The sequence below is a fragment of the Nyctereutes procyonoides genome, unplaced genomic scaffold (assembly GCF_905146905.1).
Source record: "Nyctereutes procyonoides isolate TBG_1078 unplaced genomic scaffold, NYPRO_anot_genome, whole genome shotgun sequence".
Classification (NCBI taxonomy): Eukaryota; Metazoa; Chordata; class Mammalia; order Carnivora; family Canidae; genus Nyctereutes; species Nyctereutes procyonoides.
Genome location: NW_026575044.1, coordinates 30,678,423 through 30,822,601, shown reverse-complemented (window position 1 = coordinate 30,822,601; position 144,179 = coordinate 30,678,423). Strand labels below are relative to the sequence as shown.

At 40.4% G+C, this 144,179-nt stretch overlaps 2 protein-coding genes across 3 annotated transcripts; one reads left to right on the top strand and one right to left on the bottom strand.

Moving 5' to 3' along the window:
- Positions 1–12,763: 12,763 nt before the first annotated feature.
- On the top strand, positions 12,764–19,503 carry TTR (transthyretin). The gene is made up of 4 exons (XM_055323546.1): positions 12,764–12,879; positions 14,034–14,164; positions 15,988–16,123; positions 19,239–19,503. The coding sequence occupies exons 1-4, from the start codon at positions 12,811–12,813 to the stop codon at positions 19,344–19,346; spliced, it is 444 nt and encodes a 147-aa protein (XP_055179521.1). The 5' UTR covers positions 12,764–12,810; the 3' UTR covers positions 19,347–19,503.
- Positions 19,504–41,764: 22,261 nt separating this feature from the next.
- On the bottom strand, positions 41,765–109,943 carry B4GALT6 (beta-1,4-galactosyltransferase 6). Of its 2 annotated transcripts, none has more exons than XM_055324286.1 (10): positions 109,830–109,943; positions 108,464–108,704; positions 86,829–86,945; positions 80,240–80,353; positions 62,245–62,393; positions 56,359–56,475; positions 49,558–49,745; positions 46,211–46,333; positions 45,833–45,934; positions 41,765–45,223 (listed from the first exon to the last, which is right to left on the bottom strand). In XM_055324286.1, exons 1-10 carry the CDS (start codon positions 109,941–109,943, stop codon positions 45,076–45,078), a joined length of 1,413 nt encoding a protein of 470 aa, XP_055180261.1. In that variant the 3' UTR covers positions 41,765–45,075. The 2 variants fall into 2 exon arrangements, with proteins under 2 accessions (XP_055180261.1, XP_055180262.1); XM_055324287.1 differs by having other exon boundaries at positions 62,245–62,369.
- Positions 109,944–144,179: the final 34,236 nt, after the last annotated feature.

Sequence of the window (144,179 nt, the reverse complement as noted above, 5' to 3'; positions counted from 1 at the left end):
CCTAGGCTTCCTTGATTCACGATGTCCACAAACTATCTGGAGTGATAGCCATCCAGCATAACGAGCCCCACTGAACTAAGTGGACACTACTTGAATGCCCTGATAACTACTTACATGTCTAGATGTGTTGTTATCCAAGAAGCAACTACCAAGTTAATTAACCTTCCAAGTTCTGACAGGACTTCTATAATTTATGATGGCAGTGATTGCATTCAGGGTAAAAATGAGACAGGTTTAAAAGAGTTGTCATATAGTGGTTCCTTCATCAGCCACAGCTGACTTATCTTCATCAGGACTTTGGGGCAGGTCTCAGAACTAAACAGTAGGAAGAAGGCCAACTGGAGTTATCCGTGACTCAAATAAAACTATGGATAGATTCATTTTGTTTTTTTATGCAGACATTTGTCCCAACGGAAGAATTATAGTGTTGGCATGAATATGCATTAAAAGAATAGAAGTTGAGTTGTGTTCCAAGGGAATTGTATTGACTATACAGGCAGCTAATGACATGGTTTACTTCTCTAGAAGAATCAGCACTCATTTTCAGAGTGACCTTGTAGTTTAAACTCTTTAAATTGAGAACACAATGGACAAGCTTCTCTGCTGAATTCATAAGTAACTAAAACACAAAGACAAGCAGCACTAAGCCACCATCTGGGAAATTCTTTTGCCTGTTGGAATCTGGGTTGATCATTGTTCATGCACCAGTCTCCCTAAGTTACTAATATCTGCAAATAGCTCCTTCTATATAGGTTAAGAGACTCTGACTCAGGGATGCCTGAGTGGCTCAGCAGTTGAGCGTCTGCCTTTGGCTCAGGGCATGATTCTGGAGTCCCAAGATCAAGTTCCACATCGGGATCCCTGTGTGGAGCCTGCTTCCATGCATGGAGCCTGCTTCTCCTCCCTCTGACATCTGCCTATGTCTCTGCCTCTCTCTGTGTGTCTCTTGTGGATAAATAAATAAAATCTAAAAGAGAGAGAGAGAGAGACTCTGACTCAATAGAACCCATATGTCACAGATTCTTTGCTTAACCTCTCTCAACACAGAACTTTGGCTAAGAGGTTCTTATTTGCCCCCATGGACACCTGGCCAAATGCATTTGTTTCTGAACAAGGTTGGAGGTCATTAAAGGTAGGAGGCACCTGGTCACTGGCCAGCCTTGCCCTTTTAATATACCTAGCTAGCCCTGAAGCTCTGCCCCATTAGCTGACACCATGAGAATTTGTGTTGTTGTCTTTGTGGGTGTGCAAAGAGCCGTAGAGTACTACATCTCCAATTTGTGATCAACTGACTCAAAAAAATGTATCTTATAAAGAAAAAAAACCTGAAGTCTAGAAAAGTTAAGTAACTTCACCAAGGCTACCCACCTAGAGGGTGGCAGATCTGCTAAAGGAACCAGACTCTGGACTCCAAGGCTCAACCTCACTTCTGAACATGAGTTATAACCAACTTCAGGACACATCATAACTACCTGGAGATCTTGTGAAACCAGATGGTTGGGCACCCGCACCCCCAGAGTTTCATATTCAGAATGTTCGGGGTGATTCTCTAAAATTTACATTTTAGTAAGTTCCCAGGGAATGCTGCCACTCTTGGTCTGGGGCCACATGATTTTAGGAAACACTGGGTGCCTGGGTGGCTCAGTTGGTTAAGTGTCTGATCTCAGGGTGTTGGGATCCAGCCTTGAGTCGGGCTTTCTGCTCAGCGACGAGTCTGCTTCTCCCTCTCTGTGATTTCTCTCACTTTTGCCCTCCATCAAATAAATAAATAAAATTAAAAAGAAAAAGAAAAAAAGATCTAGGGTGTGTGGTAGGGAAGAAGTTGCTCCTCTGACCCCAAAGACACAAAAGATTTATCTAACAACTCAGAATAAAGCAGTTTATTCCAGTTTCCCAATCTGCTCTGAGCTAAGTAAAAAGTGAAGTGAAACCATCTTCTAGAGTGCATGCTCTCGAAGCAATCCAATGTCAAGGGAGCAGCCCATCAGGCTGAACCACAGCAAAGGAGTTTTGGAGTTGAGTCTGTCATCAAAGATGCAGAAATGAATCCTCAGGCAAATACAGAAGCCAGATAGAGAGGTCTGTGGAAAATCACTGGGGTGGAGATGGGCCCAGGTGAGCAGGCTGGGAAAAAAAGGTGCAAGAAGAAACTCAGGAGCTCAGACAGTCCAGCTCAGGCTGGCCCTTGGAACCAAGATCATGGACAAATGGCAGTTAGATTGTTTAGCCAAGATCAAAAATGCCAAATGTCAGCTATAGAAGGCAAGCAAGTGTTGATTCACTGAGAAAAGAAGCAAAACCTAGCGGCAATTGGAAGTGCTCTCGTCCATTTATGGAATCATTCGACAAGTGTTTATTGGGTATTTCCTGTGAGCCAGGTCCTGCATGAGAGCCTGCAGATGCAAAAAGTAAGGGGGCATTGCCTCTTCTTTCAAGGCACTATTGTTTCCGGCAAGAGAAACTAAGTACCAACAAGTCTGACAAATGTGTAAATGTTTAAGAGAGGTAGAAAGCACTTCAAGGAGAGGAGTAAACTTCTGCCTGGGAAAAACCTCTGTTTCAGGGTTTTGTTGCTTTTATCACTGACGAATGTTAGTTGACTGTGGAGTTCCAGCCTCGAACCTCTCACTGTTGTTAATGGTGATCCGTGACCTCCAAATGCTGGAATCCAACCCGAATGCTCATGATTCTGAATCTCCAGCACCAGGCTGATTCCTGCCTCCACTCTCCGCACAAGCTCCGTCTCCCAGGTTATTCCCAACTACTAACTGGACAAGGGCGCCTGGCTCTCAACCCTTTAAACTTGATGTGCCCCCAACTAGATTCACCTTCTTTCATATTTCTAGCTGTAATAGTGGATAATTTGATCATCTAAATAACCTCCCAAGCTAAAGTCCTCCAGTCGTCCTTGGTTCTTCCTTCTCACTCACTTTCCACACCTGATGGCACCAGAATCTCTTAATTTTACCTTCATAACTGTCTTTCATTTTGGCTTTTCTCTCTGTGACAGTGGCCTTCATCAGCACTTCGCTAGGCTCCCAAAGCTCCCTCTTCTCAGAAAACTTCTGCCTCAAGCCTCACCCTCCACACAGGGTTTCTTTCATATACTAAAAACCCTCTGGGAGCTTTGTTTGTCCCGTCAGGCAGTTAGCAGTCTGAAGGAGAATGGTCAAAGAGGGAGTAGAAGGGCACAGGTTGACAGGTCACAGGAACTGCAGTGTTCAGCCGATGCTTGAAGAACCACAGCAATACATAAAGGTGGAGAAGAGCTAAGCCTTGGCTATCTCTGAATGCCACACAAAGGATATTCAACTCTATTTGGCTGGCCATGGGGAGTGAGAGAAAGCTTTTGAAGAGAAATGTGATGTAATCAGAGGGATGCATTAAGAAAATTAGTTTGGCAGGAGCTTATAGAAAAGATTCTGTGGAAAATGGATGAGCAGTGATGTTGCTGCAGAGCCATCTGAACAGGGTTGACCTTGAACTGTCTCTGCCCTCTGCCTTTAGATGTGCAAAGGCTCTTGGTCCAGAAATAAGACCTTCAGTTTACTACACTGGTATTCTTATTCACTGCCTTTTGTCTTTCCGTCAGAGAGACACTCTCTAATCTTAAGTTATCTCTCCATCTTCCTCAACTCCCTGTCACTCTGGCATCCCCCTGCTTCACTCTGTTGAACACTGTCCCTTCCTTCTAAACCAGTGACACTACACAGCCCGATTACTATGGTAACATTGGAGAAGGTCAGTTCTCCACGTGAAACCCAGCTGGCCTTCTCCCTCAGGGGCATTACCTGGGTGAATCTGTCAATTCACATGGGCCAGCCAATGTCCAAAGTCAACTCTGGACATTCCAAACCACTGTTTCATCTAAAATCTCAGAGATGGACTTTTGGTGACCAAGCTCACAAACGCTGAAGCATAAATAAACATTCAGTGTAGTAATATTCCATAACAAACCCAACAGTCACCCAGTTTGGGAGGTCTTCATAGCACTCTTCTTTACCTTAGGGAGAGTCCTGTCCATAAAACTACAAATCTTCAATCCAAACAGCCAACAATAGTTTCCTTCCACTACTAACCAATCTTGGGAATGACTGCCATTCTCTTTCTCTATGTAAGCTAGTAAACTCCATTAGATTGCAGCCCAGGGTTGCTGAGCTGGGGCTCATTCTGTCTCTTTGCCTGGGTTCGTAACCACATTGTGCATAAAAGTTAAAATAAAAAATTAGAGGATTACAAAGGAAGTCAATGGCATTGAAATGATACTCCTGACCAGTGGCCAGTGAGCTTTCAAACAGCCCTCCTAGGGGCCGTGAGCTCCCTAACATCATGAGGCAGAGGGCTCCAGGCTCACTATAATCGAACATCTTGGGGGACCTGGGTGGCCTTTAAAGTTGCTTATAATTCAGTTATTAGGAAAATATATTTGCCCTTTTGATGAGAAACAGCATCATTATAAAGATTTTCAAAAATTATTATGTAGGTTTATGTTCTTGCTTATAAGTAAAACTCAAACTTCTCAAGAAAGCATTGAAGAGCTTGCACAATCTAACTCTGAATTGCTTTTCTGGCTCATCTCCTTAGGCTTACATAATCCACAATCCATACAGTAGACACTATCTTCCTCTTCATTCTCAGGCCATACCTGATACTCTTCCACTTGTGCACTTTTGCTCACCCTGGTTTCCACGTCCCTTTGTCCTAACAACTCAGTGCTCAGACCAGCTCCTTCATCCTTCACAAATTAGGCTCCAAGGGCCCAATAAAAACAGAAATAGCAATGAGAAATATAACCAAACACTTATAGCCACGTCTCAATATGTCATGGCTGAAACTCCCAACCCATGTGTAACAGGTGGAGTATACAGGATACATAGGAATGGTCTCCTCTACCCTTGGAGTTGACAGATAGGGCTTGGGGAGCTAGGTTCACTAGGCTCATCACCTCCAAATGGAGCAGACTTTTCCATTTACCCTAAATGCTGTTCTTGGCAGGAGTGGAAAATTGGGTGAAGCACAGCATCCAGAATACTCTTCAGTCCAGACTTTATCAGATTCCAGGCTCCGAAGTTCCTCCTAACCCCTCCTAACCTGCTTGCTCTGTTGTCTCCATTACTGTTCCATTGCCTCATTCCTGCTCTTAGTCTCTCTGTCTAGCCCTTTAAAACTGATGCTTCCAACAAACTCTATGCTTGGTTCCTAACCCTGGATTTCAGATTTTCCTCTGTTCCATGTATTAGTAACTTCTCCTTCTGCCCTGTCCAGTTGAGGTTCTCAAATGCTTCCTTACTTGTAGGGGCCAGGAATCACACATACTGCTCCTTTTCTCTGACTTAGATTGTATTTATCTTAGATGATAAGCTTAAATCTCACTTCTTACAGAAGCTTTCCGTGAGCCTGAAAATGACTTCCTCCTTCTCTGAATAATTACCTACTTCATCAGCTATTTCCCATTGAATGACAAATATATTTTCTTAATAATTAAATTATAAGCAACTTTGAGGGAGTGCCTAGGTGGTTCAGTTAAGCATCTGACTTCAGCTCAGGTCGTGATCTCAGGGTTCTGGGATCCAGCCCTGGGTTACTCCCCACTCAGCGGGGAGTCTGTTTCTCAGCCCCTCCCCCTCCACCGACTATCTCTCTCTGTCTCTCTCAAATTAATAAATAAATAAAATCTTGCAAAAATTTAAAAATAAAAATAATTAAATTACAAGCAACTTTGAAACATGTGTTTCTTGATATTTCTCATGGTGATGGCTAGCACATGGCACACATGCAAAAGATGCCCAACAGTTGCTTGTTTTTTATTCAGTTTATGAACACAAAATATCCCTATATTAGTCATATTTCCAAAATTGAAAGATATATACAAGTCACCAAAATATGGATCCTGACCCATGGATCCTGGATGATGGCTTTAAGCTGATTCTAAGCTGAGATGGGCAAAGACGTAAAATCAATTGACTACGTCTTTTTTAATTCCACCTGGTACAATTGACTCAAACCCCAGGGCAGTCTCTTGGTGAACTGAGCTACGCCATCAGGCAATCACAAAGACATGTTTGGAGAAGAAAGTAATCTGTTCCCTACTACCTTTCCAGCAGGCCATGCCCCAGTTTTTGCTTATCTTTCACAGGATATGGCCACATAGGCCCGTCCAGGTGGCATGTAACCTCAGGTCTGTTTTGCCACACCAGCTTCATGAAAGCTACAGAGGAAAACAGACAAACACAAAGAAAACCTGCCAGCTAGATAAGGACCTGGAATCTCCTCTCCTATCTATACCTCTCTCCGTCATAGGTGGAGCTTGGGTGAACTCTGAGTGGCTCTAGAAACCAAAACTCTAGCTCCATCTAATAACTACTTATGGATAAAATGCTTAACAAACATGTGATTGCTGAGACAGATGTGGACGTGGATCCAAGCATGGGTGTCTTGACTTTGAATCATCTGCGCTACTAACAACATGTAAATTAAAATCCCCCAGATAGAGATGGGGTCTTGGTGTGGGGCCACAGCTGCTATGTTTGCTGATGTAGTCCCCAAAGATGGCAGCCTGCAGGATGAGAGCTGTGGAAGAGTCTTATACTGGAGACTTCCCAATCATTTTTCCTAACTAGGCTAGGCAGTAAGATTCAACCATGAAACTAAAATTACAATTCATAAAAAATAAACTATGGTCTAATGAACATATCCCAGCTACAGTTTGCCTTTACCTGCATGACTGTCCACATGGACAATGAAATAAGGGAAGACAGAAGAAAAGGCTTTTTAGTGTTTGTTCAGCAAATCCCTGAGGAAAGACATGCCAGATGAGGTGGACACAAGCATTATGAGCACAAGAAAAACATACTCAATGGCGAAGAAAGGAAAGTTTTCCAGGCTTGTCAGTAGTTTAGAAAAAATGTTTTCAAAAAATTAGTCAAGTTCCTTTGCAGTAATTCCTTGCTTATTCAGCAACCTTCTGACTATTAATTAAATTGGTATTATGGTTTTAAAATGAGTCTTTTATGATTTGTTTACCTTTAATCAAACCCACAGGGCTTATTCATCTTGAGAGGAGCTAACAGAATTGAATTCTCCACGCTGCAAAGATCCAGGGCCGCCCACCCCCACCCCTTCCCTTGAGACCCAGTCCAAGTACTTGGCCAGCCAACTCTCCACTAGACCTAATCAGCTTACTTGCAATAATATTAATAAGCATTTCAGGATTAACAGACCACTGGCTAGCTGTTCACATGCACCTTCAGAAACTAAAGAAGAAAAAAAAGAGTTAACCGATTGTACTTCAAAAATATTAATAAATAAGTTTGCTCATTATAAGGGAGAGAGCAGAAGAATCTTAAATTAAGAGCAGGCCTGAGTTGCTTAATAACCACTGCATATTCTTTTTTTTTTTTTAAGATTTTATTTATTTATTCATAAGAGACACAGAGAGACAGAGAGATAGGCAGAGGGAGAATCACAGGTTCCCCACGGGGATCCTGATGCTGAACTCGATCCCAGGACCCTGGGATCACACCCGGAGCCAAAGGTAGACACTCAACCACTGAGCCACCCAGGTGCCCACCACTGCATATTCTGTAAGAAGAGGAAGAATGTTATCATCAAATTAGTGTATTTTACCTCAATTAAACATCTATGTTATAGTCCCATGGTCAGAATGTGAGGAAAAACAATATTTGGCTAAGAAAAGACAGATCTGCAGCATAAATGTTTCAATAACGCACCTTCTGTTTTCTGGCAGTGGATCCTTATTGCTGCTAATATTTGCCCTAGAGCCTGGTTTCTTAGGACTCCAGGAATGTGGTGACCTTTGACCTTAATTCATCGCACTTGATGGATCCCATGCCCCATCTTTCTAGAAGAGCTTTTACACACTCAAATAAACCTGGGAAAGGCAGGCCTTCTTATCTTACAGCATCTGTGTTTATCCATGTGACTCTCAGTCATCAGCATAGATTGCCTCTCAGGCAGGAAATATTGAACCTTTCTTGCCTTTGTCATTGTTCTTTTTTTTTTAAATTTATTTATTTATTTATGATAGTCACAGAGAGAGAGAGAGAGAGGAAGAGACACAGACAGAGGGAGAAGCAGACTCCATGCACCGGGAGCCCAATGTGGGATTTGATCCCGGGTCTCCAGGATGGCGCCCTGGGCCAAAGGCAGACGCTAAACTGCTGCGCCACCCAGGGATCCCCTTTGTCATTGTTCGGTACAAGTGTCCCTTTGACCAAGAATGCCTTTCCACTCCTTTTCTCTTCTTCCTACTTGATCTTCTCTCACCTAAAGAGTGCTGTAAGTTTCTTCCCTTGAACTCTCTTAAGTTAACTTTAGACTATCTGCATTTGATCTTTAGGTGTCGGCAAAAAATTTTCTCTTCTTTTTCTGTTAAAAATAACCTCTATCTCTGTAAATTTATCGAAGATTCAACAATCAAGTGCAGGATGTTCCTTGCCTTGTACTCTGAATGACTCCACTTTCTGTCCACCTCCTTGTCTTGTTCATATTCAAATTTTATTAATGATTTCCAGATCAATGACTGCTTGGAAGGCAAGCAAGTCAAAGTGGCCAAGAACAAGGCTTGGAGGGCACACTAATGCAGTGAATTAAAGGATCAACTCAATAGGATGGAGGGGGGATGAGATGATAATGATAAGACATAAATATAGTTTCCCATATTTAGGTTAAAATTTATAAATGATAACCACCTGAGATAGCATCTCATACCTGTTAGAATGATGATCATCAAAAAGAAAAGACATACTGTTAGTCAGAATGTGGAGAAAAGAGAACCCTTGTTCACTGTTGGTGGAATGTAAATTGGTTCAGTACTATAGGAAATAGTATGGAGGTTTCGCAAAAATTTAAAAATAGAATTACCATATGATCCAGCAATTCCATTTCTGCATACATAGCTGAAGGATATGGAAATAGGATATCAAAGAAGTATCTGCATTCCCATGTTCATTGCAAGGTTGATATGTAAATACATTGGATTATTATTCAGCCATGAGAAAGGAGATCCTGCCGTTTATGACAACATAGATTGAACTTGAGGGCATTATGCCAAGTGAAATAAGCCAGACAGAGAAAGACAAACACTAAGTTATATCACCTATATGTGGAATCTAAATAAAAAAGGAAAGAAAAAAAAGTCAAACTCAGAAACAGAATGTAGAAAAGTGGTTGCCAGGGCTAGGAGGTGGGAGACGTAAGATGTTGATAAAAGTACAAATTTCAGCTATAAGATGAATAAAGTATAAGGACTTAATGTAAAACATGGGACTTTTGTTGGTAACAGTATATATAGAACTGAAATTTGATAAAATAGTGGAACTTAAATGTTCTCACACATAAAAAGGATAAAGGGCACCTAGGTGACTCAGTCAGTTAAGCATCTGACTTTGGCTCAGGTCATGATCTCTGGGTCTTGGGGTCAACCCCCACATTAATCCCCATGTCAAGCCCCACATCCCACTCCATGCTCAGCAGGGAATCTGTTTCTCCCTCTCCCTTTACCCTTCCCCCGTGCACCCTCTCTCTCCCTCAAATAAATAAATAAAATCTTTTTTTAAAAAAGATAAATATGTGAGGAGATGGATGTATGAATTAACTAGATGGTGGGAAATGCTTCCACAATGATGTATGTATCAAATCACCACAGTATACATTTTAAATACCTTAAATTTTTCAAGTATACCTCCATAAAACTGAAAGAAACAAATAAAATAGCATTTATAAATGATAAAAGCATAGGGCAATGAATAATATATGGTTATTTAAGATCACAGGGACCAACAGGTCACAATGGATAGTGTTATGATGAGGGGGGGCAGTCATAGCTACTAAGGTACAAATGCTCTCAGGGTACACCATTGACAGTATAATGCCTTTGCCAAGGGAAATAATGGTCTCGATGTCCTGTGTGTTGGCCTGATCCCATCTGGGTCATGTGTTCCCATCAGAGCATCCCATTTGAAGAGAAACAGTGTCCCATGGGAATATGTCAGAGGAGAAGTTCTGGGTGATAAGGTTCCAGAAACGGTGTCTGAAGATGAATTATTCGAAGAAGTGAATGTCTGTTTGGCAAAATAAAAGACAGAAACAAACAAACAAAAAAAATCCAGCTGTCATTCACTATCTAAATGGCTATTGGAAGACCAGCAATGGCTAATCTAAGTTTCTAGGAGGCCAGGCAGGAACATAGATGAGACAAAGGAGGGCATGTATAAGGAAACAAGCTTGAGCCTCATAGTGCCACTAGAAATGTCACCTAGCTTCAGAGCTGGAGGGATGCCTAGTGAGTTGTGACATCTGAGAGTGAGAGCCCACTGTCATGTGTGAATGTAGGCCTAGAACTGCCATCTTTTCTGATTTTTCAAGAGAAGCCAGAAACCCAAATTTTTATGCAACGTGTCTCAACTTTTATTTTTAGCAACTATTTCAGAATATTTAAAGAAACATTCCACAGCCCATACATTCCATATCTATGAGCTGGTGGCAGCCTGGGAGTGCCAGTTCATAATGTCCGCAGAAGACATTTCTAGGTTTCAACAGAATGTACTGCTAAAATGGAAGATTGACTTGGGATATGAGAGAATTTTCAAATATTTACATAATCAGAACACAGGCTTCCCATCGAAGTTCTGAGCAATGGGAACAAGTCAAGAAAAAATTGGATGACAATTATAAGAAATGTTAGAGAAATGGTTTTCTCCATAATAGAGATGTTGAGCCAAATTATTATAACTATCCTTGACACCAGAGCAGTGGTTTGCAGTTTACAAAGAGCCTTTATATCATCTCATATTAGAAGTAACTAGAGGGACGCCTGGGTGCCTCAGTGGTTGAGTGCCTGCCTTTGGCTCAGGCCTTGATCCTGGGGTTCTGGGATCGAGTCCTGTATCAGCCTCCCCACAGAGAGCCTGCTTCTCCCTCTGCCTGTGTCTCTGCCTCTCTCTGTGTCTCATGAATAAATAAATAAAACTTTTTTGAAAAAAGTAACTAGGAAGGCCCTTTGAAGCAAAATAGTAGATATTTCTATTTTACAAATGCGTAAACTGACTATCTGAGGTATTAAATAACTCAGAGGAGGTCATCCTGGAAACGGAGCAGCAGAAGTAGGAATTGGGTGATTGCAGCTATCTATCTCCAAACTCAAAATTATTTCCAATGCCACTTCAGAGGCAGACCCTAAAGCTCTAAGATTCCAATTCTAGCTATGATCAGAAATGGATTTGCTCATTGTTGTTTCCTGTGATTCCCTCACCCTCCCCAAGTCTTCTGCACATTTCCATATTCCTGGGATGCCTCCCTGTCCTTCCACTGCTCCCTGAAAGCCTTTGTCCTTCACAATCACTTGTTGGCTTTCTTTCAGCCTGATTCTGTCAGCGACAGGAATGCTCTCCTAGCCCTTACTGCTCCAAACTGGTCTTATCCTTGACATGTACTTGTCCCAAGTTTTTGTCTATCTTCTGCATGTCTCTGTAAGGACAAACTTGTTTTGATTAATCTATGAACAAGGCTACATATATGCACGTGCTCATACAGTCGAGTTGATGCTTGATCAGTGAATCATCAAAGAGTGATCATTTCTGGGCATGTATGTTGGGAAGAGGGAGGGAATCCACTGTCAATCATAACTTCTAGTTCTCACAGTCATCTCTACTTCTAGAAATTTGGATTATGATTCTTTTTTTAAAAAAAATAAGCTCTAAGCCCAACATGAGGCCCAAACTCACAACCTTAAGACCAACAGTTGCAAGCTCTATTGAGTCAGCCAGGTGCCCTGGATTATGATTCATGAGATTTAAAAGCCAGGTGAGCAGGCTTGTTTCTGCACATCAATGCAGGAGAAGCAGTAAAGAATATCTAGTTCTCTTGGTGCCTGGGTAGCTCAGTAGGTTAAGTAACCGACTCTTGGTTTTAGATCGGGTCATGATTTCAGGGTCATGGGATCGAGGCTGGTGTTGGGCTCCACGCTCAGTGCAAGTCTCCTTGAGATTCTCTCTCCCTCTCCCTGTGCCCCTTTTGCTTGTGCTGTCTCTCTCTCTAAAATAAACAAATATTTTTTTTTCCAAAAAAAGAATATCTGGTTCTCTGTATTTCAGGTTCTTTAATGCCAGCTTGAAATACATTATTATTTCATGGGTTGAGATGAGCCTTGTGTGGGAAGAACACAAAAATGGTGGAGAAATTGCTGTGTAAGCAAGGCTTCCAGATGACTTAGTTTGGCTAAAACATAGGCTTTTTAAAATATAAAGCACTGTCAAGTGTTCCTTTTGTGGACTCCTGGACGGACACACATCAAGTGCAGTGATGTTCTCTAATGCCCTGTATTTAGCCACGTGAGGCCAAATGTCATTCTGTGTGAAATAAACTATTACAACTTGTATCCAGCATCTAAAATGAAAGACAAAATGTACAGAAAATGAAAAAACACGCAGAGAAATCAGTAAGGGAGAAAATATATAGAGATATACCCCAAGAATGCTGCTGCCTCCAGCCAAGCAGGGAGAAGAATATTTGTGTTTGGTCTTGTTTGTTTTGTCTTGGCAATCTAGCGGGTCGATGACCTGTTAAGAATAAGAATATTTCATAGAGCTAATGTTCCTACTCTCTAATCTCTCTAGGCAAGGTTCATATTTGTGTGAGTTACTTATTCTCTCTTTGTTGACTAAGTCAATAATCAGAATCAGCAGGTTTGGAGTTAGCTTGGCAGGGATCAGCCCCATGGCTTGGGAGAAGGGAGTATAAAAGCCCCACAGAGGGGGCGGCTGCCACAGAGGCCCTGGTGTTCTTGGCAGGATGGCTTCTCATCGTCTGCTCCTCCTCTGCCTCGCTGGACTGGTACTTGTGTCTGAGGCCGGCCCTGCGGTGAGTGTTTGATTCTGTGAAGTCCTTTTGTATGATCCTTATGTACACTAGTTGAAGTGGAAGTGACTTCTTTTGGCTCCGCCAGCTGGCTTTTGTTGCTAGGACAAGGGTACCCAGCATCAACTCTTAAATCTCATTGATGCAAACCTCAGACTGAATCAAGTTCTGCAGAGCTCACTGAACTGAGGCTTGGACCCTGGGTGCTCCCTGCTCTTGCTTTGGTGCCCTGGCTTTACAGTGCCTGGCTCCTCCACTCCATTCCCTCAGCGAGATGGTAGACATAAAGGTGTGATATTCATGATGCCACCGATATTATGTTTTCAGAAATGCATCCTTTCATAAAGCTTGTTTCTTTTCAGCTAATCTAAAGGTATTGATTGATTGATTTTTGCAAGGCTTGGCAGACACTGTTCTAATCAAATACCTAATTCTTAAGTCCTCTAAAAGAATTAACTCACACTATAAAATGGCCCATGAAACAACCTGACTTTATTTTGCAGCCAGTGAGAGGGAATTACTACAGCAACAGCCGACTAGAATGCTCTCGGGGAAAAACTAACTATTTGGTCCTATGGCACATTATACCTTTTCAGTAATTCCACTCAAATAGTGAGGCTTAACAAAGCAACTCTTCTCAAAGGGCCTACTTTCTCCCTTAAAATTCATTATACACGTCCCCGGTCAATTGTAGCGTGTCTGGAGACAGAAATCAGCTTTGCTGTGGAAGCAATCATGTCTGGTTACACTGAGAAGGGGAGCTCATTAACTATCAACACTTGCATTGCTGGAAACAGAATTGGCATGTACTTTTTACCTTGTTCCAGATTTCTAGCACCATAAAGAATAGATCCTTTTAGGGGCACCTGGATAGCTCAGTTGGTTAAGCATCTGCCTTCGGCTCGGGTCATGGTCCTGAGGTCTTGCGATCAAGTCCCACATCGGGCTCCCTGCTCCACGGGAAGCCTGCTTCTCCCTCTCCCTCTGCCTGCCCCTCCCCAAGTTGTGCTCTCTCTCCCTCTGTCAAATAAATAAATAAAATCTGAATTTTTTTTTAAAAATGAAAAGAATAAAGAAAGAATTTTAAAAAATGAAAAGAATAGATCCTTTCCCTCTTATCACTTTGTTGACCTCTTTCTGGCCTTCTCTATGCCCAGGGCACTAGTGGACCTAAGTGTCCTCTGATGGTCAAAGTTCTAGACGCTGTCCGAGGCAGCCCTGCTGTCAATGTGGCCGTGAAAGTGTTCAAAAAGACTGCTGATGAGACCTGGGAACCCTTCGCCTCCGGGTAAGCTGCCCAACAAATCCGGACATGGGGTCTCATTCTAACTGCTCATTCTCCTGCCACTTATTAGAGAGAGTGGCTCACATCATTCACTGAAGAATCTTCAACTAAGTAGACTGGAAATGCAGGCAGGGGTCAAGTAGGTGGTGCAGAGGATGCCATCTTCTTGCTTTGCCTCACTTCTCTGGAAGTGCCCAGAATGGACAGCCAGCCAGTACCTCCTCATACTCTAATAGTGCTTCCCCTGCCTTCTTGGGTCACAGACCACTTTAAGAAGGTAATGAAAACTATGGTCTCCATGCCCAGAAAAATCACACACACACACACACACACACACACACACGCATATAATTTCAGGAGTGTCACACATTCTCTGGTGCCCTCGCATAACCCTCAAGCTGAGCGTCCTTGGCTTGGAATTTTAGGCAAGATGTACAACTTGTGCCACTTTATTAATGGCAAGAAAGGAATTGAGGGACAGGTCAACAAGGCACCTGTCTGTAGTTTATCTGGATCATCCAGAATCCAGCACTTTCGTCCAACAAGCACTTGTGGAGCACCTACTCTGTGCCAGGTTGGAGGCTGTTGCACTCCATAACAAAAGGACACAGACAAGAAAGTCACATAAGCAAAGCATGGCCACAGACCCATCACCCAATATCAGGTGCGACAATGCCTTCCCATCAGCCATTTCACAATTTTCAGAATGTTTTGCCCCCTCCCTTAGCAAGAATTTCAAAGAAAATGCACATTAGGGAACCGAAACCAACTAACTGGGGAAAAAAAATGAGCAGCCAAGAGACCCTCAGCTCCAAACAATACTGCTAAGTGTTGATGTCTCCAGGAAGGACAATGTCTGTGGGTTTTAATTGAATCCCAAGAACCACATTATGATTCTTTACCCATCGCCAGGAAGACCATTTTCGTTAGTGTGGTTTCAATTGCGTTTTTATTTGTGAATTCATTTATGTTTATCTAAAATGCCAAGCACAATGTGTAAAGTACTTAAGAGAATATTCTAAGCAAGAGATAGAATGAACACCCAGAAGTATTGAGATGTTCATGTGAATCTTTTTTTTTCTTCTGACAAAGAGAGAGAGAGAGAAATTAAATATTTTCTTCCTAGAAAAGAAGAAAGGTGGAAAGGCAATGATCTGAGTTAGTAAAGACAACTACTATTTGTCAGCTTTTGAGGTCTAATGGACAGCAGTTTTTAATGTCAACAATGGAATACAAGTTGCCTAGCTATTTTTTTTAAAGGAGTTGCCTCATATTTCTTGTTAGTAAAGTGTTACCAAAGAGATGAAATATATAAATAATAATCTCAGAAACAGGTTCCTGGTTATACTTTGGGGCTCCCCCTGTGAGTACAAGTGATACTGCCTCTGAAAGACACCCTCACATCAGGGGGGAAAGGAGTCAGACCCTGGTGCCAGAGGGACTGAGAGGCCAAGCGGCTTGTGGCCACTTCCGAGGCCTAGTAATGAACCTTCACCCAAAAGCCAACCCTGGACTGCAGTGACTATTTTTGAAGTCAAACATTATACCTGTACCCCTCATCCTAAGAAAAATGTACAACGAGCTTTTTGAAACATTTCTGACAAATTTCCTGTCTGTTGGTTTCAGTTACTAGGATTTCACCTTCCCTTCCCTCTTCCTTTCCTGAATATGTGAATATGTATATTTATATGTATATTCCCCCCACATATACACACTGCATATATATGTCGTGTGTGTGTGCGCGTGCGTGTGCGTGTGTGGTGTTACCTTGCCGTGGCATTCAGTCCCCCAATGCCTAACTTAACCTGCAATTTTGTACCTTCTAGGAAAACCAGTGAATTTGGAGAGCTCCATGGGCTCACGACTGTTGAGAAATTTGTAGAAGGGGTATACAAAGTGGAATTAGACACCAAGTCCTACTGGAAGTCACTTGGCATTTCCCCGTTCCATGAATATGCAGAGGTGAGAGAGTAGAGACACTTGAGTTGCTTTTATTATTTTTGTTTTGTTTTTTGTTTTGTTTTGTTGTTAATCCCAGGCAGTGGTCAGTCTGCACATCACACACGCCATGGAAATGTCATAAGGATGGCACTGAACTAGCACAGACTCTCTTCTGTTTCTAGAGTCAGAAATCTGTAACACTCTGAAAAGCAGAGTTTATTTCTAAGTGTGGTGGAAATTCATTGAGTAACATGACTTGTATTTACATGATGCTCCTTATTATCTTCTTTACTTCCACTGACTAGGAATATTTACTTGCTGAAGAACTGTTAATATGTTGTATGACTAGCAGCCCTCCAGACCCTAACTAGGGTGTTACGGAATGGAACATAGAGGCGCCATTTTACTTCTCTAAAATCTGAAAAAAACCACTTCACTCCAAAACACATCTGGCTCCCAGACATTTGGAGAAGTGATTTGGGGTGATGCATATACAGACAGCAAATTCAAAATAATAACAGTAACACAACAGATAACACTGGTTGAGCCTACACCACGTGCTAGACTGCTGTCTTTTCTAGACTTAACGTCCCCAGTCTTCCTCCACAGCCCACTGGGATGGGTCCTCATTTTATCATCCTCCTTATACGGGAGAAGAATTTGAAGCACCAAACAGTGAAATAACTTACCCAAAGTCACAGGCTAGTAAAGGGAGGAGTAGAAATAATTACCAACAGGGCCCAGGCTGGGCTTAGACTCAGGTGTGTTTCAACTTTCCTCTTGTAAGAAGTCAGGCCAAAAATAATCTTAATAAAGCCACATTTGTAACCCTTGGTTCACACTTTATTTTTTACTTATGAGGTAGTAGGAACCTCCAAGTTATACACAGGTCCAATCGCAGTGTCTTCTCCTTGTCTGTAGTTCCTTAAGTCATTTAAAACAGATGGCTGTCATGGAAATAGAATCCAGACATGCTGGTCAGAGTTAATGATCATATAATCGCATCAAAAATAGCTCAGCATGGCAGGGAACCATCCTCTCTGGCTTAGGCATGCATGAGACTTTCAATTGATCAAATGGTTCTTTTGGTAGACAGTGTTGCCAGAAAAACATAGGGGCCTGTTTGACTTCTGAGGCTCACAAGTCATCCAGGGAGAGGGCGCGCTCCCCATCTACCAAGAGGCTCGCTTTTGGCTGCTCCTCCTCAATGAGGCAGCAAGACAAACAGCCTAGTTGAGATTGTGCAGGGCTTGGAGGCGCCTACCATAACACATCCACCCCTAGAGGCTCAGCCTCGGCCATAGATCCAGGATCAGCCTCCTTGGAACCCTTGTCTTCCCTGGTCTCAGGCTAATGAGAAGATCATACCATCCAGGCCGTGTTGCTCCTATTCATTAAATATTTGCTTCCTTGTCTGTTACTTACTTAGTATTTGCTCAACTAACATCTTGAAAATAAAAGCTTTCTATGTGTCCAACACTCCACTAAATGCTAGAAATTCCTAAGTGAAAACATGCTTCCACCCTGGAGGTAGAAGGGGAGGCACTGATGTCAGACCTCTTAGGTGGGACTGTCAGCCCAATGGATATGGGGAGTGAGAGAGAGAGAGCAGATGCACAAGAGTGAGTCCCACTGTCTCAGCTCAACGGCTTGTGCTGGCAGGTTCAGTCATGAGTTCCTCCCTGCCAGCTTTTTCCCATCAAGACTTCCCAGGCAAGTGCTCTCCTTCTGTATTAGCCAACTCCTCCTTTGCCAGTGACCCTGGTGGCCCTGTTATACTTACTGAGGGAGCTGGGAAGTTTCCTGTGAAACTAGTAGTCCTCTTAACAGGATTTCAAGCAAAGATTATGCCATATACAATTTTGAGGAAGAATCAAGTGGGGCTGGAGGCCAATGTCAATATTAGACAGGAGAAGCTTTCCCTGGACGATTCTAAACACTTGGCCTTTAGCTTTTTCTCCTTCAGAGATTCTTAGGTGATTCTTACCTACTCTTGCCCTAATGTTATTTTTCTTTTCAGTATGATTCAATCAGATCTTTTTTTTCTCCAGTCTCCAAACAACCAAGGTTTCCTTTTTCCATATTAGAAACAAAATGTATTTATCCAGGATGTGTCCAAAGCTAAATCCAAGGCCTGGATACAAAAGAAGTGAAAATTAAAGACCTCCTCACTGTCCCCCATCTCTCTCCTGAACCAGGTTCATCCCTACTTGTCTCACTCTGGCACCTGGACTATCCCAGTGCCTAGGTCTCAGAAAGTCTACTAAACCTGCCTGATGATTAACTGGAACAACACTTTGGTCAACAATTTGTCCAAATAGAAAGCTCGAATGAGCTCCAATCCATGTATGTCTATTTCAAAATTCCCACACAATCTTCCACACTCTGCTATTTTAACTAGAGCCTTACAGCACCTTTACCCCATATTTCATAGCTTGTTATACACATAAAAATACTTATTCTTCATGTTAAAAAATGCAAAGGAATAGAGAGAGAAAAATCTCTGGGTTTGGAGACAGGAGCCTTAACTTCTAACCTTGCTCTGTCCTATACAAACTTGTCCCAAACATGAACTCAGAGGTCTGGTTTACTTATCTATAAAATGGGAAGAATATTCCCTTTCAGTTCTACAATTCTAGGTCTCCGGTGTCGGATGGGAATAGCAGTCACCATTCTTCGGTGTTTGGGTCACTGGACACCAGTTACTACCTCTTCTTCTTTTTCTAAAACCAAGAAAATGGACAAGAGCGTTTAGGTTCTCTATGATTTCCCTCAGTTGGGCTAGGGCCACCCTGGTTTCTAGTGTGAATTTGTAAAAAAAGAAAGAAAGAAAGAAAGAAAGAAAGAAAGAAAGAAAGAAAGAAAGAAAGAAAGAAAGAAAAAGAAAGAGAGAGAAAGAGAGAGAGAGAGACCTGATATAGGTGTAGTAAAGAAATCTTGTACGAAGGGTTGTGCCAGGCACCCATGGAGTCTTACCAGCATATTTGGATTTTTGCCTTTTGTTCAAACTGTTCCAGAGATAGAAATCATAAAATAAAATGGGTTAAATTGGCATGGGACTTCCAGTGGTCTCTCTTTCAGTGACTCACATTTTTTGGCTCTTTGCGAAATGGACCCTGTCTGTGCTCTCTCTTAGGTGGTGTTCACAGCCAATGACTCTGGCCTCCGCCACTACACCATCGCTGCCCTGCTCAGCCCCTACTCCTACTCCACGACAGCCCTTGTCAGCAACCCCAAAGAATGAAGGACTCCTCCTTTGGTGGATTTGAAGGAGAAAGGACAGGATTTTGTGTAACCAGTAGTATTCCATTTTTATTAAAGCAGTGTTTTCACTTTATAAGCTATCCTAGAAACTCGGGCAGAGATAATAAAACATTCCTATTAAAGCACTTCCCACTTCATTTGAACTTGCTTTTTTATTTCCTGGTTGTCCTTTCAAAAAAAATCAAATTTTATTTTTTTATTATTATTTTTTAATAAGTACTTTTTAATTTATTTATTCAGAGAGAGAGAGAGAGACTGAGAGGCAGAGACACAGGCAGAGGGAGAAGCGGGCTCCATGCAGGGAGCCTGAAGCGGGACTCGATCCTGGGTCTCCAGGATCAGACCCTGGGCTGCAGGCGGCGCTAAACCACTGTGCCACCGGGGCTGCCCAAAAAATCAAATTTTAGAGAGAAGGTAGGGAACTCAAAAAAGTCTCTGGCTGAATTCTGGGGGAAGTCTCAATTCCCAGTGTCTTTCCAGATAAGCACGTATTTAACATGGTCTGCAGCCATTAAAAACACACACTCTGAAAAAGAGAAAGCTTTAGTTTCCTCTAACCTTCAGTGAATAGCAAAAGACGAATGCTGAGGACCCACTTCTTTATTCTGTGCATTCCTTTTAAGTGCTTTGCTGATTTCAAGAGCAGCTCAGTTGTACAGGGACAGACCTGTAGTGACTTGAGGCCTCTAATCTGGTTCTGACCAACCACACACCATAGCCAGCTGAACAAAAGATGTAATCAGAGAACCCTCCCACCCCCATTCCCATAGACTCACCCAAAATCCCCACACTGGGAAACCGCTACATGCCAAGTTCTATTTTAGGTGCCCTGAACATAAAGAATGAGATCTAGTGCCTGCATTTACAGAGCTCACAGTCTTTTGAGAAGATGACGATGTCAACATGATTTCACAGAGGCTAGGGTACAAGGCTCAGCGAGGGGAGGAACGAGGGCGTAGCAAACAGCCGGGAGAAGTCAGACAAGGACTCTGAATAAATTTTGCTTCTCAATCTTGGCGGTTTACCAGCTAGAAAAGGGAGGAGTTATTCTAGATGGAGAGAGCAGAGATTGCAAGGCCCAGACACAGTGAAACAACGTGGTAAATTGAGGGAACAGATGGAGCTTGAGGATGTTGATGGGTAGGAGGTATTAAGGTGGGCTAGGTTGTGCTGCCATAATAACAATCCCAATCTCCGGGGTTTAACAAAACCACAGTTTATTTCTCACTTGCACCAAGTCTGATGCTGGAGTTCTTTACTGACTTCCAGGGTGGCTTTCCTCCAAATGGTGACTCAGGGCCCTAGTTTGTCTATTTTGTGGCCTCAAGGGACACCTGGTCAGCAGACTGAAAGAAGGAGAGAAAATATGGTCTTTATCCCCTCCATGCTGAAGTGACATGCGTGATTCCAACTGACATTTATGTGGCTAGAATTTGTTGCATGGTCTCATTTAAATGCACTGAGCGATCGAGTTCCTGGCTGGGAGTCATTTCCCAGAATGACTGCATTCTGGAGAAAAGCACTCATCTGTGGGGTCAAGAACCATCTCTGCCACAGTAAGGTTAGGAATAGAAGGAAAGAAGGCTGGAGTGAACGCAGTCTTTCTACGCCACCTGCTAAAAGCTGCAAATTCATCTTCTAGACCATAGAGACCCATACTAGGAAACTTATCACCAGGTTCCCATGTGGCTGGGGCAGAGAGTTCCTCTGGGGCACAATCTCCAACCAGGATTCCTCAGGACAACCTTGATCTGATGCAAGGTTTAGGCCTAAACATACCTAAGCAGCTATTCCATTTTCTGCCAAATTCAAATCTAAAACCTTGCCACACTCTAGCTGGCTGTGTAGAAGGAGGAAGAAATTTGAAGAAAATGGAATGTGGTTTTGGACTTTTTAACAAATGTATTAAGCTTTGCCTCAAATCTATGTGGTAAAAATCAATGCCTCTCATTCTATTAATGAGGTTAGCAAGTCCTTTTGCCACGTATATTAGGCTAATCCACATCAAATTGGCATTTTTATAGATTAAATGGTCAAATATTGGCAATTTCGTAAGATTCAATCTAATACTTACAATGATTGTATTGGTCACTGACCTGCCTATTAATAAAATGCTACATTTCAATTTGGCCGCTTTTAAATAGCTATGGATTTTTATAGCCCAAGCAGATTGAAAATATGAATCTTCCATATATATATATACATCTGAATTGAATTTAACTTTTTAACGTTCCTGCCTCTTTTCTTCTTGGCATCAACAAATTGAATCTTGTCCATTGAAATCAACTCAATTTGACTTCCTGTTTAACACTCAGCCTTCTTCTTCCTTTCTGAATGTCATCTATCTTCTGGAAGCTATGTAGCATCTTGGCAGAAAGTGGAATGTGTTGTCTGGTCCCTGACAGTTCTCTGTCCATGCCGCCTCCACTAAAATGATACTTTGCTTCTTTGCTCTTCGTTATGTGTTAGTATCTTGGCTTATGCCTTTCATGGCCACTAATGTTATGGGTTGAATTGTGTCTCCTAAAAAGATACATTGAAGTCCTAACACACAATACCTCTGAATGCGACCTTATTTGGAAATAAAGTCTGTAGATGTAATTAGTAGAGATGAAGTCATTGGGTTGGACCCTAAGCCAATAGGACCGGTGTCCTTATAAGAGGAAAATTCAGACTCAGGTACACAGAATGAAGGCCAGGTGGTGACAGAGGCAGAAAGAATGGAGTGACAACCAGCTGTGAGCCAAAGACACCAAGGATTGATAGTCATCAACAGAAGTCTTCTCCCCTACAAGTTTTGGAAGGAGTATGGCCCAGCTGAAACCTTGATTTTGGATTTATAACTCCAGAACCGTGAAACAATAAATTTCTGTTATTTTGAGCTACCCACCTGTGGTACTTTGTTACTACCACCCTGGAAAACTAATAACCAAGCCTCCTATGGGATTCTTTTATCAATTAATCAATCAATTAATATAAACCCAAATTTTATCCTGGTTTGTATTCATTGAAATATGCCATTTTTAAAAAAGATTTTATTTATTTATTCATGAGAGACACACACACACAGAGAGAGAGAGAGGCAGAGACACAGGCAGAGGGAGAAGCAGACCCCATGCAGGGAGCCTGACGTGGGACTCGATCCCGAGTCTCCAGGATCACACCCAGGGCTGAAGGCGGTGCTAAACCGCTGAGCCACCCGGGCTGCCCTGAAATATGCCATTTTGAAAGTCAAAAATTACACCTAATATTTATTTAGATTTCTTTTTCTCTTTTGTGATGCTGAACATATTGTTTTGTGTTTATTGACCATTTGAACCTCTTGTGAATTGCATGTCCACATCGTTTACCATATTATGCAGGGGGTCTGTTTATTCAAAATTAATTTATGAAAGCTCTGTGTATAACAAAGATATGACAAGTTGTATTTGAAAAGTAGATGTGACAGACAGACAGAAGAATAGTTACCTAAGTTGTAGAAAACCACATCAGCTAAGATACCTTGTTGGAAGTTGGTGCGATAATTGCAAAGAGAAGGGTGGGAACTGGGTTGTCACAAGCAGAGATAAAAAAATCACAGAGGGATAATTGGATGGGTAAGTTCAGGTTATAGAATCACTGAATGCTAGGTTTTGGGAGATAAGAAAGCTGAGCTACAAAAGGTTAAGTAATTTGCCCAAAGCCATGCAGAGAGCTTTGGAAAGCCCTGAACGGCAGAGAAACATTTGCCACAGTAGTCCATGGGTTCCTGGTTAATTCAGTGATGAGCTGCTCATCCAAACCCTTGAAATAGCAATGAATGTGAATAAGAAAATCCTGCCAAAATTCCACAAAAGCAACAACATATGTGCTTCTAACATATCAACCTTGGTGGCCTCCCATCAGCCCTATTCTCTTTCCCATAAAATACCCAAGAGATTAGAGTATCTTAATTAATTCCATTCATGGCCTTTCCCACTAATTAGAAACACACACATCTCTTACTTTCCTAAAACTAAAAGGATCTTCATCATATTGTATCAATTTCCCAATAACCTCAGGAATAAGGATGTGACCAAATATTTCACCCTAGGATGGATAAATTAGAGGAGGAGCACCATGTTGATTAACTCCATGTCAACTTGGTTAGACTATGGTACCCAGTTTTTGATCAAACACCACTCTAGATGTTTCTGTGAAGGGATTTTTTGACATAATTAACATTTTTTTCCTCCTAGCTTTATTGGGATATAATTGACATATAACGTTGTATAAGTTTAAATGTAAAATACGATGATTTGATAAATATATATACTGTGAAAAGATTACCACAATAAGATTAGTTAACACATTCATCACTTCACAGGGTTACCTTTTGTGTGCTTGTGTGTTTTAAGATTTACTCTCTTAATGACTTTCAAGTATATGATACAGTGTTGTTAACTACAGTTATCATGCTGTACATTATACCCTAGAACTTACTCATAACCGGAAGTTTGTACACTTGGTCTACCTCAGACATAATTAACATTTAAATCAGTGGTCTTCAAGTATAGCAGATTGTGCTCCATAATGTGGGTAGGCCTCATCCAACCAATCAGTGGATCGTCTTACAAAAAAGACTAAGACTCCCAGAGAAAGAAGGAATTCTTTCTGCTGACTGCCTTTAGGTGCATGATGGCAACATCAGCCCTTCCCTAGATCTCTAGCCTGCAGGCCTGCCCTGCAAATTTCAGACTTGCCAGCTCCCACAGTCACAGAAGCCAATTCCTTAAAATGAATTATTCTCTCTCTAAATATATATCTATATTTAAATATAAATATCTTTGAATTTTATATTAAATATAAATTTATTAAATTTATACTTATATAATTTTATTTATATTTATATTTCTCTGGAGAACCCTGAATTAATACAGGGTTCTACTATCTGTAATACTAATACTACCATTTATCCTTTGAAAAGCCTATGTGTGGTACTAAGGAGGTCTTGTAGGGTCTGGACTAGGGGAATGACATGATAGAGGTTGAGTTTAAGAAAACAAAGCTTGTGGGATTGGTTAGTGTCCAACTCTTGATTTCGTCTCAGGTAGTGATCTCAGGGTCGTGATTTCAGGGTCATGAGATTGAGCCCCATTTGGGGCTCTGTCCTCAGCGGACAGTCAGCTAGAGATTCTCTCTCTCCCTCTCTGCTCCTCCCACCTCTTACAAGCATGCACTTGCACACTCTTTCTCACATCAATAAATAACTCCATTTTTTTTTTTTAAGTGGGAGCCTAGGTGGTTCAGTTGGTTATATATCTGCCTTCAGCTCAGGTCATGATCTCAGGGTCCTGGGATCGAGCCACCATTGGATCCCCACTCAGAGGGGAGTCTGCTTCTCCTTCTCCCTCTGCCCCTCCCTTTCCACTGCTTGTGAACTCTCTCTGTCTTTCTCTATCTCTCTCTCAAATAATAAATAAATAGAAAACAGGAATTTTATGAGCTGATTATCAAACAGTGCATTAAATTATATTAAAATAAAGGCAATAAATACTCAAATCTTATTACTTTCTAATCATCTTTTATCTATGCCCTTGATGTTATTTGTGTCTGGGGCATCTTCATGGTGGATATAGTATACTACGCTACTATGTTTCCCTTCCCAGCTCCCCATTCAGTGACACCTCACTGGCAGCTTTAAATTGGCCATGGTGGGATTATTTACGCCATAGAAGTTGGCAAACACTACAAATCTGGGCTGACTTTTTTCTCTGAGGAGTCCGTTGTTAAATATATATCATCAAACATACATACACACATGATGTGTGTGTATCACTTTATTGATTTTATGTTTTTGTATATGGAAATAAATTATTGATTCAAGTATTAGGAAGTCTACGTAAGCCAGAGGGATATTTTCATTCAGCTCCCCTTTAAGGCACTGGGTACTTTTCAATCCATCTCATAATTTCTTTCCAAACAAAACAAATGAAACCCATTTATCAAGTATATATTTTATAATCTAATATTCATTCCTTCCTCCGAATTTCCACATGGACCACACTAACCCAAATCACACTAATCCAGAACTCAAACCTTTATTTCTACAAATGAATTGGGCTGGTTCCCCTGCTTCTGCTTTCAGTCAGTCCCATGAGGCTCATTCTACAAGCTTTGTTTTCTATTTATTTATTATTTGAGAGAGAGATAGAGAAAGACAGAGAGAGTTCACAAGCAGTGGAAAGGCTGAAGCCTGGAGACTCAAGACCAGCCACTCAGCCCTTTGAGGGGCATAAGAGAAAAAGACTATTCTTCTCATGGTTTCTGATATAAACAGAGAAAAGAAACAGAACACCCCATGTATATTTGCTCAACATGTGTGTGTATCTCTTGGGCATCCTCTCCTCCTTGGGGCATGGTTGGGGATTGATGTAGCCTGAGGAGAAGAAGAGGAGGATCAGAGAAGAGATGACGAATGAATGAATTCCTCCAGTGGGAAGGAGAGCCGTGGAGAGGAGCCCAATGAGGTCAGTGTTGCTGGTGAGCAAAGGCCAGAGCAGGGAGGCCAACATGATGGACATTGGATGGCCTGTGAGACTCCTTCTATGCCACCCCAAACAATCTTCAGTGAAAAAGAGCATAGAGGTTCCCCTTATCCCAAATGCAGGGTTTTAAGCAGAGAAGTGGCATGATTAAATTAGGATGCCAGATAACCGTTTCTTATTTAAGAAAAAAAGTCTAGGGGTGCCTGGGTGGCTCAGTCGGTTAAGCATCTGCTTTTGGCTCAGGTCATGATCCCAGGGCCTGGGATCCAGCCCCACATCAGACTCCCTGTTCCGTAGGGGACCTGCTTCTCCTTCTCCCTCCACTCCCCCTGTTTGTGCTCATGCTCTGTCAAGGAAATAAATAAAATCTTAAAAAAAAAAAGAAAGAAAAACAAGAAAAAAAGTCTATGCCCTGTTGCATGTGTGCTTTTTAAATACCAGTAGTTAGCATACAGTGTCACATGAGTTTCAGGTGTATGATAACAGTGATTCAACACTTCTAGAGCTGAGCTGTATGCTCCTCACAGTAAGGGTCCTCTTAATTCCCAGCACCTATTTCACCCATCCTCCTACCTACCTCCCCTCTGGTAACCATCTGATTATTCTCTATAGTTAGGGGCCTGTTGTTTTTTTGTCTCTTTTTTTGTTTGTTTCTGTTTCTTATATGCTACAGATGATTGAAATCATATGATATTTGTCACTCACTTATTTCACTTAGCATTATAACCCTCTAGGTCCATCTAATGTTGTTGCAAATGGCAAGATATCACTCTTTTGTACAGCTAAATAATATTCCATTGTGGAGAGAGAGAGAGAGAATGTACTTCTCCTTTATCTATTCATCTATCAGTGGACACTTGGGCTGCTTCCATAATTGGCTATTGTAAATAATTCTGCAATAAACATAGGGGTGTATATATCTTTTAAAATTAGTGTTTTCATATTCTTTGGGTAAATACTCAGTAGTGGAATTACTGGATCATATGGTAATTCTATTTGTAATTTTTTGAGGAACCTCTATACTGTTTTCCACAGTGGCTGCACCAGTTTGCATTCCCACCTATAGTGCATGAGGGTTCCTTTATTTCCACATCTCTGCCAAAATTTGTTTCTTGAGTTTTTTATTTTGGCCATTCTAACAGGTATAAGTGATATTGTGGTTTTGATTTGCATTTCCCTGATGATGAATGATGTTGAGCATCTTTTCATGGAGGTCTTGGCCATCTGCAGGTCTACTCTGGAGAAGTGTCTGTTCATGTCTTCTGCCCATCTTTTAATTAAAGTATTTGTGGTTTTTTTTGAGGTGTATACTTTCTTCATATATTTTAGATAATAATCCTTTATCAGATATGTCATTTGAAAATATCTTTTTCCATTCTGTGGGTTGTCTTTTAGTTTTGTTGATTGTTTCTTCTGCCGTCCAGAAACTTTTATTTTGATGTAATCTCAACAGTTTATTTTTGCTTTTGTTCCCCTTGCCTCAGGAGATGTATCTAGAAAAATGTTGCTATGTATGCCATTGTTTTAACTTCTCATCTTGAACTAGTTTTAGCCTCAGAGAAGAAAAGTTTAAAGTAGTACATAGAGCTCCTTATCCAAATTCTAATGCTAACATTGTACATGATCTTAGTATAATTATCAAAACTGGGAAAACAGCATTGATATAAGGCTTGTTAGTGGCATCCAACCCATAACAGTTTCTAAGTCTTTTCTTGCTGTATTAGATTCCTGGGGCTGCTATAAAAGAGTACCATAAACCAGGTGACTTAAAACAACAGAAATTTATTGCCTCACAGTTCTGGGGGTTAGAAGTCCAAAATCAGGACATTGGCAGGGCCACATTCTTTCTAAAATCTGTAGGATAGGATCCTTCCTTGCCTTTCCCTAGCTTCTGGTGACTTACTGGTAATCTTTGGGGTCCTTTGTAGCTCTCTCTCTCCAGTCTCTGCCTCTGTCTTCATATGGCTTTCTTCTTATTGGATTAGTGGGTACCCTACACAGGAGTAATCTCAGCTCTTTAAAAACTTATATAATTTTCGTTGTGGTAAAAATTATGTTATATAATTCTATAAAATTATATTATAAAATTATTTTATATAATTTTTACCATCTTGAGGTGTGTGGATGGCTCAGTTGATTCAGCATCCAACTCTTGACTTTGGCTCACATCATGATCTTGGGGTCCTGGGATGGAGCCCCATGTTGGACTCCCTGCTTAGCAAGAGTCTGCTTGTCTTCCCCTCCTCTGTCCCCCACGAAACAAATAAATTTTTTTAAAAATTTACCATCTTAACTATTTTTTAGTATGCAATTCAACCTTGTTCTGAAACACATCTCCAGAACTTTTTCATCTTGCAAATATGAAACTCTATACCAACTAAACAATAACTTCCCTTCCCCCCCTCAACACAGCAACCCCCTGGCAACCACCATTCTACTTTCTGTGTCTATAAATGTGACTACTGTAGATCCTTATATAAGTGGAATCATAACAATATTTGTCTTTTTGTGACAAATCTGACCTCATCCTAACTAATTACATATGTGATAACCTTATGTCCAAATAAAGTCACATTCTGAAGTAATGGAGATTAGGACTTAACCGTATCTTCTGAGGGGAAGCAAAATTCAACCCACAACATTTGCCTTTCATGACATGGATACTTTTGAAGAGTACTGATCAGTTATTTTGTATGATGATTCTCAATTTGGATTTGCCCGACATATTCTCATGATCTGAATGAGATTATGCATTTTAGTTAAGAATACCACAGAAGTGATATCTTGCTCTGCATCACATCTAAGAGTTTATGTTGTCAATATGACCTATACCATGTCCCATTTTTGATAAACAAAAAGTCTGATGCAATGTGCTGGTGAGGGTGGAAGAGGTAATGTCATGGCTGCATGAAACAGGAATGAGAGGGGAAGAACCTTGGAATCTGGAAAAACATACTTGATGTTGTTATAGCTTTATAGGCTGGTGATAATCAAGAATAAGATTTGGCCAGAAACGGAGAGAAGAAAATGGAGTCAATACTCTTCAGCCAAAATCCACCAGGAGCACATTTATGTAGTTGAACCACTTGGGTTTATTACTCTTTCTGGCAAGAAAGAACACACACCATGGGGAGCCATAGAGTGTTGGAAAGAATCTATTATAGGATTTGGGCTTTAATAGGGTAATTTGAGAAAGCTCCTAAGGAAGTGGGACTTCATCTAGATTGGATGCTGTTGCAAGTGAGGCCAATTCTATGGGCGGCTCAAAGGTTTATCTGTAGGGAGAGCAGATCAGAGAAGAGAAAGAACTGGAATTGGTAATAAAGCAGACGCAGTTAATCCTTTCAATAGAGGGGAGATACGGTGTTTTGTGGGTTTCATGGTGATTTTGGTTTTTGTCTTACTTTGTCATGGTCTCAGAGCAACCCCAATGATGTTGATGTTCTGTGGCATTGTCACATGCAACGGAACAACACTGCCCTATTGTGAGCATCAAACTAGCTTGTGATACTACTGAGGCCAGTTCCTGGATGCATGGGCTACTTCCCCAGCAGCTCCCCGCTTTACCCCAATGTCCCTAGAGCTATTTAGAAGAGAAAATCAGCAGGTTGCAATGCTGGCTTTGTTGTGGGAATGGGGAAAATTAGAGGAGCGGTGAGGTTTCAGGCACACGGATCATGGCTAGCAGATTGAGTGGATGAGCCTGCAACCGAGCTCAGGAATCAGGGCAGAAGAGCAGATCTGTCGGCAGAGATTGTGAATTCAATTTCAAGCAGGCCCAGCTGGAAGTAACCAAGCCTCTTGTTAATGTGATGCCTTGGGAGTTGGCATTGGATGCACACACACAGGCAGGAAACAAAAATCACCAATATTAAAATAGCTCCTGTGACATTCGGATAGCACCTGTCAAACAGGGACATTTAGGGAGGGTATTTATGCCTTAGACGGCATTTTGCCCGCAGAGGCAGCACTTCCCAGGAATTCTGTATGGCATCCAAACCCTCAGTCGTGCAGCCGTTCCTTCTTTCTACACAGTTCAGAGAACACCCACCCCTTAGCCCCAGGACTTCTTATTGCCTTTCAAAGTGGAAATAAGCCTCCAATCAATCCGTTTCCCAGTCCCCCATTCACTGTGGGTTGGACCTGCCTCCGTTCATTTCCAGCCCGGGCGGATGGTAATTCATCTTTGGCAATCAATGCAAATGCTGAAGGTCCGTCTGGAACCATCGGGGCTAGCGAGGGGCCGGGGCTACCTGCAGCCCGTGTGAATAAACGCCGGAGACGGTGCCTCCTGCAGGCAGCGGCCCCACGCGCTGGGAGGCCCGACTTGCGAAGGTGGGTGCAAAGCCTGCCTTGGAAGGCAGTGGTGGGCTCAGGGAGGGGAGCCCCAGGAAGCTGTGCATGGCCTGAGCTGAGCTGAATGAACACTGCTTGACAGCCGCCCCCCCCCCGCCCCCCAAAAGCCTTTGGGGGAAATACATGGGGATGGATTTCAAAGTATCTGCAGAACAGTGTCCTGCACTAGTCAGTGCTCAGTATATATTTGCTGCAGGAATAAGTGACAGGCTTGACTCCGAGCTGGCAAACAGTTCTCCTGCAAGCCCTTGCCAGGTCTTCGGGTTTTACCAGGGTGTTTTCTCCTCTCGTATAGACATGTGAGAAATGGCACCATGACCTACCAGTCTCCAAGAGATGGACACTGAATGACCACCAGCTCCTGGGAGTAACCTAGCTCAAATACTGAGCGCCAAGGTTCTGCATCCTTGAACTGATTTCAAGAACTTAGTCACTGAGAAAGTTTAAAAATAGAAAATAGTCTATTTAAAGTGCTCCTAGGGCTAGGGGCAAAAGAACAAAAAGGTCCTTTCATTCCAATGACAACTAAAGGCTATTACTGAGTGGATTTTGCTTCAGCGTCTTGAAAGGCAGAGACCCACTGCCATCCCAGGCCACCTCACATACAGGTTTCAGGGGGTGGGAGCCCCACATTGTGGGGGGTCAGGGCCCTGCCCAGGGAATGAGCCTGACCGGAGCTCCACCTCATGACCCTGAGATCAGGACCTGAGCCAAAATCAAGAGTCAGGGTCCTGCATGAGAATTTGGCATCTTAGCAGGAGTCAGGGCCCTTCCTGCCTGGGGTTCCTCTGTACCGAGGCAAATACACAAGAAAATCCATGAAAGCTCTATCATGAACATTCCATCCATTCTGCTTCCTTTGAAGAGCAGTGGAAATGCTCCAGGAGAAGGGAGTGGGAGCAAGGGATTTATCTGTCTAAATCAGTATCAAGAGTCAGACACTTAACTGACTGAGCCACTCCGGCATTCCTGTATTTTTAATGTGCATTGTCTATTCCCTTTAAAAATATGTCTAGTAGTCTGAAAGGTCTGACTTTTTAATTCATTTAGGCACATGCATTAGCGTATTGTCACTGTAACAAATTACCACACGTTCAGTGGCTTGAAACAACCCAAATTTATTCTCTTACACTTCCAGAAGCCAGAAATCTAAAATCAAAGTGTCGGCAGAGCTGTGCTCCTTTTGGATGCTTGGCCTCAAGGAGTGGTTCTCCTTGCCTTTTTAAGCTTCTAGAGGCCACTTGCATCCTTGGCTCATGCCCCTTCTTATAAGGATCCTTGTGATTATGTTGGGTCACCCAAATGATCCAGGATCATTTCTTCATCTCAAAATCCTTCATTTAATCACATCTGCAACATTCCTTGCACAGATTCTAGAAATTAGCAGGTGGATATCTCGGAGCATGGGCGGCGGGGGTGGGGGTTGCTTTATTCAATCTATGACAGCACACCTGGATTGGGAATTCCACACATGTGTGTTGTGCACCTGTACCAGGCGTTGGAGCCAGAGGATGAATTAAGACAAAAAGCCTGTTTTCAGGGAACTCATGTTATTAGCAACAGAGAGGGGCATGAAAGAACAGGGAGAAAAAGAGAAGGAGGAAGGGAAAGAAGGGAGGAAGCAAAGGAGGGGGGGAGAAAGAAGAGAGAGGGAAGGAAAGAAAGTCAGCACTGACATAAAAAGATTTAAATGCTGTAACAGCATAATGGAGCAACTTGCCCTGATTCCTGGGGGCCCAGAGGCCACTCAGAGTGGGGAACAACCGAGCTGGTCCCTAGAAGCTAAATAGGAAGCAGCAGGAAAATGAGCAGGAGGCTTCTGTGGCTTCTTGATGGTTCCTGAGGAGGAGGCTGATGTGCAGGGGGCAGAGGTTCGAGAGAACATTACTCATCAGAGAAAGGCACAGTGGCTTGGTTTACTTAGAGGCCGGCTATTTCGCATGGAGTAGCAGAGATGGAAGGGCCTCTGTTAGGGAGTTAGGAACCCATGGGGTAAGGGGAAGCTAGTGTCAAGGTAAAGACAGGCAGCCACCTGATCCGACCAGTGCCTTAAACCCAGGCTCGTGGCCGGGATGGACTGAGTGACGGGAGCCCACAATTGTCCGGTGGAGGAACGGTGAATTCCACTTACTTTTCTTTTTGTTTCCATTGGTATCTAATACAATAAATAGGAAGGAAAAGAAACAAACTAGGTGATGTTAAAGTCGCTTCCTGATCTCAAGTTCTGCGGGTTCATGATTCCTATTCAGTTTGTTCTCCCAATGGGACAGGTAATTACAATCTTTAGCTACGAGCCCTAGTGAGAAATTACATTTACTCCCAGGAAATGACTTAGGAAAGAAGTTTTTAGGTAAGTAGCTACTAAAAAGTGTTATTTAAAAATGACTCAATTATTTTCCCCCAGTGTAGACTCCTAGGCCTTTGGATATTTCCTTACAAGAGCACACACTCTAAAAGCAACGCCATAGCCCTTCTAACTTAGAAGCAACAAAACTTTGCCTCAGACTGCCGACACAGAGACACATTGCTGGATTTTTTCTTTCTTAATTTTAATAAATTGCTGGACCTTAAGTTTGTAGTCTAGAGTCAGGAACTAATTTCTGGAAAGGTTTTCATAAGTTCTGCAAATTTCTGGGGTTTATAAAATTTCTCATCCACTGCTTCGTATTTCACTTCCTTAGATCCTCAAATTCCCTTTAACCACTTCTCCTTTCTGATTTATCTAGAAGAGGCAGCACTTAACTTTTTCTCTTTGGCCACTGAATCTCTTTCCTGTGGCTTCTTGATGGGTCCCTACTTTTACTCCTTGAGGGTGGTTGTGAGGAGCAGTAATGAGGTATGACGTGAAACAGTATCTGGCCCATCGTAAATATGTAGTATGTGAAATAGTTACCTACATGAACTGTGTATAAACCAAGCACATTATCCTATGAAAGAGTCAACAACTTGTCAAGATACTGGTCTTATTAAATAGGCTGTCATAATGGGGCAGCTGGGTGGCTCAGTCTGTTGTGTCCAAATCTTGGTTTTGGCTCAGGTCATGATCTTGGGGTCATGGGATCGAGCCCTGTGTCAGGCTCCATGCTCAGCGGATTCTCCTTGATATTCTCTGCCTCCCTTTCCCTCTGCCTCTAGATTAAAGTGACAAGGACTGATGAGGGTCAGATAACTAGGGGATTGATCCAGAATATCCATAGCTCCTGAAATCTAGCTCAAACTGAAGCTGTACCCCTAGAGATTCTACATTCTGTTGTCTTAGGAAAAAGTTGTTTGAGGGGCACCTGGGTGGCTCAGTGGTTGAGTGTCTGCCTTTGTCTCAGGTCATGATCCCTGGGTCCTGGGATCGAGTCCCACATCAGGCTCCCCACAGGGAGCCTCCTTCTCCCTCTGCCTGTGTCTTTGCCTCTCTCCTTCTGTCTCTCATGAATAAATAAATAAAATCTTTAAAAAAAGTCATTTGAAATAAACTGAATCCATACTCCAAGGGCTATAACTAAAAAAGGTCACTTAGCAAGTATTTATTGAACTCCTGTTAGGAGTGCCAGGTAAAGATGAAAAAAGAAATGGTTCTTGTCTTCAAAGACATCTCACTCTGAGAGGGGCTATTTTTATGTAGGTTTGAATGCCCTTGATTATGAATAGCTTGTCACTTACCTTTGATTGAGGTAATCAGGATTGATTTTAATGAGGTCAAAAACCTTTCTAAAAGAGAAATGAAGTGTCTCAACAAGGGGTTCTTTTAAGAAACACAAACTCGGTTTAGCTAACTTGAATGACAGAGGATTTATTTAAGGATTCCTATGTATCTCACAGAACACAAATGGAATGGACACAGCTGGGCCTCACCGGGGACTGGGTCTGGAAAGCCACCTGCAGCTAAAGCAACTACTTTTTCAATCTCTCTATTTCTGGGTTGCATGATTCCCAATATAAGTAAGTTTTCTTCCTTCTCTCTGCAGACCCACTTCTCTGCTCATTTAACCACATGGAAGGAAATTTGGCCTCGATCTCCACCCCAATTTAATTGCCTCAGTCCCTGTGTCTCTTCAGATTTCTGAGAATCTAGTTAGTCTGGTTTGCGTATTGTGCTTTCTCTGAGCAAGGCTCTACCCTTCGTCCAGGGAGCAGTGGCCAGGAAAGCTAGAGGGCTCTCCGTGGAACTCCTCCTTCCAGGAGGTGGGTAAGGCAGGTTCTCTGGCCAAGGACCACCGGCAGAGCTGCTAAGCCCCCTGAAAGGGCTACAAAAGAGAAGTTATTACATTTGTCACATTAACAATACAAAGTACACTGTCTACAAAAACGAAAAATGCACAGTAAAGATGGGAAGAATGGGAAGAGCCTGTATAACATTGAAACATGGTATTAGGGATCCCTGGGTGGTGCAGCGGTTTGGCGCCTGCCTTTGGCCCAGGGCCTGTTCCTGGAGACCCCGGGATCGAGTCCCACGTCGAGCTCCCGGTGCATGGAGCCTGCTTCTCCCTCTGCCTGTGTCTCTGCCTCTCTCTCTGTATGTGTGTGACTATCATAAATAATAAAAAAAGAAAGAAACATGGTATTAGTGACACTTATATAATGCGGCAGTGATCAAACAAGAATTGTTTTCTTTCTACTTGCTAAGGTTAATCATTAGCTAATGAAGAACAAAATCACTAAACAACATTTGTTCTGCTTTGCCCAAATACATTTTTAAATTTGTCTTGTTGAAAATCGATTTTAGGGTTTGCTTTAAATTCAATTTTTTGACTTTGTAAAAACATTGACACAATTCCAGTGTCAATAGATTTCCTGACTATGTAAAATCACACTTAAAGAATCAGTCTCGGACACCTGGGTGGCTCAGTGGTTGAGCATCTGCCTTCTGCTCCGGTCATGATCCTGGGGTCCTGGGATCGAGTCCCAAATAGGGTTCCCCGTGGGCAGCCTGCTTCTCCCTCTGCCTGTGTCTCAGCCTCTCTCTGTGTGTCTCTCATGAATAAGTAAACAAAATCTTTTAAAAAAATTAAGAGTCAGTCTCACTGCCAGCCCTGTGGGCTTCACCCTACCCCGCCCCTCCCCTACATAGACCACCATTTCTATTATTCTGCCATTGACTCTTGTAAAAAAGAAGCAAACACACACATACACTTTTAGTTTCCCTCCTTTCAATCACAAAAGGTAGCCTTTTATATAGTTGTGAACCTTATCTTTTTTCCCACAGGCCACTATTAGCCTGGAAACCAGTACAATCAGAACATAGAATCTATGCTCCCACTTTCATGTGGCTGCAAGTGCTTCAGTGTGTGGGTGATTAGTCAACCTGTTCCCTCTGCTTAGTTTCAATCTTTTGCTCTTCTAAATTACACCTCCACGAATAAACTCGTATACATGTTGTTTCATATCTGTAGAAATGTGTCTTTAGAATAAATGCCTTGAAAAAGATTTCTGGGGCAAAGGATAAATGCGTTAGTAATTTTTTTGGATATTTCTGAATTCTCCTCCACACGGGTTGTGACATTTTCCATCCTATGTATGAGAGCACTTGGCTCGCCACAGCCTCACCGATCACATCGGTGAGACTTCTGGATTTTTGCCAATCTGATAGGTCAGAATTGGTACGTCCAGGTAATTTGCATTTGCATCTCTCTCCCTGTGAGTAGAGGCGATCATCTTTCACGGAGGGCACTTTACCTCTTTCGTGATAAAATTTTTAACTCTAAGGCCCTTGGAGACTCACGTGCAGTTGTAAGAAACGATACAGAGAGATGCTGTTCCCTTTCCCAGTCCTTCACGCAGTTATAATGCCATGTCACAGCTACCATACCGACGAGGTCAAGATACAGAAAACAGTTCCTGACCTTTTGTTGTAGGTGACATTTCTCTGAGCCCAGAGAAATGCGGGTAAATGCACTCCATTCACTTCTCCCATTAATCACCAAACGACGATGAAACCCCACCAGTGGACTGAAAGGTGCCATAAAAGAAGCCAACTCCCAGGGGACCTGGGGACTTGATGAGACACAACCCAGGTGTGAGTTCTGGGAATTTCTTTCCTGCTTCCTCAGTATGGCAGCCTGAGTGCTAGAGGTACCTGCAGCCAGAAATACTGAGAGCAGACTCCCCTGCCCCCCGCACCAAAGCCTGTTGTCCTCTGTAGCCTGAGAGCCTAGAAGAGTGCAAGCCATCAGGCAGAGAGCTTTCCACCATACCAGTCCATTCTCCAGAAGGCACTCCAGAAAAGCCAGGGCCCTCTCCACCCGCAAGCCGCAACCCTGTCCCCCACACCCTCCACCTTCACCCTCTCCGCAGTGGAGGGGATGCTCTCCCTCAGAGCCTGTGGATGCAACTCTTTGGGAACTCCCTGCTTCTACCGGACTCGTCTGAGACTTTGTCCATTCCTCTATTGGGTTTCCAAGTAGGTTATAAAATATTTAGAGGCAAAAGGGTGGCCTCCATGAGAAGCCTTTGGCAAGCATTTCTTTGCTTGACTCTAGCCTACCTGGGGGGGAAGGAACTGCCTTGTTCACTCTCACATTCCCAGCACAGCACAGCGCCTGACATAGCAGGTGCTTAATAAATGCCCGGGCGTATTGTGGTTGGAGAGACCAGAAACAAGGCTGCCAGAAGTTGCTAGACAGGTTAAAAGACTACATAATTATGCCATGCAAATGACATTTATACAAGGTCAAGGAATAAGAGAATAATGTTGGGGAAATCCGGTTTCCATAGTGACCCTGTTCGGCCTGAACATGAAGACTCCAGGGAAACAAATCACCATCAGGATTTCTTTTTAATTCTAACAACAGTGGTGGTGGAAGAGAAGAAAGAAGGAAAAATAGCTGAAGAAAGGGAGAAGGGGAGGGATGACTGTGTAAGGGATGACTGCTCGGAAATCAACTAAATACATTTTAAAAATTGCCTCAGATAGAAATTATGTTCCAGCGGTAAATTAACACCTTCCCTCTGGTGTTAAGTCAAACAGGTGTTTCCAGCATCTGCTCTCATTCTTCCATCAACACAGTAGTGTCTTGTGACACTTATTTTACGAGAAGGGTGACTTTCACTTTCCAGGTTTTTTGTTTTTTAATTTAATAAATTATTTTGGCAATGAATTCTTCACTATTCTATTTCTTTTATACACTAATCTGTAATTTTTAAAAAGATTTTTTCTCTACTTCTGAAACTAATAATACCCTATATGTTAATTAATTGAATTTAAATAAAATTAAATGTAAAAAAATAAAGATTTGTTTCCTATTGGAGAGAGAAAGAGTGGTGGGGAAGGGCAGAGGAAGAGGGAGAGGAAGAAGGAATAGCAAGCAGACTCCCTGCTGAGTGTGGAGCCCAATCACGTGGGACTCGATCTTATGACCCTGAGATCATGACCTGAACCAAAATCAAGAGTCAGACACTTAACCAACTGAGCTACCCCGGCAACCCTATATTAATTTTCTAAAGCTTAATAAATCCTTTTAAATTTTAAAAATATGTTGAGTAAAAAGATGGGCCTGGCTCCCTGTTCAGGTAGACGTGTAGGAAGGTTGGATTACATCTTGATGATGGCACTGAATAGTCCTGATTAAGGCACTGATCCCGCTGAACACTGCTTTATAAGTAGGTATGGCATATGTATTAATAGCACAGTAATTTAGAATGCTGTGGACTGTCCAGGGCTAACAGACAGCAAATAGTGTCTCCCTGAGAGAATCATTCATTCCTGAGCACTGTGCAGGATGCTGGGTATACAGAAATGAATGCCACAGACCACTGCCCTCAAAGAGCTACCCGTCTTTGGGAGAAAAAAAATGCTTAAACAAATTTAACAGCATAATAGTGTAGTACTGGAGGGTAGGAGTGCAAGGGAGGGAGTGGCAAATTTTACTTAGGTTGGCCAGAGACAGCTTCCGGAGGAGTCTCTCTCTCTCTCTCTCTCTCTCTCTCTCTCTAAGTAAGCTTCAAAACCAATGTGGGGCTTGAACTCACAACCCTGAGCCAAAATCAAGAGTTGGACACCCAACCAACTGAGCCACCCAGGTGCCCCAGGAGCTTGAGTCTTAAGAGATATGAAAGAGATCAGCTAGTGGATGGAGGTAGGAAAGACCAGTTGGAGTAGTTCCCAGGCAATTGGAGAATGAAAAGGGGTGCAAGAGGGAGGAGAGGTGAGGAGTCTGTCCTGCAGAGGCAAGCAGAAGCCAGATCATTAAGGCCCTGGTGTGAGAAGCAGAAATATTTGGACCTTTTTCCTGTAGGCAATGGGAGCCACTGAGAGATATAAAGCAAGGTAGTATTTCAAAAGACATTTTGAGTGTGTGTGTTTGTGTGGCAAGATGGAAGAGAGATTCAAAACAGAAGGCATACCTTTGCAGTAAGACGACTAGGAGGATCCAGGCAGTTGTTGCAGAAAACAAAAGACCCTGTAGAATGGAGAGGGACTTCAGAGGTAGAGCTAACGTCGATTGTACAGAGGAGAAAGGGGAAGGTGACTCACAGATTTGGCCTTGAGTTACTGAGTGGGTGGTAAAACAAGAGGAAGACTAGGTTTTTGAAGGTGGATATGACAAATTGCTCTTAGGACAGGCTGAGTTGGGTTTTATTTTTTTTTTAAAGATTTTATTTACTTAGAGCACGTAAGTAAGCAGACCGGCAGACAAAGGGAGAGGGAGAAGGAGAAGCAGACTCCCTGGTGAGGAGGGAGACCGACAGAGGGCTCGATCCCAGGACCCTGGGATCATGACCTGGGCCAAAGGCAGATGCTTAACCCACTGAGCCACCCAGGTGCCCCAGGACATGCTGAGTTTTAACTTCTGTGAACAAGCAGGTAGAGATGACCCATAATTGATAATGTGGGTCAGGAGCTAAGAGTTCTAAATTGGACATTTGGCTTGAGAGTCTCCTGCATGTACCTGGGAGACCATGAGGTTAAAGCACCGCGAGTATAAGAGATCACTTGCTCTATGTGGCTATTTGCATTTATTGAAAATTTAACAAAATAAAAAATCCAGTTCCTTGCTCACACTAGCCGCATGTCAAGTGCTCAACAGCCACATGTGGCTAGCAGTTATCATACTGGATAACACAGTCAGAGAACATTTCCATCATCCTAGAACATTCTACTGGACAATTTTAGACAGTGGTCTGAGAAAGTGAATTACTAATCAGAGAGAGAAAGGAAAAAGAATGGAAAGCAGAGGAAGAGGGGCACCTAGGTGGCTCAATGGTTGCGTGTCTGTCCTCAGGTCGTGATCCCGGGGTCCTGGGATTGGGATCCCTGAGGGGAGCCTGCTTCTCCCTCTGGCTATGTCTGTCTTTCATGAATAAATAAACAAAATCTTTTAAAAATAAAAAGAAAGCAGAGGAAGAAGGGTCTTCCAAAGAAACTGGGATGGAAATAGGTGAAAAGGCCAAGCCCAAACACCAAGGTAGGAGAGAAAGACTAGTCCAGGTCCCCATGGCATTTAACTTTTTCAGGAACAGTGCGGAGAGAAGCTACAAGTGACTGAATGCCTTCCATATGCAAAGTATCCTAATAGGTGCTTCCTTAAAATCACACGACCTCTGAGCAAACGCAGCCTTCCCAATTGCTACATTTCTCCTCATGACTATTACTGCTAAAATTTAATTTTGTGCCTTTGCCAGTTTTACTAATTATTTACAGACATCATCATATATAAGGTCATCACTAATTTCATTTCCTAATAGGACCAAAGAATGCAGTGTCATTAAAGAACATGATCCAAGGTAACTTGCACGAAAGAAAAGCTTATTGCCCTTGAGCTGAAAACTTATGTAATATAAACCAAGTTTTTGCTCAGCGTGTCAGGTGCTGTGCTCATTTTTCTGGGATTAGTTCTTCAGCAATCCTCAAGTAGTTCCTATCATCCTTAACTGAAAGATCAGGAAACTGAAGACCCCAGGGGTTTAAAATTGTGCTAAAATGTCACAGTGAATTAGGGAATCTCTGAATTCAAACTCAGGTCAGTCTGATTTCCAGAGTCTTTGCTTATAACCACCGCCTTCCACACAGTCCTATTAAAGGTTAACTGTAGGGGCACCTGGGTGGCTCAGTGGCTAAGTGTCTGCCTTTGGCTTGAGTCATGATCCTGGGGTCCTGGGACTGAGTCCTGCCTCGGGCTCCCCACAGGGAGCCTGGCTCCCTCTGCCTCTGTCTCTGCCTCCTTCTCCATGTCTTTCATGAATAAATTTTTAAAAATCTTTAAAAAATAAATATATAAAAGTTAGCTGTATTGTCGACAACAGTGTAGACAAGGTCCATTGTAGACAATGATCTCAATTATCCTTCTGAAGCATAGGGTTTATAGCTAAGAAACATTAGATGTCTTGGGAAAAACTTCTCCTACAATGATGCTCTATTGGCCTAATACTGCATTAGTGAAATATGAAGCCAACGTTTGCAAAGGACACAATTGTGCACCTCAGAGGATAGTATGCAGGTTTTTCAGTTGTTTCCATGTGTCTGTTTAACCCACAGAAGAGAGTTCCGTGAATGTAGGTAATGTCTGATACTCCTTGGACGTCCTCCAGAGCATAGATTTCAACTGATGGGAGTTAGGAGGGTGAAATTAGCAATGGAATTTTGATCCACCAAAATAAGTTATAAGAATGTGTTGAGAGAAATAACAAGTTTTATTTTTACAGCCTATATAATATTTTTCTTTTAATTGTAGTATGATTTTGAGTGATACAACACTGTTTTCTGAAGTCGCTTAAATTAAGAGCAATACAGTGAATGCTCTTCTCTAGAGAGAAGCACGGCCTTCTCTAAAGAAAACTGGGGTCTAGAGTATCTCCACAACCTTAAATCCACGTGTTTAAGACAGGACAAAAAAAAAATCCATATATAAGAACATTAAACTGAGTTGGTATGTTTCATCAGAGGACACATTAATATCATAGGTAGAGACCTGGGCCAGACTATACCAACTCGATTTCACGGCTCTGCATGGTTTAAATGACTACGTGGTTATGATTTCATAATTGGCTTTGTGACATACAGTATCAGCATCCCAGTAGCTCATACTATGCTCATACTATGCATAAAAATTAATAATACTTGGAATTTATTACATAAGTAATTTGACAGAAGTCATGATCTCACATTCCAGGCCCTGTTACAAATCTAGTCACTTAGGTATTATTTGCCTTAAAGATCTTCACTACTACTTGATACCTGGAAAACAAGAAGGGGATTGACTGCAACACACCAGCTTAGTTTACTCAAGTTGTGTAGGCAGAAGAAATATTAAAAACAACTCCTTAAACATTCTTCTTGAGACACTAGATTACTAATTGTATTGATGAAAAATATTTAAATGTTATTGTGTCTTCTTGGAGTTAAAGGTATGAGGAGATCACTAAATGTATTGAACTAAAACTGTTGCAAAGACAGATACAGTGGTCCCCTTATGCCGCTGTTGCCATCCTAGTGCAACCATGGTATTCATCAACAGTTCACTTCAAAATTAGGAAAACAAACACAACAAAAAACCCAGATAACCCCAAAAAAGTTCCTGAGCAAAAATAATTACAGTAGCACACGGAGTCTTTAGAACATTATATTTCATAAAAGACAATGATAAAAAAGTACAAACATTTCCATGAGAAGCAAAAAAAAAAATGGGAGTACAAGAAGTACTAGCATTTATTTCAGTGCATTTATGTAGAAGCCTTTCCGATCTAATAAATAAAATAATCTTAAGTACACTTCCTCTTTCTGATAAACAACACTATGGCCACTTCAGATCTCTCAATTGGCATACTTGCAAATACAAGGCAATAAACCTAGAGCGCTAATATTTGTCTGAAAAGTACACAGAGAAATATAACAGATACAAGCAGAGGCCAAATAAAATGACACAAATCTGCTTTCACTTGTAGGAAGCCTCCAAAAGAAGGACAATCTTATATTGGTTATTTTTCCATTTTGTTTTAAAATGGATATCAATATTTTGGTTGGAAAAGGAGTCTAAGCAAGTTTTTAATACATAATTATGTATTTGCATAAATAAGTTTTCTTATTGAACACCTCTTCACAAAATACAAATTTAAATGTAGATTTAAAAAAATACTCATGTGTACACTTTTCCCTCTCTTTTCTACAAACAGGCCCATTAATCATTACTTCTCTCTCCAGCTGAAAGGCACTATGTAACTTTCCCAGTTAGTGCCTTGGGGACCTCATAATAGCTCCATGTCCACATACATATACTCCTTAACCTTGAAACTAAGAAAGACAACTGATAAGTTATCAGAGGATGTCTTCATAATTTTAGGTTTCAACTTGATTTTATTTGTTCAGAGATAAAATACTTTTTCTGTTGACATACCTCGCATCACACTTGATACAGAGTAGGCAATCAATATATGTTCACTAAGAAATCTACCAAATGTAACAATAGAGAGAAATTTGCATTTGCAATGTATTCGTTAATTTTTATGGAATAGATTTATTTTCATAAAATGAAGATAACTGACCAAAGCTCTCTATCACTCTTAGGAAAACATATAAAAGTCTTTCTTTATAGGCAAAAATCAATTTTAGGTGTGCACTTAAAAAGCAAAACAAAAAAGAGGAAAAAACAAACTAATGAGATGATTTTCACAGGATGACATATATTATTCAAAACTAAAGAGAGCAAAATAACATGGCTCACTCATAAAACAAAAATTGCTATTAGACTTAATCCAAGAAAATAAGGCAGATACTAGTAGAACTGAGTTCTTCTGAACCTGTTAAATATGTATCAAAAAAATGAGGATTCCAAAATGTGGGCAGCTCCACATCAAAAAGCGAAAAATATGTTTTACAAATAAGACTCAGAAACAGCCCTAATTTTCCCCACAGTTAAAATATGTATTAAAAAAATACTTAACTATTATTGGGTTAATTATGCTCCTATGCCCCCACTATCTTGTTAGTGATCACAAATGTTAACATTCCCAACCTCCTTTCATTTCACCAAATTAAAAAAACTGTAGTGGCTGTGAGACCAAAATGAACAGATATACAAATTCTGAACAAATCTCTTACTTTTCAGAAGGTTTGATTTTTTTGGTGATTTTGGATACCACCAAAAAAAAGGAAGATAAATATTTGGGAACTACTTCTAGAGAAATAAATATGGAAAATTCTGTTTGGTATCATAAGGGAGATTAATCAGTTTTCTCAAAGCATAAGAATTTCAATTATTTTATGATTTGGCTTGTGGTCATTTGTATTACCAAAACTGCCATAAAAATTGATACTTCAAAATTAAACTTAAACCTGAGATAAATAACCACATTTCTGTTTTAGATGAATAATCCATGAGGCAAATATTATCCCAACATCCCGCATAGATAGATTTCTATTGTTCTTCATTGGTTTTGAAGATTCACTTTATAGATACATAATTTTTTGTTTTAAATTTGTGAAAATATCAAGGTATTTCCTAGAATCTTTGGTTAATTATAGTTGATAATTTTCAAAGGAAGGATATTGTTTGGTTTTGCCATGAGAACTTCATCTGAATTTAAGATAAAATAATATCCTGGATGTCAGGTAGTGAGACCTGTTCTCAGAGAAGTGTCCTATTACATCAGTGCATTTAAATAACTGATTATATATTTTAATATAATTCTATTAAATTAGTTCAGTGAGGCAATTTTAAGGATACCAGAAATGTAATTTCTTAAAAGTGAAAAAAAATATAGTTCTAATAAAACTGGTTGACATTAAAGGTTCCTCTCAAAACTTGAAAGTCTATGAGTCTGAGAATTAAAATTTGTTTTTATCTACTAAGCTTTTATCTTCATAAAAATAGAACATTTAATTTCTTCTCTAATAGTATAATTCATTTGTATATTATAAGTACTATTGGGTTTTCCATAGCTCATTCTTTTAAAAAAAATTGTTTTGATTTTTTTAAATGACATTGTTTTTTTGGCTCTTCTGAACTAGAAATAATAAAAGTGCTGTTCACTAGGAATTAAAAAAAAATACAGTGTACAAACACACACAACTGCTAGAACATTGAGGCACGAAATCCCTGACAATCACACCAAAGATACATGAAAGACAGTTAACATAAAGAGGTCCTTTATATCATGTTACATCCCAACGTTTAAGATTTTCTTGGTAATACTCATGCAATGTGCATAAACAATATGGTTGTGATTTAGCAAAATCTGATGAGATTGCAAGCAAGGAAAAAAACAGGTAATCCTGGTAGGAAGAAAAGCAGTTTACGTCCCTTCTTCTTACCCTTTAAGACCCTAAGAAAGCTGTGACTTCTTCCACACAAAAGGCTGAAGGTCTAAAGCTCAAAACTAGTATAACAGTTTACTGTAGTAGTTGGGTGTCAATTATTGACAGTTCCTTCATTTCACACAAGGGTTAACCTTTTTTAGTGACATAGATTTGCATTGTTTTTTTCCATGCAAATAAAAAATTCTATAAAAGTCCAATAAAGGCATAACCAATTACATGCAAAACTGCAACACACCTTCTTTTCCAACAATTTGAACACATTAATTTACATCACATATATACAAAACATGTTTAAACAGAAATAAAGCATTCTCTTGAATTAAATTATATATCTTAGTATAAAAATTTTCTCTTTGTAGGGAGCTCTCTCAACGTCCAGATTTCAGCAATGGCATCGGGTCTCTGCGTGCTTGCCATGGGGGTGTGTCTCATAGAAGAGGATGGGTGATCGAATCTTATCCCACACTGTAAACAGTGAGGACTGCTGGCTCTTCTTCGCACAGATCGGGGCACTGTGACACATCCATTCACTGACCTCCAGGAAGAGTATGCTCCAAGTTTATGATCCAGCATTGCGGTCGATCTTGCCATGAGAGCTATTTCTTTTAATAGTCTTCAATTGGAGCTAACTCTGGCATGAGGTTTACAGATATATTTGTATACAACCTATCAACCAGTATTTTTGGCGTATATATTAAATTGTTCAACCCATCAATGTACTGACGCTCTTTTGAGTATCTTAGCAATTTATACCTATAGGGTTAGAGAAAAAAGTGAAAAATAACATTAACACATTCAAAAAAGAAAAACTGACAACAAATATGCTCGCTCAAGGTCATTCTTATAATTACAGCATTTAAAACTTTTTCAATTTTTGTCACGCATAATTAAAAATCTTTATTTTTTTATTTTTTAATTTATTTTAATTTATTTTTATTTTTATTTTATTTTATTATTTTTTTAAAAATTTTTTCTATTTTTAAAAATCTTTCTAAACCATTACTAAATTAGCATTTTTACTAGTCTTAAAAATGCCTCCTGAAAAAATCATTTTGTACACTTACAATTTAGACATCCTTAAGAAATAAATGTTTTATGAAATACTACGTTTTATGTTAAGGAAATACTTTTTATATAAATAGTTAACTGGGCTCTTTAACATAACATAAATATATACGTATATCTTTTCAAAACAAGCACAAAAATATTTTACTTCTATAAAGAAAAATAAGATCAACAAAAAAAATTCCCTGCAGAAGATTTTCTGGGGGCCGCAATGTTGTTTTTTTTTTTTTTTTAACAAAACTTTCATACATTAAATAATTTTGAAACCTTGTTATCTGAAGGTGATATTAAACTTACCGTCCTAAAAACTGGACTTCGCCTCGATGGTGATGAGGAATAGACTTGTATTTTCCCAAGTCTCCCTCTGGTCTTGTTACATTATATCCTGCATAGTGAACTCTATAATACATGAAAATAAAAATATAAAGTGACATAAAAATTATGTGAGTTCAACTTGAAATGCAAAAAAAAAAAAAAAATGCTATCATTGGAGAGCTGTCCATAATTTCAGAAGGCACTCTTAATGAAGAAAGGCAGAAGCACAAAGTAAGATTCAGGAACCTCAAAAATTTTCCAGCCCCCAAAATCCTTCCTCAGAATAGCAAAGTGCAATTTAACTAACAGAAAGGAAACCGACACAAATTCGATGACCAAGCAATTTGTACCTCAACATACCTGTTCCAAAGGTCATCATCTTCTCCTCCCCATCCCCAGAAGGCATTAGGAAAACCATTGATCTTTCTGAATTGCTCCACTGTCAGGCCACTTACACCACCAAAAAATTCTTTATATGGTAGTCTAAGAAGCAAGCAGAACACAGATTTCTAAACATGAGATCCGAGCAGTCTGCCATCTGAGATGGAGTTTTCAGTCTCACAGCACCTTTGCATACTTTCCATATCAACAATTGTGCCGATTAAATCATATTGTGGGAAATGTAAAGTACACCAAGAAAGAAAACATTTTCACAGTCTAGTGAAACATCTACATGTGTGAGGTAAAACACTTGTGATAACTGAAATTTAATATTCAGTATTGTTCCGTTGTAAGACTCACAACCCAGTGTTCAAAAATGCATACGATTTCCACACCACACTAAACTTGATTAATATATCAATAGTTATCAATGCAATGTTAGATGCTGTTAAGCTAATGAAGTGTTCTAAATTAACTGAACTTAATTATAAATGTGTTATTTATTACATTAACCAGGATAAATAGAAATTGATAAATACAATGCTAGCATTTAATTTTGAAACGACTAGCTGCCTGCTCCTGTAATAATCATACCTGTTTGGCATGATATCATAATACTCATGAAAATTTACAAATATATTTATTTTTGTAATGTGCTAATATTTGGATAAATGACTTTTTTACTGAGATATAATAGACACAGAACATTGGATTCATTTTAGGTGTACAATATAATGATTTCACACATTATATATTGCAAAAAGATTACCACAATAAATCTAGTTAATATCTGTCACCACACACAGTTAAAAAGTTTTTGTTCTCTTGTGATGAGAGCTTTTAAGATCCATTCTCTTAGCAATTTTCAAATATACAGTAGAGCATCGTTAATTCTAGTCACCATGCTGTACATTACATCCCCAGGACTTATTTATCTGAAACCTCAACTTTGTACCTTTTAACCCACTTCAGCCACCATCCCCCCACCATCACTTCTGGCAACCACCAATCTGTGCTCTGTATCTCTAAGTTTGTTTTTTTTTTTCTTTTTCTTTTTAGTTTCCACATATAAGTGAGATCATATAGTCTCTCTTTCTGAGAAATGACTACTACATTTTTAAATTTGGATTTTATTCTCCTTACCTTTCCCTAACTCGTACTCCGAGGAATTTGTCAGACTAAGTTGTTCAGGTAGATATAGACTGGTTTTCTGATTTCAACAGAGCATCCCTACACTCAGTGCTGAATAAATCCCTCTGGCCCCAAATGTGCTATTGGGAAGCTGCATGCCAGAGCCCTTACCGGGGTCAGGTCAATGGGGGGGGGGAGCAGGGAACACACGACCACACACAGCATCTATATAGCTCATGCTGAGGGAGATCTGGCCAGGACTACAGCAAAGCTGCTTCAGAGGAAGGGAGAGAGCAGATCTCAATTTTTTTGTTGGAGGACTCTCCCCCCATTCCCCGTGGGGAAGAAGTGCTGTGTGCTAGCTGCGATCTTGTATGGTCACAGAGGGTAGGAGAAGCAGCTCCTGCACGGAACTCACTGGTATAGAAGAAAGCAATCTTGGCCCCACTGTGGGCCAAAGGCACCCAAAGACAGTAACAGCAATACTGATCCCAAAGACAATCACACTGTCCCAGGAGACTGGGAGAGGCTTATGTGTGGGAAGTAAGGATTCTAGTTATAAACCCAGTTGGGAATAAGCATTCATGGCACTGTTGGGTTTCCCATGCTAGTTAGAGTATTCTTCCCCAGGTTAGTGGTTTGGGAGAAAGCGAAGATCAGTAGATAGGTAAATATGGATAAATGTGTGTGTGTGTGTGTGTGTGTGTGTGTGTGTGCGCGCGCACTTTCATTAACATGTATACATTGGCAAGCATATTAATTCCATTTCTTGTTCTGCTTAAGTGAAAACAACCAATTGCACTATATCCAGTATTAGGTAAAATGAAGGCATAACAAATAAACTAAAGAGAAAACAGAAGCTCAACAAAAAATCCAGTAGTACTTATCTCACACTGACCAAGAGGAGAGAGTCACAAATCTGGGGACTGGAGCTTTCTGGTCCTTAGCCGTCAGAGTGTGGGTGCCATTATGGGGCAGGGATGCTCCATCGGGCTTCACCCATGGCCTGAAGTCTGCCCACTACCAGCCCTATTCCTTGGTCTGCCGACATTCTCCCTAAGTAAGCTGCATTCTAATTTCGACTCCAACTTCCAAGATACTCTACTAACCCTGGGATTTATCTAGGTAGATATGAGCATCATTTACATTAATAGTTAATCTTTTCAAGTAAGAAAAGTTCATTTAGAATTCTTAGTTTATATGACCCATATGACTTTTTTTTAAGTGAAAACCATTTACTTTGAATCTAATTTGACTCTAGTGGCCTAATCAATACCAAATTTCCAAGAACCAGGGCTAAAAACCAGATTCTGAACTTGGATGATCTTCCCCAAGGCTGCAGTATCACCTAACTTGGGAGTTCAGACACTGTAATAATAAGAAAAGATTTTCTAATAATAATGACCAGAAGAAAAAGAAAAGGGCATTCCTTTCCTGTTCTAGTGCTGATTCACCTGGTCATGTCACTGAGACTCTTTGCCTCCCTCTATTCTGTGGGTCGGGCAGCAGGCAAAACTGTGATGTGGGTAACATCTCCCCTGCTCCAAGCTGCTCTCTCTTTTCTCCACATCCATCAGCTGATGAAAGCTGTAATGACTTGCATGCTTCAATGTCAATTTAAGTTACTGTCACAGCTCTGCTGTTTACATTTCGAGGTATGTGCAGTCAGAGAGCAAAAAAAAGTCTGCCTCTTACTATTAAAGGCAAGACAAGAACCTATAACCTAGAAACAAGTTCCTTGCCCTGAAACAAATCACTGGAAAAGGGAAAGCAGAAGGGAGCCGCCAGGGCTACATGCATGCACACAGGGCAGGCCCAGAATGTGCGACCTCCTGCAGCCCTAGGGGTGGACTCTATCACTCCAACGGACAAGAAAACCAGCAGGCAGAGATATAAGGGACTCACCAGGTCCTATCACGGGTAAGTGTGCAAGCATAAGTTAAACCCACATTTGCTTGACATAGAACCCAGGTTCTCTTTCCCATCGACCCATATGCAGACCCCTGTGTGAGGAAGTACCTAGATGGTGAATAAGTGACTCTACATCCTGGCTCCCTGTGAGGACCAAGCAGGGCTAAAGATGCTCTTAGGCTTTTGAGCCCTTTTAGATCCTGGCACCTTAACAGAGCTACCATTTCAATGATACCATATTGTAAAGCTATTGTCTGATATCAGGAAGACTGCGTATTACTCACATATACATGTATTTATCCAGCTTTGCTGCAAAATGACGTGGCATTTCTCCACAACCGTAATAGTTTCGGTCATTTTCGGGTAGATGATCCACATCATGGAAGATTACGCAGTCCCAGACACTGTCTTTCATGGCCTCTTTGAAGCCCACGTTGAAGAGCATTGCACGGTTAAAAGGTTGTGTGCCAGTCTTCACAGAGGAAAACAGAAATGTAGTCAGGCTTTGTCATCTGACTTTTTTCTAAGATTTTCTAACTTGCTGAATCACAGTCAAATAATAGTAGTAAATACAGCCAAATCAACTAGATAAAATAAAAAATACACTTCAGGATCTTCAAATATACTGTTTAGATTTACTTACTACATTCTTTTGTACTTTGGTTACATAAAACAAAACAACTGTTATCGAGTGCATTTACAGTGCATTTCTGTCTTACCTCAAATACATCAGAGTATAGATCATTTATGACCAGGAGAAAAATATAAAGCCATTAAAAATAATACAGGTTGTATTTTTTAGTGAAACTTTCCACATATGTCAAGACTAAGAGAAGCATGAGATTAACTATGACTGGACAAGGATTAGGCCTTTGCTTACAGAACAAGGCCAGTGAGAGCAAACTGTACTGTTAATGCTTACAATAACACACAGACATTTTCAGAGACAAAAACAAGTGGAACTTATTACACAAAACCCAACTTCCTTTATTACAGCCATTTTCCTTTATTACTAAGAAAAAATATATTAAAATGCCTGGGCAACAAACACTACCCATTTTTATCATTTTTGCTTATGATACAGACCAAGAACACTTTAAGGGACAAGGAAATGGGGACTTGTTATGCAGAACCCAACTTCCTATGGAATAGCCACTCCCCTTTATTTATGAGGAAAATTATATTAAAGTGCAATGGCAATTAAATCGCTTCATTCTGTATCTGAAGGAAATTAAAGCGCAATTACCCACACCTTTGCCATGTTTCTCAAAGCCATTTCCAAACTAGCAACAAAACAGGATGATGACCAAAGCAAATAAGCTACACAACACAGGCAGCACCAGAGGGCTGCCTTCAGAGTGAGAAATGACTAGTTTCTCATCCCGAGCCCTGCACTAACCTGAGGTAACAGAAATCACTTTATATCTTGTAGCTTCTCTCTTCACCAATGAAAAGAAGAATAAAAAGGAAGGGGAATAAAATTATAGTGTCATTGTTGGTACATCAACACCAGTGTGAACAATCTCCTTTCCTTGAAGGTCTAAAAAATTGTTTTTTATTAAATGTGGACATAAAACTTAATGGCTTATAATAAAAATAAGTTGTCCTATGTCTAACCCATCTCCATCTTCCAGAAGCAGAGCATTTCACCGCCTCTGATGCTTTATTCTAGTACTTCTCTCCATATTGCAAGGTAATGAGAGTTGTGATATTTCCTCGCCTCATTAACGACAGACATTGTCTACTGACTTCGTACCATGGCCACTGAGGATTCACACCACCACACTCACGGCCCCTCCATCCATTTTCCCAATATAGTTAGATCATAACTTTTGGCTAAACCAATAATTTTTATATTATTAGGACTGCATAAATATTTCCTGAGTGCCGAGCGAATCATGACTCTGTTTTCTTTTTCAAACTGGGATTAATAACTGTCTTCTGTTTTCTATGTAACTATTATTACTTTGTACAAAAGCCCCAATAGATATGCCTTGTACTTATTAATAACTGATGTAATGCAAACACATCAAGTCATCTATCAATTCCTTTTCCACCCCCCTCAAGCCCAACACCAACTGCCACTGCCCTGGATTCTTGCTCCAGTCTGGACTGGTCTGACCTTGTACCTCTCATCCTAGGACTTCTTCGTCCCCCAGGATCACTCCTCCATTCCCTAATGTCACCCCTTCGCTTCTGGTGTCACCTTTCTGCTCCCGTGGCATCACCCCTCTGTTCCCCAGGATCACCCTTCTGTTCCCTGGTATCACCCCTCCGTTTCCCAGGATCACCCCTCTGTTCCCTGGCATCACCCTTCTGTTCCCCAGGATCACACCTCTGTTCCCTGGTATCTCTCCTCTGTTCCTTGGCACTGCCCCTCTGTTCCCTGGCTCATCCCTTCATTCCCCAGGATAACTCCTTCATTCCCTGGCATCACCCCTTCCATCCCGGGCATCATCCCTTTGTTCCCTAGCATCATCTAGGACTTGGCATTCTCAATTTGCTGAGGTACATCCTTCAGCAGCTTCCTACATAAGGGTTCATGGAGGGAAAAAAAAAAAAAATATATATATATATATATACATATATATATTATACATATATTTTAATAACATACACACATATATATGTGTGTATATATAAATATAAATATAAATATAAATATATATTTCATAATGAATGCTTGAAAACGCCATCAGTCTACCCACATGCCTGACTAACATTTTGGCTGGGTAAAAATTTCTAGGTTTAAAATCACTTTCCCCTAGAATTATAACAGCATGGCACCACAATCCTCTAGCTATCAGCATTACTGAGAAGGTTCATATGACCCTGATGAATAATCACTGCTAATTCTTCCTACAGAACCTTCTTGAGAGCTTCTCTTTTTAAGTTGCATTCATCCAACTTCACAGTGGATCTATCTTTGATTCATGTGTACATGTGAGTCCCTTTAACCCGAAGACATGTCTTTCCTTCTGGGAAATTTTCTTATATTATTTATTTATTTTTTCTTATATTATTTCTTTGGTCATTTTCCCCCAACTCCCTCCCCAGTTTTTTTCTGCTCTATTTTTCCAGCACTCTGATTAGCAAGTCTACTGCCAATTGTGAACAGGGAATTCTGAGGGCACTGCACAGATGCCTCATCTCTACTCCGTGACGTCTGGGCTTCCAAGGTGGCTCACTCACAGCCAGCAAGACACTGCTGCCAAGCTGGCTACCCCTCCACCAGGCTGCTTGAGTCCTCATGATCTGGGAGCTGGCTTCCCGGAGAGGGAGCCATCCAAGAGATGGAGGCACAAGTAGCAATGTCTTCCACGACCTGGCGTCAGAAGTTGCAGGCTGTCACTCTGCAGTTTGTGGTCACCCATGCAAGTCGGACCTTATTCATTGCGGGAAGAGACCACACAAGGGCCTGGTTCCACAGAGGCAAAAATCCTTGCGGGCCATGCTGGGAGTGGTTACCCCCGTGACATACTGGTAGCGACTAATCTTAATTTCTTATGTTTTGAATCTATTTTAGGAGTTGTTTTCTTATCTTCCAGCCATTCTATTCAAAGTTTTATTTTGTTATGGCATTTTCTTTTACAATAACATCCTTATTCTGACTACTCTTCCTTTATGATGGCCTACGTTTGCAGATTCATTATCTTTACTCTCTGTGGGTACTGATTATGAGCTATTGTTCTTTTAAGATTCTCTCTGTTTCTTTCACTGTCTTTATTCCCTATACTCCCTCTTGCTGGGTTGGTTTTGTTTCCTCTTGTGCAAGCTTTCTTCAAAACCTGAGAACCCTTGGCATTCATGTTGGAGTGTGAGGCACTGAAAAGCCGGGCAGTCTCCATGTAGGTATGCAAGGACTGTGGCATCTCACTCTTGACTCAAACACACCACACACACACACATACAGGTGCACAAGCAAATCCCTAAATCAAATTAAAATAAAAAACTGAAAGCCTCATTCCTCTCCCTGTGTCCTACATGTTCATAGCCCAGAAAATGGCAACACTCTCATTCAAGACACAAACTTGGGCACTGCTGACAATTCTCCATCGCTCACAATGCACATCCGATTCATCAGCAGTAACATTACTTTTCAACCCAAGGTAGCCCGAACCCCACCACAGCTCACCTCCCCCTCCATCACCACAGCAGTGCAAGCACACATCTCCTCCTGCCTAGACAGCTGTGAGAGCACCCTAACTGCCCTCCTCTCCACCCTTGCCTCACTGCGCCTACACTCACCACAGTCATCTTTTCAAAGCCTTCGTTAGGTCATGTCATTGCTCGACTCAAAACCCTCTAGTGTCTTCCAGCCTCACATGCAAGAACCTAGGTCTGCACCCTAACCTATCAGGCCCTCCATTATCTGCTTCTCACACCCTCTCTGACTTCCTCCCTAACACTGCCCCCCCACCCACCCGCTCCAGGGACACCAACCTCTGCACAAACACACCATGTACCTGCCTGGAATCCACATCCCATCACATGACTCAGGGCTGCCCCAACTTCACCTCCTCCAAGAGGCCTTCCCTGAACACACTGTATAAAAAAGCATATATCTCTCTCTGCCCTGACTTTTAGTCCCCAGCATTGCCTGACATAGCACAAATTACTTATTATTGCCCATCTCTCCTCAACAGAATGAGGGGCCTCACCTTGCCGTGTTCACTGCTGTATCCCTATTGTTGAATGAAGGAAAGGGTTTTGTGGAGGTGATAAAGTGATGAGCTAGCCTCTTCCTTTGGAAATTTCTAAATATTAGATTAGGCATCTTTTTCCTGGGGCTAATCTGTTTCTCTAATACAGACACTACTCATTGCCCTGCCTCAGTTGAAGGGGTTGGGGGGATTCATACCTCACTCCTGGCTTCAAAAAACCAGACAGAGAGAAGCCCTGAGGGTCCCGAGGGTCAGCACCTGAACTTACTTAACCCCTATGCTCTGAGGCCCCCAGCTGAGCTGGGCCAGCACAGTCTGGACTTCCTCTGGTGTGGTTTCTCCAGAGGATAAATTCTTATTTTTTATAAGACACAATGGAGTAATCACCTAGCAACACTAGCAAAGATGAGGAACTGGGAATCTGACTGTTTTGTAGTGAGACTTTTGAACAGTCCTGTTACTTTAGCCCAGTGCTTCAGTCCATCTGTGACATCTTTCAGGTACCAAGACCTGCAGGCGACTGTCCAGCAAACTGACTCAATGCCGATCACGATCGCCTGCAACAAGCACGTGGTTTTGCACATCTTGTGTTCTATAAAGGGAGCTGTTAGTGACCTATCTGCTTCCTGACTCCCAGACATGTGTTGAAATCTCTCAACAATCATCTCTTTGTCCTGGTTTGAAAACTTTTTTTTAAAAAAACTTTTTTCTTTCACTCTCGTTTTAGGAGTTTGAAAAGGGGAAGTGGTAAATATGTGTACAATCTTCTATATTTAACTCAGAGTTCTAAGCTGTTCTTCAAATGCTTAGCACTTCTGGGCAGCAGTCCAGCAGAAACATCACTCTTCTATTTCATATGTGGTAAAAATGTTACTACCTCAAAACCACCCACTACTAATACACAGGCCTGAATTAATATTGATCAAGGCTGAGATTTAGACATAAGAGGTTTATAAGAATATGGATCTTAGTTGCTTTGGAAAGGTTGCTTCATCACATTCACAAAATAATTCAGTGCTGCTGGCCTCTTAGAAGACTATGCCTTTAAAAACATAAACCCAGTGCCCTCTTCCATAGCTCAGCTGGTAGAGGGAGGACTGTAAAAACCCAGACACAGACATCTCACCTCGCAACATGCTAAGGGGGCTGACGTTTCAAAAAAGGAAACTAGCAGTTGGTAAAACTGACCTAGAGGTTTTTAACTATGGCTACCATACAAGATAAAAACTTTTATTTGTTATCAGGTTAAAGAAAATCAATTTTCATAGTATAGGTTGTCAGATTAACAAGCACATGTGCATTATACGCATCATTGCACAGGAACAAATCACCTTAGCAGGGTGATTGCATACAGAGAAGCATAGGTTATAATAAATACCAAGGATTTCCTGGGGGGGGGGAAAGAGAGGCAAAAAGCAAAGAGCAGATCTAGAATGAGCCACAAAAGAGGTGGGATAACATATTATATATAATAATCTTAGGAACAAAATTTGAATGTGTTCCACAAACAAAACAAAACAAACCCAGAAACACCTAATAACAGAAGCTAGGTCACTTTCTGTCTACTGATAAGTAAGGAAATACATTTTTAGTCATGTTTAGTGTAAGTAAAGAGAGGGAGTATCATGATAGAATGAGGTTATCAATGACAAAACCAAACTTATCCAAATGACAATATATTTGAAACACAAACAAAATGCACCATTTTAGAAATGCTACCTAGAAATCACTGATGAAATCCAGCCAGTGCCCTAGGTATTTATGAGGTGGGTGGGAGAGAAAGATGACGAAAGAAATCCAAGATGATACCTTAAGTATAAAACCAGGTAATGATAGAAGTGGAAAAAGCTGAAAATATGGTAAATATCCTCCAAGAATTCAAGTAAGACTGAAAGAAATTGTATATATGGAATGCTGAGATATGAAAAACATTTATGGAGAAAAAGCTGATAAAATGAAGAATAATTTGAAAAAATATTTCACTTTAATAGGTAAGAGATGATTAAAAATGACAGAAGCACATTAACTTACAAATGCATTAACAAAATGTGGTGTATATAACATGCCCAATCCCAAATGAGAATTTACCCAAACATAAAACCAGATTCACCTTAAGCTAAACATATTTAATCCCACCATATCTAAGAGTTTAAGTTTCAGTATACTTAGGTACCATTTTGAAAAATATTGTCACCTAGGGAGTGCCTGTGTGGTTCAGCTGGTTAAACATCAACTCTTGATTTCAACTCAGATCATGATTTCAGGATCGTGAGATTGAACCCCACTTCGGGTTCTGTGCTGAGCATGGAGCCCACTTGATCTTCTCTCTCAGCCCCTCTCCCCCTCACACATGCTCTCTCTTAAAAAAATTGTTTTTTAAATTTTAAATATTAAAAAAAAAGAAAAGAAAAATATTCTTACCTGTTCAATGACATAAAAGGCAAATTCCAACCTCTGCTTCTGGAGCATTGGAATCAGATGCAAGAAAAAAATCGGAAGATGTTCATGGCGATTACGGAAAGGAATGAGAACTGCCACCTTTAAAAACAAAATGGTCACATATGTAAATTAACATAACAGCAAGCCCTGGAGGTAAAGATAAAAACCTATCCTTAAAAATTTCTGAAGGTTTTAAAGTCATACTTTTATGGATTTTCTCACCAACAGTGAGAAAAAACAGATATGGCCCTTGCCTTTGTGTCACTTACGGTCTTTTGAACCTGGGTGGGGGTGGGGTGGGGCGGGGCATAAGTGGGCTCTGAGAGCCACTCATTTACTTAGATCTTTATCCTAACACCATGAGAAATCTTGTAAATCTAGTAAAGATTTATTAAGAGTGACAAAATCACATTTGGAGATAGCAAAGACCACTATGGAGAGGAGACTAGAGAAAGCCCAAAATAGATTCTGGGAGCTGAATAGGACATTAACATAATTAGTTAAGACAAGGGGTGATGATTGCCAGAACTGTGGAGAAGGCGGAGAAGAGGTACATGAATTGTTGAAACATTTAAGAAGTAAATTAACAGGACTAGATTATGGATTGGATATAAGGAGTGAGGGGAAGGGGTGTGTCAAGAGTAACTTCTAGGTTTTAAAGTAGACCATAAATAATAAATTCATGGCTTTTAAACTGAATTTAAAAGAGATTCCACTTGAGTATATACTATCCTACACATGGCTTATCTGGTCTATAGAGATATGTTTGAGAAAAATAAGGGATAAAACATAGGGGTTTCATAATTATATTGACATTTTTCCTTTAATCGAAATGCACAAATAAATTTTTGGTACATGTTATATGTATTTCAGTGGTAAGATAATACTGAGTTTAAAATGCAATTGATAATAAAATTACATTAAAATATTAAGCTTAACAAAAAGAAGGTAATGTAAGTAGCAGAAAACAGAGAAATGTGTCCTTTATAAATAGCCAAAGAAATGTGTTTCTTAATAATCTAAAGAACAAAAGAAGAAACACATAAATGGAAATTATAGTTTCTCAGCAAATCAATGTTTCTTTTAATAGGAAAAAAGTATTGGAACTCTGAAAACCAAGACTAAAAAACAGCATGTATATAAAATGTGTTCATATAAAATAAGAATAAATGAATTTTATCAATCATCACATATTCAAATTCTCTATTTCCTGAATCTAAACTTTGTCATATAAGCTAAGTTGCCCTACAATTTAGATTTTGCCCTTGAAAAAGATGAAATGTTTCCTAAATATTACTTTTCTAAGCAATTTCTGAGCTAGGTTGAGTTTATTATAATTGTAAATTTTCCAATACCAGTTGAAATTGTTTTTTACAGATTATAAATCCTCAAACCATTGGATTTTCAAAGGACATAACAGTCAAAATATATCTAATTACATTATCTCTGCATCACTCTATATTCTGATTTTAAAATAGAGTCTAAACTGGTTATAACAGAATATTTTGCAGGAACATTGAATCTATGATTTACTGAAATTTCACCTACATCAAATTTTTCCTAGCGAATGAATAAAATGCAAATAACTGAAAGGGCATAGGTTTAGGACCTAATCCTATTTGTAAAATCAGGATGTGACATTAGATACAGTCAACAGAAAATAGTAACTCTTACTTGTGTATTTTATGTTACCAGGATCATAAAGGAGAGAAATTTTAAATTATTAAAATGGTCCTTTATTTTTAAAAGCCCATAAAGAATAATTTAGCATAACTGAGTCTACCCTAGAGACACCACCACTAATTTTTCCCTAATACTGATGAGATAGCAGAAAGACACAAGGGCTGCTATGATGCTGATATGCTCATGTTTATACTGTTTTATATTCAGTACACGGTAGGAAAAGAAAAAGGCTCTGGTTTCTCTGCCAGTCCCACTGGGGATCCCATTCCCTTTTGGTTCATCCATCAGGTACCTCTTGAACCTGAGCACCACGAGGCTGCTGGAGCAGAGCTACCGCACATGTATGAGGCCCTTCTGTCCCCTCCAGCCTCCTGTACCATGGCACTGCTGGCAAGGGACAGCCTCCACTGATGGGGGACCTGTCCACTGCTGGCGCAGTCACAGAATTCCCAAATCAATACAACTCCAAAGCTGTTAGGGAACCTTAGACTCACTCTTAGGTGGGCAAACTGCTATGAAAAGTAAAAGGGGAGCAAGGAGTCAGATGGCTATAACAGATCCCTACCACTGGCCTTATCTGAAGTGAACAGCATGATAACTTCTGCAGAAAGAAGTAAGCGTCAAGCTTGCCCTTCCTCATTTTGGCCACAAGTTAGCTGCCTAAGACATAATGTAAATGGGTTATAAAGCAGATGAGGAGAAGTATAAATATTTAAGGAAAGAAGCTATTAAACGGCTGCTGAGTCCATATTAATTAAATACAATTAGGCTGAGTGATGAGTTGAACATATAAGAATAAACAAAGTCATAGCCCCTAACACAGTCATTTGTTCAATGAAGCATTTAAAATATCAAGAGTTGGTGTCTTTTTTCTTAATCTTATGTGGAAACAGAATATTAGAAAAAAAATTACCAGTGTCTTGACAAATTCAAAATAAGCTGAACTGTTGTCTTAATAGCAAATAAATGTCCTTATTTTTAATGAGACGGTTATCAAATATTTTGAATATGCCTAAAGCAAAGTTTTTATTAAAATAAAGCTAAACAGTATCTTTAAAATTCATTTGGCAGGTCGCTTCTTGTGGCTGTGGAATGACATTCTCAATAGTTTACAATTTATTGTCTGGAAAACGAAGATCTCAGCGTTCTGTAACAATATATTTCAAAGTTTAATAACCTTTGTTTCAGGCCATTTCTTATGTGTGCCTTAATTTGCCGCTTGAGTCACTCTCCTGTTGATGCATCTCCAGTGGAGACACACAACATCTGGTCATGATCTTCTGCAAAATGACACTTCATCTTCATGAATCTCTCCTCACTGCCTCTTATTCAAGCAAAATTATACCATTCAGTCTGCACTCACTTTAAACCACTGATCTTACTGAATTTATGGACCTATTTTTCAAGCTTGCTTATTTTCTCTTATACTCACTATGAGGAGATTAGCAAGAGAAGTGTTTACCACATACATCTTCCTCAGGTTTTTGTCCTACTTTCACACTTCAAGCACACCACAGTGATGGTGTCCCTGAGTGACCCGGCTTCACATCTGCCCCAAGGGCACAAGAGTCTCTGCCATTGACAAAGGGCACAGCAGAAGCTGCTGTGCTCTCAATCTTCTGCCCTGCTTTCAGGTCTATCTTCTCATCCTCCCCATTCCCAGTGTCTCCAGGAGCTTCTCCAACAGGAGGCACTTGATTTAAAAAGCAGGTTCTTTGTCCCTTCCCACCAACAGAATCAGAATGAGCATTATGTTTGAGAATTGTCATTTTTACCAAACACCCTGGGTAGTTCTGAACAGGTGGTGAAGACTCGTCTCTGAGTCACCTGGGACGAGAAATGGAACCCCATGCCTCTGAGCAGATGCGCACAGAGGCAGCTGCCTGGTTCTTTAAGCCTTTAGGTTTTAGGCAAAAGCAGTTTAGCAGTTGTGACATCTGAATGGAAAGGCAATGTCACAGGTGACCACTTTACTTCGGAAGTCTAAAAAAGCATCACCATCTTCCTCTCCCAACCCTCCTGGAAATCAGCTTGCTTCCATAAGACCTCCTACATGGGCTGAATTTCCACTTGGACCTCCAGTGTTCAAAAATACCTGAGAATTGCTGAAACCACTAGATTTAGAAGATCTCAGAACTGATCTAAGTTCTAATTAATTGGTCATCAATGAACTTAGTTGGTATTTTTTTTTTTAAAGAAAAAGAACCTCAAGTATTAAGAATCAAGCTGGCAGCACAGGTTTAACATAAATCTAGTAATCTCTTCTCTCCCTCTCACTCAGCTTTGTTCCAAGACTGGAATGGGACATGATTAGATTGTTAACAGGCTGGGGACAGGGAGAAGAGGGGGAGAGTCCTTGATTAGTTAAATATGGCAAGTACACATCATCTCTGAATGATGTCCACACTTCCTCTCACTCTTTAGCTGCAGAGCTCAGAACTAGAAACTGTATTCTGAGAAGGGTTTGCATAAAGTTGAAATAAGAGCAGCATTACCATACGGTTCCTAAATAAAATAAGCTTATTTTTAGATCCTTGAATTAGATTGCTCCTAGGAACTCCACTTTCAATATTCTCACCCAGTCATTCACAGGGAGTTTAGAGTCTACTAAAATCTCTAAACAGGAATTACTTGTGTGTGTGGTATAGTTTCTCCCAGAAAATGAGAAGGAGAAAAACAAACCAGTGTCTGATATAGGACCAATGAAGAAAGAAAAAGAATACTTAATTTTCCCAATCCCAAATTATTGTACCATAGTACACCATGCAGACTCGAGCAGGATGCTGCACCCCACATAAATACAGCTGAGGACCAACCTCCACGCTACTCCATAGCTATTGAGCTTAATTATGCTTTTTTCCCTCTCATTAGCATTCAATATACACACTCATCACCCAAGGAAGAAAAATAATTTATTTGCCCCGGACACTTTTTAAAAGTAGAATTGTATAAATTAGGCCCTATTTTATATATAAATGTGAGAAAAATCAATCATGAAATATGAAGATACATCTATTAACTGAATCTGACTAGACATCTGTTAAATAAATGATTTGCCAAAATTTGTACTGGAATCCACTGTAAAGCAGCTTTACAACTTGTTTGAGGCAAAAGAACACAAACGTTTATTTAATCATTTGTAAGAAGGCATTTATTTATCTCATAATCTCAACTCAACGGAACTGGGTTTAGTGCTTACCTCACACAAGATAACATGCTCTGCGTTAGAGATGTAGATATAAATAATATACTCCTCAAACACAGAGTTCACGGCCAGAAAAGTCAGAGGGCTTTTATCTAAATTCTCCTCCTCAGCAGTGATTTTGTGTACAAAAAGACAAATATTTTAGCAAAATACGAATATTGAAAAGAGGAATTGAAAACGTTTCCCAAATTAAGGCTATATCACCATCCTTGAGGATAGCACGTTTGATTTCATCATATGTAATTTTCACTTGAATTATGTAAATGTTACTTCCTACCCAAACATCACCACCTTACAGGAATATGCCCTCACTAGCCAACTTCATAGTACTGTGAGCAACTCTGATTTAAATCATAGTTTTCAATTTATTTTAAGCAGCAGAGGCAGACACATTCCCTTATAGGTTTTCAAACAAAACGTTAAGTAGAACTCTGACACGTCAAAAAGATAAAATGCTTGTGCTCCGTCTTCTGAAATAGAGGTGAAGAACCCAAAGTTTTCCTTTGTGTGTCCCACAGGGAGCTCTGAGCTGCCCCTTTAGGATTCTGAGACTCTGAGGGACCCCAGTGTGACACCCAACTGGAAATCACAGTTCCAGGAGCTGGAGGGGCTATGCCTGCCAGTGACAGTACTCATTAGGGACAGCAGCGGGGTGCACAGAAGTCACAGCCTCACTTCCAATGGAACAGGAAAAACAAAATCTGCTTTGCAAGCCAATCTCAAGGGAAGTATTTATTACCAGGATCTCCAAAGGACAACACATGAGCCATACGTTGTAAACAAAAAGGTGTGCTTATAGTCTTCACAAGTAACACTGAGAAATCGTACTGGAACTGTGAATACCTACACATGAGATACAACAATTCTGAGGTCTCAAATTTCCAAGAGACAGATATATTCTGCTATATATTCTGAATCAATCACACTTTTCCTCAAACGCACAATAACAATGTCATCACTTATGAGAAAATTTACCTCACCTTCCATCTGGGCTTACAGTCCTTAGGCCTCCAGTGACCTCCTGGCTCAATATCTAAGTCCTTGGAGAAGAGCTGATGAATTTCATCAAAACTGATTTCACTTACGTTGACGTGGAGGATTCCCCCTGGAAGGTCAAACACGTGAAGAACTGTTTTAATATGAAGCAAGATAGACAACAGTCAGTGGGGTGATAGCATAATTTAGTTGCCAGGACAGTACACAGTGTGTTACTGTTATCACCATGTAATTGTTAGTAGCACCCCCTTTCGGTTTTAGTTTGGATGATAAATTCTATGATTGCTTCACTATCTTTGGCAAATCAGCCAAACAGAAACCAAATTGTTTAATTTTTTTGCTCTGTGTAATACAGTGACTATTTTACTATCCTTGGGAAATATTTGCATGTCATTACAAATTGGCTTATCATAATTTTACAACTCATTCAAGTATTTTTAAACTACTTTTAATTTCAAAGTCATTGACACGGGCAGCATGAGCACATAGCACCTAAGAGTTAATTAAGCAGTCAGGTTGGCAGAGAGCCGCCAGGTCCTACCTTCTGTGTCCTAAGGACACTTTAACTCCTCTGTGCCTCAGCCTCTTTCTCTGTAAAAGCAGATGGTAATACCTGCCTCCCAGTGTGGCTGCATCCACCAGATAAAATGGTGCGTGTGAAGGATCAAGCACAGCGTCAGCCACAGGGGTACACAATATACATTAGCTGTTATTACTGTCCTCTACTTTACTCACATTTCTTGAGAGAATTTGCAAACACAACTCAATACATTTATATTTTTAGCACCCACTCAGTATCCCCTTGTATGCAAACCTGGAAAACTATAGGCTTTTAAGATATTCCTGGCCTACTAGGCACTCGCTCTCTGAATTAACAAGTATATTCCTGGAGGTGTTTTTACTAGTAGCTTTTCTGCTGTATACCACTGAAATAGGAATGACTCTTGGATGGAAAGCCATTCCCATTAATTCAATCAAAAACAGAACTAAGAACTCACCGAACTAAGTTCTGTCTCATTCTTGATCTCATTAAATACGTACCAACGAATGAAGTGTCCCTCTTCAAGTTGTCTGAGCCTCAGTGGCCCTGATGCCACATACAAAATCCTCAGCTCCTCCTGGAGAGAACCCTTTCCCTTCCTCCTGTTCTATATTCTAAGGCTTCACAGCTGCCTCTCTCCCCATCCCTCCCTTCTCCCTAAGGAGGCAGGAATACCAGCAGCTTCCGCTAAGCATTGAGGCATGCCAGAGAGAAGTATTTTAAAATACAAATGCCTACATTTCAAAGGGTGAGCTGGGGGGGGGGGGGGAGGATGTGCAATCTTCTCACATCTGCCAGTTCTCCTGACGATGTTTGTGGTCTTTTATAACCAAACACCCAGCCTTTCCTGTGACAAGATTCACCTAAAGGAAAGAGTGATCTACGGACTCACAGAGAAAGGGCAGGTCACCATGTAAGACTGGTCAGTGTAAGTACAGACTCCACTGACAAAAACAGTATCTACCACCGTAATCAAGTAAAATTCACACCAATAAATCTGATGCATTTATGGTATGCATGATTGCTACCGTGACAGCCATTGGGCTAAATTATAGGCAGTTCACAGAAGTCACCGAAGCTGGGATTCTTTCTGTGCTGTTAACACCGATTTCCTTGCCTATTTTCCAGGTTGACAGGACCCGATCCAGCTGCAATCACCGTTATTGTCAGCGGTTCTCTCCAGTCTCATTTAGTCTGTTATCTCAAACACACATGCACTGGCAAATGAGGAGGCAAGCCTTCCAGCTCTCTTCTCAACAGGCAGGCCACCACCTACTCTCTCTAATGCTCCAGGCCCCCAGAGTTCACCTTCCTTCCAACTGCTGCACCAGGCACATTCCTCAGACTCCCTCAGCAGCTTTCCTATGTGCTTATTGCTCCTTCCTCTGAAATCCTCCTCTCTTACAGTCTGGAGGCCAAAGACGACCCAGGGGCAAGACATTGTCATGCCAGGGGGACCAGCAACGTTACTCTTTGGCGGTGTGGGGGTGGAGGGTAGGAGACAGGCTTCCAAGACAGGACTGCCACCACTGGGAACAGTGAGAGTGTGATCAGAGCGAGAAGAGGAAGAAGAAACAATAATTTAGTGGGGTGCGGTGGAGTCTGAGGAGACAAACAACTCTGTTTTTCTGAGTGGCTGCCTACGCATTTCAAAGTATGATCACCGAACTCACACAAGAGTCTCAACATTTAGATCAGGATGTGACTTCAGGATTCCTGCCTTAAATTCCTGCTTTGTTTTTCCCCACAGCACCTTTTTAAATTATCACTTACAGTTAGGTCCACAAAAAAGTTAAGTGACCCCTGCCCCAACCACTCAACCCTACCCTGCTCTATCCCCTGCTCACTCAACCTGGAACAGAGGACTGTCCTCCTCCCAGCTCACTGTACCTCCTTGCTTCTGGGGTCTGTAAGTAAATCTTGTGACTCCACTTCCTTTGTGTGCTGTACCTTCAGTCAAAAGGACCCCTCGGGTTTGACTTCAAAATGGGAGCTCGAAAGCTGAGGGAGCTACCTGCCAACCCCATGTGGAGGGCTTGTGCTCCCGTATTCAGCAGGTCATAATCTGGGTATTCTTAATTGGATATACCTGCTCTGTTTCTCAACACAATGGGCAAGGAGGATAGCATTGTGGGTGCAGGGTGTATCTCCCTATAATCCTACAAACAGCTACTAACTTCCTCTCCCAAACCACTCAGTCTCCCTGGGAAGGAACCAGTGCTTGCTGGCAGTCTGTGGAATTGCCCTTCACCACTGTGGACTGTGGCAGACAAGTATTGCCACAAATCCCCACCCTAAACTGTCGCTGCTGTTGAAGTCAGACTCCCCTGCAAAGACAACACTGGCAGGCCCCAGCCTGAGGTAGGTGTATTTCCCATGAGTCTCTAAGCAAGTCCCTGCTATGTATCAAGTCTGGAGAGAATTGGCAATACTCATATGTGACAGTCCCAGCACTATGCCATCATGAGCTAAACAGAACACTAGGCCTCTGCCTCCTTTTCCCGGGCAGGGACAGGGGAGGCGGGCTATCAGGTCCTAGGAGCCAAGGAGAGTTCCCTTAGTGCCCCAAGGGGAGGCTGGCACTGGGCCTCTGGTGTCAGCACCTGGGACTAGGGTGTTGGGCTTGGAAAGCCAGCCCTGACACATGAACTCTACCAGGGGCACCGTGGTGCTCTGGGTGGGCAAAGACTGCCAAGGCAAGCACCTCTTATGCTGCCACATTCCTTGCTGGGTCGCAAATGACCCAGCCCCATGGGATGTCAGGAGTCCCACCCCTGGCATGGTACAGCAAAATCAATTCTTTTTTTTTTTTAATTTTTATTTATTTATGTCAGTCACACACACACAGAGAGAGAGAGAGAGAGAGAGAGGCAGAGACATAGGCAGAGGGAGAAGCAGGCTCCATGCACCGGGAGCCTGATGTGGGATTCGATCCCGGGTCTCCAGGATCACGCCCTGGGCCAAAGGCAGGCGCCAAACCGCTGCGCCACCCAGGGATCCCAGCAAAATCAATTCTTACTAAAAGTAGGGCCCCTGCACACATGGCAGCAGGTCCTCCCAAATTCCCAGGTTCTAAAACTAACAGACACTTGTAGGAACCCTGCTCAAAAGGCGTGGGCTGTCTTGAGCAGTATGGCCTATCAACATGCCTAATCACTGGTGCCACATTCTTGAGACTTGGGATACATCAGCTAATGTTGCACTGGTAGAGGTGAATCCTGACCACTTGGGAGGGTTGGCTGGGATAAACCAGAACAGGAGATGGCAGCATGGGAGTCAGGGAAGAGGCAACCTCCATCCCAGGTGTTCCCTGTTACTATCTGTCCAACCAAGACATCCAGCCGCCAGTGTGAAAAGAAACAGACAAGTAACTATACAGGATAGAATTGCCAAGGTTTTCTAGAAAAATCTGCCCATGGGAAGGTGAAGAAGGGTGCTAATTGGCTCAGGTCTTTGGGACTGGTTCCCAGCTGTTGGTTATAGCAATTAAGATGCCTGCCCTGGCTGGAGAGGCCAAAGACCCCAAAATTCACAATTTGTACAAAAAAACAACACAAGGTTTTGAGGGCCTATTTTATTAGAGACACCCTAGAGGAGACTCCAGACTTGTCACCAACAGCACTCCCAAATGAATTGAGCTACCAAGGCAGGAGATGAAAACAAAAAAGGGAATAGATGCTCAGGAAGAGACCTCCCCCACAAGCTCTGGAGTCTGCAGGGAAAAGGAGAAAGCAGCTCTGCTTCTCCTAACCTGAGTTTCTATGGCTTGGCACCAGGCCATTCTATCCATCACAGTTATTATAGCTCAGGTTCACTGTGAGTGGACAAGACTAGATGAAGCATACCTCCTCTTATGTAAAATTGGGAAGGATCAATGGGTATATAATGCTTCCACAGACCCCCCCAGGACCACTTCCAACCCAGAAGGTGCCCTTCAGGCCAGAATCTAAGGAGTTCTTTCTTTAAAGACTGATTTTATTTTTGAAACAAAAAGAATGAGAATGGATGAGGGGAGGGGCTGAGGGAGAGAGAGAAAGGAAGCAGGCTCCCCACTGCAGGGAGCCACCTTGCTGGATCCCACAACCCTAAGATCATGATTTGAGCCAAAACCAAGAGTTTGAGGTTTCACCAACTGAGCTCCCCCCGACCAGGTGCCCCTAAGGAGTTCTTCTTGAAGCTCCCCTCTCAATTATAAGACCATACTGTTACAATTCACAACAAGGTGATATACAGCATAAAAGGCACTAGACCACATCAGTGATGTAGCTAGAAGACATGAAAAAGATAATTTCCCTGAAGGCCAAATCTTGTCTGCCCAATAAAAGCAAATGGCCCCTCTGCTCCTTCAGCTAGTAGGGCTTCCAGGCCCCTTATCAGTCTCCCTGGAGGGGCGGCTCCTGGAATCAGCTTCCTCCCTCATACAATGACTAACAGGCTCCTCTGTGTGGGCAGCTCTGGAGATCAGGGGTCTCTAATCCAAGACAGCTCCAATACAAGTCTGAAGCCTTTGCTCAGGCTTTGTAGGGTCTCCAAAAGACTGCCAGCCCACCATGAGGTATTGGTTTTCTAGAAAAAGGTTTTCTAGAGGCAATGCATGAGGCAATTCTAGAGGCAATTTCATGAGGGCAAATGCTATCACCACTTAGAATCCTCCAGCCCTGGCAGCAGGAACTGGGGTCCCATACTCTGACCTCCGAGAGTGGAAACTACCAAGGCCACTGCCCTATAAACCCAGCAGTTCCCTGGAACTTGTCTCTCCTCTGGGGGCCAATCACCAATATAAGTTCTCTAATTATCCACTGGGACACACATAATAGACAGTTCCTCCCATTCAAGCCTTCCAACAGTCTTAATATTTGTATACAATAGGCAGAAATCAGAGCTCATTTTGGGGGGTCGCTATAATTGTCAGGCATGTTACCAGGCTCAGTGAAGGCTGTTTCCAAGTTAGTGGCCTACCAAGCTGATTTACTGACCCCGTTCCCATTCGACCAGCAGAAGGGCCCCATGCATCCCTATGGCTTGCTGGGCCTCTCTGATGCTCACTGCCTTCATGCAGGACATTTTGCAGTACACTATGTGATACTTGGCAGGAGCCCCTCCCCCCTCCCCCCGGGCCCTTTATACTCTTCCATATCTGCCCAGGCACCACCACCGCATGGATGAGTATGATCTACACCTTGTCCCAAGGAGAACCACCCCTATGGTCTTGGCCCTCAAGGCCCAACCATCCAGGGGGACCCTCCAACTTATTTTGGCTTCCCTGATTAAGCAGTTCGTGTCCACTGTGGGTCCAGTGCCCTTGGGCCATCACCCATGTGGCTCTCCGTATGTCCACTTCATCACTCAACCTCCAAAGTAACTGCCTCCGTGCCAGGCCCCAAGAGTCCCATCTACGCCTACCAATGAACTTCAATCTCCCTGGAGCTACCCTTACAAAACACTGAACAGACCCCATCCATCACTCTGCCCCATCACGTCAAAAGCAGACAGAATTTAGCCCCTTTACATCAGGCCGAGGTCTGCTGCTAACCCTCACTGGGACTGGGATAGGTGCTGGCACACAAGGACAACTTAACTTATTAAGACAAACACCAACCTGTCAGCCACCCCACTGAACACACTGGGCTATCACACCAAAGACTAGCCCTGATACAACAACATGATTCTTTAGCACAGACAGTTCTAGATTACCATTCAATTTTAGCTTACCTACTGGCCAGGGAAGGAGCCGTAAGTGCTGGCAAGCCCACCTGCTACATGTATATTAATAGTTCTGGAATGCTTCAGACAAATTTATAAAATATGGGCCTACAGGTACAAATATTCCATAATCTCATCCAAGTGTTTGATCAAATGTCTACTTTAGCCTTTTCTGGGGCTTTGGTTTATTTTCTTGGCTGGACCCCAACAAACTGGGGTGGTGGTTACGGACAGCATTTTAAATTGCTGTTTGTCTATTGGTATTGTTGACTGGCATTTTTGCTTTGTTCAAGTGTTTCATGCTCTGGGTGACCAAAACCCTCCCAGTGGCTTGTAATATCTCTGCTGTCCAGGCAGTGCCTATGATTTTCCCTAAAGATTAATGTCTAGGCATTATGGAGTCAATTGTGATGAGAAAAACAACTATTGTTCTTCTGAAAAAACAACTTTGTTTTTCTGAGTTGCTGCCTAGGCATTTCGAAGTATGATAACCCTGCTCACACCCAGAGTCTGGATACTTAGATAAGGACTTCAGTTTAGGATTTCTGTCATAAATTCCTGCTTTGCTTTTGCCAGGCACATATTAAAATTACCACTTAGAATGAAGTCCACAAAAAGTTAAATGACCTCTGCCCCAACCACCCTGTAAGTGATAGGTGCTGGCTACCTTGCTCTACCTCCTGCTCACTCAACCTGGAACAGGACTGCCTTCCCCCAGTTCACTGCGCCCCCTTGCTTCTGGGATCTGTACATAAGTAAATCTTGTGACTCTACTTCCTTTGGGTGGGTATACTGAAACCGCACCCTCAGTCAAAAGGACCCCATGGGTTTCATTTCCCCAAAGTGGGAAGTCGGATGCCAACCCCATGTGGGTGGCTTGTGCCCCCTCATTCAGCAGGTCATAATCTGCATATTCTTAATACACTAGCTCCCTCTCCTCAACACATGGTATTGGGGAAAAGATCTCATGCACAGAAAGTGAAGGGAAGGGGCATATTACAGAGAATAGGCAAGAAGAGGCACTGAGCAGCTGAACTGCTGGTGATGTGGTTCCCAAACAAACCTCAAGAGAAAAAAATCTCTCAAGGAGAGCCTGTGGTCAGGGAGGACTTTAGGTTCTCCCACCACCGCACTCACTAAAGCTACTTTCACCCCCTTTACATACTGGATGTGCCCTCAAGTTTCACTCAAAGAAGTGTTCTGGGGCTTTAAAACCAGGAGAGGATACATCTTTCTTACTTGTAATGAATTAGGCAATCAGGCAGGCTAGCCCCCTTTATTTCATTTGTTGAGATTTCAAGGGCAACAGAAGGAGCCACTGAACTCCACAGAGAATCCCCAAGCTTCACTCCGTGCCTGTGCTATTCCAATGAGAAAGTGTGCTCTTTCCCCAGTTAGGAATTAAAAGGTCGAAAAATAAATCTATTTGCTGAAATCAATTTATCTGGCAGTGCTATCAGCACACAAATATAAATAACGTAATTATCAAATCTTGATTTTCATTGTTTGGAAGACAGAAGTGGGATTAGAAAGGGAAGAACAGAACTGAGTGCCTGAAAAGAGGAGGGGCTGCCAGTTAGCTAGAGGGCCAAGTGGAGGAATGAGAGTCAACTGTAAGCTATCCATTAGTCTTGGCAACAAAGCCTGCTTGCCAAACTATTTCTTCCACATCTGAGAAAAACTTACTTGCATCATTGATTATGTACAACATTTACTATAATTTCTTAATGCTGAATTAGCAAGACATGTGATAATACAATACCACACAGTTTGGAAACCTCAATGGGTCTGGGGTCTGTGAGGTACATGCAGGCCCAGACTATAGGCTCATGGAAGTGTGCATTGTAACATATCACATGACATGACTTAAGATATTACTTTTTTTCTTTTTTTTTTTTTTAAGATTTTATTTATTTATTCATGAGAGACACAGAGAGAGGGAGAGACACAGGCAGAGAGAGAAGCAGGCTCCATGCAGGGAGCCCAATGTGGGACTCGATCCCGGGACTCCATGACTATGCCCTGGGCTGGGCTGATGGCAGGCACTAAACCACTGAGCCATCCAGGGATCCCCCCTTCTATTAAAATATAATTCTTGGGGATCCCTGGGTGGTTCAGTGGTTTAGCGCCTGCCTTTGGCCCAGGAGTTGATCCTGGAGTCCCGGGATCGAGTCCCGTGTCAGGCTCCCGGCATGGAGCCTGCTTCTCCCTCTGCCCATGTCTCTGCCCACCCCCCTCTCTCTCTACGTCTATCATGAATAAATAAATAAAATCTTTTTTTAAAATAAAATCTTTAAAAAAATAAAAAATATATATGTATAATTCTTAAAAGAATAGTCAGTACATATGAATTACCTATGTTTACATTTTTTTCTTACATTTCAAGTAAGATATTATCTCTAGCCAGAGAGTTGTTTTCCCTATAAATCAACAGCTTTCCATGACTACTGCACTTGGTTTAGGGCCTATGATCTATTTCTTGGTATCTAAAGTCTAATTCTAGATAACCTGGCTTTTTATCACCACTTTACCCTTAGGGTTTCAAATGTGCACAGCCTAACGATCTGATGACAGTGTTGAGAAAGACCTGAATTTCCTGAAGAAATATCCTATCGGGTGAATTTCACTCCAAAGTAAAAAAATGATTTTTACGATAAGAGAGCACATACTCTCCCTTACCCTCTGGGCTGCTGCCTGAGCACAGCTCAAGGCTTATTGGTTATATCAGTCATCTTGTCCCCTGTTACCCACTGCCCGCCTTGGAACCAACCCTAGAAACTGCCTATTCCCAATGGGGAATTACTTAGGCTTCTCAACTTCTGGAATTTTGTGTCTGTTTACACAATTTCTAATTCAACTACTCCTGAAGTGACCAAATCTAAGATTTTTTTTTTTAAGATTTTACTTATTTATTTAGAGAGAGCATGCAAGCAGGGAGAGGGCGAGGTATGTGTGTGGGGGGAGACAGATTCTCAAGCAGACTCCTTACTGAGCATAGAGCCTGATGCAGGGCTCAACCTCATGACCCTGAGATCATGACTTGAGCCAAAGCCAAGAGTCGGATGCTTAACAGACTGAACCATCCATGTGCCCAGAATGCCTGGACATTGGGCAAATGAATGAACAAATCAATGAATGGGTAGGAAGGGCGAAGCCAGCCATGTTCAAATTCTTTCTCACCTCTCTTTCTTCTGCTTTTCCTTCCTACCTGTATCCCCACCCCTTGGCTCCATCAGGTGTTGAACTATACCTATAAGACATTTGTGCCAAAGGTGTCCCACATGTAGATGACCCAAAACAATAGCCCCCAGAAAGCCCAAATTCTCATCCCCTGCCCATGACACCTTACACTTATGGTTTTGTCTCGCTTTACTCTGAATGACTAACTGGAGCATCCAGGTAACAATCTTTGCTTTTTGTCCCCACTTTTCCCTTCTAACCCACCCAATGAGCCTTTAATCCACCCCTGAAAGCCTCACAGCTTTTATCACATTCTTCCAAATGGTTCTCCTCATCCCTGACTATTGAGAAGCTGACAACCTCCTCCAGTGTCATAATTCACAACTATTACTTATTTCTTCAACTCTGACACATGCACTTGTATATGTTTTAGCATCCTGACATAGGGACATAACTCACAATGTGTGCATTTAATGGACTGCTGCTTCCTTGTTCCCAAAAGTCATTATAAAATAATGATGTGTCTTGTAAAGAAAATACGGTATGTCATATACTCCTCCCAGGATTTCTGGAACCATTTCATCACCAAGAAATTTCCATATGCAGCACCTCAGTGTTTTTTCTAGAATACCACCTCACTCCTCATCTTAAATGAACAAGTGTTCTTCCTTTAAAACTGTGCTAAGTGCTCACTTTCCTAGGTCCATAGTCTTAGAGTCAGGGATAAAAGAAGGTATTCTGCAGACTTACACTTACACTTTACAAAAAAATGTTTACTTTCTTCTTTCATAAATTGACCTCCTTTGAAGTTCATGATTGCTAATCATACCACCTTCTAACACCCAACCTTGTTTACTGGCAAGGAGGGACTGTCCCCTCTCCCCTTCCTGTACATCATCCTTATAAGCCCGGATCTGTATTCATTCCCTAAGCTTCACTGTCACCTAGAATGACTAGCAGTGTCAAAGTTGAAAGCCAGTCAGCTCTAGCTTAAAATTTTCTCTGCTAAAAAAAAAAAAAAAAAAAAAAAAAAAAAATTTCTCTGCTAGATCCTCATTTTTCCCATCTATCTGGTCTTTTAATAAAGCAGCTCACTAAATTTGGTGGTATGGCTAAGAATCATCGAGCATGGCTGTTTAGAATGAAGGTTACTGGCCCCATTCTCAAAGCTCCTAGGTCAGTAGACACCCCTGGATTACGTTTGCAGCCACCCAGCTTTATGTGAACACATTTCACCTGCTGGAATTGCCGATCACTGAGTCCTGCCTTCCAGAGGAAGAAGCTAAAACCCACTTTCCCATCCTCCCTAGCAGCTAGGAGCAGTCACGTAACCACATATACCAGCACGAACATTAAAACAGAGGAGAATAACATGAGGACATGGGCACTTTACAAAACTACCTTTTCATAAACACAGTGACAGCAGAAGCTTCTAGCTTTAGGGGCACCTCTGGTCTCCAGAGCTGAGCACTGTGGTGGAATCTATGACCTCAGCTGAGTGAAAGCAAGAGATGCTTCACACAGTAGTCTGGGCCTCATTGTGGCGGCTCAGCCCCTAAAGCTAACTCTGGCCACCCAGGTTTTCTGAGGACTGCCTGAGGGTGAAACTGTATTCTGGGGTTTGCAACCTGGAAATCTGATGTTCTCTATGGATCTGGAGTTTGGTTTAGAGGCTTACATTTTTAACCAGTATCTGGAGCTGCTTCCGGTGTGAATGATCCCCAGACCACACTTCTAGAAACACTGCTCCATGAGTTTTACCCAATGACGGCACCTTGTAATGGACTGAATGTTCATGTCCTCTAAAATTCATATGTTGAAATCCTAACCCTCAACAGGATAGTATCAGGAGGAGGGGCCTTTGGAAGGTGATTAGGTCATGAGGACAAAGCCTTCATAAAGAGGATTAGGGGCCTTATAAAAGAGATCCCAGAGGGATCCTTCACCCCTTCCACCATGTGAGGACATAGTGAGAGGATGGCCATTTGTGAACCAAGAATTAGGCCCTCACCAGACCCTGAATCTGCTAGTACTTTGATCTTAACACTTTTAGTCTCCGAGACTGTAAAATAAATACTTCTTGTTTAAGCCATTCAGTCTATGGTATTTTTGTTTTAGCAGCCCAAAAGGGCTTAGGACTAAGCCACACCTATTCACTCACACATACTATTACTTCCCCTCTCTTCCTGACCCGACACACCTGATCAATAACTGTCCATGCTTGAATCCTCTGTCCAATAAATACCACTAAAGAAAAATCACATAAGCACATACACTAATCTCATCGTAAGGGATAGTACCTAACACACTATCTTGAAAAAAGTAAGCTCTCAACAAGAACAAGTGTCATAATATTTGTGCATTTTAACCCTCTAGGGTTGGTGTGTAGAGGGCTCTCTTGGCTAACCAGTTAGTCACCTTTAATTTATGATTAGTTGACTCTACTTTTCATTCCCTGCAACAACTTTTTAAATATTTACCTCTACCTTTCATGCTGCTCAGTGCTTCCTGGTAATCCTCTCATATGTATGTGGCCTCTCATTTTATTAGGAACACAGAAGCAACAGGCATGAACCCCTTCACTTTCTCCACCTCATCTCCAAATGAACTGTTCTCCCTCAGGGGAGAAGCGGTTCCTATTTTCCAAGGCTAATTCTTTGACCTGAGCGTATTTCTGTTCCCTGTAAGTTTCTCCAGAATCTGGCTCCCCATATCTTGTCTCTCTGTGATGCCTAAAACTTGCTCAGGTCCGCATTTCCCCAAATAGTTCTTCCCTCACCCTCACCTCTTCCAGATACTTTACCCCCTTCTGCTTCCCTTTTCTACTAATTTTTTTTAACCAACTAGTTTTCATACACCTTGGAGTCATTTCTCCTGACAGTATGTTTTGCCTCTTACCCTACCTCTCTACTGAGACTGTGCTTGCTGTGACCCTGCTTTCTTCATGCATGTCACAAGACAGAACAGTCTCTTCTTGAAACTCTGTACTCGTTGGCCTCTGGGAGCACATTTTCGGGTTCCTCCATGCCCCTGACTGTTTCCCTTCTTCTACTGATGACCCCCCAGCCCCGCAAGTGCCAGTATTCTCCAGGGACCCAATCTCGGTATTCCTGTCTCTCTTCCTCTATTTCCAGCCTTTATCTCTCTGATGAAATTCAGACCCCACATCAACTCTCCTGAGCTTTAAATAAAATGGGCCCAACTCTAACTTCCTCATTAACTTCCCCATTCTCCAAATGTGATGTTTATCCTGCATTACATGTCTCAGTTAACAGTCACCAAGCCAGAAACCTGCTCATGAACCCTGATCCCTCAGTTGGTCACCTCATCTGGCCAATGGCACCCCTTGGCGCTTCTCTTTGGTGCCCCACCCTCTCTCTCCAATGCCCTGGCCTTGTAATTTGCTCTTGTCATTCCTCTTGGCCCCCTCAGAAAGCTTCTCACTGGTCTTCCAGATTCTAATATTTTCCCATTCTCAGCCATTTTTCAACTTGACATCACAATAATCTTTCTGAATACCATCTTAGTCACATTATTCATCTGCTTAAAGCAGTGGTATTTTGTTTTATCCTTTTTTTGCCCCTGACCTTTTGAAAGCTGCGCACTCTCACCCTAAGATATGCACACAGGCCATAAATTAACCCTTGGCATGTATGTCCAGGGGCTCTGCTCCCTCTAAGGTCTCACTCATGGATGCCCAGGGATTTGTGGAACCCAGATGCCCTCAAGGCCCCTCACCTCCCCGTCCAGACTCACTGTCCACACGCCCTCGCACATACCTGCCCTGGTCACAGCAGACCATCCTCTATTCTCAAAACACAGAACCTTTCATGCTTTGACACTGGTTACCTCAACTACCTACTGAACAACCTTGCAAGACCCAATTACAACATCCCCTCTCACTGACGTCTCCTTTCCCTTCTAGAATGAACCACTGACTCCTACTAACACACAGTAACCCATTCATAGCAATGAGCACACTGCCTTTCTCTGAGTGTGTTACCTGCTCTGGCTGATAGAATTCAGCTTTGTTTCTCCTCTGCCTGTCCCTGTGAACAACCCAAGGCCACTACATACGCAGTCATGGCTTACTCTAAAATGGCTCCCACCTCTCTTTTGACAATAAATACATGCATAATGGTTTGTCACATTAAGCATTCTTTGAGCATTCTGAAGTGTATCTACCTTTTCCCTCTTTGCTGATTTTCATTTGAATTATTTAAACTCTTCTCAAAAAATCCTTACAGCTTGTGTTATGTTCCTAAGTCTAACAACTATAGCAATTATCAGGGTCAAACCATAAAGAAAACTATTCCACAAACAGTAAGAACAAAATATATGAAAGTTGCTGCAAATGTATTTTATTTGAATTAAGAGTTAAAAGATAAGAAAACTCCAGGTAAGCCTGTCTTCATTTTAATGCAAAGTATATGAATGACATTTTCTAGCTCTACTTCACTCAGAAAAATCAAAACATCCACTCTAAGCACTTATTATTTTCTAGCTCTAAATAAAGTGAAATTTCTTCTTTACTTTGCAGCATGGAGAGTCTCACATAAATTTAAGAAAGCTGCAGGGTGCCTGGGTGGCTCAGCCAGTTGAGCATCTGCCTTTGGCTCAGATCATGATCCCAGGGTCCTGGGATTTAGTCGTGCAGCATTGAACTCTGCTCAGTGAGGAGCCTACTTCTCTCTCCACCCTTCCCCAATGCTTGTGTTGTCTCGCTTTCTCTCTTTCTCAAATAAATAAATAAATAAAATCTTCAAAAAAGGTTTAAGAAGGCTGAAAGTGGATTAGCCCTCTGGAGAATCTACAAATATAAACAGTGACATGGAAGTCACTCATACTGTATAAATAACTCATATTAAAATAGAGTGTAATTGAATGTAAAATATTGCTGAAATCCATCAAATCAATTTTATCTAAATTCCAATTGGAAAACTACCAATGTTATATTTATGGCAAGCCAGTGTTGCCAGTCCCACCACTACACTAGAGAAAAATAAAAAGGAAGTTACAGCTAGATAATCAAACACACCAATTTTAAGCCTTAACTTCACTTTTGGTGAATATAGGAAAATTAGGTATCATTCATACTTGGACAGTTTTCATCAAGGTGGTATTCCTACACAGACCTCCTTTAACTATTATTTAGGGAAGTATTGTATTTAATTATTTTGTATAATATTATAATAAGATTTTACATGTAGGTATTTCAGTATGATGTTCTCTATTATGGATGAGAAATAACCTGTTCATTAAAAAAAAAAATTAGAGATGGATAGCTAAGTATAAAATCCCTTAACTCCACCCATTGCTCCCAGATTTCTCATTCCCTTAATTATTACAAACTCTGGCTCTATCAAAGCAGTTAGAAGGAAAGGGAATCCTTGCAACACTGTGAAATTGTTACTATACTCCCATATTTTGTAGATAGGTAAAGTGAGGCTCTGTTTTGCAGAGATCACATGACTAAGTGAAGAGGTTCTACTGGATGGCCCACGCAAGGGTCTCTTGGAAGAAGTCTCATTATGTTGGCTGTATGCATAGGCCCCTTTCTAAGTAGTCATTCGTATGTGGCCAATTTTCTAATTGGATGTAGGGTTGATGCCAGACCCCATGCCAGCAGCCCATGAGGAGGTCTTCTGTGAAAAGGTGGCTCACCAAACCAGTGTGATCTTCTCTTGTGAAGAACACAAGCCTGACGGAACACAAGCAGCACCAGGACATTAGATGAAAAGGCAATGCCTCACAGTCCTGACACAATCTCTCAAGCACTAGGACAGGAGCAATTATAAGTTATGGGACAGGAGGAAAACAGGGCTACTAGGAAGGCCTGGCAGGCAAATGCTTTGAAACAGACTTTAATTAGTACCCATAAAGCAGTAATTAAGAAAATGGTAACTAAACCAAGAACAGAAAGATTTCCTAAAACTATAAATCCTTGAATATGCAAATTATGAAAATGAAATTATTATAATCAATATTTCAACAGAACATTACTTAGTGGTTTCAGTACTGCAGAGACAAAAACATTCATTTTTAGAAAACCAAGGCTACAATAATAAAGTAATGACAAATATATAGCCACAAAAATCACAGCTTCATTCTCTACCATAAGACAGGAGATAGCAAGATTAGAATCAACTGAGAATTTTTTGTAAATACTCATGCCCCCTCTCAGATTAATAAAATCACTTAGAGGATGGGACCAAGAATTATAAAAGATTCCCAGACTCAGTATAGCCAGGATCTGTTCTAGATTCGTGGATCTCCAGTGTAGTCCAAGAATGACAAGCACCTAGGAACTAGTTAGAAATGAAAATTCTCAGACTTACTCAAGATCTACTGTGTCTGAACTCTGAAGGTAGAGCACAATAACCTGTATTTTAAAAGACTATCCAAGGGAGTGGGAGGATGGGGTAACTGGGTGATGGGCATTAAGGAAGACACATGATGTAATAAACACTGGGTATTATAGAAGACTGGTGAATCACTGACCTCTACTTCTGAAACTAATAATATACTCTATGTTAATTAATTGAATTTAAATTAAAAATATGTAAAATAAATAATTTTTAAAAATTAAAAATAAATGAATAAAAGAATATCCAGCTGATTCTGACTTATCCCAAAATTTGAGAACCATGGCCTTACATGACATTAAAAGATGGCTCATTTTATTATAGATATGCAATATCAACAATTTACCAACAATCAACTGAAAAAACTCCTACAAATATGATGGGCAAAGGCTAGTTTCCTCAATAAAGAATACCCATGTAGAGAGATAAAAAACACATTTAGAACTGGGTACTTTAGAACCCAGGGATAAACAAGTAATTCAAAAGAATATTTATTTAACATTTTAATTATATAAAAATCAACATACAAGCTTATATGTAAATAGCATGCTTAAAATGGGGGGCTACAAAGAAAAAAATGCCAAAATAATAGCCCTATGGCTTCTGAATGATTATAGTGGCCTTTTCAATGAGGATGTACTATCTTCATAATTTTGAAAAAAATATGTTTTTAAAATACATTATCTTGCTTGCTATCTCATATTATGCACAAAACTTAAAGACAAAATGGTAAAACTGTTAGAAGGAAGTAAGACTATTTGTATGGCCTTCGAGTAATAAAGAAAGCTTTCTTAAGACAGAAAAAGAAAAACTTTAAATAATCTGATTGATACACTTGAAAATGTCATAACTTTAAATGTCCATAAAATAAAAGATTCCATGAAGAAAATGAAAAGACAAGGCAGGGACTGTGAAAAGCCATTATACCACATATAGGTCACTGTTGGAATACATGTAAAGAATCTTAATCAATATGAAAATCTAATTAACCAATATGAAACTGACAAAGCACACAACTGAGTCACAGAAGAAAATATTCAAAATTACAAACACATCAAAAGTTACTCGAGGAACATCTGCGTGGCTTAGTCAGTTAACTGTCCTGACTCTTGATTTCAGCTCAGGTCATGATCTCAGGGTCTTGGGTTGAGCTCTGCATGGGCTCCATGTTTGGTGGGGAGTCTGCTAGAGATTCTCTCTCTCCCTCTCCCTTTACTCCTCCCCCTACTCATGCGTGCTCTCTCTCTAAAATAAACAAATAAATATTTTAAAAAAACATTTACTCAAACCCACTAGTAATGAGAACAGTGAAAATTCAAACAATGAGATTTTTTTTATTTAATATATTAGAAAAGTCCATCCACATCAAAATGATATATTCATGGGATGCCTGGGTGGCTCAGCAGTTGAGCGCCTGCCTTCAGCTCAGGCCGTGATCCCTGATACCCAGGGATCAAGTCCTGCATTGGGCTCCCTGCAGGGAGCCTGCTTCTCCCTCTGCCTGTGTCTCTGCCTCTCTCTCTCTGCATCTCTCATGAAAAAATAAAATCTTAAAAAAAAAAAAAAAAAAAACTGGTCCGGCTGCTTTGGTACAAAAGCAAGCGAGCCTATGTAGCAACTCCAGTTCTAGGCTGCACCATATGCAGAGAACTCTGGACTATGCTGCTCCCTATAGCACTACCTCATGATAGCAAAAAAGTGGAAATAACCTAAATTTCCATCAGCAGGGAAACAGGTAAATGAAATGTGGTACATTTATTCAAAGATGTACTCTATGGTAGTTAAGGAAAATAAATGGATCAACATGGATAGTTCTTTAAAAATTAAGCAAGCAAATTATAGAAAGAATTGCAATTTTAAGACCATTTATAAAAATTCCTAAAACCTTTGAAATATAATAATTTTCTAACCATCTATTTATGTAAAAAATAATATCTTGCAAATAATACATATTAAACTCACAATATAGGTTACTACTGGGCAAAGGATGAGCTTTTTCTTTAGCTTTTCAATCTCCCTCCTCCTCCAAAACATGCTTTGTCAAAAAAAGAGCAATCAAGTAACATGCTACATAACATGAACATTAGCACCCACAGTAATGATCTGAGTGTAGTGTGGTCAAACCATGTAGTTTTTATTACTTTATTATAACCCAAGCAAAGAGTTAAGCCAAAATTAGATGACACTTACGCATATAAGGCAGTTTTTCTGGGCAGGGTAGATATGGTGAATATGTGAAGTTTTCCGGAAGATATGTTGTTGTTTGAACAAGATAATCACTTGAATTATTGCCTTCAGGATAATCTTGGAAAGAGAGAAAAAAGTTACAACCCAAAAATTACTTTGTGCTTTGCTCCTCATATGAAATATGTCACTATCACTGTAAGAAGACCCACAATATGCAATCTGAAGAAGTACTTAAAAGCAATTATCTATAAAGAACCAGAGAAAAGCACATGCAGCTACTGTGGCTACTCTTCCACTCACCCGTCACTGCTACTGGAAAGGACCCCTTAGCATGATTTCCCGAGGGAACTCGGGGACAAGTCTAGAGAGCCGACTGGCCTGATCTGTGCATACAGAGAGAGCAGGCTTATCTGTGACCATACAAGAACATCTGCTCCCATCCCTCCCCAGAATGAGCAAGATCAAAAGGGAATGTGAAGTACACCAGGGAAGCCTCTCCACTATCAATAGCCAAGGGCATCCTGGTCGACCACATAGCCAGAGCACTATGCTTCTAGTAAGCACTGAGCTGAGGGGTGGGAGCAATGTTTTCTCACCACCCCACACTTAAAAAACTGAGATTTACCCACTCAACTTATTTCCATAACACAGTCCATTTTAAATCTTCAAATTACTGGTTCTGAATTCATAGGCTGTAGTCCCTGGAGAGCCCTGAAGCTGTGTATTATATTAGGTCCATTATCTTTAGATATTGCAAGTTATACAGCATAGAGGGCACTGGTTAGAGCGCCACAGTCAAATGTGGAGTTCAAATCCTTGCTCCTGGGGCAGCCCAGGTGGCTCAGCGGTTTAGCACTGCCTTCAGCCCAGGGCCTGATCCTGGAGACCCAGGATCGAGTCCCGTGTCGGACTCCCTGCATGGAGCCTGCTTCTCCCTCTGCCTGTGTCTCTGGCTGCCTCTCTCTCTCTCTCATGAATACATAAATAAAATCTTAAAAAAAAAATCCTTGTTCCAACATGCATGAGCTTTGTGGTACAAGGCAAGACAACAGCTTCTCATCCATGCCTAGCTAATGTAGCCATTTTCAGATTTCAGTAAAAGAAATGCACAAATTGCTTAGAACAATCCCTGGCCCATATACACATTCAATGGCTGGAGCTATGAGTGACTGGTTTAGAGCTGTGCACAGGACTTAACCTGGGACATTCAGAACCTTAGGAATTTTGAACCTGGAACCAAAGGGATTATGTTTCAGCCCTTTCTGGAACAAGGTCCTAAGATGCAAGCCTGAGAACCATGACCTGTCGGTTTCCTCTATGGGAAAGGAAGCTAATCTAGGAAAATGAGAGTGATGTGCAGTAAGAGACAAGACCTGGAAACAGCTGATTAAACTAGTGTCTGTCTCCTGGATCGTAAACCATGTACCCACAGGAAATGAAGCTCTAGCAGACACTTTAGGAAAATGCAAAGATATTCTTTCAATCTCCAGTAATCTACTCTGATGACAGTTATTCCTGTCTGAACTGGTCTGCATACAAACAGATAAGAGAACAGGCATATGACTTGAAAGAGAGGCCTGTTTGGCAGGAACCAGCAGGCAAAAGGCGAAAGGTAAAAATCCCACGCCTGACTAAACTGTAAAAGCTAAACGCTCTCCCTACGGAAAAATGGTAGAAATCTGGCAATTGAACATGAAGTACATAAGAGTCAAAGAACACTAAACACCGACCTCGCATACCTTTTGCCTAACCTAGATATTCATCTTTCATCAAAATGGACTGGACGGCAGATGCCGCCTGGGCTCCAGGATGGCACTTCCAGTGAAGTGAGTCCCCCACTCCCAGGCACACCTGCTGGAAGGGACCCTACACAGGCAGAGGGCAAGGCATTCTGGTACCAAGAAGGAGACAGCAGCTGGACGCAAAGGCCCAACTCCAGAGGACTGCATGGAAATTGCAGTTGTGAATTTGGCAGGGCATAGGGAAGGCTTTGAGATAAGTGTACTTATTGCCAGGAAACCCCAAGAGGATGAGTAGGGCCGAATGATGTACAACCGCCAAGGCCTATTCCAGGAAGTGGGAAAGTGGGAAAGCCCCAGTGACAGAATTCTCCCAGGAGCTCTCTCCAGAGAAGGCCTGGAAAGCGCTTCACAAGGAAAACCCTCCAAGCCAAAGCAGAGGGGCAGTCAGTGGACATCAACTGCTTTGTAATCCCAGGAACACATGAAGAGCATAAAGACCCTGCTAGGGGTCCATATTCTAGATGTCTTCCATTTACAACTGAAAGATTTAAAGATACTGAACACAAAATAAGTGTAAGTCCATTGAAGTTCTGATTCTTTCCTTAAAATGCTTTTTAAAAATAAATCTTTCGGGATCGGGTTCCGTGTCAGGCTCCCAGCATGGAGCCTGCTCCTCCCTCTGCCTGTGTCTCTGCCTCTCTCTCTCTCTGTGTGTGTCTCTCATGAATAAATAAATAAAATCTTAAAAAAATATATACATATATCTACATATAGATCAAATTTCAAGTTATTTTCAAAAAAATGTTCTGCATTTATGGGGACTCCTATTATACTAGGCAGCTACTATACCCCATGTATTTGTAGGAGCTAAAAACAGATGACAAATAAGGTTGTCCCTGGCCTTTATGTGTTCTGAAGATTCATTTTCTTATAATCTTGAGGCAGATAAATATTAACATTCTCAAAATCCTCAAGTATTTCTTAATGTCATGTAGTTAACTTTAGATAAGAGTATTTTCTTATTTTGCATAATTTATTACTTCTTGTGATTAATGTTTGGGCCCCTTCTCTTAGTCACATGCTATGATTCTATAAATTTACATCCAACTCACAGAAATTGTAAGCTCTCTAGACATTTCTGCAAAACAGTTAATGGTAGCTCCCCCTGGGGAGTCCAGTGGCAGGAGGAAGCCAAGGATTGTTTCACTTTTTATTGTAGTGCTAGAATGACTGAGTCTTTCACAAAAGAACCTATGCATCACTTTGATCAGTTTTTAAAGGACCAAATTAAAGAACAAACAAACAAATAAAAAACCTTCAAAGATGTGGAATAGCAGTATATTCACTTCCTTTAAATACAAAGTTTGGAGCTAAATGTGTTATTCTTGGCCAAATCATTAAAAATGATAAGGTTCAACTCACTGCCAGACTTACAGAAAAGTCTCTGCACTCCTTAGGTACTGTGTCCAAGGGTACTCATGTCATCCCAATGTATTATGTATAGGTCTACCCACCCACCCCCTCCCACTAGTCTGAATCTCTCTCTTTTTTTTTTTAATCAAATTGCCTTTGATTTCCAGTATCTAATAAAGTAACTACACCATGGCAAAAACTTACTGTAAATGAACACTTCACAACTGATAATACAGCCAACAATAATTTAAGCTTTTGGAGACTATACTGTAATAAACCCACAAAATCATTATTCCCACAAAAGTGCTTAGGTCCATCAAGTATAACCACTGCTTTCAAAAATCAGGAGCAGTTTTAAAAGGTTATGCATGATAGATGCATTTCAGACTGATCTACCACAACTGCTTTAAAATGTAGACATTATTTCATCTAATGAATGGATGGATGAAAACACAATGAGTTCTGCGTCCCCAGCCTTCTTCCTCTTTTCTAGAGCCACACCTGAAGAAAAGAGAAACACAGAATGAAAACTGCTGGACAGGTCCCCTCCTCAGCTCTCACTGGACCTCATCACTTATGGGCAAAGAAGAATATCACCAAATTAGACTCTCAAGGACTTTGTTTTTCCTGCAAAAGGCAGCTTAAAATAGGTACAGACTCAATGAAAATTTTAGTCTGTTTACCCCCTGGCTTGTTGTGTCAATCTGGCACGGCTGAGGACTTCAAACCACGCATCCAATCAAATGAGGAAGTGTGCTCGGTTATTTCCAACAAACCTACCAGTTCTAACATTGCATGACCCTTATCATCTGCTTTGGTAATTATCACTGATTACATCTTGTTTCCTTAATTTGACTAACTCCACAGCTATAAGGCAAAGCATCATTTGATTATGAGAGTATGTGATTTCTTTGCAAAAATATTATATATAGTATTTACTTACTTACATTGGGTGCTTCATAAAGTCAGGTACAAGGTTAAAAGCCCCTTTTTGAAATAAAAAATGTACGTAGAAATATCACAATCTATTTGCCATCAAGAGTTAAATTTTAAATGAGCCAATACATGTTAATCAATTCTCTCCTGGAGTTCAATTAGCTTTTACTACACCTTATTGGCCGTTATCTCCTTGTTGGCAGATTATATCTATATAAGTCTGCACAGAAATAAACAACTGCCTTATAAGTAACCATATATGCTTCCATCTCTCCCAAAAGCCTAGAGATCCTCATATAAAGGGAGGATGTTTTTCTTAATGCTGTGTCTCCAAGTATCCAGGTAAGTATACTAACCACACGAATTGTTCAATACACGTGAACATGGCAGAGTCACACGGTTGCATACTCAAACTCCATTTTCCCTTTCTCCTTAGGTAACAGAACCCCAATTTCACTCAAAACACCAGTGTATCCAGCTCAAAGACTGTAATTTACAGTGCCTATAATAAAATCCTGGCCAGTGGGATGTAAGCAGAAGTACCACATGAAACTTCTGAGAAGTCTCCTTAAAAGGGTCCCTCTGTTCTTCTTCCCTCTTCCATTCATGGAGTCCCACAACAACCTTAGAAGAATATAGAACTCCATGACAGAGCAGAAGATGTAAGGCATGTGAAGACCTTCTCCACCACAGCCTCAGATACCCAAGTTTCAGACCCTTCTACAGAGGAACATAAAACCTCATGTGCTTAAGCCACTGCAGCCATGTCACTCTTACAACCAAACCCAACTTCTACCTGATACAATGACTGACTGTTTCCTGAGAAGAGCTTTACCACCAGTAAAGGAGCCATGTGAAAAGTTTTCAAAGGTTCATAAAAGTAAGCCAAATCTAATCAAAGTAGGCAGTGGTTGTTCAGTCTTGAAACCATGAGTTGCTAAGGGGAAAAGAGGATTTCCCTTTTTCTTGTCTTCCAGTTGTGGGGTGTAGATAGTGGGAGGGAGTTTGTTTTCACCAGTAATCAATTCTCCTAATCAAGCTCAGCTGAGTTCCCACATAAAACTTATTCATGCCCCAGGAAAAGAACCCGATTATGCACAGATGTCCAGCACTTTCTTATATGAATATAGTAACCTAAAGATGCTGAGTATTTCTGTTCAGCTGACTGAACTTTTAATGAACACTTTCACAATCAACTTATTCAACCAGGACAAGTCCTAAAGAAGCTTTTATAACATTTAAACTGCTCCTAACATTGACCTACTATTCAGAAGACCAATGAAAGCAGAAAACCAGTTAATGAGATTTTAACAATACTATTAAAATATGGTACAATGACAGTCTTTCCAAAAGAAATTTCTTCCAAGTTAAAGAGGAAAAAATGTGTTTTGATTTGTGGCATCATAAAACAAATCAGGCAAATGACTAGGACAGATTTTGCAGAATCATATGTGAAATTAAGAATGAATATGACACAGTCTTGAATTTTTAGAAGGGTAAAACTGTTCCTCACCTTAACATACATTTTAAGAAAGAATATCTGTGGCTGACAGATAGGGACTTCCTATTAACAGTGAGTTAGTGAGTGAGTGAGTGAGTGAGTGAGTGAGTGTGTGTGTATCTGTTGTTTAAGGTGGTGTGATGGAGAACTGTTAACACAAATGAAATCTTTAACTGTTTAAAATGAGAATATAGAGGACAGGACAAGTGAACAATCAGTTACTTGAAACCTTTTTTTTTTTTTTAGTTACTTGAAACCTTTAAGTAACATCTAATAACACTTCAGGAGACACTACAGAAACTCTGCCACAGGGGAGCCTAACCATTCTTCCATAATAGTTAAATCTATTTATATCAATGCTACCTTAATTAAATCACTACATTGGCTTATTTACTTGGTTTTAACTTCATGTAATTCTGATGGACATTCTACTTCCAAATAATATTTTTAAAAGACAAGAGCAGCTACAGGTTTCTACTTTTATATAATTTCTCCTTAAGTCCCTTAAAAAGGCCATAAAATTATTAAGAATCTTCTATAATTAAAAACAGTAGGTATTTTCTAAACATAGTAGGAAAAACATTTTAGGAGTTAGAATGGATATAAAGACAGCAGAATGACTAATGTGGATAAATTATTCTTTTTGTAAGTTAATTTTTCTTAACTATGATAGGTGAATTGAAAAAGCACAAGCTGCTTTTTGTATTTTGTTTATGTTTCCAGAATTAACTTTCTAAAAAGGAATTAACTTAAGCATCTTTGTACAAATACCCCATCACCTCTGTGAGAACACCTTTATATATCCTACATATCCTAAAACAAGTGACAGCCTCGGCACAAACAATAAAAGAATCTCCCAATACACTCAATCGGAGATACCTTCATTTTTACCAGGAGTTATTTGGAAGCAAAACCAGAGCTTGAGAGATGTGATTTAGCTCTTTTGACTACAAAGGTAAGAAAGAGAAACAAAGCATGATTAAGAAACAAGCAATCTTACCTGTACCATTGAGGGTAGTGTTTTTATTCGTGTATAGTCTGATCATATGTCCTATTGTTTTCACATTTTCTCTCAACATTATTCCTCGAGCTTGTACCATAAAGAGATACGTGTTAGCTACAAAAGAAAAGAGACGAAATACCATGACTCAGTAAAGCCTTTTTTTTTTAATTTAATAAAATAATATTCATAATGGAGAACTGCCTAATAAACCCAACTGGCTCAATTAGCATGTCCAAACAGAAAAGAGAAATACAAAAGGACTATTTCTCATTATCAAAAACTTACAAAAACAGGGGTGCCTGGCTGGCTTAGTCAGTAGAGCACACAGCTCTTGATCTTGGGGTTATAAGTTTGAGCCCCATGTTGGATGTGGATTTCTTAAAAAAAAATAAAATCTAAATAAATAAATAAATAAACCAAAAGAACTGCTTTTTTTAAACAATAAAAATGAAAGACTCAGGTAGTAATATCCATCAAATAGAATGAGACTAAATGAATACCACAATGAATTTCTTTAACAATAAATGATTTTCCACTCTATAAATATACTTAGAAATTTCAAAAAGGCATATTATTGCAAATATGCAATCATATAGTATACTTTCTTTAATTCTATAGTAACTCCTTTGAACCAAAAACTCCACAAGGACAATGATTCCTTATCTAATAATAAATATATCATATGGGACGCCTGGGTGGCTCAGTGGTAAAGCGCGTCTGTCTTCGGCTCAGGGCGTGATCCTGGAGTAGTGAGATCGAGTCCCACGTCGGGCTCCCTGCATGGAGCCTGCCTCTCCCTCTGCCTATGTCTCTGCCTCTCTCTTTCTGTGTCTCTAATGAATAAATAAATAAAATCTTTTAAAATAAATAAATATATCATAATTCATCATAATATCTAGTATGAATATGAATCTTGCAATGGATCTTGTAAATTCTCAACGTGTTTGGGGAAGCAGGGTTAGAGGGCAGGATGACCTAGAATCAGTATCTATTTTGGTAATTTCTCTCCACTGAGTTAATAACTTAGAACTTTTATACTCTCTTTCAGTCACAAATCTACCTACCAGGATTTTAAAAGCAAACAAAATTGAAATCAATGTGCATTTTCAAGTTGGTACATTTAATTCTTTGTGGTAAGTGCTTCAAAACTAGGCCCCTAATTTCTTGCTTTGGGAGAAACTAGTAAATTGACAAAGATGACAAAAATCTCTGCCTTTTAAGATGCCAGGACTCCTCAGAGAAGCATAGAAGTAATCAAAAGATCCTTTCTCGGTCCTAATTCTGTGAGCATAATGCATAACTGGACAACTCACTGAATCTCAGTTTCCTCACCTAAAAAAGGTAGTATTGCATTAGATGTTCTCTAAAGCCCTTTGAACTCTCAATTCTCCAAGCACACAGCCAAAAAATCATAAACTCCATTCATTCAAGAGGAGGAGGATCATTTTCATAGCAAAACCAAAAAACTGCTAGGCTCAGTTAATGACTCTTCCAATTTTAAAATAAGCTGCCTCTGAACACTCCAAGGACACTCTCGAAAAATGAATGCCAAATTTACAAATCTTAAATGCCAACTAATTTTCTGGGCCCTGCTCTACTTCTTTGAAATGGTACAGAGAGATGAGCAAAATATGATGTTTACTACTTCCTTCCCTTTTTTTAAAAAAAGATTTATTTGAGAGTGTGAGAGAGAGAGTGTGTGTGTGTGTGAGAGAGAGAGACAGAGTGAGTGTGGGGGGGGGAGCAGGAGGGGGCAAAAGGAGAAGGAGAAGACTCCCCACCAAGCAGGGGAGGAATCTGAGATCCCAACCTGAGCTGAAGGCAGACACTTACCTGACTGAGCCACCCAGGCACCCCTCTCCTTTCCTATTTTTTATGTAATGTTAACCTCCTCAAAACACAAAAGGCAGAGTAAAATAACAAGTTTCCTCTTACCTTCAATCAATAAGAGAGAAAACAACAGAAATACAAACTTCACACAAGTTTTACCTCAATCATTTTTAAGAGCCTGTCTACATCCTTTCAAGAAAGCAGTCCTATAATTAGATATAACTTGTTTAGGCTTGAATTATTACAGCCGTGGGTTTACAAATAGAAGTTTTTATTACATTTCTGCTCTTAAGTGGACTTTAAAAGAAAGAGATGAAGTGAAAAATGAAAACGAAAAGAACAGCCCACCAAATATGTAGGAAAACATTCAATAAAAGCCAACTAACATTAGCAAAAACTGAGATCTAAAATTCAACTGAAATGATGCAGGGGAAACCGTCAAATTGAAAAATAATGCCAACTGGTTTACAACACCTTGGATCATTTAATCCTATAGTTATATATGAAATTTGTTATCCATGATGTAATATCTTGTAACATTTGTTCTGCCCAAACCATAAAAAGGATCTGTCACGGGACAACAGAACTGAGCCCCTGGAAACGATACTGGCACAAGTAAGGATACGCTAGTTAAGAACGTATGTGTACTACCGCGTGTCCTGGAAATGCAACTTTTTAAAGCTGTATACCTTTTACTTTTAACACATCTACTCATATAAGGAATGTTGTCTGACATCTTGAAGCCCAGTCAGCTTTAAGCGGCAAAGTAAAGATCTGCTATAGAAAAGAATCAAAGTCAAATTATCCTAGAAACATCTAAAACATCAGGTAACAAACTTGTTAAGGAAAAAAAAAATGATGACTTATGGCAACTGTGACAAAGGTGGATCATTTACCAAAAGAATGCATTTACTATTCATTAGATGGACGGAGAAAAAAATTAAGGAACCCAAGACACCAAGCTCTCCAAATGGAAAATCTATTAGTTTATTTTAAATCATTTACAGCTAATTGAGTTACATTCCTTAGGTTAATGGTCCTCATGAGTTTAATCCCTAAAGATCAAAACCCATCAGGGAATGAAGCTGTTTTGTTTAAACAGAGTCGTTGTTAATGGAAAGAATGTGATGTGTCGAAGTATTTCAAGGCATGCTAAACCAGCATGAAAATGGTTCCAACTGTCTGATTTCTAAACACCCTAAACTGTTAACCCCATACTCAAATAACTATATGACTGATAATTATCATTAATATAAAATGTAACATCTTATTGGCAAACCAGCAAGTTAAGAAGAAATCCTTGTCTGAAGTTTCTATTCCAAGTAGAAGAAATTGCATTTCAGAAAAAAAAAATAAGGAAATCTCTCTCGGCTTTGCCCTTTGGTCTTGAGATAACTCAGAAATATACTGAAAACTATTACTGTTTAATTGAAATCAGGCCCTATTCTCTAATTTAATTTGTTATTTGCCTCTGCTTTGTGAGACATACATTTAATTTTCCAATTAGTTCTACCTTGGGGATAAGGGAAGGATACCTTCAACTTAAAAAAAAAAAAAAAAACAAACTTAAAACATCAAGAGTTTACAACAGCTTCTAGATATCCTACCCTGGGATTGTGAGGCCCGAGATTTATGAACTTGCCTCATTCCCCACGTAAGAAAACTAAGGAATGCATTTGCTAGTACTGTGTCTCCCTATCCCTTTCCAAATCCAGTTTTGTTCAGTGAAAAAAGTATTCCAGACAAGGAGAATGTGCCAGTGTGCACTGATCTAGAAAGGTTTCCGGAGCTTCGAAGGCCTCGACACAACATCCCCCTGGCCCAAGACCATGTTCTTGAACTCTATGATACACTGCCACAGGTCCTCTGACTAAGAGTAATACAGTAAAGAGCTGATGTTGAGAGGGACAGTATGTTGATTAGGTACATCGTAAGAGCAGGCCTGGACCTAAGACAAGAAATACAATTTGGGGTGACATTCTTATAATGGGGACTTGAGTGGTGAATTAGTGTAAGGAAAAATTATCCAGAAAAGGGAGAAGAAAGTGAAGTTCAGACATATGGAGAGAGACCACAAATAGGCTCACAAAGATAAAGGACGAATCAGTCTGAGCTTGAACACAGTCAAGAAGAGGAAATGGTCAACCATATCAAACGTCACAGAGGCTAAGAAAAAAGACAAAAAATAATAGGTTAAAAAAATAAAACACTAATATTTGGTGCATTATCTTTGCCAGGCATCCTTCGAAGGGTTTTACATATATGAATCTAGTTAATCCTTATAAGCAACCCTATAACGGTGGGTACTAATATTATTCCCATTTTACAAATAAAGAAACTGAAATACAGAGTTAAGTAACTTGCTCAAGGTCACAAAATTATTAGCTGGTGGTGGAGCCAGAGTTCAAGCCCCAGAAGGGTGTCCCCAAGCAGTCTAGCTCTTCACCACCACACTCTGCAGCCTCTTAAAAATGCCATTAGTAGGATCACTGTCATCTTTAAAAGAAGAGTTTCTGGAAAGCAATGGAAACAAAAAGCCAATAGGAAAGAGTAAAGTGGATAGTAACAAGTAAAAGCAAGTTTCAGATAAGAGAAGTGAGGGCAAGGTCAGGGGAAGGTTTTTTTTTGTTTGTTTGTTTGTTTGTTTGTTTTTTGTTTTTTAAAGACAGGAGAAACTTGAGCATGACTGTGACCTAATGAGAGGGAAGAAAGAGAAAATTTAAATTTAAGGCACTAAAAGAAATAAGAGGAAGGATGGAAAAGAACATTTCCACTGAGGGGACAGTATAAGCAGAGGCTCTGGGGTGCCCAGGTGCATACCCAGGAATAAACAAACTTGAGTTTGGCGACAATGAAAAATAATTTGTAAGGATCTAAGTGATGGACGGTGTGAAAAAAAAAACAGAAGAAGGGAGAAGACTCCAGGTCACTGTGAAAATGAGAAGTAACATTAACAACAGTGAGAAAATACCAGAAGTACTAAAGTACTAACCAGAAGTAAGGTTAGAAAGACAATGGTCTGGAGAGGTGTAAAGGAGAACAGGTCACAACTACGAGGACTTAGCATGGCCAGACAAGTGAGTGACCAGACTGCCTGATGGCCACCAACAGGGATTTCAGTGGGGGACAAGGTGGAGAAGGAACATTCTGAATTGAGTACAAGCATACCTCATAGACATTGCAGGTTCTGCTGCAGACCACCACAATAAAACAAATATTACAATAAACTAAGTCAAATAAATGTTTTCATTTTCCATATAAAAGTTTACACTACAGTTTTTAAGTGTGCAACAGCATTGTGTTTTAAAAAGCAATCTCCATTATCTGTTTTTAAATGATTTTGTTTATTTATTCATGAGACACACAGAGAGAGGCAGAGACATAGGCAGAGGAAGAAGCAGGTTCCCTCTGGGAAGCCTGATGTGGGACTTGATCCCTGGACCCCAGGATCACCACCTGAGCCAAAGGCAGACACTCAACCACTGAGCCACCCAGGCACCCCAAGCAATGTACATATATCATAATTTAAAAATACTTTATTGCCAAAAAATCTTTTTTTTAATTTTTTTTAATTTTTATTTACTTATGATAGTCACAGAGAGAGAGAGAGGCAGAGACACAGGCAGAGGGAGAAGCAGGCTCCATGCACCAGGAGCCCGATGTGGGACTCGATTCCGGGTCTCCAGGATCGCGCCCTAGGCCAAATGCAGGCGCCAAACCGCTGCGCCACCCAGGGATCCCTATTGCCAAAAAATCTTAAGTATCATCTGAGCTTTCAGCAAGTAATAACCTTTTTGCTGACAGAGGGTCTTGCCTCAATGTTGATGGCTGCTGACTGATAAGGGTGGTGATTGCTGATGGTGGAGTAGCTGTGGCAATTTCTCAAAATAAGACAACAATGAAGTCTGCCACATCAAATGATTCTTCCTTCCATAAATGATTTCTTGGTAGCATGCTACACTGTTGATAGCATTTTACCCACAGTAGAACTTCTTTCCAAATTGGAAACCCTCCGCTATATTATCAACTAAGTTTATGTCACACTCTAAGTCTTTTATTGCCATTTCAACCATCTTTACAGCATCTTCACCTGGAGTAGAAACCATCTCAAGAAACTACTTTCTTTGTTCATCCATAAGAAGCAACTCCTCATCCACTCAAGTTTTACCATGAGATGGCACCAGTTCAGTCACGTCTTCAGGCTCCACTTCTAATTCTAGTTCTTTTGCTATTCCTGCCACATCTGCAGTTACATCTTCCATGAAGTCTTGAACCCCTCAAAGTTCTCCATCAGAGCTGGAATCAACTTCTTCTTAACTCTTGGTAATGCTGGTATTTGGACCTCTTCCCATCATAAATGTTCTTAATGGCATCTAGAATGGTGAATCTTTTCCAGAAGGTTCTCAATTTACCTTGCACAGATCCATCAGAGGAATTATCACGTACAGCAGGTAGAGCTTTATGAAATGTATTTCTTAAATAAGACTTGAAAGTCAAAATGATTCTTTGACCTATGAGCCACAGGATGGATATTAACAGATATGAAAATACTAACCTCACCATATGTCTCTATCAGAGCTCTTGAGTGACAAGGTACATTGTCAATGAGCAGTAATCTTTTCTAAGAAACATTTTTTTTTTCTAAGCAGTAGGTCTCAACAGTGGGCTTAAAATATTCAGTAAACCATGTTGTAAACAAATGTGCCCTCATCTGGGCTTTGTTGTTCCATTTCTAGGGCACAGGCAGAGTAGATTTAGCATAATTCCTCAGGGTCTTAGGATTTGGGGTATGGCAAATGAGCAATGGCTTCAACTTAAAGTCACCAGCTATTTTAGGCCCTACCTGACAAGAGTCTACCTATCCTTTGAAGCTTTGAAACCAGGCATTGACCTCTCTTCTCTAGCTATAAAAGTCCTAGATGACATTCTTCCAACAGAAAACTGTTTTGTCTACATTGGGAATCTGTTGTTTAGTGTAGCTGCCTTCATTAATTAACTAGACTTTCTGGATCCTTGCTACAGCTTCTACATCAGCACTTGCTGATTCCACCTTGCTCAGTCGTCTTATGGAGATAGCTTCTCTCTTCAAACCTCATGAACCACCTTCTGCTAGCTTCAGACTTTTCTCCTGAAGCTTCCTCACCTCTCTCAGCCTTCAGAAAATTGAAGACATTTAGGACCTTGCTCCTGATTAGCCTTTGGCTTCAGGGAACGTTATGGCTGGCTTGATCTTCCAACCAAGCCACTAAAACTTTTTCCACTTCAGCAAAAGGTTTGTTTCACTTTCCTATCATTCATGTGTTCACTGGAGTAGCATTTTTAATTTCCTTCAAGAATCATTCCTCTGCATTCACATGTTGGCTAACCAGCCTTCTACCTATCTTGGCTTTCAACATCCCTTCCCCATTAAACATAACTGTTTCTAGCTTTTGATTTAAAGTGAGCGACTACTCCTTTCAGTTAAACACTTAGAGGCCACTTTAGGATTATTAATTAGTCTAATTTCGATATTGTTGTGTCTCAAGAAATATAGGGAGGCCCAAGGAGGGGGAGACTGATGGGGAAAGGCCCATCAGCGAGGCAGTCAGAACACACACTTTTATCAATTAAATTTGCTATCTTATATGGGCACAGCTCCTAACACCCAAAACAATGACAACAGTAACATCAAAGAACACAGATGCCTATAGCAAATATAATAATAATGAAAAGGTTTGAAATATTATGACAGTTACCAAATGTGACACAAAGACATGAAGTGAGCAGATACTGTTGGAAAAATGGTGGCAATAGACTTGCTTAAGATTACCACAAATCTTCAATTTATTAAAAAAAAAAAAACTCCTTATTGGCAAAGCATGATAAAGTGAAGCACAATAAAATGAGGTATGCCTGTACTAACTGCCAAAATCATACCAGGATGCAGAATGTTGGTGGACAGAGACTCCTAAAGCAAAAGGAGAGACACCTGGGTGGCTCAGTCGGTTAAGCATCCAACTTTTGGTTTCAACTCAGGTCATGATCTCAGGGTCATGAGATTCAGCCCCCACACTGGGCAGCGTCGGGCTCTGTGGACTGCACAGAGTCCACTTGGAATTCTTTCCCCCTCCCTCCATTCTGTCCCTCCTTGAGTGCTCTCTCTCTCTCAAATAAATAAATAAATAAATAAATAAAATCTTTAAAATATACAGTACTGAGTACCTAAATTGGTCAGGCCCACTGCCATGTATGAATATATTTAAATACACATACACATAATTATATTTCATTGAATTCTTAAACCACCTGTATGTACAGCAGGCAGAATGGGGGCCTTCTAAAAAAATATGTGCACATCCTAATTCCCAGAAGCTGTGAAAATGTTATCTTATTTGGAAAAGGAGTCTTTGCAGATGTAATTAAGGATCTTGAGCAGATCATCCTGGATTATCTGGGTCTAAATCCAATGACAAATGCTCAGATAAGAAAATGGCAAGGGATATTTTACACACACACACAGACACACGCGCACACACACACACACACACACACACACACACACACACACGAGAAAACAATGTAAAGATGGAGGCAGAGAATGGAGTGATGTGACCACAAGCTTAGGAAGGCAAGGAACGCCAACAGGAACTTGAAGCTGAAAGCAGCAAGGAAGGATCCCCCCTCGAGAGCCTCCAGAGGGAGCACAGCCCCTGGCAACACTTGATTTCAGACTTCTGACTTCCAGAACTATGAGATAATAAATTTCTGTTGTTTTAAGCCACTCAGTGTGTGGTAATGTGTATGGTAGTCCTAGGAAACTAATACACCACCACGTAGTGTGGAATAATTTTTCTCCATTTGAAAGATCAGAAAACAAACTCAGAAGTTGCATAGGTAGTATTAGGGATTCAAGGGCAGGTCTGAAAGTTTCTGAGGGGCAGCAATTTGGAAGAAGCAATGGTTCAAAGTCAGAGAGGGAGGAACCAAAAAAAGAAAAATTTTCAATGCAAAAAGTAATAAGGGAGTAAGAAAGAAGGGATAAGCCAGATTTCAACTAGTGCAAGGAGGGTTAGGAAATCAAAAGGGGCACTTAAATAGTTTTAAAATAGTTTCCCATATTATCTACGGAACACATAAGGAAATAACCAATGTGGAAAAAAGCAAAATACCACTTATATATGGCCCTGGACATTAGTACAGATACGTGAATTTCTAGGAACTCACAATAATCTTCTATGTATCTGTTTCAGATGTTTAAAGGTTTTCTTCTTCCCACATCCAGCCCTTGTTCAAATAATTCCCAGAAATGACTCATCCAAGATGGTAAAGCTAAACATATTATCTCTGGTAATAATGTTGTAAACCCCAATTAGGCCAGACTATATATGAAATATTGTTCATCATACTTTGCTTAGGACCAAAGTACTGCTTGGGTTAAAAAAAAAATTTGCAAATTTCTAGGCTGTGCCAGGCTGTAAAACAAATGATTCACTTTATGTCAAAGCACTATTTAAGCAAAGTATCTTACCTTGGTGACAATAAATCAAAGCCAGGTACGGGCTCAAGGAAATCTGTAGTGCAAATAATTACCAACCTATAATAACCTCCTCCCCATCTCTCAAGTGAGTCATGGGCTGACTAATGAATAAAGAGAATGAAAGAATTCTGCATTCAGAATCCCTTTTTATCAAGGAATAATGAATTCAATGATTATATACAGTATAGATCTATTTCAGATCTTGGCCAACAGCTACCACTTTGCTGACGTAGACACTAGAAATTAACAAGAAATTATTTAAAACTGGTACTTTTACCACTTCTCTGCAGTTTAGCAGTTTTAAGTTATTTCGGGAGATTATTTGTGTTTGAATACTGATCAAAATTAAATATGTTTAAATAAAATTGGACTTTTCCAACAGTCCTACTAAAGACATTCAAGGGTGGAGACTTGTGCTTGTTCAACAGATATTTTACCGAATGCCTACCATTTGCCAAAGAGTACTAGAAACCAAGGTGTCAGGGGGGTTCCTTTGTAAAAACAAAAATCCTGAGGAAGCATAAAGTGCCTAAAACATCAGAAGTACTTTCAAAACAATCAGATCATCAGTTCAGGCTTGTTTAAACTTAGTTGATAATTCTAAAAATAGACTCTGAACCTGGCAATATGAAAACACAAGATATTGATCTGCACTGTCATTTGTTAGTTGACTGTTACTCACTTAAGATAAACACATGCTTCTGTAAAGCAGGAGAGTAGGTTAAAGAGTTATGCATTATACCCTACACACTGTAGAAAGGTAAAATTAAGAGGAAATGAGGGAACTGAGAAAGGAAGAATGCAGGCTATTAAATAGATTTTTTAAAGCCAATCAGTAAGGAAACTTAATGAAATTACAGACTAAAAGATCAAACCATAAACACAGCCAGGAAATATAAAATTGTTGAAAATTAATGATTTCAGAGTATACATAAGGTAAATGTGAAATGAATCTCTCTATTCACTTAAGAATTCTATCATGAGGAAAAAAAGTGGTATTTGAACTATATGTTTTACAAACATCCCCAATTTCCTTGTGTTTTCACAATTAAAATACCTTTTGAAATTTTAACCGCTTTATTTTATGAAAGGAAAATGACTCTAAAACAAGCATGAGAGAAGGGGACACTGTGGGAAATGAATTTCAAAGATTTCCAGAGTGCCTAGGTGGCTCAGTCGGTTGAGCAGGACTTGGTTTGGGCTCCAGTCATGATCTTATAGCTCCGGGGGCTCTGAGCAGAGTCTTCCCAAAACTTACTTTCTCTCTCTGCCCTTGTCCCCTATTCACACATGCATCTGTGTGTGTGTGTGTGTGTGTGTGTGTGTGTGTATTCTCGCTCTCAAAATAAACAAATACAATCTTAAAAAAAGATTTCCAAAGCTAGAGCATATTTTCAAATCAATAAACAAGGCACCTTATAATTCTCTACCTTAGCTCTTGATCCAAATAAAAATAAAGTCCAATTTCTCTTCCTCTGAGTCAAACTGGAAATTGTGTAAGTCATAATTTCCAAGCTATTAACTTAATTATCAGCAATATATATAACATGGTTTCAGTAAAGTCACATTAACACTAACAAGTCTCAAATATTTAAAAATAAAACAAGACATAATATCTCAATCACCACGACAGGTTACAGTAACAAATCTCATATACCTACTTACATGTAACAATATCACAAAGGGACTATTCTAGCCAAATGCTATATGAAATGTTTTTAAATCACTGACTAACATGCAGGGCTATATGCTTTAATCATTTTTACTGATCTTATTATGTAAATTACAATGTATCTTCCTAATAATTAGAAACAATGACAAATCTCTGATCAATCTACAATGCAATCACAGTCACTGTGGACTCACAAAGAAACACATGATCCTTGTTGTCTTAAAGGATGTATTTATCCATTCTTTCCATTTCTTTTCTGGAGAAAAAAAATTATTTACCATGATAGCCATCTCTAGCACCAGTAAAACATGATGCTACAAACAAGTTAATCTGGTTTTTAAAAAGTAAGGTTACTTCTCTCTGAAAGATCAAATGATGTAAGATGATTAATTTAGAAAAATAAACCTAACACTTAATTTTTTTAACCTACCACTTGGAGTTTTTGTTAGAAATAAAGTTCCCAGGGTCCAGAATTACCTAGGATGTGTATTAAAAATGAATCAGAATAATGAAAATAATTCTGATTACATAATAAAACCTAGGAAATAAGTTTACTTATGTGAACCACCTTAAGTAAGGCTTAAGCAATTCATATTTGACAACCACTGCTTGTAGTAATTCTTTAAACATAACATTTGTAACAAGTGAAAAAGTAGAATCTTCTTTTACATTAGTTTAACTTATATTAAATAAATCCTCTTTACACAGCTTTCTAATTTATCCACAGTTCATTCAGACATAGCAGAATCTGTGTTTACCTCTTATTAAAATGGTACCACACAATGATTTGGTGGAGCCAAAGCCTTTTGCTAACTCGAGTAATTAATCATGAAAACAAAGATGAAAGCAAAAAAGCCATATTTATTATGCCTCTGGAGAAAAAAAAAGTTAATTATAAATTTCAGATATAAAATTACTAAGTATGTTTTCCTAAACATTTTGCTGTGCCACACAGCCAAAAATATAACTGGTGACGAACATCCTTTAAGCTAGCTTTCCTATTTTAACTGAGGAGGGTTTTTGCTGTAGCTTTAAACCAAACTTTGCCAAGTTCTGGTATGACCAAAACCAAGAATGTTCACAAAACGCAACAAATCAAGTTGGCCCAACACAGGATTCACATGCTGTGAATAAAACAAAAAACAAAAAACAAAAAAAAACCTGGGGTGTTACCTGAAATTCTCTAGTGAGTCCAAAACATGAAGTAAAAATATCTAGTACCAACTGGAGTAAACTCTGAATTTTGCAAAGGCATTTAATGGCATTTTCTGAGGAAAACCTACTTTCAACCTTGAATTGGCCTCACCTTCAACCCAAATCACATTACCTGTATAGTATTCTGTTATTCTTGTGACAAAAGGTAGAAATGGAAAGAAACAGTCTTTTAAATACTAAATTACTATGTCTTCCAGGAATTAAAAAGGAAAAAAAAAATAAAAGAAGAAGAAAAACAGATTGAGAGGGAAAAGGCAGGGAGAAAAGATGACAGAGAGACAGGGGCAGGCTGCTCTGATGACAGGGGAAGCTGCAGCCTCAGGCAGGGTAACAGCAGCCAGCTCTCTCTAAGGCAACCAGGAAAACTGACCAGAAGGAGACTACTGCAAATGCAGAAATCCATGTTCTTGGGAACTCCCAAACGTGACCCAGGGAAAGCAAGCTCTAGACAGATCACCACAATGTACCTCTTCCCACTGTCTCATGGCAGCTCCACACTCACCCCCACATCAACTGACGTGAAGACAAACATGAAACACAGGCTTGAAAGGGAAAGGGAATCACAAAAGGTGGTGTGGGTGGGGGAGACAGGTGGAGGAGCAGGTCTGCCCCTAGGCTGGGTGAGCAAGGGTGCTGCAGAGTTGAACATACCATACCTGAGTTTAAGAGACGATTAGAAGTCTATCCAGTCTCCCAAGCAAAGGACCTTCTCCAGCCTTAACAGGTGCTTATCTGCTCCCGGCTTGATGAGGCACCCATGAGGCACTGATTTCATTGATTATAGCTCAGTTAGAAAGGTCTGAGTTCTGAAAATCTGCCTCTTTGAAACTACCCTCCCTGCTCTCTGACACTATCCAAAAAAAAAAAAAAAGTGTTCATCTCTCTTCTACGTGGTATTTCTTTAACCTAAAGAAGAGAGAGCTCATACTTCCCCCAAATCATTTTCCAGGGTAACAATGATCAGATCCTTCAACTCCAGCACAGTGAAGAGTCAGATATCCCGGAGTATACATTTCAGCTGTTCCAAAAAACTGTCTACTTCAGCTCTCCCAACGACATGTGAGACTTTGGGCAAGTGACAATCTTTGGGAGGCTGTCTTGCCCTCTCTTTCTTTTTTCTTCAATATTTTATTTATATATTTGATAGACAGAAGGAGAGAGAGCCAGAAAGCACAAGTGGGTAGAGGGGCGGAGGGAGAGGGAGAAGCAGGCTCCCCAAACCCAGGACTCCAGGATCGTTACCTGAGCCAAAGGTAGACACCAAATGACTGAGCCACCCAGGTGCCCCTTGCCTTCTCTTTCTTTACAGGAAGGCTGTTTTGTCAGCATGGGGTTTGGGGGTGTGGCAGGGACAACTCTATGAATCTCCAACTGTGGACAAAGCATTGGGCTACATTTGAAGTCTTTCTCCTGGAACTTCCTTGCACAAAGCTTTGGCTCCAGAGACACCATGGCCTCTGTGTCCAAGGTTCCCATGGCCCTGGGCCCTTGACCAGAAAAGCAAATCTAGAGGCTCTGTGGGGGGATGGGCAGCCACAGCTCTGACCACCAGAGCCTATGGCCTATAAACCCAAGTGCCCTGATAAGCTTTGTGGTACATCCTGTGATAAACAGGCTGGCCACAGAATGGGTCAGGAAATTATCCAACCTGTATAACACTGCCTCGAGAGAAAAGTCCATTCTGTTCCCAACTAAAGTCCAACCAACTGGTATTTGGAATACCTACCATACAAAACTTTGATTAGGAGTTTCTCTTTTAAAAGAATCCACAGACATGGCTATTTTTACCTTTAATAAACATTAAAGGGCAGTATGATAAATGCTGCTGTGGAATACATACATCATTTATCTCATTCTGCCACATTGTTTAATAAATCTCAAATTTATTCATGAAAGAATAACGTGAAGAGCAGTATTTAGCATTGTCAGATTTCAATGAGTCAATTTTCTCTCCAATAATACTTCATTTCCCACAAGTCCACAGGATTTAGATACACTTATACTGAAACAAAATAGCAGAGTTACATATGCTGCTCAAGAATGCAATCTGACTGGTAGCAGCCTCTAAGAATGCCTCCCATTCCCTTGACTATAGACAATCTAGACTGAATGATTCTTTTTTTTTAAAGATTTTTTTTTTATTATTCATTTGAGAGAGAGAAAGAGACACAGAGAGCATGAGCAGGGGGAGAGGCATAGGGAAAGGGGAAGCAGGCTCCCCGCTGAGCAGGGAGCCTGACACAGGGCTCGATCCCAGGACCTGGACATCATTACCTGTGCCAAAGGCAAATGCTTAACCATCTGAGCCACCCAGGCTCAGATGATTCTTTTCAAAGAAAATATGGCAAGAGTGATGGAATCATGAGCTGCCCTGTGGAGAGGCCCACATGGCAAGAAGCGAGGGAGGCCTCCAACTAACAACCTGCAAAGAGCTGAGACCCTCAGTCCAACAACCCTCAGGAATTGAATACTGCCCCAATCCACACAGGTGAATTGGAAGACTCCCCAGTAGAACCTTCCACCACAACCCTGATCAACACTCAACACTCTGCAGCCTAGCTGAGAGACCTTGAACTAGAGGCATGCAGCCAAAGCATGTCCAGATTCCTGGCCCATAGCAACTATGAGATAACAATATATTTGCTCTTTTAAATCCCTACATTTTGGGGTAATTCACAAAGTTATAGATAACAAATATACTGACCAATCCAATTTTCTCTACTATTCCTAATTCCCAGCCATCTCTCCATATCCTCCCCCAAGGTATCTAGCTAACATATACCATCCCAATGGTATTGATGAGTCAGCTGCTAAGAGATTTGCCATACCAAGAGAAGTGATCTAATCAGAAGCATTCAGCCAGTCAGCAATTCTTTACTAAGCCCCTACTGTGCACCAAGGTAGAAACCAAATCTCTTAATTTAGGAAACAGTTCACTCTATACTAAGATTTGGTCACATAAACTGAACGCCTCACTCCAAACATATAACTCAGATACCTACCTAATCAAGTATGAACTTCCTCCATCTCCTTATTCATCTAATTTTTGCTACTGCAAACGTCTTTATGTCCTCTTCTCCCATCTCCAAATTAATATACGTATATACTTGCTCCCACTCTCTCTACCTGCTCTCCATGATTCCAGTCTTGTTATCTTGAATCCACTCCTACCAGTACCGCCTAAGTATTTCTGAAATGAAAATCTGATCATGTCACTCTCCTACTTAAAATTTAAGCTCAATGGCTTGACATTGTCCTCGGACTAACATCCAAGTTGTCGTAGCCAGTTTACAAGGATCACTGACTAGACCCATATTCACCTCTCTGGCTTCAGCCCACACTCCCCTCTGCACTCCATGCTTTAGCCCCTATATTGCTTTCTTTTAACTTTCCGTTTCTCCTTCATCTCTTAGCCTTCAAATGTTCCATTCCTGCATGAAATATGTTTCCCCGAGCCAATCTTTTAATTACCTAACTTAAGCTTCTGGCCTCAGCTTCATCTTAATCTTCTCCATAATGCCTAAACCAGTTTAGTGCCAACTGCACAACCAGGTCCCCCATAGCAAATGAGACTCTACTCTAGAATAGTTATTCTTCAGTTGTGAGGATTTCTCACTGGCAATATGATCTATGAAGACAGGGACCATGTGGATTCTGTTCAATGCTAAACCATAGTGCCTTCTGCAGACAAAACATTTGCTATATGAAAAAATAAATGAAGTCTTCCTAGATACACATCATAATCTGTTCCCTTTCTCAAGTCTTCAAACCCTGTCCTCAGTCTTTAAACATTTATATAAGCTCAGGTCTTCCCATCCTGCTTCCCCCTACTTTCCACTAAACAAGCATTTTCATGTGATCTCTGATTTACTACCCAATTTGAGGCTATCTTACCAGTCAAAACAAAAACTGCTCTTGGAGTAGCTGTCAGGGACCTCCTACTTACGAAGGAAGTTCTCCTTCCACGTATTAACCCATTTCAACACTTCTCTTGCTAATCATCATTTTTCATTCATTCATTCATTCATAAAGGGCTCACTTCACTCATATGATCTCCTTTCAATTTCCTGCTCCTATTTCTCTACTTGCCCTAAGCTGTTATATTTCATCCATGGATACCTTCTCTTCAGCTTCCATAAATTCTCCTTGAGTGGCCATCTAAACTTTCCATGGTGTCAACCTCAATGACTGCCTATTTGAAACTGGGGAATGAAAAGGGTAAACAGAGTCTCATGGGAAACTTTTCACTTGGGCTTCCTCTATATTTTGATTTAACCCCTATCATCCCACGTTTAAGAGTAACTGACTCAGTGAGTCATTTCTGCTTGCAGGAGTTCGGTTTTATCGTTCAGGTGTGTTGGGAGAGAAATAGGTAAGTACCATTCACCTACATGCTAAAGACAGCTAAATCTCTCTCCTGTTAGACATTTCTCCTGGGCTCCAGTCCTTATTTCTACCTTCCTACCTACTGACAAGTTCTTCCTGGATATCCCACAGGCATCCTAACTCAATTTCTCTAAAACCAAAATAGCTCCCTCAAAGCACATGCCTTTCTAATATTCCCTACAACCAGCCGGTTGTCTAAGCTAGAATACTAGCATCATCTTAAAGCTTCTCCCTTTCCTTCATGTTACTTTTCACATCCTCGCAACTCTGCTCAAACCCAACTATGACCTTGATCAGGTTCTAATCTTCTGAGTTAGTGAAATAATTTCCTATCTGGTCTCCCTGCCACTGGTTCTGCCCTCTATCGCCATGCTCCATGCTAAAAGAAATGCTTTAAAACAGAGGATTGCATCATTCCCCCTTTCAAAACTTCTGATTTTCCCTGCTATTCCCAGGACAAAAATTTGAGCATGGAATGAGTGACCAGCAAAGGAAGGCCCAGAGGAAAGGAACAGTCTACACGATGGCCTGAATAAAAAGAACCCCTGAAAGGAGCCATGAAGTTCAGAGAACTTGGTGAGGAAAAAACTAAAGGACCTTTGAAACAAAAGCAAACTATAAGAGCTCAAAAAAATACCCCACAACCAGGCTTACCCAGCCAGGGCCAGGTGGCTAAAGGACTATGATAAGAGAGCTGCAGGGCAACCTGCCACCTTATGAACTAGCCAAGAGAAACCCAGGCAAAATGTCCAGGGACTCTCAGCAAGGACCTAACTAAGCCACCATCTCCCATAAAACCTACCCTTACACATATACCCACACACCCTGACCACCCATTAGCTAGCTACACCAGTACCACTAGAGCACAAACTGCCTAGAGGCCCAAATAACAAAGCACTTGCCAGGTAATTTCTTAAAGAGCCCATAGGAATCCAGACCAAAGTGCCCCAACCAGATTCCACCTCTACTCAAAGAATAAAACAGCCTGTCAGCACATCTAGGAAAGGTCAGAACCTCTAGTGAGTCACACAGTGAAACCCCGCTCCCAATGGAGTTGTACAGTCTTTTCCACAATACTACCCCAATGATCATAGGCACTAGGCACATTGCCTTTTTCTTAATCATAGCCAGTTTTGATAAATCAATGTAAGTCAAGATAAGCTTCTCCCCGCCAGGAGTTTTTGGGACCTCAACATCGAAAAACTAGGCTGGGCAAGGGAACCCCAAGACTTTTTCTCAACCTGGCTGATATGCCATCCCACACTCTTAATGGTAGACAGCTGGAAATGTTCCTATTTTCCATTAAGTCCCTTTGACCATACTGTCCTATTGCTTATTCCAGATAAATCTTACCCATCCTCAATGGCCCGCTCCAATCACCAGCTCCCGCTGGAAATAAATCCTTAACCAGCCTTCACTAATGCATGCCTTCCAAGGACTGGCTACAGCTCTTTTCTGGTGCTCATCCCATTAGCATGAAGGAAGTAACTGTGTCTTAGTCATCTATTTTCTGTGCCTCAAACAATGTCTAGCTTATCTGAGATACTCCATTTGTGTTTGCTGAATGAACTCATAAGTCAGCTCATCTTGTCCTATGATGCTATAGCAGGGAAATCTCAGTATGTTGTATTGGAAGTTACACTGGAAACTAAACACTAAATGGAATTCCATTCTCAATCCAACCAAGTCAAGATCTTGGTGAAAAACTGCACTCATCTTTTTTGCAATCATGCACAAAAGTAAAATGAGAACAAGAAAGCCATTAGTTAGTTAACTGCTCCTGACTCTACCAGGTGGGCTAGGGAAAAATTTATCTTCCTATGGGAGTGGGTGTCTGCAGACCAGTTTCCCTTGGTACTAAAGTTCATAATATAGTCTATTCCTGTGTTTCCTGCACGAATTAGAAATTTCAAGGAAAATGTTTCAAATTATTCTTAAAACAATGAGCTTTGAGTTTGATGGAACTCATTGTAGAGTAACACCCAAATAGTCAAATAGTTAAATGTGAGAGAACATTGGAAACTAAACAGATTATGCTGTCTGCAACTGTGTGGTACTATCTGCTCAGAGGGGAGGGAAGGAGGGAAGGAGAAACAGGTGAAGAAGGCTAAGGAAGAGGAACTTAAAAATGAGAAAAGAACTGCCTGGGGGAAGGTGCATGACAAAAATAGGTCTGTGGATAGAAAATGTAGGAAAATAAATTTAATGTCTATACAACAGGTTGATGTGGATAGGGATAATACGGACTTTTTAACAGAAGACACTTGAAACATTTATTTAGGAACAATAAAAAGTGCTCTCTTATACCACATAAATTTTAGTCACCAGAAAATTTGCCCGAAGATGTAATTCAGGCTAAAATATGAACTATTTCAAGAAGTTTCTCTGTACATTTAATGTAAATTAAAGAACCAAATTAGTTTGGGATATATCTTAGTAAGAAATCTGCAACAAAACGGGAAGTATATACAAAGCATTTCTGTAGCATACCAACGTACCATGGTTAGCCTGAAAATCAACTTGTACAGATTTTTGCACCGTGAGCTGAACTAGCCAAGTTTTTCACAAACTATCATTTTTACTTTAAAGAACTGACAAACTTGGTTATTTAGACTCCTGTATTTGACCTACATTTTCCCCTAAAATGAACAAAGTGAGCCTGACACACACACACACACACAAAAAAAGCTGACAGTATTTGTCGCCAATGATAAAATTTGAGCTTTCAAGCAAACGTGATTTTTGGAAAACTGCTTCCCAATACTTAAAAGAGAAACAAGGAGACTTTTTTCCTGCTAAATAACACTGGTTTTGGGAAACAGCTACAGTTTAACAAACTGATAGCACTCTATAAGTTTTGGTTTTCATTCTCCCTACTGGCTTTTTTTTATTATTATTATTATTATTTATGATAGTTATCACAGAGAGAGAGAGAGAGAGGCAGAGACATAGGCAGAGGGAGAAGCAGGCTCCATGCAGGGAGCCTGACGTGGGATTCGATCCTGGGTCTCCAGGATCGCGCCCTGGGCCAATGGCAGGCGCTAAACCGCTGCGCCACCCAGGGATCCTCCCTACTGGCTTTAATCAATTTTTTTTTTAAGTCATAAATTATAAGACCCACAAAAAACAATAGTGTAAACTGTGTCAACCTAATCGTCTCTAAGAAAATGCCAAATTTTTATGACCTATCAAGTGATTATTCTATGGTAACCATTAAACTTATCCATAAGTGAGACAGATGTATTAGTATTTCACATCAATTGAATTTTAAGAATCTACAGCTAATCTATCAACCTACCAAGAAAAAAAAAAAAAAGGATGGCTATCAAGTAACAGCTAGAATTCGGATTTCCTTTGGTTAACTTTTTGAGTAACATAACTTCAACAAAGTCATTCAAAATACCAAGAACGTTAACATTGTTGCCTAAATGCAAAAACCCTTTTTCTCTAAAACCTCTCAAAGTTAAATGTCTGATTAAACAGCATCACCCAAAGATTTCCAACCTTTAGAGAGCTACATGACTAAGTAAAAACTGCTGTAGAATAAAGAGTTAATTTTTAAGACTGCCAAAATGGCAGAGGACTTTAAGAAAAGCCAGCCAAATATATTGGCTAACTACTCTCAAATCCACTGAGCTACCACTGTCATTTCTACTACAGGCTTCCAGGGGCTTTTATTCAGCCTAAAGAAAAAAACTGCGTCAAAGGAAAATAATATCTCAAAATATTCACACTTCTTCAAACTTTAACCTCAAACTTCTATTTTGGAATACATCAAAGGTTTCAACAATTTATGTCTTCTCCGGCATCATTCTCTTAGTTTATACATCTGACTTGAATCCAAAAATTTAATCAAGAAAAGTCACACAGAATAAAAATTCTGTTTTAGAAAACAGAACATCTCCAGGGGGTTTGTTTCTTCCTTCTTCCCTGCAATTCATTACAATAATCCATTCCCCCACAAGACGATGCTCTGATACCAATTCCATCTCAAAATTCTGCAGGTGTTTTCACTGTGTAAGAGGCCATACGTTTTTGGCTGACCCAGGGAGAAATGGCCCTGGCTCAAAAGACAGTATACTAGAGCCTGGAAAGAAATAATACGAGATACACACTATCCCTAAATTAACCTTAAGCTTATACTTTACATTAAATATGTCAACCATAAATATTTAACATTAAATACATAATAATCAGGAAAGACTCAGAAAAAGTTTTGGAGATACGATGTGTTTTAACATACGTATGAAGTTCTCTTCTTTTTGATTCACTAGAATGCCCCACTGGTACCTTTTCAGCCAGAGGGGAATAATTAGAATATTTAATAAGCATATTTGGCCCATAATGGGATTAAAAGGTTAAAAATTAAGCTACAAACTGGCCTAACTGTCGTCACCCTAGTCATGGTTTGATCTCAGAAGTTACCCTAACAGGTAGCAGAGTCTACCTGCCCTTGAGAAGCGGGCTCAATAATGAAGCATTGTTTTCATAAGAAAACCCAAGGCCCCCAGATTCCTGAACGGTGGCACAAATGTTCACCGACCTCATTCTAAAAAAGTGACCTAGAACACGACAGTACATACACGTTCCTGAACTCAATCACGTTCCCTGGTGTTGCTTTCTCCATCAAGTGTTTTTTAAACCGGTTACGTTATACCTGAGGAGGTTTGATTGGGACTGGGATTAAAGCACCGAGTTGAAGCTCAAAGACCTGGCGTCAACTGAATAAAGCGGGGCATGAGCACTCAAGACAGCGACCAGGGCATCCGGGGTCACCACGCCTGACGGTGTCGCGTCCGTCCAATGCAGTCTTTTAAGGCACTGAAACCCGCACCGACGAAGCTCCCGTAGCGAAGCCCAGCCCCGAGCAGCTCCTCCGACCCGCCGGGAATGTCATTTCAAAGGAAACGCTTCCTGCGGGGCCCTGGGCGCTCACCTTCCAAACCCCGCAAGCGACATCCTGCCTCCCCGGCGGCGCGACCGCGGGACGCGAGGGTGTGTCTCGGTGCTTACCGATGCCCGGAGCCACATAGACGAAGTAGAGGCAGGACGACGAGAGGGAGAAGAAGAAGATGAAGGCGAGGAGGGAGCGGTTGGAGACCCGCATCATCCGCTTGAGCACAGACATCTTCCTCTTCCCGGCCGGCAGCTCGGGCTGCGCTCTCAGGCCGGCCTGGGGGGCACCATCCAGGCCCTCAACTTGCGGGAACGTGCCAGGAAGCGCGAGGCTGCACCGGGGCCGCGCGGGGAGCACCTAGGGCACAGGGCCGGGGCGGGAAGGAGGCGAGGGGAGGGAGCGGACGCAATGAATGGGAGGCCGGAGAGCCGGGGAGGGAGGGGAGGGGAGGGGAGGGGAGGGGAGGGGAGGGGAGGCGCGGGAGGAGCGAGGAGGGGGCGGGGAGGCGAGGCCGGGGGTGCAGGGGGGCCGGGGACGGCAGGACCCGAGGAGGCCCAGGAGGGCAAGGACGCGCCTTCTGCCCGCCCGGCGGCGGCGGCGGGAGCGGGGCTGCAGGTGCGGAGCGGCGCGGCGGACCGCGGCCGGCCCGGGCTCCCCCGCGTCCTCGGGGCGCAGGCAGGACGCGAAGCCCGGCGCTCGCGAGGCCGCCCGCCCGCGCCTGGCAGGCCTGCGCCGCCGCCCGGTGCGGGCCGCGGCGTCTCGTGCCTGCGCGGGGCTAGCGTGGGCGCCGGGGCCGCAGTCGGCGCGCGCGGCGCGCGGGGGCCCGCGGGGGCCCTGGGGGCCGAGGAGCCGAGCGCCGGCGGGCGCGCAGCCTCCTGCTCATGCCGCGCCGGGCCCCGGCGCCCCGCGGCGGCCGCCGGAGCAGAGCGCGGGCGAGGGCGGCGCCCCGGCTGGCGGCGAGCGCGCCCGGACCCCGGCTCCCGCCACCGCCCGCCGCCCCGCCGGCCGCAGGGGCGGCAGCCGCAGCCACATTACCGCCGCCGGCCCGGGCGGCGCCGCCCCCACTCCGCCCCCGGACGCCGGGCGCCGCGCGCTGCGGGCAGAGCCGGGGGAGCCCGAGGAGGAGGGGGAGCCCGGGCGCCGTCGGAGCCGCGCCTGGGTCGCGGGAGGGGGCGGGCCTGCAAGGGCGCGGAAAACCGGGACCGGCGGGCGCGCCCGGAGACCCCGCGGGGCCCCGCGCTCGCCCTGCAAACTGCAGGCGGCGCTGCCTCGGCACCCCACGAAACCTGGAGGCCCCCACCCCCCCGCGCTCCCCTCCCAGCGCCCCAAACACCGCGCCTCCTGATTGGCCGGCGCCGCGCCGAGCAACCTGCCCCCTCCCCTCCCCCCGCGCCGCGACCGGGGCCGCCGCCTGCGTCAGCGCCGGGACCCCGGCTCCCGCCGCTCCCCCGGGCTGAGGGTCGCTAATGAAGGACGAGGTACCTGGAGGGGGAAGGGGATCTCGAGGAGGGGACTTCGGATGGTGTGATTCCCTCCCGGAATACCCGCTCCGGGAACAAGGTTTTTCTTCCGTCCCGGATGAATGAAACCTTCCATCCCGCACTTCTCATAGAGACGTGCTGTCAGGCTGTGCTATGGATCGGTGCGTGTCCCTTGTAACAGGACGTGCCTTCCCACCTGAAGGTGAGCACCGGGTAGTCCTATGGCAGCTCCATCCATGGCGGGGGGGACACTTCTGTGCAGCCAATTGGCCGTTGAGTACTGCAGCACCAACCAGCACGTTGTTTTAATACCCCTCCTAGGCCGTGGACTCGCCTTTGTTCAAAAACTGCTTCTTCCTGCTAGCAAAATAGTCCAGAGCCTTAGCTGTCTCACAGTTTTCCAACGTGTGTGTGAAGGTGTCTCAATCTTGTAGGAAGTGGCTAGATGCCCCCTACCGCCATTTCTTGCTCAGGATTTCCAGATGCAGTGGTATGGACCCATCATCACTTGATTGCCAGCAAGTTTGGTACCTTCTTAGCAAGATACCCGTGCCTTGGATGGTCCCTTAAATAGTAATATGCTACATGGAGCCCGAAACACCTGAATTTATAACTGACTAAGGCCTTTGATTAACTGCGAGATTCCTGGCAAACTACTGCCCTCTGCAAGCCCGCCTCCTTGGCCCTCAAATGATGGGTGAGATACCACCTTGCAAGGCTGTGGGGTTAAACGGGGTCACTATGGAAAACGCCAGGCGCTCTGTCTGGCACATAAGAGATTCCCTCGTATGTGGGAATGTCAGACAGTTGCCCGAATGGAATTGCCAAGTTCAAATTCATTTTTTTTTAATATATATTTTGGTTTTTTTTTTGGAATTCTCCGGCTGATTGGATATTTAATGTGAAAGGAAATGACAGTATTCTGTAATATTTTTGATGCTTGAGGGGAATGTGAAATACAAATGGAGCAACATTAAACAAAAATAAAAGTCACTTTTAAAAAATACCTATGCAAACAAAAGAAATCCATGAATGGTGAGGAGATAAAGAATTTCCTTCTCAGACCCTGCTGACTTTTCATCTCTCTATTCCCACAAGTTCAGCATTGTTGTTTACAAAGCTACCACCACCATGCTGGCTTAGCAATGGCCAGGTCTCAGGCAACCTTGGCGTTGTATAAGGAAAGTTGATTATTAAGCTAAGAGGGAAGTATTAACATCATAGAAATTGATTATTAATCTTATTTTAAGAAATCTGACGTCTACGTATAGATGTGCCTGGCTAGCATAGACGACTGCCACTCGTATCTCTCTCAAGTTGACCACCGTACTTGTTAAAACTCATAGTTGCTAAGAGAGTAAATCTTACAAGGTCACATCACAAGAAAAAAAAATTTACAATTATGCATGGTGACAGATGGTAACCAGATTTATTGTGGTCATTATTTTGTAATGTATACAAATATTGAATCATGCTGTATACCTGAAACTAATGTAAGATTTTGTGTCAACTCTACCTCAATAAAAAAAAAAAAAAGAAATCGATTATAGAAAAAAAAATCAAATTTAAAAAAAAAAAAAAAGAAAAGACTGGTTTGTTCTAAAAAGAAAGACTGGTTGGTTCTCTCCTGGAGTAAAGCAGTGTGTACCAGAAAACCAGCTTGGTTGGTGCACCCAAATAGTACTTTTATCACCAGTGACAGAAGCAGCCAAGCCCCTAGAGCCAGAGAGCCTGGGGTGGAATCCCAATCACTCTCTGATCAAATGACCTCAAAGATTACTTAAGCTCCCTGGGCCTCCATTTCCTCATCAACTAAAGATAATCATACTACCTATTAGTGTTGTAAGGATTAAATGAGTTAATTCCTCTAAAGAACTTAGGGGAGCCTGGTACCTAGTAAGCACAATTCAAATATTTGTTCATTTTTTTAACCTTTCTTTTTTAAATTTTTTTATTTTAAATTAAACTAGCCAACATATAGTACATCATTAGCTTCAGATTTAGTGCTCAATAATTTTTCAGTTGTGTGTAACACCCAGTGCTTATCACATCATGTGCCCTCCTTAATGCCGATTACCTAGTTATGCCATTCCCCCACTCACCACCCCTCTAGCAACCCTCAGTTTGTTTCCCAAAGTTAAGAGTCTCTCATGGTTTGTCTCCTTCTCATTTCTTCTCATTCGGTTTTCCCTCCCTTCCCCTATGGTCCTGTGAACTGTTTCTTGTATTCCACGTAAGAGTGAAACCATATGATAATTGTCTTTCTCCGACTGACTTATTTCACTCTTTAATCTCTCTTTTAGATCACACTCTGCCAACAGGAAAGGGTGATGCTGGTCTCCTGTTTAAAAACCGAATTCCCTACAGAGTCAGCCATGAAGTCTCCAGCAGTCTGAAGGATGCCTCAGGAGCTCAGCTCATTTGTAAAGCCAAAATCCATGAAATACTGAGAGGTCCAGAAATGCTAACCAAACCTTTTCAAGCCCACATTATCAACTGATACTTCCTCAGGAGCCAGGTAAAGTCCACAGCAGAGGAATGACCTTGCAGAAAGTTTAATTTTATAATAACAAAGCTAAGCTCTAGAATATCAAGGAAACTTTAAACTTACAGTAATCACACAAAACTGACAAAACAGTAAGACACGAGTGAATTCCATTTAGCTTCTTTGTTCTGTATTTTTTACCACCATGTAGTCCTTTCATTATTTTCTGTCTGAGAGCCCTCATGCCCTTAAATATTTGGGTATCAGACTAAGTTACATTATAACTAATGGTTTCCTATTGATATTAATCAGAAACATATTACTGAGATTGTGATGACAACAACAACAAAAAATGTACTTGTTTGATCAGGTGGATGGACATTTTACTTGGTTCATGCTGAGTGAGGATAAACGATATCCATTAAGTATACTGGATTTTGCTCGCAACCTCGGTAGCATTCAAGTCAGTAAGGTTTTTTTTTTTTTTCTATAAATTGGGGGTGGGGGGAAGGAATGAAAGAAAGCACATTGAATCTCACTTTTATGGTTAGTTAGGGTTCAGACCTCCATATTACAATCACTGATTAAACATAGTAATTTTATATATTTAAATACAGGGTTTCAGCACATGAGATTCAGTTAAAGAAAATTGTTGGGTTGATGAATTATGCTTGGACAGTTGAATTATTTTACTTACATAATTGGAATGTAGATTGTATTGGAATTGGGATTATCTGTAAAATGGAGTATATATTCTAAAATATTGTGTCACAAAAACTTTTTTTCTTTGAGCCCAACATGGGGTTTGACCTCATCCCCTGAGCTAATATTAAGAGTCAGATGCTTAACTTACTGAGCCCCCCAGGTGACCTTAGAAACTCCCCTTAAGTAAAGCCCATTTCCCACTGATTTCCATGATAAATGTAGTCAGAGTTCTGATGAGAAAAAAAAAAAACAAAAAACAATAGTCCCTATATCTTAGGTTATATTAAAGAAACTTTAAAATAAATGTCTTTCATTTGGGAGCAAACAATCCCTTTAAAGCCAGACTTTAATAATTGTATACATATGAAACAATACAAACTTTATGATAATATTGTATTGTAGTTAAAATTTAAAAAGAAAACCACTGGAGAGATAAGACTTCCTACTTTAGCAGTTGACCCAAATTTCATACTCCTCTCAAATTGCCTTAACCCTTGATTCCTAAATCCAAAATCATTCTTTCCCATGGTAAGAATGCCCTGTAGCATTTTCAAGTATTCAAACCACCTTCCTATGATTTTCACAATATCCCTTTGGCATACATTTAGCAAGTATTATTATGTCACTAGGGATGAGGAAACTACACGGAGTCGGGTACAATATGTGGCCTGAGGTCACATGGTAATTAGGTAGCAGAGCTGGGGTAAGAGAGCTAAAATGTTAGCAGCCTTTCAGTGTCCTTTCTACAACCCACACCAGCTCCTGTCTTCCCAGGGACTATGTGGCCTATCAGAGCAAATGTTTTATTTAGTGTATTTTCCAAATTTTTTCTAGATGTAAATAGGTGCTATCCATCTTTCAAACCACCTTTACTGATTTTGTCTCAGACATCTGTGTCACGGAGTATATCAGTTATACCACGTGGTACATGTTAAGGCACATCTGTCTAGTTCAAGCAATTGATAAGTCATAATGAAAAAGTAATAGATTGTGTTTGCTTTGTCCATTCTTTTTCTCAGCATAATGTTGGTGTCTTCAACAGATTGCTAGTTTTGCCTGAAAGAGATTCTGAGCTGCCAGGCCTTGCCCCTGACTAGCCCCTAGACTGCCTGGGAAAAAGAAACCTGCCCATGCAGATGGAGTTAGAATCTGTTCAGAAAACCAGAGGTTTGGAGGTTGGGAAACAGATGATGAAAAGCAAAGATAGGAAATTGAAAAAGCAGCTAAGTCCAATACAAGGTGGTGAATGCCTTGTGCCTTCCATGGAAAGGGATGTGACCTAAGTGCCTACCAGGGTAAATGTAGGGGGCTTTCTCTTCCTGCTTAAGCCTTCCATCACCCAGGTCCCATGCACTAGCACCACCCCCCAGAAGCTGAGGAAAAGCAGAGTATCAGCACACATATAAACCAGATGCATAGGACACGCGGGCGTTTTACATACCAGCTGAGCAACCCAGCCGTAGAGAGAGTCCTTAAACACGGCCACTAAACAAACAAAACAGTAGCCACATCCCCAGAGCTGCCTTGAATTCCTAGCAGCAGTTAGTCCTGGGTAACTCTGAGAAATACCTTTCTTACTGATTCACACATCCATGCTAAAAAGAAGGAAAATAAAGAAAACCACTCCTATTATTTGACACAGTTCAAAAGATTGTGTTTATTGGAATCAAGATAGCCCATCCTCAGTCATTTAATTTTTAAAAAATCATTTCCTGAACATGATTCTGTTTTGATGATATACAGTAGTCATCCAGAACCTCATACAAAAACAAGGCAATAAATAATTATTGAATGAATGAATGAATCAACACACCCTTAACCTTTTGCATAATTACATATATTCCTTTGAGTAGCATAACACGGAACACAAGTTAGTTCACCTTAACTTACCCAGAGCATTTTATCAAAAGAGCCATCTTCATAGGTGAATGAGTCATAAAAGTAGAAGATAAAATGCATAGATAAAAGCTAGTGTACTATTAAAGTGTTCTATCATATCAAGAATCTTATACCTGTGGCAGCCAAAAGCAATAAAAAAAAGAGAATTTAAAATACAGAATAACCTTTAATGAAGGACATTAGTAGGAAATTTTCTATCCATTTTTTTAAATCCTGGTTAACATCATAAGGCTCATAGGTTTTTCTCCATCTGTTCTTTTAGTGACTAAATCACCTGGGGTGGGGGGTGGGGGTGGGGAAGGGACTAGTTTTAGAGTTTAAATGGCTAAATGTTGAAGTGAGAAAGTAGATTGAGGTAAATTTGATAAAGGATTTCAGTGCTTCTGTGTCTAAAAAGAGAATTTTGGAATACTAACATCCTGACTTAAACTAAAATTCACAAGTTCATAATCACTGGAAGGATTTAAGTCACTGTAACCAGGGATATAAAGTTTAAATATGTCAGAGTTAACCAAAAGAAATATAGAAGCCAGTCTTTTCAGCCTATAAGTACAAATAATACCAATTCACCATGACCAGTAAGGAATGCCCCAGAAATGTAAGAACCTAGCGACATTAAGCAAATTATTAGCATAATCCAACATATTAGGCCAAAGAAAAAAATTTAGTATCTTATTTTCAAGCAGGTGATTGTACAAATATACTACAATTTCATTACCTATCCTATTATTTGTGAATGAACACTGCTTTTCAATTGATCTAGTTTCAAATAAAACTAGTATAATGCACACATTATAAACTAGTATAAGATACACAAATCTTTGCATTTCTGTTGACTATATGCCTACTAGTCAAAATTCTTGGCTTCATGATATAGGCATACTGAGATTTCAGAAATAATATAATGGTAGCCTATTCCCCAAAATTGTTTTACCAACTCACACTCCCACCAGTAACGTTTGAGATTTCAAGTTCCTTATGTTTTCGCCAACACTTGGTGTAATCAACCCTATTAATATTAGCATTTCAGGTAGAATATAATAGTGTTGCATTTTGGCTTTAATTTCCACTTTCCTAAGGACTATCAGGATTAAGCAATTTTTGAAATGCATTGGCATACAACATCTCCTCTGGAGGCTAGAAAAGAATTTGATACAATCAAGCAATTTCTGATGTTAAAACTTTTCATAAAATAGGAATAAGAGGATATGTTGTTGTTGTTATTTTAATAGACTCCATGCCCAGTGTAGAGCCCAGTATGGGAGTTGAACTCAGGACCCCAAGATCAAGACCTGAGCTGAGATCAAGAGTTGGAAACAACCAACTGAATGACTCAGTTGCCCCTGTTCTTATTTTTTAAAGACCAGGAGGCATCAGTATGATTAATGTAGAATCATCCTCATTCAAATCATGAAAAAGACATGGTCAGGCAAGAATTAGGCAATGCACTTGGATGAGAACATGAAGAGGTAAAAATAGTGAAAAGAAAGTGAGAAAAATTATTGCTATTTATAGGTTTGTGACTACCAAAAAAAAAAAGCATTAACTGGAAAACCTGTTAGATCAAATAGGGGAGATCAGTAAAGAGCCAATAAAAATAATATAGGCACACTTACCCAGTTCAGCATGGAGATACATTCTTAGGAATCAGAGCTCTAGCTGAACCTAGTCCTACAGTTCCTAATGGGGAAGTATTTTAAATATTGTATTGAAGCAATTTCTTAATCCTCTCAGCATTTAGCAAAGTTTAAGATTACTTCAAAATGTCAAAAAAGACTTCTGCCAATCTCCTAATTTTCTTTATTCTCTGCTTCCTCAGGCATTTCCTTGAAAGCATAAGTTACCAGAAAATTTGTCTTCTAATATAACATAGCTTCTGATCCTCCTTGTCCCTTTGTTGTAGGTAAAGCAGTGTGGCACCATAACTTTGGAAATCGATTTATGTCAAAATTATTTACCAGAACTCAAAATGCGGGAGAAGCTAGGCAGAGAAAAACCACACACATCATAGAACCACTCATCTCATGATGAATGGGACATTGCCCACTGGTTATGTTTGGTAGCAGTGTACTCCACTAGTGCCTCATGGGTTGAACATATGATGGCACGCAGAGCACACAGAAAAATGCTGCAGACTGTATGATTCCAATTATATTACATTCTGGAAAAGGCCAACTATGAAGACAGTAAAAAGACCAGTAGTTGCTAGGGATTCGGAGGGGGGAGGGGATGAATATGCAGAGCACAGAGGATTTTTAGGGCAGTGAAAATACTCAATATGATGCTATAGTGATACATACATGTAATTATATATTTGTCCAAACTCATAGAATATGCAACACCAAGAGCAAACTTTAACGTAAAAACTACGGACTTTGGGTAATAATGATGTCTCAATTGTAGGTGTATCAGTGTAACAAATGTACCACTGGGATGGAAGAGGCTCTGCAGGTTGGGACAGGGGTATATGGGGAAATCTCTGTACTTTCCCTCCAACTTTTCTGTGAACCTCTTCTAAACAATTAAGTAAATAAATAAACAAAAGGGATTCCTGGGTGGCTCGGTCAGTTAAGCATCTGACTCTTGGCTTCAGCTCAGGTCAGGATCCCAGGGTCCTGATACTAGGCTGCCTCAGGCTCCGCACCGTGTGTGGAGCCTGCTTCGAATTCTCTTTTTCCCTCTGCCCCTTCCTTCTTGCTCTCTCTCTCTCTCTCTCTCTCTCAAAAAAATAAAATTTAAAACTTAATTAAGTAAACAAAAAAAGCTTTTAAAAGAAGGGCTAATTTGAAAAGGAGCACAATTCCTATTGAAAATCAAGTGTTTTATTAAGATAAATTTGCTTCCAGAAAAATGGAGACCAAAAAGGCTTGAGAGATGGAAAGGATAGAGGAATTCAGTATTATGAAGATGTGGATTCTCCCTGACTGTGACCATGAATGTTGGAGAATGACCACATTAGAGAGTTACAATCACTTATCCCCAAAATAGATGGATGGAGACGGGACACTCAACAGTAAATGTGCTTCCAAAGCAAAAGAAAACTCCTTAACTATAATGTAACAATATTAATTATCACTGCCCATTACGTTTCCAGTATTCTTCATCTGACAAGGCATGAAAAATATGGTTATTGCCAAGGTGAGAAAAAAAAGATCCATCTATACTTAAATAAAGGAAGTCTTTCCTTCAGGAGGAGGTAAGGTAAGCAGGAAGTATTTCTAGACTAGTTGGCTAAAACATCTGAGGTGGAAAGGGTCAGCACTCATGAACAAGACTTGCCTTCTAAGTGGAAGCATTATTGCTTACGCTAAGCATAATACCCCTTCCCTTACCCTTGGAGCACAGATGTTCCAAAGAAGACTGGACACCTTTGACCACACCATCCTCCTCAGAATTATGGTATACTAGATGGGGAATGATTGCTCAGTCTCTTCCAGGCTCTACTGTGGGTTGGGAGAGACAGTGTACTAAGGAGAGGACATGAAGTGACTTCAGCTAGAGCTGTTAGCTATACGATCTTCACCCCTGGTCAAATTGAAAAGCATCTGTAGGACTTTTGTTCACACAGATAATTTGCAGCAACTGGCAATTATTACTGAGTTATAGTTGGTTTTGTTTCTGGTCCTGTTGTAAGTTTTCTTAGAATAACTTCAATAAAACATTTCCCTATTTTTGCCGTATGATAGAAATAGCTTAACCTGGGCAGCCCCGGTGGCTCAGCGGTTTAGCGCCGCCTTCAGCCTGGGGCCTGATCCTGGAGACCCGGGATCGAGTCCCACGTCGAGCTCCCTGCATGGAGCCTGCTTCTTCCTCTGCCTGGATCTCTGCCTCCTTCTCTCTCTCTCTCTGTGTGTCTCTCATTAATAAATAAATAAATAAATAAATAAATAAATAAATAAATAAGCTTTAAAGAATGGAAAAGATTGTCATTTTTTAAAAAAAAAGAAATAGCTTAACCTAAAATCCCACTTTATCAAAACAGTAAAATGCCTCTAACGTGAAACTGATAATACAAAACAACAAATAAATTTTGCCCCGCCACATGTGACATACCAGTCACCCCCAAACCCCATATCTCTTGGGGTTTTTTTTAAAGATTTTTTTATTTTTATTTATTCATGAGACACAGAGAGAGAGAAAGGCAGAGACACAGGCAGAGCAGGCAGAGGGAGAAGCAGGCTCCATGTAAGGAGTCCGATGCGGGACCCGATCCCGGGACTCCAGGATCACGCCCTGGGCTGAAGGCGGCGCTAAACTGCTGAGCCACCCAGGGATCCCCCCCATATCTCTTTAAACCGTTATCAGTAGAATAATTTTTCCAATATGAATTGCATTGTGACTAATAACGACACTTAATTTTAAACATCCTTGATTGAGTTCTGGGTCTGCTTGTAAAATAGCATTAAAATCTCTTGGGAAAATAAAATAAATAAAATAAAATATAAAATAATAAAATAAAATAAAATAAATTAAAATCTCTTGGGAGCCTTTCTTGTGTATCAAGAACCATGCTGTACAGTGGAGAGGGAATGCTGATCCGTTGAAATATAAGTCTCATTAAAATATTGAGACTTTTTTCCTATCTTTAGGAAGGATCTTTCTGGCAAGCCCTTCTCCACGCCCACAGAGCAAGGGGCTAAGACAATCAAAGTATACGTGTAGCAGGAGGTAACTTGTTATTAAAGGCGAGGCTGGCAAAAGGCGGTTTCCAGTTTAAACCAACGAAGTAAAAATAGCCCTGCCACCTCTTCTCCCTGAAATCAACTGAAAATAACAAGGAGTACAGATAAAGCTTCCATAATGCAAGAAAATACCTAAAATCGTGAACAGTGATATATGAAGAAAGCCTGGGCATGTTGGCCTTCTGTCAGGGAGAATGGTGTAAGCAAATCCCTACTCGGGCCATGGGGCCAGAACTCTGAGTGCCCAGTTACCTCTGTGGTAGGACCCCTGAGCAGCAAAACAGTCCCCTCCGCCTCTGGAAGGAGAGGTGGTATCCAGACTGCCTCCGGAGCTTCTCTCACCTCGGTGACCTTGTGGCAGGGGCAGTATTCAGGCCCACCACTTTTCTAAGAAGCAGACTATCAGTGTATCATGTGAAAGCAACACCCAAGATGACCTGCAGCCCTGAGCTGCCAATTTGTTTAAGTTGAAGGTTGTGAAAGCTAAGTCAAAGGTAAACATCCTGGAAAATTGTATCGTATGGAGAGTCACGAAAAACCAGTGCAACTTCTAACTTGGATTAGAATTATGCCACCAGGTGAAGTGGTAAAATAGCTTTCCTAGGTGATGTCATGTAATGTAGCTGCTCCTCAGGTTGGGGGAGGGAGGGGCACTCCCTGGTCCTTACCCCCTCCCAGGCTGGGAACAACTTCATTCCAAACAGAAGTAGCCAAGAATGGGCCTCCATAAACCACAAGAAAAACAAGAGGGAAAAGAACATGACGTAAGAAAGGTAGATAACAACCATATACCAGAGAGATTATACCATAAATGAAGTCAATATAGATTTTTTTAATTCCAAAGAATTTTTCTTTAAAGATTCTATTTATTTATGAGAAACAGAGGGGGGTGGGCAGAGACACAGACAGAGGGAGAAGCAGGTTACATGCAGGGAGCCAGACATGGGACTCAATCCCGGGTCTCCAAGATCACGCTCTGGGCCGAAGGCAGCGCTAAACCGCTGAGCCACCCGGGCTGCCCTAATTCCAAAGAATTTTTATCACACACATTTATCTGGGAGATATGAGAGAGAGAGAGAGAGAGAGAGAGAGCGATACAAGGGCTCAGGAAAGTAGATGCAAAATAAGCTGGCAGAGCTCAGGAGAAAATGAAAGAGAAGAAGAATACCATCACAAAAATCATATCCATATGGAGGGCAGAAATAAAAGAATAACAGATATTGCTGAAAACACAGAGATGTGAGATAACACACTTGAAAAAACTGAGCAAAGTGAAATTATAAAGGAAAAACTAGATAGGAAAGATGGGCAACAGAATTCATCACATGCACGCTTGATACTGCTGAAGAAGAAAATAGGATAAATGCAACAGAAAAAATTCAAAAACATAATTGAACAAACCAAAAAGAAAGAATATCTCTATTCATTCTAATTTTTTTTGGCTTTCTTTATTGCAAGTCTTGCATTTTGATTAATCAAGTTTTATTTCATTGCTTTTCCCCCTTTACTGTTTTATATATTCTATTTCTATTATTTTATTGATTACCTTCAAATTTTCAACATACATATTAAATTTTTTATTATTTTAAGTAATTCTAAAATTATAGGTGTCTCCTTCTCAAAGATCTAGAATAATGTAACTTCTCTCCAAACAGCCTACTATAACATGCCATGCCTACCATTTTATTTTCATTGCTTTAAACCCTATCAAATGTCTTCTTAAAATTATTGTTGCTGCTGCCTTTAGGAGTAATACATATATATATATATATATATATATATCTTCTGAGATGTTTTACCCATTTCTCTTCTTACCATGCCTTCTTGCATCAGTTGTTTCCTCTAAGACCATGTTCCTTCTTACTTAAGTGTATATCCTTTTTTTAAATTTTTATTTATTTATGACAGTCACACACACAGAGAGAGAGAGAGGCAGAGACACAGGCAGAGGGAGAAGCAGGCTCCATGCACCGGGAGCCCGACGTGGGATTCGATCCCGGGTTTCCAGGATCGCGCCCTGGGCCAAAGGCAGGCGCTAAACCGCTGCGCCACCCAGGGATCCCTTAAGTGTATATCCTTAAGGTCTTATAGTAAGAGTCTGTGATATTAAACTGTTGATCACTGTGTGTATAAATGTGTCTTTATTTTGCCCTCAGTACTAAATGATAGCTAGCTTGGCATAGATTTATAGATTGACGGTGATTCTTCCTTCAGTCTTTGAAGGTTTTGTGTTACCACCTTATGGTATCTATGGTTGCTATTTGATTGATTTTCATTCTTTAGTAGATAATTTTCCCTCCATCACTATTATAATTTTCTCTCTTTGGGGATGTTCTGTGGTTTCATTATTATGTGTTTGAAATATATGTTCTTATTTATACTGTTAGGGATTCAATATGTGATGTCCTTCTTAAGTTCTGAAAAATTTGCAGTCATTAGTTCCCTGAATATTCTACTTCTCTGTTCTCTCCATATTCTCCTACAGGAAGTCTGTTTGGCATATGTTGGATCTTCCCATTCCCCCTGCCTGTCTTTTCATTTGTCATTCAGTTTGCCATCTCTTCATCTCTGAGTCTGCTTCATTCTGAGTTAGAGCCTCAGCTTATATTCAATTCAGTTATGACATTGCTTTTCTATTCTTCTTTTTGATCTTTTCAATGTGTTTACAATGAAAGGGATGCTTCTGTCTGGTGAGCTCAGTCTACCATCTTACAGGTGGTTAAAGCTTAAGTCAACATGTTCAAAATGCATGCCATGTCCCAGAAGAAAAATTAATACAAACTAATCAACATTGATCAATATACTTAATTAACAGCAAAAAAGAAAGAGTCTTCTGGATATTCAAGCAAAAAAGGTCAAATCATTACAACAGGGAAAAAATTAACTGGCTCCAGACTTCTCCTCAGGAGTGTTGAATTCTACAGTAATTCTCAGAAGTCACCAGGGGAAAGAATGTCATGCAATAATCTTATACCCATAGAAACTGTTGCTTAGCATAAAGGCAACAAATACTTTCAAATGTGGAAGAAGTTAAAAAGTATACTTCCCATGAGCCCCTTCTTGAAAAATCTGCTGTACAGTGAACTTCAGTTAGCAAAGAGCTGAATGAAGAAATGATGGTGGAGGAATATGTGATTATTAAATCAGTAAAGACAACTACAACTAATAAATTCAGCTGCCAAAACAATAGAGCAGAGTAGAAATTCAGATTTAAACACAAATGAGTATGGAAATTCTATATATGTATATAGAATATATAGATTATATATACAATTATATATGTGTGTGTGTGTATATATATATGCACACACACGCACACCCATACAAGTGGCATTTTGGGGGTGCCTGGCTGGCTCAGTTAGTAAAAAATCTTGATTTGGGGATTATAAATTTGAGCCCTACGTTGGGTGTAGAGACTACTCAAAAATAAAATCTTTTTTTAAAATGGCATTTTTTGAAGTCATGGGAAGTAGGCAAATTAGTCACTAAATGGATAAGGAACTATACTAACATCTGGAAGGAACTAGGTCTACTTAACTTTTTATGCTGAAAATTTCCAGAGTCAAAGTTTGAAGCATAAAAGCATAGAAAGTAAAAACTGTAAAAATATTAAAAATATTAGAGGAAAAGAAGGCAAATCTTTCAGTCGTCTGAGAATGGAGAAGATCTTTCTAACAAAGACATTTTTAAAAATGATTGGGAAGTGTTACTAAACAAATACAACTTTCTTCATTGGAAATGTTCCATAGGCAAAGTTAAAGTCAATGACAATCTGAAAACAAGTATTTGAAATGTGTGAAAGAGACAAAGAATTAGTTTCCTTAATATATAATAAAAGCACTTACATATCAATAAGAGATGGGAAAAGGCAGCTTCCTGGGAAAAAAATAATTTTAAATAAATACAAAGTTGTTAAATGTATGCTCACAATTTTTTTTTATTTATTTATGATAGTCACACAGAGAGAGAGAGAGAGGCAGAGACATAGGCAGAGGGAGAAGCAGGCTCCATGCACCGGGAGCCCGACGTGGGATTCGATCCCGGGTCTCCAGGATTGCGCCCTGGGCCAAAGGCAGGCGCTAAACCGCTGCACCACCCAGGGATCCCTGCTTACAATTTTTAAGATGCAAATTATAATGGCAATGACATACCATCTTTCACTTATGGATTTGGTAAAGAATTAACTGTATGGGCAAGATACTATCAGAGGCAGTACAGACTAATACAAACCTCTAAGGGGGCAATTGTCGGCATTTACTAATATTTTAAGTGCCCATGGGCTTTGGTAGAACAATTGCTATTTTTAAGAAAATTATTCTGCAGTTCTACTTGTATATCCGTGCAAAGATATAAGCACAGGGGTATGTGTGTGCATCAGTGTCAGAAACAGGAGATAACCTAACTGCCACCATTAAGAGACAGGTATAGCAGTGTACCTGCTGTATTACAGCAGTGTGATTGAATGCTCTGCTTCTAAAGGCCTAAGGTAGATTTCATGTGAATTGATACATCCTGGCATCTAAGCTCCAGAAAAGTGGGTAAATGATGGTCCCATTTACATCTTTAGAATTCTATCAGGTCACACTCAAACTGGATAATCTGAGGAGATTTCAAAGGAGGCTGTTTATAAATTTGTGAGGGTGTGGTGGAGAAACCTCTAGAGATAATACAAGGCATTATAGCCACAAATAGACCTGAAGAGATGGGATAAAGTTACAGTTATCAGAACAGGGATGAGAGGGTAGTTGGGACCACAAACGGGACCCCAGGAAGCCAGGCCAAGCCCACCTCCCCGCCATCACTTAGATCTTCCAACATGAAGCCAGAGGTGAGCAAGTCTGGGGATTAATCCATAATGGAGCTCTGAGCAGGGAAAGAAAGGTAGAGAGTTGATCTGGAGAAGGAAATGGGAGATATAAGAAAAGTGGGAGTATACTTGAACTTACATACTCAAGAATCTGGCATGAGGGGTCTTTGAGAAAGAGAGCCATGGGAATGAGAGTCTTGCAGCGTGAGGTGGAAAGAAATGGTATGTCTTCTGCATTCTTTATGTTACTGTTGAAAGTTTTGTAACCTTATGCATGTATTATTCTTTCAATTTAAAAACTAGTTGGTGACAATTTCTTTTAGGGAGAGTACTCTTGTTTAGCAAGCATCTTGGTAGGTCTTGCTGGCTGAAGAAAGAGAGGTCTGGGAGGCAAAGAAAAGAGAAAAAGAAACGGTTAAGAATAACTTGAAGAGAATAAGGGAACCCAGGAATGAATAGAAAATGGGAAGAAGTGAACAACTTTTTTCAAGTAAGCTCTATCCCCAACGTATGTCTCAAACTCACAACCCTGAAATCAAGAGTGCTTGCTTTGCTGACTCAGCCAGCCAGGCGCCCCAAAGTGAAGAAGTTAAGGAGAGCTACAATGGGCACAGAAAATGCTGGATGGCTAAGACCTAAGGAGAAAAAAAGAACCAGAATGACACAGAACTCTAAGAAAAAGCTCTCTAATACCCAGTTTTGTATTATCCCTATCTTTCAGAAAGCCAGCTATATTCACTTGTACTTATGGTGTGTGGTTAGGGCGAGTGGGAGAGATTAAAAGGATAGGACTCTGCTTCCTGTTTGGGCTATTTTAGGACTGAGAATAAAGAAGAATTACAGTTAGCCAGACACATACAAAAAAAAATGTATTTCATCCTAAACCAGAAATTGGGACAGAATCTGACTTGGGAAAACATAAGCCCCTAGAAAGTCTTCAGCAATATAGGAGGGATGCTGATTTTCACCATATTTGAGGTCGGAGACCAAGCCGGTTTTAAGAAAAGAGTGAGCCTAAACGGCTAGAGCCCTGAGGATGCCTGGGGAGCTGTGTGATATATATAGAACTCAAGGAGAAGCAAATAAATATATTCAAGGACAATTCTGACTCAGGTATTCCGCAGATGTCTAAGAATTCAGATGAAGAAATATGTAAAGCTCGGAGCTCAAGTACTTTGCATTGGCTTTTTTTTTTTCATATCAAAAGGGTTAAGAGGTTTAAATATTATTCTGGAAATTGATAGCCAGTGTGTTATGATTCAGAAGAGGCTGTTAGACTTTTTCTATCATAATAAATCATGTATCCAGGCCCAGAATTTTTTTAATTTATTTTTTATTGGTGTTCAATTTGCCAACATATAGAATAACACCCAGTGCTCATCCCATCAAGTGCCCCCCTCAGTTAGGCCCAGAATTTTAATCCGTCATTGTTATCTCTATTTTCAGCAAAAAACAACATTAATGACAGCAACAAAAACTGAATATAGAAAACTGGTCTTAAAAAAGTTTTGTGGTAAATGATACTTCAGATTGTCAAGTACGCATAATAATTCATAATAATTCTATAATTAATTATTAATCTGAAGAACCTAGAGGGCTTCAAGATATATAGGAATAATAGAATTGGTTAAGCAAAACCAAGATCTTTCATAAAAGAGCATAGGACATCTTTTTCATTTCAAAAAAGTCCTGTATCTATTCTTAGTATAGTTTTGTCATGTCTTTTCCAAATACATGAGCTTTCATAAATAGTCAGGCATTTGGATTTTGCTTTTCTTTTTTTTTAAATAAATTGCACTTATTTAAATATGTAGACCCCATAAATGGAAAAATTAACAAACCTATTTTCAAGTGGATTTAGAATATTTACAAAAACTGACAAAATATATGAAAAAAAGCTGGATTTGTTTTTCTGAGACTGATGATGGATTACAGCTTTAGAAGACATACTATGTAGGGTTTTTTTCCCTCTCTCAACCAATAATATATATTCTTGAATTAACCAGTTGGCTTAGGGATGCAGGCCATAGCCATTCAAGAGTTTTTTTTTTTTTTCATATTAAGATTAAGCAACCTTTAATGACCTCCTTTGTACAACACATACAATAATCAACAGGACTGAGTGGCCCAGAGTTTTGGGGACGTGAAAAGAGTCACATGTTTAGTAATTAATTTACAATTTGAGAGAGATATAAGAAATGTATAGGGAAATGTACATAGGCATATAAAGTTAAATCTTTATAACTATGACATATTAATATTCTGTTTACCTATCAAAAGAATTTAGCATAGGCTGTCATTTAAAAATCACAGATACAACACAATGCCAAATCAGCCAAATAAGAGAAATAAGACAAAAGTCAAGTAATAAATATAGTACTAAATTCTCCATTCATAGATGGTAATATATAGAGTAGAGCTGACCTCAAACTCAGATGTTTTAACTGCTTATAAAATATTTGTCGCTTAGTATATTTGAATCTGATGTTTTTTCTTAACTCTAACAAATTAATGAGAGTAAGAAAAGTACTTACACAATAGAATACGTTAAAAGATAGTATCTAATACTTAGCTATAAGGTAGAGAAAGTGCAGAGTTTACTTTCAATGTCAAACTGGGGCATTGTTTAACCAGCCTATTCACTATTTCATTATCTGGGGTAACATTGCTTTGTTTGATTTTCATACAGACCTGTGTATGATTTGTACATAAATTAAGATCTTAGACTCTGTAGAGTCACATGTTAACTTGAAGGCAAGTACAGTGGAGCAGCAAGGAATTTCTGTCAGGTAGAAAAGATAACCCCAAAAGGTGATATTTTTTACTGCCCTCAGTATTAGTCTTATATCTGGGGCTCCTGGGTGTCTCAGTCAGTTAAGCACCTGTCTTCAACTCAAGTCATCATCTCAGGGTCCTGAGATCAAGCCCCAAATCAGGCTCCGTGTTCAGTGGGGGTCTGCTTCTCTGACTCCCTCTGCCCCTCCTCCCTGCTTGTGCTCTCACTCTCTCTGTCTCTCAAATAAATAAATAAATTATTTTTTTAAAAAAAGAGGATCAATCTGACATTCCTCTTAACATGTCTGAAAACACCCAGTTCCTTAAAATACTTTTTGAACAGCTCTATTATGTTGCTGATTTGCTCATTAATGAGTTAATAAATCTTTAGCATATGTTCATTCTATATTCGAATGAAAATCATGTTTTTAATTTCTTGAAAGTTATTATTTTTTTAAGATTTATTTGGGACAGAGAGGGCATGCAGAGGGGAGGGGCAGAGAGTCTTAAGCAGACTCAGGGCTGAGCGCGGAGGTCCACGGGGTGCTTGATCTCACCACCCCGAGACCATGACCTGAGCTGAATCCAAGAGTCAGTCACTAAATGACTGCACCACCCAGACGCCCTGAAAATTATAGTTTGACAGGTAGTTACGATGATTAAATGAGACAAGTCTAGAACATAGTAAATTCTCGATAGATTTCATTAAGTTTCATATCCTAATTCTTCCAACCTTATAAAAAATATAACATTGTAAAATTTTTTTAAATTAAAACAAATATATAACATTGTTCACAGATGAGATACACACATGTGTATTCATGTATTAGATGTGTATGTATACATATATGTACATGTATTATATGTATAAAACTGATGTGTATGTCTTATACACAACACGTTTACTATCAAGAACCTTATGTAACTTCAAAAGAATCTCTATATATTTCTTTATTCCTATGACTGACATTAATGTCTCCTAGAAATGTTAATATTAACAAATAATGACAATATGCTCAAGCCTGTTTTTGGCGTTATCCCTAAGCTAAAAGTATGTAAACAGACCAAATGAGAAACAATAGCAGCATCGTAGAGATAACTCTGAGAATATACTAATTTGGGAAGAAAAGGTTACTGAGTGTTCTGTGAGAACTCTAAAACATTAGCCATGTTGAGATTTCTAAATTGCAAGAGTTGCTTATTGACAAACATCTGTCTTGAGTGGACATTTCTTCATGTACCCTGGTATATATGGAGAAGGTGGATACAAGGAAGAAGGAAACTGCAGAGAAACATAAACAGGCACAAGTTGCCTATATTTTTTTCTTTCTTCATAAGAGTGGCTGCACAACATAGTGTCTGGAAAACTGTTTTCCTTCCAAATAAAATTATGAAAGTCAACTTTTTCTAAACTTTTTACTCAGGGACCCAAGATGATTAAACACACCCTTATCGATGAGAAATAATTGATTTATTTTTATATTTCTTTTGTTTTAACATTTAATGCAGCCTTGGTAACCAGAACCTATTTTTCCCACTTTAATAAAATATTCACTCATGTTCCAAGACACTATAGTGTTAGAACATAGTAATATATTTCACCAGTGCTGGTAATCCAAACAAGGTATCTGGCTTGAAAGATAATAATTTTATTTCTTTCTAATTCATAGATGTTGATCAACTGGCCTCATTAAGAGTCACAGCTTTTACCACAATGAAAAAGGTGGGCACAGAATTTTGTATTCTTCCCTGTTCTAAATGAAGAGGTTAATTTACAAACTAAGCTAAACATGTTCTGCCTGTAATTTAGAATGTTTGAAAAGAATAAGCTCAGAAAAGAAATGAATAAAACATTTTTCATGGTGGTAAATTATTTAAATGGCATTAATTAATTTAAGTCTCCTCAGAAGCTTCCTTGACATTGTCATTTAAGGACAAGAGCTCCTAGGCAGTTTCTTATTTTAATATTTTCCACTAATTATGCATGGCTCGTAATAGATTCATCATAAAATTTTGAAAACAGAAATATATTGAGTGGAAGTAGAAGTCTCTAACACAATTTAGAATGCTGGCTCTATATTCCTTCAGATATATATATATAATATATATTATATGTATAATATGTTAATTTTATTTTTAATATATTAATTTTAATATAACTATTATATTATAATAACATAGTATAATATATTATATTAATTATAATATATTATATATTATATATGTAACAGTATTCTAGGAGTACTATTACATTGCATATATGATATATATTAAAAAATAAATGAGATCATCTTAAAACTGATCATGCTTTAACCTGACCTTTCACTCAGCAGATTATGGACCTTTATCAATGTCAATTCATTTTAGTCTACATTACCCTTTTTGATGGCTATATAGTATTTCTTCACATGAGTTTATCATGAAGTAGTTTAATGCATTAATTAGCCAATTTCACTTTACATTACTTACACTCCTGTGAAATTTAGTAATTATCCTGCTCCAATGGCCAGCTTATACTACATAGATTCCAAAGGCCCAGCATGTGACTCAAATGTCCATATTTTAAAGAATGTTCAGAGGAGATTCTGATACAGACCAAATTTTGAGAGCCACTGAGTTAATAAGTTTCTTACTGATGTACATTTAGGTCTATATTTTTTGTGCAAAAAATTGTAAAAATAGACACCTAAAAAACAAAAGAAATAGAAAGTTAGGAAGAAATAATCTTATTTTTCTCTCCCTTTATTCTTCCCACCTTTCTTTTTCATTTCACCCCAGCTTTGACTGTCCCACTTATTCCATAGAAGGAAAAATAGTAAAATATTGGAGTTTTGAAAAAAATAAAGTTCAAGGAAACTATGACAAGAAAGGAGTTCAATAGAAGATACTGAGAAATATTGGAAGAAGGAAAAACAAAATATGTCAGCAAAGAATGCATTTATTCAATTAATATACTTAATTAGAAATAGCAAAATGTGATGGTAGTGTGGAAGAGAAGCCATTGTCTAGTTTAGGAATAAGCTACTTAAAAAGGATGAGACTAGATTTGTTATTCTAGATACACCATTATGAAGTAGGAACTCCTATTTTATTTATTTTTTTAAGATTTTATTTATTCATGAGAGACAGAGAGACAGGCAAAGACAAAGGCAGAGGGAGAAGCAGGGTCTCCCAGCAAGGAGGTTGATGCAGGACTCGATCTCAGGGCCCCAGGATCACCACCTGAGTCAAAGGTGACTCACCCACGTGCCACCCAGGTGCCCCGGAACTCCTATTTTAAACACATTTTTCATTTCATTAGGGTTTCTACCTAGGTAACTTCATTTTCAAAACGGTCGCAAATTTAACTTTCAGCAATAAAGGTGAATGGGACAAGGTCCACGTCTTATTATCTCCCTTTACTCTCTGGCTGGATGATCTTTGACAAGTCAATTTCTCCTGCATCAGCTTCCTAGCCTATAAAATGTGTACACTAGATTAATCTACAGAAACCTTCACCTTTAATATTCTTTAATTCCATGAGAGCAGTTTGTTTCATTTTGTTATTAAGCCCATTTCAGAAAAAAGAGCCTTTTCTTTATTCTAACTTAAAAACCCATGAGCATTTAAGTTAGAATAAAGAAATATGTGACAATAAGCATTTACAACCTATAAATGTACATCCCACCGGAACCTTTCTCATCGAATGTATATTATATACTATATGTTATTCTGAAATACAGAGAGCCAAAGAGAATTCATTAATTATAGAAGGATTTGAATACATCAGTGTGAGTCAATCCGCAAAGACATTAGAAGGAAAATTATGTCTCTAGAATATCAACAATTTAAAACAAGTTCTAGGCAGACAGAAAAATTTAGGGTCAAACTCAAAGACTGCCAACAGCAACTCAGGGACTTTTTAGCTTTAAGAAATAAATGTGTAAATGGAAAGTGTGTTTTTCTTAAAACAGTTACCTTGTCAAGATAAAACCAAATCACACACGTATAAAATGAGGGAAGACTACATAGGCTGAAAGAAACAGCAAGTAAGTGACAAATATTTGAATATCATTGAACCATAAACTGATGTAAACAAGCAATGCAAAAAGAAGAAGAAGAAGAAGAAGAAGACGACAAGCAATGCAGTGATCTCAGAATATCATATGGGAAGTTCCTGCCTTCTCAGCAGCTTAATGTCCTACCACAACTAACCTTGTAGTGGGTTGAATGGTGGCTCCCAAAAGGTGTGTCCACCCAGAACCTGTGAATGTGACTGTGTTGGTGAAAAATGTAATCTTCATTATTCTAAATCCAATGACAAGTGTGCTTATCACAGAAGAAAAGATGATGTGAAGACAGAGGCAGAGATGGAACATGTCTATCATCCAAGTATTACCAGCAGTTGCCAAGAGGGGACTGCTGGCAATCCCTCCCTCTCCTACTGCTCCTCCCCCAACCTCACACTCTCTAAATAAATAAAGTCATGAAAGTGGATTTAGGCCAACATCACCTAATCTGTAAAAGATTTGGGGACTATGTTATGTGTACATATGTACGGTGTATTTGGAGAACTCAGCAGATCAGGATTTTTGGAAACTACAGCTGACCCTTGAACAATAGGGATTTGAACTGCACACTTATATGTGACTTTCTTTTGCTAAGTACTACCAAAATATTTTCTCTTCCCAATAATTTTCTTAATAACATTTCCTTTTCTCTAGCTTACCTTATTGTAAGAATATAGTATATAGTACATATAGCATACACAATAAGTATTAATTGACTGTTACGTTATTAGTAAGGCTATCAGTAAACACTAAGCTATTAGTTGTTAAGTTTTGGGGGAGTCAAAAGTTATATGCTGATTTTCAAGTGCACAGGACAGGGGTCATCATCCCTAACCACTGTGTTGTTCACGGGACAATTGCATGTTTTTATTTTATCTTTTAAAAAGATTTTATTTATTTATTTAGAGAGCATGAGTGGGGGGAGGGGCAGTGGGAGAGGGAGGGAGACAATCTCAAGTAGACTTCTCACTGAGCACAGAGCCCAAATGAGGCTCCGTCTCACAATCCCGAGATCATGACCTGAGGTGAAATCAAGAGCTGTATGCTTAACTGACTGAGCCACCCAAATGCCTCCCCAAATTGTGTAATTTTAAAGGAATGTATTTGTTTCCTAAGGCTGCTGTCACACATTGTCATAAACTAGATGGTCAAAAACCCACCACATACATCCTGTGAATTTCCATTCCATGCAGAATTCCTCATGGTTGGGGTTGCCATATCGAGTTGCACAGGCTATATATTGTAGGTCATGGGTGAGTGAGGAGGCCAGGGAGGTGAGTAAGGGTTGCAGTCCACCAGTGCTCTGTCCTCAAAGCTGTGCACCCTGCTGTGAAAGGATCAAAAGAAGATCCCCAATTGCCTTGGTAATGGAAGGCCTCTTTTTTATACAAATCAACTACAGGGCCCCAAAGAGATATCTTTTTAAAATTCATGCAAAAATGATGTAACATCAACAGTAGTTTTAGTGGTTCTTTTTGTCCTCTTGCCCCTGGTACCATGATCTCAGCTCTTCCCCAAGACTGGTATCCACAAATAATTCCCAAATATCAAGAATCTCTTAAGCCTGGGAAGATTACTAAAGTTTGGGGGTAGCACAGAGAAAGATAACACACATAATACACAATTTCACTGTCATGTTCAATTTTTCTCTCGTGTTACTATCTTATTTCCAAAATACCAAAATGTTTAATATACAACTCTGCTACTGATATAAGTCATCCCACAAACCCTCTCTGTGTACCATATCCTGCAGATGAAAATGATAAATATTTTTTCCATCTTTTTTCACTATTTTGTCTCTGAGCCTTTGAACACACATTACCTTGTGCTTAGAATCACCTTCTCCTCTTGTCTACCAGGTAAACTCTTGTTCATCTAGTCATCCTTCAAAACCCATTTCAAAATGAAAAAAAATGGTCTTATTAAAAAGTAAAGACTATAGAATATGCCTTCAAATTCACCGGTCATCATCTATCTCACACAGAAGCCTCTGTTCTCCCCTACATCTCCCCTTGATAACTCTTTGAGAGCAGAGCCCTGATTTGTTGTTCCCATTGCATTAGTTCATGCTGAAATGTCTGTTTCCTAAGCATTTTTCTCATAACCAAATACCCTAAGAGGATTATAGTCACTTAAGTTTAAACTCTTGCCATTTTCCAAAATCAGTAATATTAAGTCATACAAGTTCTGTTGGCCATCACTTTACCTGATGATGTAGGCATAAGCTATAGCATAAAGTCTTTGTATTTACCTTTGGATTTCTGCAATAGTTTGTGATTGCCCTTTTTTTGTACCTCTATGTTACATCCTCTTTCTTTTTGCTTTTCTGACATAGTATCTTTCAGGAAAATCACTTTCACTTTCTCCTTCCTAATTCCCTTTGTTATGCTCACATTTGCATTCACTGCCCTATTTTTAAGGGCTTTTGGGTGATGTTATGTTTCATCTGATTTTGATTTCTTTGTCTATTTTTGACTCCTTTCCAATTCCAAATTAACTATGCCACTAAGTAGGGAAAGTGTGTTAATGAGCCAGTTTCATCTTGACAGGCTCAAAATGCAGTTATCTTCTTGTAGGGCATATTAGATTATGATCAATGAGTCTAAGCCTGAAAACATGTGAAAAGAACCTTTTCTTTTATCTCCTCTATGCAGGCTGCAGCACTTTTTTTTTTTATTTATTAACAAAAAGTACATTGTTTCCAACCACTGTTTAGTTCTCCTAGATTCTTTAAAAATTAACATACTTATCTAAATATAAAATTATAACTCAGATGAAAATGTTATTTAAAAATTTTTAAATTTATTACTGAGCACAGATCTTACGTGCTTTTATACTCCATTATGATAAAGCCTTATAATGATGCTATAAGGTACCCACTATAATTATCTTTTGTTACAGATGGATAAACAGAAAATCTCAGAGGCAAAAAGATGAGACCAAAGTTGTCTACTTAAAACATGATGATTCCAGCATAGTGTCCCACTCTGACAGAGTTTGAAGCTCCCACTTTCCTGTATTTGGGCTGCTTTTTCAATCAGAGGCTCCTTCTAATTAATATTTTTAAAAAGCATCTCAAAGTTAGGAGTTTAATTTCTTTTCATAAAGGCAAAACTTCATTGTTGTTTTCAAATAGGGATCCCAAAATCAAATGCCTGTGGCAACTAGGCAGATAAAATAAATGAGGGAACCAGGTAGGGTATAAAATGAAACAAAAGCAAAATAACCAGTGATAAGCTCAAGTTAGTGTCTTGAGGACTGTTGGCTTGTTTGCCAGATATTTTGTTATCTTCTAAATAAGCCAGAAATTTAGATTTTCACTTAAAATCTGCCAATTATTAAATGTTAACAACTAAATCAGGCTTTTTGTTATTCTAACTGGGCAAACTAAATGTGTCTACATGACCTACAAGCTGCTAACTGCTGAATAACTCTAGTATAGGTCGATGTTGGCCCATAAACCACATGTCCAATATGGTAGCCAAAAGCCACATGCAGCTATTTTAATTTTAATAAAAATAAAATAAAATTTAAACTCCAGTTATTTAGTTGATCTGGCAACATTTCCAGTGTTCAGTCGTAACATGTAGTTTGTGGGTCCTGTAATGGACAGGTCAGAACATTTCCATTATTGTAGAAAGTTCTTTTGGATAGCACTGACCTAGAACAAGAATATCTGGGCTGTTTTTCTGTCATCTGTCATGATTCATGAACTGGTACAAAGCAGGGCTAAAGGTAACTGATCCTCCAGGCCCATTCCTACCATTTCTCATCCACCTGAACAGAGAGAGGCTGCAAAGGCCACTCATCTGGCTGGGCATCACTGAGAAAACAAGTCAGATCCAGGAAAGACCTGGGGAGTAGGCAAAGTGTGTCCTTAGCCTCTCCTACATCCAGCTCTGGAACTACAAGCCAGACCACTATCCTCCCCTTTCCACAAAGATCAAAACCTCATATCCTATTTATTCACTCTCAAAAACTTATTTTTAGACTGTTCAACTACAGTAATATGTAAATAATGGATATTACCTAATGTTTCTACCCTTCCCTAGGATATTTACCTTTATAATGTATAAAATTCTAAGAGTGAAATGTCAAGCCTAGAGGAGATAGTAAGGCAGGATTTCTTATTCTCATAGGATCATCTCCTGGAGCATCTGAAATCCTGCCTTACAGGTAGTTAGCTCATTTCCCTCATGTAATGGCAGGCCCCACTCAGGATCTGGGTCAGTAGTTTCTAAAAGAGCTGCTCATGAGAATTACCTGTGTGGGATTGCCAGTATTAGCAAGTAAAAATACAAAATTCTCAGTTAAATTTCAGTTTCAAGTAAACAATGAATAATTTCTAGTGGAAGTATGTCCCATATGCCATGCAATTTGGATTGTATCTGGAAATCCTATACCTGTGGCCTTATTATAAAAATACTATTGAAGTGCCTGGATAGGTCAGTAGATTGAGTGTTCAACTCTTGATTTCAGCTCAGGTCACTATCTCAGGGTTGTGAGATGGAGCCTTGCATTGGTCTTCACACTCAATGGGGAGTCTGCTTGAGATTCAATCTCGCTCTCTCCCTTTACCCCTCACCCCTGCCATCTCTATCTCTCTCTTTGTCTCTCTTTCTCTCTCTTTCAAATAAATAAATACATCCTTAAAAATATATACTGTTTTTCTGGTTCCAATAATTCTTTTTTTTTTAGATTTATTTATTTATTTTAGGGAGAGAGGAAAAATGTGAGTGGGGGGAGGGGCAAAGAGAGAGGGAGAGACAGAGAGAAGCAGACTCCCCACTGAGTATGGGCCCAATGCAGGGTCTATCTCCTGACCCTGAGATAGTGACTTGAGCTAAAATCAAGAGTTGAATACTCAATCAACTAGGCCACCCAGCTGCCCCACTGACTCCATAATTCTAATATTCACTCAAATTTAGGAACCATTGATCATAGTTAATGCACTTGCCTCTGGGTAGTGTTTCATTGTTTAGCCAAATCTCTGTCACCTTTAGAACAATCTTTTTAAATGAAATCACAGTCTCCTACAGCAAATACCAAGTTACACATGACTGTTGCCTTCATTGTGCTATTTGATCCTCATGATAACCCTGTAAAGCAAGAAAGGCAAAGAGTCTCCCCATTCTGTCAGTAAGTAAACTGAGGCTCAGAGACTTAGACTTCCCAGGCTGACCTGCTAGTAAATGGCAAACTAAGAATCCAAACTCATGTCTTCTGAGTTCCAATGACAATGCTCATTCAACTGTTCAGGGCTATAAGTGAAAGAAGATAGGAACAACATAAGACAGACAGAGACAAAGAGAATGAAAGAAATTGAGACAGAGAGCTTCTAAGAATTTTTCATCCAAAATATGGTTAACTAATCATTTACCACTTCATGGACTCACAGCTTTCTTGATTACCAGGTCACTAGGAAACTGAAGGAGCAGACCTGGGACCCAGAGTTCAAAGGATCCCAAGTCTGCAGGTACTTAGGGGTCTGAGAGAGAGTTCAGAAGTGGGTGATGGAACCAAAATAGTCCAGAAATTGGCTTTGAAACTGGTAATGAGAGCGATGACAGAGAATGCCTGAAAGAAAGTTTTATGCTCAAAACTGTTGTTACACTGAGTAATGAGATACTAGTGTACCTGTAATTTACCTCAACCACCAAGTTCATACTCTGGAATTTCTTCACAATAAAATAAATGAGTAGCTCTGCGCCTGACCTGATCTCAAGGGCTGCACTGTGGTGAACAGGTTCAGAGACGAGTTAGTGTTGGAGAAGGAGAAGTGGGGAAAAATCACATATGTAGGCTCTTAGGTTCCAAGGGAGATATGACCACCTTGGCCCAACTGAATGCCAGAGGGTGATGGCAGAAGCTGAGCAGCCTCTGAACTCATCTCCTTAAGCTGTTTGCTATTGAGAACAATTCCTTGAAGGTACCCCAAGTCATCACATATCCACAATTACAGAGAACATTGGCATGCTACCAGAAGAGATTCATTCAATTCTAAGAAATACAGCTAGTAAAGTGAATTTCTGAAGCAAGTAGAAGAGCTATAGCACCATCTGTCCATTTTAGTACATGTCTCATGTTTAATCTTTTCTATGAGCTATTAATATACTGAATGTTATAATATTCCTGAATCCTGATGGTTGATTGAAAGGTACCCACTTCAGACACGAAAGGCTTGATACCATGTTCAATCAGCATATGATGCACAGGAGGAGAGCATATGCTCAGCATCATGTTGGAACTCAATTAATATTCTTTTTTTTTTAAGATTTTATTTGCTTATTCATGAGAGACACAGAGAGAGGCAGAGACAGGAGAAGCAGGGTCCATGCAAGGAGCCTGATACGGAACTCGATCCCGGGACTCTGGGATCACACCCTGAGCTGAAGGCAGACGCTCAACCGATGAGCCACCCAGGCATCCCTCAATTAATGTTCTTATAACTAAACAAGTCATCCTTATTAGATTGTAGCTGGGTGAATGAATTATTATTATAGACATTTGACCCTCTTAGAAAAACCCAGATTTAAAATCATTTTGGAAGTAAGGTTCTCTATTAACCTTTAAAACATTTGAACAGTATTCCTAAATAATATATAATACCATCATATTGCATGGAAAAATGCACTAAATACTTAGATTTGGTATCATCTTTCCTTTTTTACTCATTCATAGTAGTGAGATTGAGAATACCAATAACTTGAGGCACAATAGCCGAAAGCATTATTTTCCATATTTGTCCAGGAAAAGCAACCTAAAAAATTATTTTCTCCAGGAATTCTTTTAAGTTTATTTATTTTTTTAGCAATCTCTACACCCAATATGGGGCTCAAACTCACCACCCCAAGATCAAGAGCCTCACACTCCTCCAAATGAGCCAGCCAGGTGCCCCAAGGAACTCTTTTGACTGAGGCTTAAAACATCAGGCTCTTGCACTTAAGAAGACATCCGAGTTGATAAAAATATAGTCCATGAGCTTATGTGTTGGCTGATTTGATATAGAAACAGAAGGGTTACATGGAAATGAAAGAGTTAAAGATGAGATGGCCTCACAAGTTACTTCCAGACTCCTTTCCAGATCCATATTACAGTAGCAAACATACTCTTCCCAAAATAAAATATTTAAACAAAAATATGTGTTCTTACACCTACTTCAGCATAAACTGGAATTGAAACAAAATAGCAAGTGTGTTTTCTCTTTTGAGGAAAATTTCTCACTGATTTTACTCTAGTATTGTAACAATAAGAATAATGCTGCTGACTGGTCATCAGCTGGGCTCAGGCTTGGCAGTCAAAGTTGCTAGGTAACAAAGAGCTTGTGCACGGGCCAGCCAGAGGTCAGACCTCGGGGACAGAAGGAAAAGAAGGGAGCACTTTTAGAAACTCAGCCTGAAAGCCCCCAAATCTGCTGTAAAATAAATAATTCTTGCTTTTCAGTTGGTTCAACTCTTGGAAATTCAGGTGTGCCTAGAGAGCAGATAGAGAAGTACATTCTGCTTCTAGGTCAAGGATCCCGGGAAGGCCCTACAGCAAAATGGTAGACATATGTATTAAGAATTTTCCTCTTTTTCCTAGGCTCAAACAAGTTGGGAGTCTCTTGGGTTTTGTTTTTTTTTTTAAGATTATTTATTTATTCATGAGAGAGACAGAGAGGAAGGCAGAGAGAGAAACAGGCTCCCTAAGGGGAGCCTGATGCGGGACTTGATCCCAGAACCCCAGGATCACGCCCTGAGTCGAAGGCAGACATTCAACCACTGAGTCACCCAGCATCCCGGGAGTCTCCTATTTTTGACAGTGTCTCCAGGTTTTTAGCCTCACTGCTTCTTTTGAAACAGAATTTTCAAATGTTTCTTAATGTGAGCTAGAGTAAAAATGCCTTTTACCCAGTGATGCAGCACACACACAGACACACACACTCACTCACCACTCAAAAATGAAACAAACAGGGGATCTCTGGGTGGCTCAGCAGTTGAGTGTCTGCCTTCAGCCCAGGGCGTGAACCTGGAGTCCTGGGATCAAGTCCCATGTCGGGCTTCCTGCATGGAGCCTGCTTCTCCCTTTGCCTGTGTCTCTGCCTCTCTTTCACTGTGTGTGTCTCTCATGAATAAATGAATAAAATCTTTTTTAAAAAATGAAACACTTTACTCTGTATGATGAAGTTAAAAAACAACAAAGCTAATACAAACTGTGATTTGACTATATTTTATTGCAACATTATATTCTATCTGTTCTTTATTAAATTTTTGTAGCAACCCCCCAAAATGATTTTTTCATTCACGCTTTGCAAATGGGAGTTTGAAGTGCTACACAAAGGATTTTCCCCAAAGCGTTTGTCTTACTACAAAGCAATATAAGCAAAGGTAATAGTACCAGCGCTCATTAATATTTAGTATATACCAGATGCTGCTTTAAGTGATAAGGCTGTGGCAAAGGTACAAATTTTATTCCCATGTTTATGTTTTATATGAGGAAACAGGTGTACAGAGACTCAGTGGCTGCTCAAGGTCACATAGCCAGCAAGAAACAAAACTTGTATTCAAACCCAGGCTTTTCAGCTCCAAAACTTCACACTTAGACACTAAATTATATGCTTTCAACCCCTATCTTCAAAGAAATTAAAATGAAATTCTCCCCTAGTCCAACTCAGTTTAAAGGAGAGGACCCACAGGGCCACCTTACTCCAACTACCTAGCTTCTTCTGGGTACCCTGCAGATGTTTCACCAGTGAGACTAACTCTAGCCCAGGAGATGCTGGGGACGATGCCAACCAGGAAATATTTATCTCGGTCTCCCAAGTCCAGAATGTGGCACAATGAACAAATAAACCGTCTAAGAAATAATATGCCACCCAGAGATACACCTTTTTAGCCTGGTAGACACTCTGGCAACACTGTCCTCCCATCTACCTTCTACGTTACAATCAGCATTATCTTTATAAACACAAATGTTAGATTGTTACCTCAACCCTTAGAATCTTTCATGACTCTTACCTTCTACTCAAAAGTCTAAATAAATTATGATAATTATGCCTGGTCACAATCTTGCCCCTACTTACTAGAATCTCACTCGGTGGTTTTCCTATGTGCAAACCTTAATTTCACATTCTTGCTTTTATATATATAAGCTCCTTTATCCAGCTAAAATGACCTTGCCCGCCTTGTTTGTCTGGATCTTTACCCTTAAAAATCTAGTTCAACCAGAGAAGAATGTGAAAGCTTCACCTAGGTATATATTAACGTGTAGATCGGTAGACAGAAATGAGCTGAATAGAATAGAAGAGACAACAGTGATCCAGGAACTAAAAAGCACGGAGAAATGAGGGAATGTGTTCTGGGGGTTGGGAACGAACACCAGCACTAAAGAGAAGTGGCTGAAAAGCCTGGTGACATGGAATTTAAGAGTGGGTATTTAGGGAAGAGGTAAAATGACCTGGAAGACGCAAAGGAGAGCAAAGGGAGATACTTAGCACTCTCCTTGAGAAGCCTGCAGAGGAAGCGGTGTCCTTGAGGGAAAGATTTCTTTGGGAAAGACACTGTTTTCAGAGGGAATTTAAAGTTTAAAGGGAACCAAAAAAAAAAAAATCAGCTCAATATCATTTAGCTATTACGAGTGTAATAGCACCAGGTGGTTTAAGTAGCAAACCAGAACCTCTTTCAAAAGGCTTTTTTGATAGATAGCCTCTAATGCTATCTTGGGCATGCCACTCTCAAATCTTCTAGGTAAGAGAGTAAATCCATTCAGCCTCTGTGGAGAATAACTTGACATGGTGCTTACATCTTAAGTGTTAACTTGGCAAGGCTATAGCGCCCAGTCATCTGGTCAAACATGCAACTAGATGTTGCAGTGAAGGTATTCTGTAGACATGATTAACATCTACAATCAGTTGACTCAAAGTAGAAGACATTGCCCTCGATAACCTGGGTGGGATTCATTCAATCAGCTGAGATCTGAAGACCAAAAATGGAGGTTTCCCAGAGTAGAAGGAATTCTGCTTCAAGATTGTAACATAAGAATCCTTCCTGGAAAGTGATGTCATCAAGAGGCAATACAGGTCAGTCTTGATTTTAGGCCCCCTCACAAAAAGGCCACCTAATAACTACCCATAGGCAAGACACCATTGTGAAAATCCCAGAACCCAAGGGTGAGGCTAAAGCACCAACTGTGGACCACAGAGACTGAGAAGGACCACAACAGAAGGGCAAGAGATCCAATTTCACTTTGATCTTAGGGTGCCCCACTCCAGGCCAGCATAGCACTCACTATACCGGGAGGACCCCTCAGTGTATGACTTATCCAGCTGGATAACGAGAGCCCAAGGTGGGCATCTAACTTTCCCAACATTGAAGGACCCTTCCCAGGAGGCCCACTTGGGTCTCATCTCACAGGATCACTGGGAAAATCTGTAGGGCTGGATGACTGGGGGTGAGATAGAGACAGAGGAAGGGGTGGGGCTTCTAGGACTCCAGTTCTCAGATCTTGGAGGACTGCATTCCTGTTTGCAGAGGCCTCTGAATGGAGAACCCAGCCAGCAGCCCTGTCCATCTATGAAAAATGGAGAGATAGAGAAAGGAGGGAGGAGGAGACACACACCTCAACTGTTCTAAACAGGGTTGCAAGCAGGAGTAGAGCAGTGGGAAACAATTTGGGGTCAATAGGGTGGAGGAGGATGAGGAGAGAAGAATCAAGTGTCTCCTGGGTTCAGGAAGAGAAAACACAGCAAGTACCAGAAATGTGACTGAATTGTCAAAAGAATATGAAAGCTCCTTAAGAAAGGGACCCAAGTCTGTGTTTGTTGACATTATGTACCCCATGCCTCGCACAGAGCCTGGAACATATTAACTGCTTGTTGGCTGAATTAAAAGTGAATGTATGAACAAATTAGCCATATAATTTTTTTTTTAAATCCTTCCTGAGTTCCCAGGCTGCAAGCCTGCTCTTCAAATTTCAAACTCGAAACTGCAACATCAGCCATTGCCTGAGTCCCCAGCCTGCCAGCCTGCCTTACAGATTTCACACTTACCAGCCCCCATAACTGCATGAGGCAATCCCTGTTTTTAACCTACAGATGTAATCAGTGCAGAAGTGAAATTATGCACGTACAAGTTCCTGCAGTAGTGCAGAAACAACTCAATGTCCTTTACCAAAGTGTTGCTTGAAACATTATGGCACACCCAAAGCTAGAATAATTTGCAGCCTAAACAAGAAAGCTCTCTATATTCTTACATTGAATTTTACCTGAGATAATATTAAATGAAAAAATATCAAGACGCAGAATAGGGTGTACAGATGCTACTACTCATATAAAAGGAGGGAGGAAGTTGGGTAGTAACGCACGCACTCATGCACATACATTAACTCTGGATAGATATAGAAGGGATTGGTCATTTGGGGTTCCAATGACTGTTTCTGGTGAATAACACTACCCTTCTGTAACTCAAAAATTTGGTCCCATAGACCATGAAAACAAATCCACTTGAAAGAAAGAGCATAGCACATAATATTTTGAAAGAAAGGCTGCAGGAACCTGGGTAGCTGTTGGCACAGAATTGCTCACGGGCTTGTGATTTCTCTGCCCTCTAGAGGCCACTTTGAGAACCTGACAGGACAGCAGTGAACCCTCACCAGCCAGCCTCAGTCATCATCACCACAGGCCTGAAAAAGCCTGGCTTCCCCCCAGCCACAAGCTGGCAGCAGTGGCTCTCTTTCAGGGGGGAGAGTCCGAACCCGAATGAACCACAGCTCTACTGAGATCTCTTAGAAACGATTCACACATACGAAAACAGAGTGGAGAGTAGATCTTCAGTGACTCATGAAACACTGATACTTTATCACTCGATTTTGGTCAAAGATAGAAAACCAGAAAATAAAATTGAAGACTCACTATTCATTTATATTTGTGGGTGTAGCCTCTGACGCATGAATGAATTAAGTAATAATCATGGTGTTGGATTTTACATTCGGGCACACACAAAATGTACCCAAACAGGACTTTAACCCTACATTCTTATTGCAGGTTGGAGCTGAATAATGAAAAACAGAAAATAACTTTTTTAAACTTCCTGATTTTTCGAAATTTAAATATATACTTTAATAATATAACAAACACACATCCCAGTGCCGCACCGTTACTGTAGTATTTTTCATATTTGCTTCCAACTAATTTCTTTAAAAAAAAAAAAAAGATGTGATGTTTTCTGGGTAGAAAATGATGGCATCCTCATTATTGACAATTTCAAAATATGAGAAGTTTAATGATGTTTCTAAGGTTAATTAAAACAATAAAATTGGCTAAAAAATGTTTGTTGGGCAATAAAAAAAGCTTTAAGTCAATGCACATATTCATTACTTGTAAAAGTCTTCTCTAAAAGGGCACCAAAGACAGTTTATTGAATCCTGTTTCGATCCATGTTAAATTCTTTACAAATTATTACATAAGGACCTATTGCAGTAATGGTTTAAAAGAGGAAGAAGCAATTTATTTTATGTTCATGGTACAATCATTGTGGAACAGTATTAAGTAGCCAGGAGCAGGTAGGTTTAGTACTTTGTAAACCCAGTGGAAGACACACTCTTTGGTTTTCCAGTCCATGAACTGTCACTGGATTTTCTCTATGTGACCAGTTAGAACTTGCTCATCTTCAAGGCTTTTTCCTAGATGTTGTGTCCTCTATAAATGCTCAGCACCGGTTCCTTGCACTCCCCTGGTGTGGTCTCACCTGCGTGCTGATGACCCTTGGCTCACTAGCTCCACCTCTGGGCTCTCCACTGAGGTCTGGGCTTCCTGGATCCTCCCTGATTGCATCAAATTCAACAAGTCTAGAAGTGAACTCACTATCATTCCTCCAAAACTCTTCGTTCATCAGGGTTCCCTATCACCTGCTTAGTTAACCAGGAGCCAGTAAGCATCCTATTCTCTTCTCCCTCCTTGCCTTCGGATCCAATG

Bases quoted from the DNA above. Each gene is read 5' to 3' on its own strand.
- TTR (XM_055323546.1), top strand. From the start codon at position 12,811: ATGGCTTCTCATCGTCTGCTCCTCCTCTGCCTCGCTGGACTGGTACTT. The intron at 14,165-15,987 runs GTAAGCTGCCCA...TGTACCTTCTAG, and splicing joins TGGGAACCCTTCGCCTCCGG to GAAAACCAGTGAATTTGGAG. The intron at 16,124-19,238 runs GTGAGAGAGTAG...GCTCTCTCTTAG, and splicing joins CGTTCCATGAATATGCAGAG to GTGGTGTTCACAGCCAATGA.
- B4GALT6 (XM_055324286.1), bottom strand. From the start codon at position 109,943: ATGGAAGGTTTCATTCATCCGGGACGGAAGAAAAACCTTGTTCCCGGA. The intron at 108,705-109,829 runs GTACCTCGTCCT...CCTGTGCCCTAG, and splicing joins AGATCCCCTTCCCCCTCCAG to GTGCTCCCCGCGCGGCCCCG. The intron at 45,224-45,832 runs GTAAGTTTAATA...CTAACCCTATAG, and splicing joins GAAGTCCAGTTTTTAGGACG to GTATAAATTGCTAAGATACT.